At 36.1% G+C, this 144,179-nt stretch overlaps 4 protein-coding genes across 6 annotated transcripts; 3 read left to right on the top strand and 1 right to left on the bottom strand.

Moving 5' to 3' along the window:
• Positions 1 to 7,556: 7,556 nt before the first annotated feature.
• On the top strand, positions 7,557 to 61,742 carry LOC121407567 (protein virilizer homolog). Of its 2 annotated transcripts, none has more exons than XM_041598706.1 (32): positions 7,557 to 7,795; positions 20,491 to 20,603; positions 21,347 to 21,479; positions 22,190 to 22,355; positions 23,009 to 23,743; positions 24,290 to 24,501; positions 25,593 to 25,729; positions 26,619 to 26,841; positions 27,922 to 28,003; positions 28,807 to 29,017; positions 29,845 to 30,103; positions 30,681 to 30,784; positions 31,376 to 31,488; positions 32,538 to 32,897; positions 33,441 to 33,590; positions 36,451 to 36,642; positions 37,365 to 37,450; positions 38,109 to 38,255; positions 40,382 to 40,553; positions 40,822 to 40,958; positions 41,594 to 41,793; positions 42,827 to 42,988; positions 43,293 to 43,398; positions 44,083 to 44,315; positions 45,527 to 45,815; positions 46,483 to 46,734; positions 47,391 to 47,503; positions 47,981 to 48,057; positions 49,110 to 49,279; positions 50,072 to 50,283; positions 55,720 to 56,049; positions 59,759 to 61,742. In XM_041598706.1, the coding sequence occupies exons 1-32, from the start codon at positions 7,751 to 7,753 to the stop codon at positions 59,847 to 59,849; spliced, it is 6,012 nt and encodes a 2,003-aa protein (XP_041454640.1). In that variant the 5' UTR covers positions 7,557 to 7,750; the 3' UTR covers positions 59,850 to 61,742. The 2 variants fall into 2 exon arrangements, with proteins under 2 accessions (XP_041454640.1, XP_041454641.1); XM_041598707.1 differs by lacking the exon at positions 7,557 to 7,795 and adding an exon at positions 13,419 to 13,429.
• A 3,970-nt stretch (positions 61,743 to 65,712) lies between these two features.
• On the bottom strand, positions 65,713 to 84,510 carry LOC121407569 (RING finger protein 151-like). Its single transcript, XM_041598710.1, has 5 exons — positions 84,142 to 84,510; positions 70,830 to 71,202; positions 70,130 to 70,595; positions 69,169 to 69,365; positions 65,713 to 66,084 (listed from the first exon to the last, which is right to left on the bottom strand). Exons 1-4 carry the CDS (start codon positions 84,219 to 84,221, stop codon positions 69,175 to 69,177), a joined length of 1,110 nt encoding a protein of 369 aa, XP_041454644.1. The 5' UTR covers positions 84,222 to 84,510; the 3' UTR covers positions 65,713 to 66,084; positions 69,169 to 69,174.
• Positions 78,178 to 98,890, top strand: LOC121407568. 2 transcript variants are annotated; one of them, XM_041598708.1, is made up of 8 exons: positions 78,178 to 78,735; positions 84,827 to 84,911; positions 87,227 to 87,264; positions 90,745 to 90,823; positions 92,100 to 92,393; positions 93,275 to 93,415; positions 94,082 to 94,334; positions 95,074 to 98,890. In XM_041598708.1, exons 2-8 carry the CDS (start codon positions 84,836 to 84,838, stop codon positions 95,486 to 95,488), a joined length of 1,296 nt encoding a protein of 431 aa, XP_041454642.1. In that variant the 5' UTR covers positions 78,178 to 78,735; positions 84,827 to 84,835; the 3' UTR covers positions 95,489 to 98,890. The 2 variants fall into 2 exon arrangements, with proteins under 2 accessions (XP_041454642.1, XP_041454643.1); XM_041598709.1 differs by lacking the exons at positions 78,178 to 78,735; positions 84,827 to 84,911 and adding an exon at positions 85,982 to 86,154.
• A 4,586-nt stretch (positions 98,891 to 103,476) lies between these two features.
• Positions 103,477 to 105,179, top strand: LOC121409408 (sphingomyelin phosphodiesterase 5-like). Its single transcript, XM_041601346.1, has one exon. It carries the CDS (start codon positions 103,740 to 103,742, stop codon positions 105,114 to 105,116), a length of 1,377 nt encoding a protein of 458 aa, XP_041457280.1. The 5' UTR covers positions 103,477 to 103,739; the 3' UTR covers positions 105,117 to 105,179.
• The last annotated feature ends 39,000 nt before the right edge of the window (positions 105,180 to 144,179 follow it).

A 144,179-nucleotide genomic window follows, 5' to 3' on the forward strand; every position in this document is an offset into this window, starting at 1 on the left:
TACTTTGTAGTTTAATAAATGAAACATGTTGTCCTTTCAATACAAAAGGGTTGAGAAATTCACCATGTGGCATCATTACAAAAAAGTAAGTTTGTACTTTTTTATATATCACTATTTTGATGGAAATTGGGAGTAATCGATTGGAAGTATTCAACTTAATTTAGCCTATAGGTCAAAACCAAATATCCACATTATGTACAGGTACACATTTGGATTTTTCCTGTTATTTATTTTTTGGTGTATGAAAATACATAGACTATTCCGTAAAAAAGAATAAGAACTTCACCATCAATCGAAAAGCACACATGGCAATATCACAACAGGTAGGATGGTACTTTTCCCTTAACACATATTTTATATCGATATAAATTTATAATAGCATTGGTGAGCGATTAAAAACAATATAATGGAGCTGGTGCAAGAAGCCAAGGAAGGCAAAATAGTGATGAGTCAATACGTCGAGATGGTTAGTTAATGATGACTTTAAACTCACCAAGTTATTCTTTGTAGGCCTTCCATTCAGCTGGGGAGTTCTTTTCTTTGGTGAGGAGTGCGACTTTGGTGCCAGTAACCACTATCTTAGTAGATAAGTTGTTCTCTTTCCGCAGGTTGTATGCTTTGGTCGCTAGGATGCTTCGTTGTGCTTTGAGTGCCGGTGGTAGGTCTGTGCGTACGGTGATCCGTGGATTAGGCCTGGCGATTTCCTGATCATTTCCTCGGCGGTTGACGGTTCTTCCCTCGAAAGCAGACAACAATCGATTTCTCTGAGCCATGTAGATGAATTTAGCAATTATTGGCTGGGGAGCATTATTGGTTACATTCCTGTTGGGTAGACGATGAGCATTGTTGAGAGCAATTGATTCAGCTTCTTCTCCACTCAAGCCAATGGCTTTAAAAGCTTCACGTAGAGCCCTTTCTACATTTTCATTAGGCCTTTTTTCTATGCCATAAAAAAGAAGGTTTGCCTTCCTGTGGTAGATTTCCGAAAGCAATAACTTCTCGTTCAGTAGATCGATCTCTTTCTGCAGCTTTGATCCCATTTCAGGAAGCTTACCCTTTTCGATGTCTAAGACTCGAGCCGCGTTGTCAGCCACTGCTGCCTCCAAATCTGCCATTTTCTTTTTCATGCACGTAATATCTGTGTGAATCTCATCCAATTTGGTGCAAACCTTGCCAGAAAACTCACTCAGTGATTTTTGGAGGTCTGCAAGTGTAGGTTGAATCGATGGCGAGTCTTCAGACTGCATACGTGGCACTGTAACACTCGTATTAGTAACTGGCGATTTAGGGCGTTGGCTTTGTGTAGCGTTCGCATTACGTTGAGCTGGTCCCGGCATTTTGCTTCTCAAATCATAGGTTTTCTTCATGAGGTAGAAAATGTTTTCTAAGGTCAATGATTCCCAAGCACAGTCAGTTTCAAGTAGAATAAGTTCACTCACCGCATTTAGTGGTTCCAAATAGAAAATAATGGTGAAACATAACAAGGTGGCGAGAGCTCAAAAATGGCGCGTTCACTCCATTCCGCTGCGCATGCGTATCAAGGTAGCAAGTAGCTTGCTACCTGATCTTGAACTTGCTACCTGATCGCAGGTAGCAAGTAGAATCTCTGTGTAAAATATCCATATGAACAGTTTCCCTAAGTCAAATATTGAAGGGAAATAACTTGGAAGAATTAAAAGACAGTATAGATAGGCTCGGAAAAAAGTAAAAGTATTGCAATCATTGCAATTTAATGTACTAGTAATATAACTCAATTTACCACATTTTGTTGTGTAATTCGAATTCTATGCCCTTGTTATTGTTTCAAGTTATTCTTGTTCTCATGATCAATATCGTTTTCTGATGTTATCATTTATTGTCATTATTATGTTATTATTACTATTATTATTATTGTTTTCGTTGTTGTTATTATTTTCATACTGTACAGATCGTCCAAAGATGGACAGTCTTAACTGGTATTAAAATGAGATTTTTCATTCCCAAATGTAAGAATTGTTACAAAGCACACGCTTGAATGATGAAATTCAAATGATTAAAAAAATTGAGATTTTTTTAAATGTATATTTTCATTATTTTTTTATCTTCATGACAGACTTAGAAATCTTTGTACTCCAAGTTATCCTCAGTTCACGGTCTTTTTTGACATCATACATACTGTCATCATCAAAGAGCGAATATTTTCACTGTCTTTTCAAATACATGTATTAATACTTACATTACATGCACATGTAGCGTACATGTAAGTACACAAAATTATGTCTTTTAATGTATTCATTTGTGAAATTCTAACTGATTTTGTTTGTATTATTATATTGTTGAAGCAGTGAAGTATTGTTTAAAATGTTACCCATTATGGAATGCCATGTAAATAAGTTTCGTATAGGTATAAGTCTACGCATAAGCATACAAAATAATGTATTTTAATGTATTAATTTGTTAAATTCTAACTGATATTTTTTATACAAAATTATGTCTTTTAACGTATTCATTTGTGAAATTCTAACTGATTTTGTTTGTATTATATTGTTGAAGCAGTGAAGTAATGTTTAGAATGTTACCCATTATGAAATGTTATGTAAATACAGTTTCGTGTATAGGAATAAGTCTACGCATAAGTCTACCAAATTGTGTATTTCAATGTATTCATTTGTCAAATTCTGGCTGATTTCGTACACAAAATTATATGTATTTTAATGCATTCATTTGTTACATTCTAACTGATCTTGTTTGTAACAGTTGAAGTAGTGAAGTAATGTCAAAAATGTTACCCATTATGAAATGCCATGTAAATACAGTGTCGTATAGGTTTATAATATACACAACAATATACCAAAGGGTCTTTCATCAAAGTAATTTAATCATTTGTCTTATGCCATATAGTCTATGTCTATTATAAATGTTGTCATTGTATATAGAGGGGTTAATGTGTTTTCTTAAATGAAGCAACCATGCAGGGGCAGTATTTACTATTTTTCTACAAAATTATGTAAATACATTGTGAAAAAAAGAAGATGTACATAATTTTTGAGATACAAAGTTACAAGTCTTTCATGTTATTATGCGTATAGTTGTATCAATAATATTTGCTAATTTCTAACTTGGATTTTGTCTTGGAAGCCGTGAAATGATATTTTGATGAAGATCAATGGATAATCATGCACAATGTAAATCGCTTTGATTGAAAATCAAGTATTAAATCGATGACGGTTGTGTTAATCAACGAAATACCAAAGTGCAATAATAAAAACTAAAATATAACAAGGCTAAACTGAAATATAACAACTGATATAAAGGCTTTCGCTCAGAATAAATGTGGTTTTGGTCAAATAAATATTTGATAATAATAAAAAGGGTTTCACTACAAATTGAAGGTGATTCTGATTATATTTCAGCTTTCTGATTCAGCATACCTATCAGATTTCCAAGGGGTGCTGCCCAAGACGAGTAACCTACGCAACACCCCTGGGTAAATCATCATCCCCACTTCACAGGGTCGTGATTGTATCTATGAACTTTGGTATATACCTATACGTAATAGTGGTTACGACTTTCAGTTAGTGCTTTCAATTCCGAACCATGTCGTGCATTCTTTCAGCAAGCAATTCACCCACAGTGTGCTGTACTCGACCCAGGTGCATGGCCCTGGGAAGCGGGGGTGCCACCCCCACATTACCTTAAGGGTGCTGCGTGTATTATTCTCTATAGGTAGCACCCCCAGGTATTCTGGAAGATGTGTAAAAATTAATGTTTTAAAATATAACCAAAAGGACCTCTTCTTCTTTTCAAATTTCTCGGGACCAAGTTGATCTCCATTTTGGTTGTGAAAACCTTTTTTTCTCGTTTTTTTAACGCTTTTTTGCTTTTCAAATATGCTTCAGCATATATAATATATAAATTGAGCTATATAAAATGGACCATATTATTATTATTTTTATTATCATATTATTATTATCGTTATTATTATTATTGTTGTTGTTTTATTATTATTATTATTTCTATTGATGTTGTTGTTAGTACTATTATTATTATCATTATTATTATTATTATTAATATTATTATCATCACTATTATCATTATTATTTCACTTCTTTTCCTTCAATTTTTACCTCTTATCTGTTACCCCATTGCAGATAAGCTGTGTTACAATTGGCACAGCAGATACAGTGGGTAAACACTTAAAATGTTGGGCAACATATACTGTCATCTGTGTTGAGTATGTTGGTAAGACAGATTTTAACCGATAGTTGTGTGGACAGTGTGTTGCCCATGGTTGGTTATAAGTTTGGCATTTTTTGCCCAATTATTTTAAGAGTGTAATCCAGCTCGTTTATATTTCCTACAGTTATGCAAACTGTAAATATGTAAGCCAATATTTATCGTTGTGTTTGTTTTTGATGTTTTGAATCGGAAAATAAATAATCCTATTTCTACATGTATTGTAGTGTATTGTCTTTATTTAAAGGTATCGATTTCTTTTTTATTTTTGGCTTATGAAATGTGCATGGATCGTAAAAAATGCAAACAGATTCGTATCAAATCAAATAATTATTTTCCTACTCTTTATTATGGTTCCATGACATTTTCTCCGGCGACAGGCAATCGCTCCGATGGAAAATCAGCATCGTTAACCCTAATATTAGACTGGGCCATTTCGTCGCCTAAGACGACGGGGGGGGGGGGGCTGAGAAGAAAATTGGCACGCGCTACCCCTGGCATAATTTGCAAAACTATAAGATCAAATTCTGCGAAAAATGTAAAAAAATTATGGATATTATTATTATTAATTTATGGTTGTATATATTTTGTGTGTGTGTCAGGACCATAATGTAAAACAGCCTCAGCTGATCATATTTTATCTTTATCCTAAATAAATATGTTACAATAAATTAATAAAATAAGTAAAATATTATGCTAATTTATGCGTAAAAATGTGCTCTAAAGAACTTAATAATGCCCCAAAGATGCTAATTTTGGGTTCACATACTCTTTATATGAATCTGTTTAAATGCGTTTAAAAAAATTAACATCACATTTATTTTCTCATGTATTTATAAATTTCTTATGTAGGCCTATTTTTCGATTTTTTTACTGTTTTTTTTCAATTGAAATTGTCGAGGAATTTATTTTGACCATAAACAAAATGAAATTGACCGATTTTAATTAGTAAAAGGAAGAAATAATGATTAATTTATGAATTTGGGCTAAAAACACTATTTGTATTAGATTTGTGCACGAATTCACGTTTTTGAGCAACTTTGGGTCTGCACACACACAAAAAAAATAGGTTCAACTTTGCCCCCCCCGGTTTGCTCCTTTAAAGTTGCAGACAAGATGTCGCACTGGGTCCAGTCTCAAGGTGCAACTTTGTACCTTTTTGGAAAGGTGCATCTTTGCACCTCTGTGAAAGGTACAAAGTTAAACCTTTAAGGTGCTCCCATTGTGCCATCTGGTCCGCACCTTTAAAGGTAATGAGCAGGTCTTAAAAATTCCCTCACTCGTTTAAAATTATGTGCATATTATATTCAGAGAGGAAAATGAGGGTGACTAATCAATATTGAAAAAAAATCACAAATAAGGAAAAATAATTTTTTTAAATATCAAAACAAGTAAATGAGGATTAAACGGTGAGATTTTTTAGAGGTTAGATGATAGTGGGAAAGAATATGATCATTATTATCGGAAATAGAGTGGATGAATGATGCTATCACAGATCACACTGTAACTCCCTCCACAAACGTGGAAATAACACGATGATGCAAATATCAAAATAAAAAAAACTGCAGACACGAAATATTTTTTAATAAACTTTAAAGGTAAGTCCATCCCAAACAAAAAGTGAATCTGAATAAATAGAAAAAACTCAAGTATAGTGCGGACAATTTCATCAAAATCGGAGATAAAAAAGAGAGTTGTAACTTTTTTTTAATTAAAAAACATGTCCAACGTTACATCAAATGAGAGTATGGATGATGTCACACTCTCACTCGCAAACTAACTATTTCTTTTGTATTTTATGGTAGGAAATAAAGAAAGTTTCATTTTTTTCAGATTTTACTATAATGAAGCATGTTCATGTTTAATGAAATGAAATTAAGTTATTTCATATTTCATCAATCCTTTCATTAATTTGCATAACGACCAGAATATGCAGCTGTTTTATGATGTCATAATATAACTTTATTTTACATCCGATTTTGATGAAATTATATTGACTATATTTTTCTCTCTTCATTCATATATGGGGAGGATATGCCCTTTAAAATTTCATTCAGAGATAATGCAACATTCCAAATTCTGAAAAAAATACCATTCTATTTGAAATGTTTTATTATAATATTATGTTCACTAATGCAATTAAATGTAAATGGGGGGGGGGGGGGGGTCCACTAATAGCAAAGCTTGTAAAGTGTGGATCCCCGTGGAAATGAAAAAAATATTGTCGACTTTCGGACTTATTCATATATGCATATATATACAGGATAGAAAAAAGGCGAAGGAAAAAAGAATTTGAACTAGACAAACAGCACTCCGAAGTGAAGTCACTCATTATACACGCTCCTTAAGAGCTAAATTAGCTCTTCGTTTTTGAGAGAGTATTAAGGACACTGATTTGATCAATGTTATCAATAACTCAACGTACACTTAATGGGGATGATGGGACAAGGCATAACGATCCGGCACTGAAATGAGTGTTTCCTAAACTTGTGTCAGGATATGCCCCCTCACTCTTGAGGCCGTCGTCAACATCAAGCAGGTCGCTCATGACGACGGTCTCCTGCGTTCTGAAATTTAGTTAAATAATATTTTTCATATACTTTTTTTATATTCAGAAAGAGATTGTAAATGATACGTGTGTCTAAAATGTATATATGTAAAATCTATGTAATAATTGATTAGGCCTATGTTGTATTATGTTGAACGTGTGGAACGCAGAAATAAATTTCAAGCAAACAAACAAGCTCTAGTGTATTAAAAATAATGTTTGAATAGGTTTATGTTTTAAAAATAGTAACAATATTTAAAAAGTAATTACAAACGTATCTGTTTCATCATAACCGCACACTTGATGCAAGATCATGATGAGTTACTTGCATTGTTTGTATTTATTCCATGTTTATATGGTATTTACAAAATATCCCTGTTCTTCACTGGTTTACACACATGTAGATACAATGTATGTACACTGAACAAAGGGAGTGATTAGCTGGGTATTCTTTTAACAATAAATGCAATGCAAATTGCAAATGGTAGGCCCTAAATAAAAACGAAATAATGATATATTAAGACTATCACCACTGTCTACTACACTAGTAGGGCCTATCCGGTATCGTGTGTGTATTTGAGTTTTGTCAGACGTGTATCAATCAGATATGATTATTTACGTCTGGGACCGACCTTTAACGTCACCATCCGAAAGACGTGACCAGGGCTCGAACCTCGACCCTCTGCATCAATTTGTAACTTCCCCACAGCTAAATTGGATTACAGGCGCACGCCACATACAACGCCCAGTTAATATCGCCGTTTCCCCCATTTTTTTTGACACAATTAAAGACACCGTAACGATAGCATTTCTAGAAGAAGAAGATGAGTCCTAACGATCAGGGAGTAACAAAATAATGCAGAATGACTCGCAAATTTCTGACATTATCCTTCCTTTGCAAAATCACCTTGTTCTAGATTTGGTTTTGAACAACTACAGAAAGAATTTGAAGATTTGAACCTTGATCAAGTTTCAAACTTTCGCAGTATGGAGGTTCTTTTCTTCGACACGCTAACCCACGAAACGAGTGAGGTGAGTCCACCCAATCAATGACAATGGCAATCGGCAATAAGCTAGCTCCGACGCCTATGCAAGGCGCGGCCGGCGGCGAGGTACGGTGCGGTGCTGATGGAGTAGCCAGAGAATCGAATCAGAGATGCCAAGTTCAAAGACCAGCTTAGACCAAAAGCTTCGGTCTCTGTTTTGTTGGTTGTTCAGCTGAACTTCATTGGCTTCACTCACCAAATACAGAGACCGAAGTTCTAGCGCGATCTGTACAGGGGACTCAATGGCCATATGTTTATGTACTTAAGATAAAAAAACGGGGAAGTGAATTTGCGCGACAGCCGAGGTAAGTCACTGTTTTTGTTCCTTTTAACTTCATTTTTCTCCGTTTTTTGGCAATTGATGCCAAGAGGGAATATAAATATGCACTCTGGTCACTATAATTTTCGAAATTTTTATTCATTAAAGACAAAAATTGAAAAGCCCCGACGGGGGGATTTTGCATTGCAAGTCCCCTTATGGTAGGCACGGCCGTAGTCACTAGATGGCGCTGTCGCGGAAGTGCTCAAAATTTGTACGTAAGCTTCGTCCGCTTGTCAATGAGTGAAATCGCATAGCGATGCGATATCGTCAAAATTAAGCCCCTGTCAGCGCGGATGAATATGATATTTTCTCTTTGTGATTGTCCTCCCGTGCGATGAAAAATATGTCATCGTAATGCAGAGGACTTTCGCGAGCTATCGAAGTCATTTTCGTGCCCCAAATTCCATGAAATCTTCCAAAAATAACCATGAAAGTGTCGGTAAGTCAAAAGTGTCGTGAGTTGCTCTCAATTCTTACCTTATTTAGTTGTATTTCTTGCAAAATGGGTCTCGAAGGGTTCTGGATTTTCCGTTGATTGTGAAACTTGAATTGATTTCCTTTCTGTGTCTTGCAGTTAAATTGCAGCGCGGGGAATCGCAAGGGCTGTGGAAGCCCTTCTTGGTGAGGTTTACAAGCTGAGCTGCCCTTGAATTTGGTCGAATTTCGAGCCATTTTAATCGCGCGCACGGGATGATTAATTAACATAACAATTAGCAGATTAGAGATCAAGATTACGTCACGTACGTGCGTACGTGTGATACACAGAAATGAAATAGAACTTGAATCACACGGAATCACAGTCAAGAAATGCTTTGTTTTCTTTGTTTGCTAAATGATTTCCTGAATTTAAAATCATGAATAAACACCAGAGTAATGACATGAAGGAGATAATCATGGTCATATGAGGAATAACTAAATATTTTCTGAAAACGAGTGAATATGATGGGGCAATAATGTGCATGCACTGGAAAATGAAGTACATTCACCTCACTGTCAGTGCCGTGGTGTCAGTCACTCAGACACAGTGCTTTACTGCCTTTTACTGGCATTTTCTTTGCACTGCCGCCGCCACTGGTTTTTCTTTTGCCAACTAGATTAAAACTCATTTATTAATATGTTTATTGCAATTTTTGAATAAATGGTAATACAAAGTGGAAAAAAAATGAAGATAAAAATAATTTGGACTAAAATATGCCATCACCCCCCCCCCCCCCCTCTAAAAAATACACACTATCTTGAATGACTCGTTTATTTAATTTGCATTGAAAAAATAAATAATTGTATTTATGCACTTTTTTATTTCTCATTCTTTCTGCCAGAATATCAGATGCCATCATGAATAACCTCACCTCCAGATTGAACTCCTAAACATCTTGACAATGACGATCTACTGAGATATCTTGCCTTCTTGAGATTGGAAGTTTTAAGTTCAAGTCAGAGTGACCTAAGGCCCTACTAACAAGAAGAATCCAGATTTACATAAAAACAAATCCCACGAAAGATACAAACTGATTTTACTCTTAATGTGTAGTGTGTATGTGAGACACTGTGTTTGTGTTTATTTTGAGGAGGACCTCCTGACTCTGTTTTTATTATTTTATTGACTGAATGAATGATCAATACCTAAAAGTGAGAACTGATTTTTGAGGAGAGTACATTAGTGTATGGTTTTGAGTGAATTTGATTTGAGTAACTGTTTTTCTTTATTATTTTTCTCATAATTATTATTTTGCCTTTTATTATATATTTTCAGTTATATATTGTCAGTTACATTAAGTTGAACTTCCAAATTTGATCAAAGTGTTCAATTCTTGGGATAGAATTTTATCAGGTAATAAAACTGAGTTTGATAAATCTAAAAAAGGACACTGAAAAAATATGAACACTTGGAGATGCTCACTAAGAAGAGGAAAAAACATGAAAGGAAATGGAACTTAAGTGGATGTTATAGCATGCCTTTCGCAGATCTCCAAGCACCAGGAATCATAGGCGGCGGAAGTGGGGGGGGGGGTATCCCCCTAAATTTGAGGTGGGGAGGGGACGATTCCATCCCCCTCGATTTTTTGTTGATAACCTTATTTTTTATTTTTTTTTGGCTTGTCAATTTTCAATTTTGTTTCCTGTGTCCCCCCAAGATATTATTTGGTCACTATCTTTTTTTTTTCGGGGGGGGGGGGGGGGGTCAAAAGATTTTGGCGGTTCCCCCCTAAAATTTTTGGCTTCCCCCACCAATGCCAGGAATGTTGATGTTCAACTGAGAGTTGCTGAAGTGGAATCTCTGTTTGTCTGTGAACTTGTTATAGAGAATGATTATTCCAGGACAAGTTAGATGATATTACCCAGCCCATAGCATACATCCCAACAATGGAATGGAGGCAATATACCCCTGTAATACATGAAGTATCATATTATCTTTAGGTTGGTTTGGAAAGTAAGTCCTCTAGTCAATATTAATGTCTGCCCAACAAAATGGTACTATCTGGCAATTTGGTGGTTCAATCACAAGCAGAAAAAGTTTAGTAAATTGACACTAGTAAGACAATTAAACAAATATAATACAGCCAAACTGTCTGACCCCTTACTTGACTACTGACTTAACTAATTATTGAAAAATGACAAGGGATGCTTAGGCCCTTTGTAACCATTTCATTGGGCAGACTGAAGCAGATGACTAGAATTCATACTTTCATGAAGATGAAGGAACATCAAAATGATTATTACAATTTAGCAAATATGAATTTATAACACTGTCATGGTTATAAAAAATAATGAATTTCTATCAAGTAAAATGACAATACAATGTAAGACATAACTGCAATAAAGTAATTTCATTTCCAAAAGATATCTTCCCTAATTTGATAACCAAATTTCTCAAGATAATATTTCTTCTGCACAAATTGTATGAAATGCTCAGTGTAAATCATGCTGTTTATAAATCTCTAGGAATTTTTTTTTTCAAAATGAAAATACATGTAAACTTAATCAAAACCAGGGTGGTGGATCCAGGATTTATCCTGGGGGGGGGGGCACATTTTCAGGATGAAAATTTGTCAAGCAAAAAAGGGCCTTACGGGGGGGGGGGGCATTCTTTGATGAAAATTGCATATTTTCATTACATCTTGACTCTAGCTCTCAAAGGGGGGGGGGTTGAGCTAGATGTGCCCTCCCCCAGATCCACCAGTGATAAAAATCAACATTTATGAAAGATTGCATACCTTATATTCTGAATTGGTAAATTCAATGCATATGTCTACAAAATGAAACTGACATGTTTGGATAAATTGCTTATTTTTGTTTCAAGAAAGAATTCATCAATAACAGCTTAGAGTTATTGAGAAAACATCAAGAAAAAATAATATTCTGATATGCAATAACTATATCTATTTTATATATGCTTTTTTTCCAAAAATTTTATCCTTGACATGGGGGGGCTGGTTTAGTAGTCAAATTTACCCCCCCCCCCCCGTTAAGTAAAATGCTTTATCAAAATAAGATTATGCTATCATTTACAAATTACTGCATTTTGGAGCCCATTAAAATTCAAAATGAATCATAGAGGGCAGTGCCACACCTTATTCACTGAAATTAAGGAGGGGCATGCACAGCTGAAAAACTATCAGCAGGGGCAATAATTTTCACTGCAATGTTAGATATCCTAAAAAAATCCTGAAAACACATAATTAAAATGAAATTAAACTCCCAGGAAGTGCCCCTGTATACTATTACAGCCCTTGACCTGTATATTGTCAAGGGGTTCAATAATTCCTTCTCTTCCCTTGTAGAGTCGGTTCGGGTGCGAATGTGTCTGAAAAAAAAGTAAAAAAGGATCATGAGTAAAAATTGTAGATAGAACAGAACATATCATTTTTAAAAAATTTAGCAAGCAAAAACAAAGATTGATCTGCCATTGGAAAATAAAAGAAAATTAATTAACACCGCCCCCCCCCCCCCCCGCTTCAACTTTTTTTGTTGTTTGCTTCTGCTTACAACTTTATAAATTTACCCGATACACCTTTCAAAACTTTTGGCTCCATTATCATGATTATGCCACTGTTCAAGTATTATTTATTTGGAAACCAATGCTAAAACTATAAGGTGAAATGAAATTATATAAAGAAAAAAATATATATTTCACAAAGTATAAAATCATAATGATGTAGGTCATGTTGACATTAGACCCTGGACTGGACTCAAAATTAGATCAAGTGTAGTGTAGACCAAATGTAAATTAGACAAAGTGTAGACCAAATGGCAATTAGATTTTTTTTTAAACCAAATGGGTCAAGCCCATTTGGTATATGTATAAAGACTAAATATATGTATATAAGTTAAAAAAATATAATTAAGTAGCCTAGGTTGTGCTGAAATTAGACCAACTGGACATTTCACAAAATGAGAATTAGACCAAGTGTAGACCAAATGGGTTTAGCCCATTCGGCATTAGACTAAATGAGAAGTGGGCAAATTGCATGTGAACCAAATGAATATACATATTTACAATGTGGAACTGCATGATATAAAGCCAATTTTATGTACCAGTATTTGACAAAGTAAAAAAAATATATAATTATGTAGGTTATGCTGAAATTAGACCAACTGGACATTTCAGTAAATGAGAATTAGACCAAGTGTAGACCAAATGGCAATTTAGTTGACCAAATGGGTTTAGCCCATTTGGCATTAGACCAAATGACAAGTGGGCAAACTGCATGTAGACCAAATGAAAATACACCAGAAAACACATTTCACAAAGTTGGGACTGATATAGAGAGCCGTAGCAGACGACGGAGATGGGTGCATGATCTGCGTCCGCAAAAAACGCGCACGCATCTATGTACTAACATGAAAAACAGCATATGGGACGATCTGACTTAAAATCGCACATGCGGGGCTATTTGAGAGTCACAGCAGAGGACGGCTAGCAGACGCCGACGGGCGCGCGCATTTAGCGAGCACATCGTGATCGTTTAAACTATCGATAGTAAGGACAGTGTATTAACAGGGACCCGCGATGTCTATGACTTTTTCGACCCATGTTGGTGCTATGAAATTGCTCTTTTTTGCAATTTAAATGAATTTTACGTAAGTTTTAAGTGGTTTCACATGACAAATTAGATATTAAGAAATTTTTTGATATCATTCTTGGGGACAACAAACACATTTTGAAATTCTTGTTGTCCTGCCTACTTATGGTGTCTGCACGATAGCGAGCCGTCTGTGTATGAGGAGAAATAAAAAAAAAATGTTAAAAAAACTCCTCGAAACAGACGGCTGCCAGCTGTCTAAGACCAGCTATGCGTGAGATTTTCTGTGAATCTGAGTGAGATCACAGACATCGTGTACAATGTATGATGGGGGGACCTAAAGCTACGCACTTTGTTTACAAACGATAGAAACTATGCCAATTTTAATATTTGAACAAATTATCTGTCGCTAACTTGTGGCAAATATTCTAAAGATCATTAAGCAAGAACAAAATATCACAAAACTCACTAATACGAAAATCCCGCCGTGTTTTCCGAACACCTCTTGAATTCGCCGCCCGATGTTAGAAGGGGTCCTAAAGCTACGCACTCGATTTATCATGCAGAAAAATAGAATTTCCTGTGCCTCAATTTCTAAAATATGTTCATACTATTATAGGATAATATGAAATTAAAGAGAATATAGCTCAAAAATTCAAAAAAAGTTGTGGGTGTTCTCTGCATTTAGAGATTTACTGCAGCCTCTGTAGAAAAAATTGAATAGGAATCGTTCGTCACTCTGCAGTCACAATTCAACACAAAGTGCGCATTTGCCATTAAGAACTGCATGCGCGATGAGTGGTGCGTAGCTTTAGGACCCGCGCAGCTTTAGGACCCCCTACCATATATGCATGATATGGGGATAAGCTGTGATAGTTGCGTGAGACTGACATGACAGAGATTTTGAGCCTGAGGGGATGAGTAAGACTCTTAAAGAGTCCAAAAAAAATGCAAAATGCTCGAGTCTCACGCATAATGCGTGAAATTGACGAGTGGATACCATGTAATGTTGTAAGTTAAGAGAAATAACGGGATCGGAGTTCGGTTCGGAAGTTTTGCTCCTAAAATCGAAATCGAATCGGCAGATATTCAAAAACAAAAAAAATACATTAAAATTTGTGGGTGGCCGGCACGTGGACAAATGCTGCAAGCTACACTGATGACAGAATTTTTTTTTTTTTTCTCCGACAAAAGCGGAGGAAGAAGATGATGAATTGTTTTGATCTCCGACAAAATCGGAGGAAGGAAAAGAAGAAAATGATGATGCAGCGCGTGACATTACCGCCATTCAAACGATAGTCCTCTTCTCTACAACATCGGGGTGATGGCGGAGTCCGTCGTGAACTATTAGAGGTCGCATTACTTAGAGAAAAAGACGCACTACTATCCGAAGTTGTTTACTATGATATTCACCTTCTCTACAATATCGTGATGGCGGAGGTAATCGTAAACTCTTAGAGGTCGCATGACTTACCGAAATAGACGCACTATTATCCAAAGTTGTTTACGATGATATTCACCTCTACAACATCGTAGTGAAAGCGGAGGTAATCGTAAGCTCTTAAAGGACGCATAACCTACCAACATAGACGCACTAAAATCTGAAGTTGTTTACAATGATATTCACCTTCTCTACAAAATCGTAGTGATGGTGGAGGTAATCGTAAAACTCTTAGAGAGTTTGCATGACACACCGAAAAAGACGCACTTTTATCCTAAGTTTATGATGATATTCACCTCTACAACATCGTAGTGATGGTGGAGGTAATCGTAAACTCTTAGAGGACGCATAGTCGTAAACATGGCGCATGTCAGCGTGTTCAACTAAATTTAATTTTCCTCCGCTTGAGATCAAAACATCATCTTGTTTTTCTTCTTTCTCCGTTTTTGTCGTTGGAGATGAAAACAAATCATAATTTTCTTCTCCTTTCTCTTCTTTTCCTTCCACTGCTTGTGTCCGAAATCAAAAAAACAAATCATCAGCGCATTTTGACGGCAAACATCGCCACATGTTTTTTGTCTTTTGTTTTGGTTTTTCTTATCCGACTTTTTTCTCACTGGTCAAAAATTGGAGTTCGGAAAAATGTAGAAAAAAAGGGGGAAATCGGTTCAGATCGGAAATTGGAATAAAAATCGGTTACAACATTAATACCATGCGCGACCAAAAAAACGTGAAAAGCATGTCTTTTAAATTCAAGATACAGTAGGGCACGTTACGTACATAACGTGATAAGGATGTCAAAAACACAAAAATAATGAAAAAAGGGTATCTATTTCGCTAGGATAGTTACGTGTTGAGGGTCAAATTTGCGTGGATGATAAAACAAAATTAAAATGTCCCTTTTGCCCCAAGTGTTTAGAGTCCGATTTGCGCGAGGTGTAGAAGGTGGGGTCGTACTAAACCAAATGATGTTTATAAAGGTAAAACCGACGACCGAAGGACCTGGACAATAAAGTAGTCCTATACTTGTTTAGGAGTTCATTTTAGAAAATATTTGCCAAGAGTATCGTTTTCTTTCCAATACTTGTTAAGGGTAGGGTTTCACAGTACGCCAATACCTGTTAAGGGGTGCATTTTCAGAATATGGAAATTACGTGTTTAGGGTGCTTTTCGAACTCCCTACCCCGAGATTTCTATTTTCCTCAACACGTTCTAGACAGGTGCCAGCCATCTGTTTTGAGGAGTTTTTTAACATTTTTTAAGCTTGTGAGATAAGAAAAAGAATGGTGCATAAATCAACTCATGATGTCAAATATTGACAGATATTTCTGTTTAAACGGAAGAATGTGCTGATTTTTTAACAGCAAAAAGTAGATTTTCATAACTTACACAAAATGCAACGAATGGGACTGTATAATACTTCTTTTTAAAGTGCAATGTGCTACTATGCGGGGCAAGGCATGCCCTTGAATTATACATCATTTTATTCATAAAACTTCAAAGTTTCTCATGGTATGGTGAGACTACCACATATCGACCACCTCTTTTGAAACCGACCACCTTGCGCGCGTTAAAATTATTGCGTATTACAAACGATACGCGCGGGAGAGTAGGCGCAGTGTCCATAGAAACGGTAAGAATCAATTTTACGAGAGAAAAAGAAGCAACAAAAAGTAAAAATTTAGTAGAATTAATCAAAATTGTATTGACCAGACCCAAATCGTGCTGAAAAACCAAGAAATCCGATAGGAAACGGCCTTAGAACAAATATTCGTCGTCAATCGTCGAATCATGTGCCGTAGCTCGCAGAGGAAATAGTGAGATGATCATTTAGCATGTTGACATCAGAGAACTGATTTGAAAGAGTAAAAATATTTCGCCACCTCGACAAGAATCGGCCGTTACATGTAGCTTAGTGTATCGCGGGTGGTCGGTTTCAAAAGACGGGTGCAAATGAGCAAATGTAAAATCGTATTCGTTGTTCGTCGATATACAGGCGGATTGAATCGGAGTCGCCGACCGAAACATGGGAATCTGATCTGCTCAATTTCACAAATGAGACGAAAACTGGGTAAAATTGATGAATATTTTCGCAGATATGATGCTTTGAAGATTAGGTGGTCGATAAGGGGTAGTTCCAACCATATAGGTTTCTAGGTTTTTGTCTCACCTGCGAAGCAAAGTGAGACTATAGGCGCCGACGGCGGCGGCGTCAACATCAAATCTTAACCTGAGGTTAAGTTTTTGAAATGACGTCATAACTTACAAAGTATATGGACCTAGTTAATAAAACTTGGCCATAAGGTTAATCAAGTATTACTGAACATCCTATTAGAGTTTCATGTCACATGACAAAGGTCATTTAGGGTCAATGAACTTAGACCATGTTGGAGGAATCAACATCGAAATCTTAACCTGAGGTTAAGTTTTTGAAATGTCATCATAACTTAGAAAATATATGGACCTAGTTCATGAAACTTGGACATAAGGTTAATCAAGTATCACTGAACATCCTGCATGAGTTTCACGTCACATGACCAAGGTCAAAGGTCATTTAGGGTCAATGAACTTTGGCCGAATTGGGGATATCTGTTGAATTCCCATCATAACTTTGAAAGTTTATGGATCTGATTCATGAAACTTGGACATAATAGTAATCAAGCATCACTGAACATCCTGTGCAAGTTTCAGGTCTCATGATTAAGGTCAAAGGTCATTTAGGGTCAATGAACTTTGGCCGAATCGGGGGTATCTGTTGAATTACCATCCTAACTTTGAAAGTTTATGGATCTGATTCATGAAACTTGTACATAAGAGTAATCAAGTATCACTGAACATCCTGTTCGAGTTTCAGGTCACATGATCAAGGTCAAAGGTCATGTAAGGTTAATGAACTTTGGCCATGTTGGGGTTTTTTGTTGAATAACCATATCTCTGTAAGTTTATTGGTCTAGTTCATAAAAAGTGGACATAAGAGTAACCATGTATCACTGAACATCTTGTGCGAGTTAGAGTAGTATTCAAAGTGAGCACTGCTGCTATATTGAACCGCGTGATGCAGGCGAGACGGCCAGAGGCATTCTACTTGTTCCTCCTCTAATGGCTTCATATTTGTTTTATACATGGGTGCACAGACAGATACAAATTCTGAAAGTGGCATTTTCACCGAACTCCCTACCCCGAGATTTCTATTTTCCTCAACACGTTCTAGACAGGTGCCAGCCATCTGTTTTGAGGAGTTTTTTAACATTTTTTAATTTTTTTATTTCTCCTCGTACACAGACGGTTCACTATCGTGCAGTCACCATTAGGGGGTTAACAATGCAAAATCCTCCTGACGGGCTCATCGATTTTTGTCGTTATTTCATAAAAATGTATAAAAAGAACTGGACCGAAATAGGGATAATATTCCATTTTTGCCTGAAATGCACCAAAACAGGAAAAAATAAACTGAAAAGGGGGAAAAAACAGTGACTTATTTCGGCTGTCGCGCAACTACCACTTCCCTGGTTGATCTGAACTTATAAACATATGGTCATGGAGTCCCTGTACAGAACTTCGGTCTCTTGGTGAGCTGAGTGGAACAACCAAACAGAGACCAAAGCTTTTGGTCTACTTCTAAAGGATCTAACGTTAGATCTATATCTAAATTTTGTAAATAGGATACAATTTCATTTCTGACATTTCTACAATATTGGTTCCTTTTTAAACAAGAATTAAAATGTTAGACTATGCCAATTTTTTTTTTACAAATTATTTTTACTAATTTGTGGTAAATATTCTGAAGATCCTTACCCAAGAAGAAAATATCACTAAAATCATAAATACGAAAATCCTGACATGTTTTCCGAACACCTCTTGATTTCGCCACCCAATGTTGAAGGGGATCTAAAGCTACGCACTTGATTTATTATGCTAAGAAATAGTATTTCCTCTGCTTTCACTTGAAAAATATGTTCATATTATTATAGGAAAATATGAAATTAAAGTGAATATAACACTAAAATTCCAAAGGCCAGTACTCTGAAGTCAGGTTTAACTTAAACTCGAGTATAAAGTTGTGGTTTAAGTATGGATAACTAAAATTGTGACAAATCACTAACAGTAAAGATATCATATTTCAGCTCATTTGACTCTCAAATCATCCCCCATTGTCTAGGAAGTATGAATAAGATGATTGTCTTCACCATCAAAGAATCGGGAAAGAGCACAGTAAACATAAGAAATCACAATATAATAATAATTTTGACACTTTTGACTCCCCATAATTTTAGCACAGAGTTAAACCATGTCTAAGCTAAGCCCGGCTTCAGAATACAGGTCAAAGAGTTGCTGGTTTTCTTTGCATTTAGTGATTTTTTGCAGCCTCTGTAGAAAAAAATGAATAGGAATCTTAATGTCACTCCGCAGTCCCAGCTTCACACACACAGTGTGTCTTTTGCAATTGATATTGCATGCACAATGATGCTTTACATGCTGGTTCCCATTTCAGCGAGTAGAGTAATCTAGTGTTCCTGCTGAAATGGGAAGCAGTGTGGAAAATTCTCCATAGAGTTTTACACACTGGTTCCCATTTTCAAGAGTATTCATAGTTTATAAGTGAGATTATTTCATCAGTGACGATTCTTAGAGATAAATCTCACTAGTAGTAAACTGTCTTCATTTACTCGTGAAAATGGGAACCAGCATGTACAATTCTGGAGAATTTTCCATAGCTTGTTTCTGTTTTGAAGAGTAGATAAAGACAGATTACTAATGAGATTTATTTCATCAGTAGTGATTCTGATGAAATAAATATATCTTGTAAACTGTCTTTTTCTACCCATTACATAAGAACCAGCTATGGAAAATTGTCCAGAATTGTACAAGCTGGTTCCAATTTTCACGAGTTTTGTTAAAATGATTCATCTCCATATATATATATCGTTTGTGATTCTTTTAATGAATCGATTTTGTAATCATTTTTTCATTCAACATTGTGAAAGTGGCAGAGTGGTTTTGAAGAGCAGGGAAATGCAGGGTAGTCGGATTAATCACAAAATTATAATTCCACATTTGACTAATCAAACCCTTGCGCAGAATTGCTGATGTCATCTGAAAACTTTGAAATCTGAGCCCAATGAATATTGTGTGAGGAAAAAGGGAACCAGTTGTGCGAAGAGCTTCACTTTGTAAACAAAGCAATTTGCATCATTTCTTTTGAAAATCGCTGAAGCATGGATTCTTTATAATATTGTGCTGAAAGGAGGTACAACTTTGATTTAGTGAACAGTTCCCAAAAGCACAGAATGGCCATTCTGTTTGGTGATAGGCCCAATGAATTTCTATGAATGATGGAAATTTAAAAGAAAAAGCCCAGCCCAACAATCAACAAAATAAAATTAAGTCTAACGTTAGGTTAGGTCTAGATGGAACGTTAACGTCCAAACTAAATCCTGTGTGGAAAAAATTGTAATGTAACTGGGCGGTTGCTTGTGTTTCCTTGAATTTGAAAGACAGATTTTTGGTTAGTTTTATTTCGAAAAGAAAAGTCAGAATTAGATCTCGGTTTATGAGGTCAAAATCAAAGATTTTCCTGTGGTGACAATGCATGTTGTAAAATATTAAGATTGGTGTGTGTTGTGTTAGAAGAATATAGGAAGATTTTCCTGTGGTAAGTGACAATGCATGTTGTAAAATATTAAGATTGGTGTGTGTTGTGTTAGAAGAATATGCAGAAACATGAAGTTGACTTTGAATCTCAGCACTGACCCAATTTTGGACACAATAGGGATTTTACCGAGTTTTATATTCTTGTTTGAGATAAGCGATTGTCTTAAATCTTTGAGACTAAGTCATATTGTGCTTAATTTCAAGCTTTTTGATTTTTTATCTGATATCTGTCTTTATTGTAGGAGGTGAACATGGATCTGGTAAGGTTTTCCATGCCTGTATGTATCCATGAAGTGAGGGTGATACCCAGGGGGTTTAGCATCCATCCTAGCATTCATGATGAAACTGGAATAGGGTAAGTTCATTCTAAACTAGTCAAAATTTCAAAAAATCTAAAGCCTTTGCCCCTACTTTAATTGAAAAAAAAAAATACATGTTGCTTTATGAGTGAACTATGAAATTTCCTATTCATTTTATAACTTTTTGTAAGCAAAACTTAGCATTATTAGATATTCATGTACATCACATGGAAAATGCTTGTGCGTGGCACCTGAAAGTATGTTTGGAGTTTATGTTGAAACATGATTCTTTGGAATAAATAGTGTGATTATTTTGTTTAATGAAAAGGATATTTAGTAACACTAAATCATTAATCATTGATTAACCAGAGAATGTGAATGTCAAATTTATCATATAGAAATAAGAATGTAATTTCATGTAAAATTAAAAGAAAAAAAAAATTAAATTTGGACTAAAAATTCAACGAAATTCAGATAATTGGCTTTACAATATACAATGTCACTTGAAAGGTTATTTTCATTTGCATAATTTCAGTACAGAGCTAGGAAAAAGCCAGAGGCTGTTTTTATGCTAACTTGCTTATAAAGAGTCAATGATGTATTTGCTCTTTATCATGGAGTGTCGCCTATGAGGAACTTGTTGCATAAAAGCTGCAGGAAATGCCATTGCATTTCAAGACAAAATAATGAGATATCCAGTGACAGCAAGAAAATCACACATGCTCTCTTTAGAGCTGTGCTTGCACTTCACAAATTTAATTGAATTATGATTCTTATTATTCTTCATTTCGATTTTCAGGCAAACCAGTCCTCACAGCTTTAAGTTGGAAACCTTTGTTCACAAGATGAAGAGTTCCAGTGCAATTTTTGAGAGGCTCGGCACCTTGGAGTACAAGGAGGGTAGTGACATTCAGATCATCCCTAAAAATCAGGTAAAATCTCAGATCTAATTCTGTTCAATTGTTATATAGCAGCTCTGTTCATGGATGCATGCGATTCATATGAAATTTGAGAAAATCAATTCCCCCAAGTTCCATTAATTGACAAGTGTGAATCTGACGAACATGTTTGAATTCTTGTTTTGTCCAACTTGACATGGTCACTATTTTCAGCAATTACAGAACTTACAAAAACTTTGCCTTGTCTCCTATTTATAGAATTCTCCACACATTTAATTTGCATGAAATTATATTTGAAGGAAAATAATGAATGTGTGGCCTTATGAGTTATTTTCAGTATTATCATTGCATCAAGGAAATTAAATAAAATCATAACAGAATGTGCTACTGATGTATATCATTTATTTTCTTTAATGTTATGATTATATTTGATACATTCATTTCATATATGAATATATTTCCTATATTATTGTGTGAATTAACATCACGGGCATAAATCTGTGATGTCATGCTTTTCAAGTTGGGGTGGGAGACGGAACAACAGATCACCCCCCTCCCGAACAATCTACTTTAGGCGTGACGCAAGGATTTACGCCAGTGATTAACATGATTATTTTGAGTTGATAATTACCGTAATTATGTATATTTGTTAAGCTAAACTGAGATTAAGTGATGCGTTCTATATATGCTATATTGTGAAGCGCATTGTAATTTTGATTGAATAATGTAACTCCTACCTGCAGGTTGCGACTGAGAGCATGGTGGTTAGGGGGCGGTATGGACGGCTTACCCTCATGGTCCTAGGTATGCTAGCTTCAAGGGGTAAAGAACCAGAGAGGTCCCCTTCTCCTCCTCCCCCACCACCGCCTCCACCACCAAAACAGGTTCCTCAACCTAATAAAAGGCCAAGTAAGTCAATTTGATTTTCTTGCTCTGTAGACTATAAGTTTTTGATCTGAAGGTTCATATTTAGTTGTTTGATTGTTTAGTCTGCTGATTATTTGAAAATTTGAGTATACTGTCTTTAGCATTTCCGCAGTTTTACACAATAATGAAGGACTGCAGAATATATAAAATATTATGCATATGATAATTCTGTCAAAATTATTCCCTTTAGGGAGACAATCGAAATTGAAAGTTGTTTGAAAGGAAAAGGAAAAAAAAATATAGAAGCATATAGGTGATCACTTGGTGATGAGATTGTGATGTTTTTTATTTGTCTTCTTTTACACAGCTTATGTAATTACCAGAGTCAGATTTTCCCTTCAGTAATGTATAATTTGTTTTTATTGTATTGTTTGTAACATATGTTATTATTATTATTTACTTTTGAGAAATGGCCTTTATTCTCTTCTTTGAACTGCTACTCATGAAATTTTTGTGCATATTTTGGCAATCACATAAAATGATTTTTCCTTCTGACATGCTTTATGTTCAGAGTACCTAGTTATCATGTGAGTAAATTGGGGTGTAGTTTTATATTTAAAATTTTAATTTGATGAGGGACACATTGACATAAAGGAAACTGTTGGTTTATCGTGAACTTTTTGAAAATCTTTCAGTTGAGGCTGTCATCTCTCCTGAACCACCCATGCCCCACCCAGCCCCTGACCAATCTAAACCAGCAGAGTGGGATTCCTGGAGCCATGAACAGGATGCAAAGAGACCCAGGTACACTGAACCACCACCTCCTGAACCCGTACCGGAGCCAGTTCACATACCAGCCCCAAACCCCATGCCTCAACCCCTCCCACCTCCCAAGAAGGGGCCCAGGACTCCATCGCCACCCCACCCGGCATCGGGTGGAGTCGAGACGTGGGAGGAACCCTCAAAGGTTGACGAGAGAAAAGGACACATGTGGCCAAGGGATGAGGGGGAGGGAAGAGGGGACTGGAAAAGCACGGATCCTTGGGTGATACCACCAGCGGCAGAGGGAGCCGGACCCGCTCCAGAGCATGGGGACGGAGGCGAGGGATGGGAGTTGACCGACACCTGGGAGCCTGAATGGGAAGAAGGGAACGAAGATGTTTGGGAAGGGGAAAGGGTGCAGAGAGGTCATCGTGGACCCAGGACACCACCGGGAGAACCCGATCATTCCTCCTCGGACTATTTGGAGGGAGGAGGGAGGGAGGAAGGAGACAAGGTTGAAAGGCCTGGAGCAGGAGTTGATGACGACGAAGATGAAGAAGGAAGGAGGAGAGAGGAGGAGGCTGAACTGTTTGAACCTCTTTCTCCTGAGGAAGTGCCATCACAGAGAAGGAGGTATCCACGTCAGGATGTTGAAGCCATGGGAGAAGGTTTGTGTGTTATATGTAAATAATGAATTTAATTGAATGTGTTTGATCCTCCACGTGTACTCTGTCCAGCAGCATAATGAGGCAAAAATTAGCTGTCTGAACTTTAGAAGTGGTATATACTATCTTGGAATATTTTGCATGGAAGCTAGAAAAATCTATACATTTCATATAAATTATGTGTCTTGGATTAGGCATAAAAGTCAAATGGCCTGTACTAAAATCTACATCTGTAATAAAGATGATGACTACATGTTATACTATTATGGAGCGTTACAGCCCTCTGGATTTGTCTACAGACTTTGAAACAGAGGCCATGGGTTTGAATCCCAGCCATGTTGTAATTTCCTTTAGCAAGAAATTGATCACCATTGTGCTGCACTGGTGAATGCATATATGAGGTAAATGGATACAAGGCATGATCGACTTATTGATTGCGCCAAGCACTTTGAACAGCAGCCAGAGCTAAATCCAGGCTAATATACCATGCGCAATTTGATGGACAACTAGATAATCATTCCTTTATTTGCCTTGTACTATATCTGTTAGGAGAGAGACAGTCCGCTCAAGAAAATGATGACACAGATAGTGTAGGACAGGGCTATGAGGATATCTTGAGCGATGAGGAAGCGCTGGAAGACAGTGTGGATAGCTTACGTGGTCTCCTTTTGGCTGGGGTTGACCTTGGTGGGCTTGAAGATGAATCCTGGCCGGAGATACAGTCCTTTGACCCCTTTCAACATGAACTGGTGCCTCTCAAGGTATGTACTTCCTGTTTGATAGAACTTTTTCATCATAACCAAATTCTAGTTTAAATAAACATTCTTTTTTTTCCATTTGACATATATTTAACATCAAATGGTTTCATAAATTTGTGAAAGGGAGAGAAAGCAATATTTTTCTCTAAGTTTGTTTTTTAAAAAGAATATGTAGACTCTATGAGACAAATAGCTTGTAGTAGAAACACCATTTACACAATATAGCATAAAAATAATACACATGAAAGAGCCTAATTGTGAGGAGAGGATAGTACATGGAAGTGGAAAAAAGGGAGGACAATGGAAGAGGGAGAGTCTGTAATGCACATATACCAAGGATAGAGATTGTGATGACGAATTAATCGGCAGGATATTGGGAGAATTCTTGACAATATGCAAGTACATTTAAAACAGGGGGATATTAGAAAGAATGTGATGATTGTCATGATGATAATGGTGATGATGATAAGGATGATCTGTGTGATGGTGATTTCGTCAAATGTCAGTATTTATTACATACTAAATGGTAAGGAGGAAAGGGTTCATGGTGTATCGGAATGTTCCTTGAATGTGGATCTCATTGTCTGAATCTGGGTCCCGTCACTACACCAATGTCCTTTTGGCTAGTCGTGAATCAACATTTGCCATTTACCACTTTCTACTTAAATTTCATGTCCTTTGCCTTTGATTGTATTGAAGAATGTATGAATATTGTCAGTGTAACATTGTTAAAACCTTGCATTTGAGAATTTAGAGGGCAGCTGAGAAGAAGCTGTATCATATGGCGATGTTTGTAACCTAGGCTAGTATTATTTGAAAACTAGTCTCCTAATTCCTGCAGAGAACTCATTCTGTGCAAGTGAAGGTTGCAAAAAAAAGAAACTACAATCAAGGATTTTCTGAGTTGTTCTTAAAACTTATGGACTTTGAGATAAAAGGTGTTAAATGCCCAGCAATGTTGATAACAATATATATCAGTGACTTAATAAGTGCGGACTACGTATATTTGGTTTGAAGTTTATGTATTTTTCAAGATACATACCACTTTGTTTGACGGTAATTATGAAGAAAACAATTTTATATTTGTTTTGTAGACGTTCAGTGACCTTGATATGACGAATTATGAGAAGCTGAAGCAGAAGACTGAGGACCAGCCCAGCGATGTACCCAATGAGACCACAGTCATTCAAGATATAGTTACCGAATTCAAAGATTCAGACCACAATGCAAAGTAAGAAAGCTTTGTGCGATAAGTCCTAGTCACAAAAAGCATCCTACACAACCTCTCCTAAATTTTTCCTTAGAATAAAATACTGGTACATTAGATCTCATACTTTTTTTCATATTAGTTGACAAATTAAGTCCATAAAGAGTGTCTGAACCCTAAAGTGTGATATTTTGACCTTCATTTCTGGATTAAGAGCATAATACTATTCCATTAAATTGTACAGTTTAAAAAAAAATTAACTATACAATTTTCTTGATTATGACATGGACAACAAGCATGCCTGTTTTTGGCTGGATCACAGGCTTGACAGCCGAGATCATGAACCAAGGTCACCAGATATGTGTCCTGTTGACTGGCCTTCACGTTGTTCTCATAGGCCTTCTAGATTTGTTGTGCCTTTTTAAAAATTTTCCCATTGTTTCTCTGATATATACAAATATGCCTCATGAAAAATGGCCTTGTCCTTTAAATATCAAAACTCAAGACCTTATTGGGATGTGTTGGATGTGTGTCATTTAAGTGACAAAGCTCCAATCAATAATATAAAGAAAGTTGATCAAAAAATAAAAAGACCACTCAATATTGCATCGTTTCGCCAGTTATCGATTGGCTTCTTCAAGCCAATGATGATCCCGCTGAAGAGGAGGCCCTTTATTTGTTAGAAATTGTGCAGATTCTGTTTGCACTGGAGTATATCTAGCGCGCAAAAGACGGCTTGGAATCTTTAATAATTTACATCAATATATTTGTCACGAATACGATGAGGATTATGTGAGATTATGCAGAAATTACGTAATGATGGCAAGAAAAATTATGAATTTTAAGAGCATTTATGATCGAAATATAACATGACTTCAGAGTTTCTCCCTTTTCACTCTGTCACCATTCATAGATGGGTGTCGGCTCTTGAAGATCTCCCCTCCCACTTTGACCCTGGCTTGGCCTATGTCAGTCAAGACACTCTGGACGCCATCATTAGCTGGACCCTAGAGGCACTGGACTACCAGGTAGCCATGAAGCAGACCTTGGCAGTCAACATCAGACAGCTGAAGGCTGGCATGAAGCTGACGTGTCACTTGTGTGAACTGGGGCCATCTGTCTCTGAAATCTTTGTGGTAAGAGAGATTGCCAATCACTGAGATAAACAATGAGGACTGCTGGATATCACTTTGTGAATTATTTTGTCAGACTTGGACTCATAATGGTTTTAGTAGCTTGTAAGAGTTTTCTGACAAATTTCCTCATGAAATATTTTTTCTTACCAGAAAGCCATTACTCTCATGTATATACATTGGCAATACATGAAAGAACTGCTTTTGGAAATGTTTCATTAAACTACTACGATTTGCTAAGATACAAATGACTTTATAAATGCTATAATGTGAAGTTCTATATCTCACGTCCTAAGTTTTTCTTGATGTTTGATGAATTGTAATTGTATTTTTGATAATAAAAAAATTGTTTCATAACTTTTCCATTATATGTTTGAGTGTTATGAGTGTTTATCTATAACTGCATAGATGTTTGTCTACTTCAGGTGATGCAGTTAAAATTTGAGAGAGATTCACATTTGACCTTCCATAATGGAGTTGTTTGCAAATATATATATATATATATATCTATCTATCTGGGTACCTGCATTCAAAGCTGGGGGCCCGGGTTTGATTCCCGGCAGAGACATTTTTTCGGCATCACCAATTTTTCCAAAGGGTAGATAGCTCTGGGGAACCTTGATTTAAGCTATGCCTACCATTGTTCTCTTCATCCATTTCTTTACACAATATATATATATATGAAAGACCCACATTTATTTCTTTAATTTCTTGAATTTAGAAAGCTTATGGTAGATACAAAGAGAGACTCTCTCTCTATTTTATTTGGAAAATGCATGATGTTGATTCTGATTTTGTTGGTCTTTGTGGGGGTATCATTTTTTGTTATTTGGTCAAGTAAATGGATGTTCAAGTTTTTGTGGTCCATTGCTAGAAATTACAATCAATTTCAAATGAAGCCTAATCAAATGCAAGTCCTCTCATTAAAAGTTGTTTTGCATTCAGTTGCAATTTGACTTTCTTGCAACACCGCATCATGCTTGATTTGGGGACTTATGATTGAATTGCAATTGAACATGAGTTTCTGGCAATGCCCAACAAGGGTTTGTAATGAAATCAAGATCTCTTTTTTTTTCTTGGTAGGATGCTGGTGTTCAGGAGGCTCTGATGAAGCTCATCTTTACAGACCACATGGCCTCATCTCTCAAGCTGCTGGCTATCAAAGGTGAGTGCTTTGCAATTAGTGTCTTGGCCCTGTAACAATAAACTTAGCGATTGATTGTGAGGCTTATATTTATGATCAATTCCATTGATATTTGTGTACATTCAATCATAGAACTCAGCCCAGTGATCATCACTAAGCTTTATGTTATAGGGCCTTATCGCTTGACGCTTTTCAGACTTGATTCTGCAATTCGCAAATGAAAATGCCTGTGGAGTTCATCCATGTAATTGGGTAAAAGATTCCATGATTTATATCATGAATGAGGCGTAGAGGGTTTCTTTTTAAATGGAGAATGGTATTACTGGTTAATCTGGGATTTTACACCCCTGTATGCACTATTATGGACTAATTGTCATTTCCAAGTCCCTCAGAAAGGACTTTCAGCCATTGGATCCTTTGTTGATTACTAGCTAGCACTCTTGCTTTCTTATCACCCAATGAAACCCTAAGCACATTTTTGCAAATCTGACAAGTCTTCGTTAAAATAAAGATATGTATATTGTTTTTCATTAATTCAATTATTACATGTATTCACAAAATACTCTGAAACAAGGGCTGATATTATTCCATGTATTTCTTTAGTTAGGTGTACACTAATACTTGTTTGAGGAGAGCAAATTTGTTTTCATCATACTCCTGCTTTCTTTGGCATCATGATTGTATCCCCTTCTAAGCTAGTCTATCCGGCATCCAGCATGCTAGTCCCAAGCTCCGTAGTAATGTCCAGACCTGTGTTTTCCCCTACCATTCTAATTTAGTTCACTTTTTAATGTCTAAATTTAATGATGATTCACCTCCTGCAGCCCTGGACAGTGCCACCAAGTGGCAGGTGGGCATTGAGAGATTCCTTGGGGTACACCAAGACTCTGATAAGGAGGGCCCATCAGGGTACCAACGGATGGTCAAGTTCCTTCTCTCAGAGCAGACTGTCCGGGTTGTGACTGCTGCAGCCGTCCTTCTAAGCAAGCTTCACCTCTATGAAGTCTTGACCAATCTGAAGGAGGTTTCAGAAAGGTATGTAGATATGACCTTTGGTTTTTTTTCAGAGGCCAAGAATGTTCAACGGGGATGCCAGTTTTCAGAAAAAAATCTAACTTCTAACTTCATTCTGACCTTGGGTGCTATATTTTTAGGCCTTCAGAATACAACTCTTGAGATGTTATCAAAGTCGTTAGTTGGGATCATTATTTCTGGATTGGTTTTCTTGATGGAAGTGCAAATGTTGAAAGTCAAGTTATTTGTTGAATATGAACAAGAATCCTCGATAGATTGCAACGTTGGGCTTCATCATTCCTTGGGAGGGCTAATAAATGGTATTCAACCATTTATATCTTGATAATATTCTCTATTCCTGAAAATCTATCAATCTGAATTAAAATACACACCCACACTTCAAAACTCAACAAGGTGATAAATCTCATCTCTACAAAGCTGTCTAATGGTTTGAGAGATCCCTTAAAGAAAAATCGTGAATTGAATTGTTGTTTCAGCATCTCTGATCAAGTGCCAGCTCTAGAGGCAGAGATGGAAGCCAGTATTTAGCAGGGAATTTCACCAAGTAAAAATTATTCTAATCCTGCAGCGTGTCATGAAATGAGAAAAATGGGAAAGTATGAATATTAATGAATGAATTGGTAAAATGTATTTGCCATGGCTATGGAAGAAGTATTATGAAACACATCATTCCATAGAAGTGAGGTCTAAAATTCTCGTTTAGACTAGGTTTGAACCTAGGTTTGATCATCAGAATGCCATCTTACAAAGACCCATACAAAGCTGACAAATAGCTATGTATATTCTGGAGAGAATCCTAAAAGAAATGAATTGTTTTGCTGTTCCAGCATCGCTGATCGAGTGCCTGCTCCAGAGGCAGAGATGGAAGCAGGCTCTTATCAGGGCAATGAAGAGAACGCCGAAGAGGGCGATGCCAAAACCCAGACAGAAGCTGTGGAGGAGACCATTGACACCGTTGATGCCAGTAGCCTAGAGGAGGAGAGGATGGATGGGGACGCGTCGTCGATCAGCTGTGGCGACGTCGACAAGGTGATCGGGCTCCTCAGTGAGCTACTCAAGATCATCAGGACTGCTCCTCAGTCAATTGTAAGTGTAGACCAGTGGTTGCAGGGGAGATGGCTACTCATTTGGTGCATGGCTTAGAAGACAATTTGAAGAGGAACTTCTGTATGGCATTTCATACAAGGTCATTGTTATAAAGACAAGTTTTGAAGACTATCTGAACTGCCATTCAAACAGTACCTTTTAGGTATAGACAAATGAGAATGTGGTTGATTATCTTACATTGCATTATCATTTTTAAAATTGCCTAAAAATTGACATTTCCCACACATTGATTTTTTTTTTGTTAATTGAATTAAATTACAGCAATTTGATTGTACAGTCAAAGTTTGCTCATTAATTGCATTTAGTATGACTCATATTTTTGAGCCTGAGTCATCAATAAACAAAAACACTGTGATGTGAAAAACAGCAGAGGGATCAGAAATCAAAATATTTCATGTCTGCAGTGAAACAGGAGGTAAAATAATCATATCCCAGATTACTAAATGTGTTGAATATTTTCCAATATGATAATGGTAGATAAAATTCTTGTGGTGTGATGAAAATGTAAACATTTACTAGTAAAGTTGACATATATGTTGCTTTGACTTTTACTCAGGTTCAACCTCAAACCAAGCTACCATTCTTCCCTACCTCTGTAACAATCAACAGTCCACCAGCACCAGATCCATGGCCTGTCATGTGCCATATGTTCAAACACAGGTATAGTCTTTATTCTTCTTGTTCAGTCCCACCTATTGTAGTCCCACAAAATCTTTATATTGTTGCCAAATACCTGTGTATCCTTGTGTTGTAATAACTGTGTGAGCATGCTCTCGACCAGCTTCAGTAGACAAAGAACAATGCTCTCTAGCATAAGTGTCCCGAAGAATGCAGATATTCTATAAAACAGTGCAAAAAAGAGGAGTTATTTGAAGAGGAAGACTGATTCAAATCATTACCCTGCTACAGGGTGGCTGCTATCCCGGTGCACTTGCATCGTAAGGAATAGCTATTTCTGCCAGGTACCCATCTACTACTTTGGATCAAATGCAGCACAATAGCTTTCCCTACCTTGATAAAGTAGGTGATTCATGCATCCTGAATGTTTATTACAAATACACTCTGCTAAAGCCAGGGTAACCAGATGAGTAGAGACAAAGTCCTATTTAAGCAAGTATAAGTATTATTATTATCATTATTATTATCAGTAGTATCCTGTTATTTAACAAAGAAGCATGTACTATTATGAAAACATGATGCCTTTAACATGTCTTGTTCATTCAAATATAAATATTCATTTTCCACCTTCAGAAGTCTGTTGGAAAGCCTGCTGCTCCTGCTCTCCTGTCCTGTCACGTCATCCAATGAGACATTGAGTAGTATGATCAGTGAGATCTTGACCGATATGCTTGACCATTGGCCAGGTAAGCTTGACAGTGTCCGTACAAATACTCTTGGGTGGTGGAAGAAGTAGCTTTTGGAAAGGAATTATCTCAGAGGATGTACATTACAATGTATTGCAATGAGTTATTCTCAAAGGAACTGTTAGTAAAGTGTCGTATGGCTAGATACAGATGCTATGTTGTCAGTTTTTGCTCTGAGTCATCACTTTTTGGTAGTATGGGATGGTTAATGATTGGGAGAGGGGAGGGGTTCAATTTTTACTTCATTTTTCATAGTAAGATTAGAGCAGTCCATGAATCAGAATATGTAGCAATTTGAGACAATCAAATTTCATAGCCCCCCCCCCTCCTTTTAGAATCCAAACTTAATTGTATGTTTCACACCTTTTGGTATCCTGTTCTTTGGTGTCAAATTAGAATCTAATTGTTTTTTGTTAACATCGGTTAAAGCCAGAATTCATTCTTTTTTCTTTGAAATTGTTGGTATCAAAGAGTATCTGAATGTGAAGTTTGCAATATTGTCAAAATTGGATTAGGGTTAAATGAAATTAATTCCCACTGCATTGGATCTTCTAATACAGTCTTGCATGAAGATGTGTGTAATTGTGAACAGCTAAGAATTGAAAAATTTAAAGTAGGAAAATATCTTCCGATGATTACTTCAGCAATAATGGTGTCCCACAAAGGTTTACTGATTAAACATCATGATGTGTTGCAACTTAAGACCTGACAATCTTTGCCAATGATATATGAATTTGATGTCCATGTAACACTGTCAAAAGAAGTTGATTTCTAATACTACAAATCCTGGTAAGATTTCAAGATCAAACATGAATTACTATGGTAGGACACTTTCTTCACATTTACACATCAAATCTGAGCCACATCTGACTTGATCTTCACTGTGAAATAAGATAGTTGATACATACGTTGCTTAGACAACTTGGGCTCAGCCTTTCAGAATAGCCTCCTTCTAGGTGTCCATTTGCATTTCTGTTAATTATCTTCATACAGACAAGAGATTCTTTATGAACATCTATGAAAAATGTATCTTCATCACCACCATACAGGTCTCCTGTACATGTTCACTGAAGTTGAAACTTGCAAGACCCTCTTCCAAGCACTCACAAGTAACTATGACGATGAGGAATCCACTGAATTTGAAACCAGCCTTCAGCAGCTAGGACTCCGCCTCGTCTACACCTTGAGTGCACTACAGTTCATTGACCTTGTCAAACAGCACCGTACGACCTCCAATGACCTCTTGACCCGGGTCGAGAATGAGGGAGTGCTGGGGGCCTTGAGTGGGGCGTACATGATGGCGGGGAGCAGCCTTAATGGCAGGCAGGCCTTGGCTAGGGTGTTCTGTATGTCTGATAATCTGGAATGTCTTCTGCCTCTAGCTCACCTCATGGAAACAAGAGATGCAGGTAAGAATTTGATTTGAAAAAAATAGTTTGGGTTTTTTCAAAGCTTGTATCTTGTTTGGATGAATCTAAACATTATTAATTTTTAAAGTTTGAATTTATTGTTGAATTAATTATTAGATTATACTATAAAATGCATTTTGCGAGAGAGGTTAAATCTGATATCTCATGTTAAGTGCACAATTAAAGTGTTTATAGAATTATTACACTACAGTTTTGTGAGCTTTGAATTTTAGAATGATGCTGCATTAAAATTGACATTATGCAGTCTTTATCAACCAAAACTTAAGAGGGCAAGGGGGAGGTGCAAGGATTAAGGAGAGCATATTCTAACGTTTAAAGTGTATTTTTCGTGTGAGTAAGCATGATAAAATCTGTATTTCTTTTTTTATTTGAACTTGCTGGGCAACTGACTGTTCTGTAATAAAACAGAGTTTTATGTGTGAACTGATAATGAGGAGGGTTTCCTTGCAAGGTTATTCGAGAAATGTGGCTAAAGTTAGAAGTAAATCAAGTGCGTTTGTTTTTATGCCTTCCCTTATCCAGGAGATGAGAAAGTATTGCTGACCAGCAAGAAGACTGCAACCTATGGCTACGCAGCCCAGCTACTCACATTTGTTGTACAATACTCTGAAGACATTCCATTCATGCATAAGAATGTTGCTGCCCTCTTAGAAAGCTGCACAGAAGAACACAGTAAGTTCATGTCTTTTACTACCATTGATGTGTGTAAAGATAACCCAGACGCAAGTATCCGTGCTGGCAGTCGAGTTTGGTAGGTCCAGTAGTTTGTTGGTTGAGATCCGTTTTACCCAGCATGTAAAGGTTTTTTTGTCTCACCTGCATAGCAGAGTGAGACTATAGGCGCCGCTTTTCCGACGGCGGCGGCGTCAACATCAGATCTTAACCTGAGGTCAAGTTTTTGAAATGTCATCATAACTTAGAAAATATATGGACCTAGTTCATGAAGCTTGGACATAAGGTTAATCAAGTATCACTGAACATCCTGCATGAGTTTTATGTCACATAACCAAGGTCAAAGGTCATTTAGGGTCAAAGAACTTTGGCCGAATGGGGGAATCTGTTGAATTACCATCATAACTTTGAAAGTTTATTGGTCTAGTTCGTTAAACTTGGACATTAGAGTAACAGAGATGCCAACCAGTACGATTTTATCGTATTTAGTACGATAAAACAAGTAAAATACGACAGTACGATTTTGGCCATCAAAAATACGATTTCCCGACTTTCTGTGATTGTCCTGTTTTTGTCCCATATATGTGTGCTATGTATAAGCACAGTTTCAAATTGCCAAGTGCGTCTTTTTTTCAGTACCATAAAAAGTGAGCTACGTCCGTCTTTTTTTTCCTGTAATACATGTACGCGCATGCTTCCAGTAGCGGTAACAGTTTTTCCCTACTTCACCATGTGCAATTTCTAATGCACACATTTCCAGTCGGGATATCACAATTCTGTGAAATAGTAATTTGAATTGCACAGGAGATAAATCCCCGTTCTCAGCACATAGGATGTTCGAGTCTTTTATCCTCACAGTCGCCGACTTTGCTTGTCAAAACAGAGCCTTATTAATCCAAAATCAATAGTTGTGAATTATAGCTTTTTAATTTCTTTCTTGGTGAGGGGTAAATATCAGACAATAAATTACAAACAAGGCTCCATCTAAAAAAAAATAGGAGGACGCCGTGCACTTGAGTGTGGTACTTGTATGCTGTTAGCTAGCCAGTTTGAGCTCACGTTCTCTGCCAGAGCTCTGGGTGAGAATTCTATCAGTAATGGCCTAAGTGATGGTGATTTTCTGTTTCAGATAGAGTTTAGATTTCATGTTAATTTTTGAAAACTGTCAAAAAACTTCATGATTCCTTCATTGTGATGAATATTTAAGTTATTAATGAATACATTTTCACAGAATTTAGACTCTCCCTGAATGAAAGGCATTTTCTGTGAAGATCTGCGTTTTCAAATAACTTGTGAAAAACTTAAGGTACATGAACCTACAATACATGTACATTAAATGTAAATCACATGTAGCCTGTGGCTATGTGCTGGAATTTGAATAGACTTAGTTAGATATTGATTTAATTTCTTCATTTCTTTAACATAATTTATATGCAATCCAAGTGCACCTCACAGTCACAATCATACACAAACACCCACCCACAACCGTGATTCTAACCATGAAAAAAAAAAAAATTCTAAATTTATTATTTGATCTGAATTCTCTCTTTTTTATATATTTATTTTATTCATTTATTTAGATTTTTTTTTGGGGGGTTCATTGTTTGTGGTTCATTAAAGATGAAAAGTAAATAAGCCCATGTAAAGGGGATGTGGAGTGAGGGTGTCAAAACACACTTAAACATTTAAATCTGATTTCTTAGTTGTTTGAATAAGCCTATTACTTAGTATGCTATTTCTGTACTAATTAAAAAATTGCAGGAGCTGCGCTTACTGTAAACAAATTTGGAGTGTGGTTCACAGTTATATTCTTTTTTTTAATTGCCCCTGGTTCCAGAAAATTGCCCCCAGTTCCTGTAGAAAGCCCGCAAGCCGGGGGCAATTTTTTTTTAAGCCTTGCTTAATTCAAGGCTTGCACTGGTCATGTTGAGTTTTCGTGAAAATTTGATTTTTTGCTAAAAAATATGATTCTTGAGGATATTCAGTCTGATTTTTTGTGTCAAGAGGTTGGCATCTCTGGAGTAATCAAGTATCACTGAACATCCTGTGCGCATTTCAGGTCACATGACCAAGGTCAAAGGTCAATGAACTTTGGCCGAATTGGGTGTATCTCTTGAATTACCATCATAACTTTGAAAGTTTATGGATCTGATTCATGAAACTTGAACATAAGAGTAATCGAGTATCACTGAACATCCTGTGCGAGTTTCAGGTCACATGATCAAGGTCAAAGGTCATGTAAGGTCAATGAACTTTGGCCATGTTGGGTTTTTTTGTTGAATAACCATCATATCTCTGTAAGTTTATTGGTCTAGTTCATAAAAAGTGGACATAAGAGTAACCATGTATCACTGAACATCTTGTGCGAGTTAGAGTAGTTTTCAAAGTCAGCACTGCTGCTATATTGAACTGCGTGATGCAGGTGAGACGGCCAGAGGCATTCCACTTGTTTAAATAAAAATGCCTTTTTCAAAAGCAGAACTTGGACGAAAAATATATGCGTAAGATAGCTAGGGTTGGAATATAGTTCATATTAATTTACATTATAGTAAAAAATTTGTATTTAATGCTAACATTGTTGTCAGTGGCAACTTCCTATGAAACTTTGATTTTGATTGGTAGTTGGGTATGTTACCATGGTAGGTACCAATGACACAAGTTCACCACTAAGTTAGTTTTATACTGTTGCTCGTAGCATTGTTTACACTACAAGGAAACGGCATATATAACACCAAAACAGTATTCTGGTATACGACTGTATATGTAATTATAAACAAATATTTCATGCAGTATTGAGAGGCTAATCAATATTCCTAATGTTCACTCCCCCTCTCTCTCTCTGTCTCTCTCTTTGATCTAGTTGTTCACAAGTGGGTGGAGCCTTTGAAGACAATCAAGCTAGATGCTAGCTGCATAGGTAGCATGGTTGAATACCTCAATCACAACATGACCCAAATGACAAGTAATCTCACCAACATAGCTCCTGGGATCCTTACATGTCTGAGGACATTGCTTCATGTAGTTTGCCCACCGAAGGTCATGACTGAAAAAGGTAGGATTCTGAAGGGGTTATCACAGGGGTGACATAACACTTGTGCTAGTCCAGTTTGGACCTTGTTTTTTGGAAGCGCCCTTTCCCCAAAGCTAACATAGAGGGCACATGTCTCCCAATCTCTAATCAGCGCCAAACCACTCATCTTGGAGGGAAGATGAGTGGTTTGGCGCTGATTAGAGATGGGAGACATGTGCCCTCTATGTTAGCTTTGGGGAAAGGGCACTTCCAAACAAGGTCCAAACTGGACTACACTTGTGCCTGTGATGATTGCTCTGCGTCTAAAATGTAGGGTTAGGGTTGCAATAGGGTTTTATGTTCAGTTTGGGGTATGGGTATAGCATTTAATGCAGCGCTGTAGTCTTTTGACCAAATGCCATGGAGCCATCACAGGTGATATGAGGTTGTTAAAAGTCAATTAACAAGAAAGCTGACAAGAATGAAATAGAAGGAAATAAATGTATCAAGATGATTAGGATAAGGAAGTGAGTAGCAGATTGTGATAAGGATAGCGGTTATTTACTGAAAAACAGAAGGGGATAAACAAACATGTGGATAAATGAAAAGATAGAAGAGATTGGGAGAAGGGCAGGAAGGGAGGGCAGAAGAGGAGAATAGAACAGAGAGTCAGAAAGAATGAAAGATATTTCATGTTGGTTGCACAATTCATCAGTTTCATATGTAAAATGCATTTTACCTGTTTTTCTCTTGCTTTTACCCAGGATTACAAGTTGACCTGAAGTACAAGGTTGCCACAATGCAGTTGTTTACGTCAGGAGCACTGACTGCTTTCACTACTTGTATGAAGGTATGTGCGTTCTGTCTGTCAAATCTATATTATTTCCATTTGAATGGGAAAAAACACCTGTAACATGTTATTGTTTTTCCTTCAGATTTTGATTATCCATTCAAAATTCCAATTCTTGGTTGTCATTGACAAATCTTGTCAAATTTATTGATTCGTATTATGGGGGTGGGGGTCGTGGTATAGTGGTTGACACTCTTGTCTTTCAATCGGAAGGACGTGGGTTCGATTCTGAGCCATAGCGTGTTTTCCTTAAAGAAATTTACCCACATTGTGCTGCACTCAACCCAGGTAAGGTTAATGGGTACCGGCAGGAAGTAATTCCTCAAAAAGCTTTTGTGCGCACCAGAATCGGTAGACAAGCTTAGCCGGGTAATATAGGAGCGCCTTGAGCACCTAACAAGGTGGATATGTGTGCCATACAAATTCTATGTAATTACCAGTATTCATTATTAACATTATTGCAAGAATAGTATTAAATGATTCAAAATCTACAGCATTTCCTTAATACTCTAAAAATAAGTCTGTTGATTTTTCTGCTTTATTTATTTGCTATTTTCAAACAAGCTAAGAAATGCACATGTTACATGTAATATTTCACATTACCCAGGTGGATGTAGTAACTTGTTGTAAGACCATTTCCCACTTCTCATACTTACAGAAAGTGTCTGATTACATGCTGCGTCCATGGCAACAAGGGATCAGTCTTGCCAGTGGCCACACCCATATGCTAGAGAGCATTGTTCTTTGTCTACTGAAGCTGGTCAAGAGCATGCTAACACAGTTATTACAACACAAGGATACACAGGTATGAAACAACAGTATAAAGATTTTGTGGGACTACAATATGGAAAGCGTGGATGAACTTTGTATTTAATTCTTTCTTGATTAATATGTATCCCTACTATTATCCATAACGGGAATATAATTTTTCTGATATTTCACTTGTGTAGTGTCTACTTCTGTAGTTATTTATCAACATTAATTCTACTGGGTACTCAAATCTATTTTAAAAAGATATTTTTTTCAACTTTTTATTATCTGTTCACTTTGCAATAATGAACCAGATACAATTTACATGCTTCCAATACTATAACTTTGCTTCTTAACCCTTTTCGATTTGTTGTTGCAATCTTGCTGTTTCGTACAATTACATTCAGCAATGGTAATAACTAGATTCATCCACTACCTTCAAATTAGAGAAGCTAATAAAAGATAACACTTGGTTAACATCTATATAGTAATCATAAGTGTCAATGGAGCAGTATGGAAATCTTGAGTTGAAGAACATAACATGAAAACAATTGTCATTATTATCCCCCCAAACCTAATTTAGCATGCAAAGAGTTAAATGGATACATCTAAAATAGACTAAATACACTTTAATAGTTGGTGTGTTCCAGTTGGAATGAGTCCTTGTAAAAGTATAAACGCTTAGAAATGATTACCGTAAGTAACGGTGTATTAACCGTACCTTTTTCTCGCCGGGATAGAAGCAAAAGTCAGGGGTGCGGTTTATACACGGTGACGGGTCTGAGCCAGCCCGCCGTAACCCCTCCCGTACATGTACGATGTCTGCCAGTTCACAACACATCGAGTGGCCGGGCGTAGCCGCCCAGGCAATGTCGTTTAGAGGGGTATGAGCCGCGGGTAATGGGAAGCGATTATTACGATCTTTATTAAATATTGTCCATAACAAACGCACCCACCTTCATGACACTAATTTTTACTTTATTCTCGATTCAAAGTAGTGAAGTTCCCTGGCTAAGTTAAAAGAGACGCCAAGCATACTCGGTAATATTTTGTCACCGCTGAGCGAGAGTTGAGTGAGCTAAGAAATTGCGTTGTAATATGGTTATAGTGCGACTTAAGCTGGCGCTATTCAAAGTCCCGTTTCGCATCAGCTTGTTTTTTTTCCTTCCTGTTTGCTTTTCATAAGATACCATGTGAACCACGCACGAGAGAGACGGCACGAAGCCGTAAAAAGCAACTGGAAAAAATGTCTTTGTTTCTTGAACTTTCCTGTAATCCCGTATCCAAAATTCATGCTAAGACATCAAATTTCTGAAAGTGATTGTGAGGTTGTGATGCAAGAAATGTGAATGTTTCTTCCTCCTACACTGGGAAAGACACAGATCATAATTTGATAAGATGTACTGGCATGACTGGTACTGTATCGTAGTTTGCAATGTAATGGCAGTGCTGTGTGTGTGTACACTGTGACTGTGAGGTGAGTGAGTGAGTGTGTAAGTGGCCAATATTGTCGGGACCGTTCTTTCTTTCTAACATTTGTAGATGAATTGATCAAGAACAGCAGTTTCCGCATACCGGTAATCTCTTTGGATACTTTGAAATCTTAAACTTAGTCTTTGTTTCTTCGTACCTCAAATATGCATGAAAATGTGAGAAGAATTTTTTTATTTTCTATTTTTTAGTCCAAAGTTGGGGGTGCGGTTAATACACGGGTGCGGTTAATACACCGTTACTTACGGTACTTTACATTGTATGTGTGTTGCATATGATAACCCCTAAATTTGGGTGATAAAAATCAGTAATATTACAGTTTCATCTCCAGATGGATGTAAGTTGACGAACAAGAGGAATTGATGATGTATACATGAGTGAATGTCATTTCTTGGGTGCAATGCTTTGTCATATCATATTAAAGTGTTTGGCATTCCATAATTCAAGCTTCCTTAATTCAGGGCCCTGTAGCACAAAGGTTTGTGATGAAGTGCCAATATGACCATCTCATTCTGATTGGTTCCTGGTCAGTATTTTGAATGGAATGCCCATGTAACAATCGTCTTGATTGGTCGTTCCAATTAACCATTGATTGCAAAGCTTTATGTGACAGAGTCCAGATTGATTTGCCTCCGTAGCAAGTCCAGGTCCCGACATCCTTATTTTCTTTTATCATTCTTATCCATGCAGTACTGTGATGAACGTCTGGTGAATAACCTGCTCCTCCTACACACCGTCATCTGTTCTGCTCCTACCAGCGGCATCCTTAGCAACACAGCATCCGACATTCAGATTGGTATCATTGACATTCTCATGACCTTCACCAAGCCCATGGGAGAGATCAAGGACCAGACAGAAGCAGGTAAAACCGATGGCTCCCCCCCCTATACAAAAAAAAATCCTCTGCTTTGTGCTTCATATGACAGGTATAATTTTCAATCAAGCTTGAGTAGTTCAAGTGAAGTAAGAATCAAGAAAAATGTGGGTGAGACTTCAAACACGTTGATTATTTCATGGAATTGTCCTATAAAAAAGTAGTAGTATAGCTTCTGCTAAAAACGAGGCAAGTCAATGCTACAGAATCCTAGTTAGACTATCAAATGACAGTAAACTGTCCTTTCTATCTACAGACATTGCCAAGAGTTGTTGGACTAGGATGCTGCACACATTGTTGGAGTACATCCCTTCAGCTCCCTTCGCCTATATTGGTGGTTTACAACTTCTCTGTGAGCTGCTGCCACTCCCACTACCTATGCAGACACAAGAGGTATGTCATTTACTCTCAAAACCACCATAGTTGTGAATATATTGTTTTAGTACTCCGTCTGTCAGGATTCCTATTGAAGGTGGTAGCAGATCTGATTTAATCCACCTCTTGTTCATATACTGTTACTTTATTTTTTTTTTGTAATGACAAAAGCTTTGATGGCCATGTGGCTCAAAGTCTTATCAATATTTATTCCCAGCATTTTCAGCTAAGCACACACTTTTGTTAGTATTCTGCTTCCTACAGAATTGAGGAATAATAAAATAATTGGTGATTATTGAAAATGTCATTCGTTCTGTGTATAGTAGTAGTAGTAAGCATCTGTTTGTCTCGAAAGATGATGGTGCAGCACTAGAGTTACATTTTCTAGAGATGTGTTTACAAAAGTGAATAAATAAATTACTGCTTTCTTTAGTTTACGGGTTACAAAAATTCACATGCTTTTATTCCAATCAGGTAAATCCAACTAACCATCTTAAATCTAACTGAAGGGTTTCTATTACCCTGACCATTTGACAGTCCTGAAAATGACTCTTAGTAATCTTTCAGGAGTTTTTGGGGTATCTCTTTAAAGAACTGTTATCAATGTTTCAATAGTTAAAACCAAATCTTTAATCTGTTTTCACATATTACAGAGTTTATCGGAGTTGGAGGTGCAGCAGGCCCTCAACCTCCGTCGTCTATGGAGCCTTCATCTTCACTCAGAGACTGCATCCATTCAGAAGATACTTGGACAGCTCTCCCTCTCCAGCTCCCCTCTCCTTCATCATTTCCTCAGGAGGTTCAGCTGCCAGTTGGCTGATGTAGCTAGCTCGACGGCTCTGTTGGTCATCAGGTCAGTTTAGTGGGATTATCACAATGTTAGGATTAGGTTTATTTGTTTGATGATTGTGAAACAGAGGGATATGGCTAGGTGTGCTCATAAAAATTCAAATAAGTAGAACAGATACCTCCATTGCCACTTCTTACACCTGCAATAGCACTGCTTAATGTCACCTTGATCACCATGTGTTAGACAAATAGCAATACGAAATGAGGACATCCGCCTTTCATTGCTACATTGTTACTTTTCGTATGTGTAGTGCTAAGAAAATGGCGCACGCCAATCTCTGAACAGCGAAGGAACTGAATTGAGAGAGAAGGTGCTACTCAGCGTTCCGTATAATTCTACCTAATTCATATTGGTGTTGTTATTAGTCTGTTACGGTTAAGATTTTTATTTGTTTAGGAACCAGATGGCCAATGTTTGAACACATGTTGTCATCTCAGTGAGTGTAACCCAAAATGTCCTTTGTTCAGGAATGGTTCCATGACATTTGTTCCGGGGACATTTACTCTGATGGAAAATCTGCACGATAAGCCAACATAAAACCTAACATCAAAAACAAACCCTAATCTTTATCTAAACATTATTCTGAACCAAAAACTCCATGGCAATCCTGATTCTAAACCTATGCCCTCTCAGATATAAGACAAGGTGGGTGTTTCATAAAACTGTTCATAAGTTATGGCCTGGTCACACCGCCCGAGCGTTGTTGGAGCGGTCGTGGAGCGGTAGGGAAAGAGGGTCGAATTTCCACTCCACGACCGCTCCAACAACACTCGGGCGGTGTGACCATGCCATTAAGAGTGACTTTAAGAACATATGGTGATCCTTTCCTACGTGCTAAATCACCACCAGTGAATATGCCATTTACCACAAGAAAGGATCACCAGTCGTTCGTAAAGTTGCTCTTAACTTACAAACAGCTTTATGAAACGGACCCCAGAGCAAATGTTGTGTCACCGCAGGAATTATATGAAAACATACTAAACAAGTTCAAGCTCTTTGATAAATTCTCTTAGTTTTCCTGTTTTGTTTGTTCCAGGTCCTATCTCCATGCTCTGTTGTCATGCCTTGAACCCAGAGATGAAGGTAGTAACAAGGAAAGACCATGTAATGCTGATGCTGCTAGAGTCTTGACTCTCTTGGTCTATCTCATCTCTCAACCGGCCATCAAGGCAGCATTCTTACAGCTCTCAAGATCCAGGTAGGATGATGATGATGATGATGATGATGGTGATGATGGTGGTGGTGGTGGTGGTGATGATGATGATAGAAATTTAAGGTGTATATATTATCATATTTTGTCATCTAAACTTTTATAAAGGAACACCATCACACACTCAACCTCATATTGCATTTGCCATAGTTAGATTCAAATAGATAGATAATATTCAGTAAAGATTGATTTAGATTAACAATAAAACATCAAGTCTCTTTTACTATGATGCAGAGTTGACTTAACAATTCATATTTTACTGATTACTTCTTGAATTTTGTTTATCTACTAGTGCAAAGGGTGATGAGCAGTTTGTTGGTGTGTTGCCACGGTTACTGATGTTATTGAATGAGCCTTACAGAGCATCTACCCACCAGCAGGCTCAAGAATGCATTGTGGTAAGTGACTTTTAGAGAAGGAAAATAATAGGAGCACATCATCAAGTTATGTAGTTTGATTTTATGGCAAGGAAACTCGCCTTGAATCTCAAGCATCTTCAGGGGGGGGGGGGGGGTGGGGGTGAACATGTGTTCATAACATGGCAGGGAATGGTTGTTTTTATGAAATAATTGTTTGTTGTACCATGCATGCTATAGTACTTTGATTGGAGGAAACAGAACTTGGATTTATACATGATATCAATTGGCTGTTTATCATGAGATTAAATTCCTAAGATGTTTGGAAAAAGAATATGAGATGAGAAACATTCTCTTCATAAGAAGCATTGAACAGTATACAGTGAATATTCCTGAGTACAATTGTACAAGATTTTGCATAAGATGAAAGAAAGATGATCTATTCAATGAGGCATAGCCAAATTTTGAGTCTCTTTTATTCACTGAATGCAAAATATTGCACCATTGCATGGCAAAGAATATTCACTATTTGTGTTGTATAATGCTTCAGAAATCAGTGAAAATAAGAAGAATAGTAGACTTTTCCATGATCAATCCAAGGAAATGAGGAAAGGATTATTAAAGCCAAGAACCCCCCCCCCACCCCCTGAAAGGCAGCATACGAAGCAGGCCATCGTGATGGTAATATCTTTACTCTTGTCACATTTCACATTTTGTAATCGACAGACCTTTTTGCAGTCCATCTGTGACCCTGAGATCACCCTCATGTCCTCCGAGACCATGCTGATGAATGAACATCTATCCTGCAGCCTGCCCTGTAGAGAGCACATGGACATGGTCTGCGGAGCATTGCTGGATCACGTCACCTGTCCTAACCATTCCTACGCAAGCATCCTCCCGGCTCTTCGCATGCTGACCATGCTCCTGGATCACAACTATGGCTTCTTCCATCTTAAGAGGTTAGATCAGGGTCCCATCTTACAAAGAGTTGCGATTGATCCAATCAATCGCGACTATGGATGGCCAGCACCGTCAACATCTATTATGCATGTTTGTTCAAAATATTTTCTAGCTTTGATGCACATCCATGCATTCATTGTTTTCTTGACATTTCACTGTGTTTCTCTTTGTTAACAAAGGACATTGTGCAAATTTCCTGTAGAAAAATTATGACACTGTTGGATTTCCATAGAGTTATGATTGATTGGATCAATTGGACCAATTGTTATGATTGATTGGAACAGATGTAACTCTTTGTAAGACGGGAGGGACCCTGGGGCCTGTCTTACAAAGAGTGGCGGTTGATCCAATCAAATGTAACTCTATGAAAATCCATCAGTGTCATAATTTTTTCTACAGGAAATTTGCACAATGTCCTTTGTAAACAAAGAAAAGCATTGTGAATTTTCAAGAAAACAATGAATGCATGAATATACGCCATAGCTAGAAAATATTTCGAACAAACATGCATAATAGATGTTGACATTGCTGGCCGTCCATAGTTGCGATCAATCGGGTCAACCTCAACTCTTTGTAAGAAGGGCCCCAGGAGTCCTTTAACCCCACAACCAGATCTTGTACCCTCCACTGGACAGGTCTTGTGTAGTGACCCGAGAAGAAGAAGCTTGCATCTAGAATAGGGCAATCCTTGTCCAAAAACCTCTGGGTGTGAACAGATTTCAGTATTCAATGAGTTTGAGCTTACTCTGACATGGCTAGAGGAGCTGCCACAATAAACCTAGGAATATTTACAGTGTTAAACTTGAATTGACAAACTGCTACATTTATGATGATTGATTTTGGGGAGTTTTTTTCCCGCTCATTGTTATTTGATTTTTGTCCAGAATTGTGCTTACAATTTTTTTGGACATATTTTGATCTTTAAGAATTTGATTTATCAAAAGCTTTTTCTAGCCGTTTGGCAAACAAAGACTACATGTTTGGCACCTTATGTCCCATTTACTTCCTATACAAAAAGGTTGAAGAGGATTGTGGCACCGTGACAGAATAGCGTATTGATCATCCCCCATATATGTATTTTTGTTTAGGCATCATGTGTTCAGTATTTTGAATGCTATTCTCCAAGCTTATGTGAAGATGTGTTGAAAAACAAAACTGTGTTCAGAGAAATGAAACTCATCGCTAGTATGTATCTGCATTTGACCATCAGCTCATTGGACAAGAGACCAGGAGCCTTCCACAGTCTCCTGGGTCGTCTTACAGAGGCCTTCAGTCGGGAGAGCTCCGACTACCTCTCCACCCTGTCAAACACTCTGGACCTGCTCCACCTCCTACTCTCCAGGGAGGGAGACCAGGAGGCCAGCATGGGGGAGGAAGGTGGAGCTGCAGGATCCGGAGGGTACAGGACACTGGCCATGGATGTCACGGAGCTTGGAGAGTCCTTGAGGTGGTCTGAAGATGCTGCGCATCCGCTGAGGAGGTTGGAGAAGATTCTTGTGGTATGTGGACTTGTCTGTTTTGAATGATAAATAACTAAGTTTTGATTAGTTAATTGTTATAACAAAGGAATGTTGAAAATTCAGTTCGTTAAAGGAGTGATTTTATCAGTAAGTGAATAAGGTTTGAAACCAAGTTGATGCACTAGTGCCCTTTGGTAAGACATTAATATTCATTGTCAACTCCTTGAAGATGTGACACAGTTGGTTATCTGATTACTTACAAGCATTCATTTATTTTTCAGCCTGGTCAATATCTTAAAACTAAGGGAAAATGAGACTTCAAATCATGAAGAGTGGATGGGTGGTAAAAATTTAATTATGTCAGAAGTTAATCTTTTGTTTTACATTAACAAAATTTAATGGCTGTTAAATATAAAAGCATCAAACTTTACAGTATTTAATGACATATGAATTATTATTGTATTGATAACAACAAACGTCTACTTTAATATCATTCATAAATATATTCTTATAATACATGTACATACATCTTAATTCTGTCACCACTTGATTCTTGATTTTAGGGCATTTTTATATGTTTTATAGTGGATTCTAATATAAGGCTTACATCTGTTAACCATGACACACTTGAACTCTTCTAATTATTACCCCTGCTCTAGCATAGTTCCCAATAACATTCATTTTCTGTGTCTTGTTGTTAACCTAGGATTGTTGTAAGCACGATGAGACAATGGAGCATCTCCTAGACACCGTGACCTCTCTCCTCCAAGCCTTAGACAACCCTGAAACCAAGCTATCCAACCCACCATACTCCATGTTACCCGATAGTTTGACCCTCCATGACCAGTTCAACGGCCGTCTCGTCTTTTACGTGACGGAGGATGATGACGAGCGGGGGACCACAGGAATGTGGATCGGGCTGCCTTCCCTCGATGAGCTGGATACCGAACCAGAAATGGTAAGAACAGAGCTTAGCAATTGAACACATCATAGATCAAAGCAAGTGATATTTTATGATTGATTGCATGGCCTACAATGAACGATCAACCATGAAAATCAATTTGAGCATCAGTTGCTACGATTTGTGTTACAGGACCCTATGTCTTTGTTTAATAAAACTTGTTATTAGTGGCAAGTTAGAAGCTACTGTTAAAAGCTACTGAAATAATGAGATTTTATTTGCTGTGGAATGGTAGTATGTTATTGTTAACGTTTTTATTTGACACATGGTTTGGTTAGGAAAAGACACTTGGGTCCTTATTCTGAACTTGGGTTTGAATTAAACTCTGGTTTGAAATTAATTGGGGCAAACATCCTTAACAGTTCACATCCAATTTATTAACTCATCTGGTACTCAAATTGTTAATAAATGTCTGGGAATGATAATTGAAGTATTTTTCTTCATTATGAAAAGGGATTCAAAATAGTAAATGTGAGAAATATACAATATAAGTAGAATTTTTGAGTTTTTGGCTTTCCATAATTTTAGCACATAGTGAGACCATGGTCTAAGTTAAACCCGACTTCATAATACGGCCTTAATGTCATGACCCCTGGATAATACTTGTATTTCTTCTGTAAATGCTGATGATACCTATTTTATTCGGTATGCAGGTTCGCTGTGACCTGGAAGAGATCAGAGCCAGACTGTTGCCAAACTTTGACCTTCAATCAGAGCTTGCAAAGGGACTTGGTGTGGAAGATGTGTCACCTGACAAGAAGAAGAGGTATGTCACATGATCTTTGATTGGAATCATCTCATTTTATGATGTGTATATTCTATGCCAAGTCTAGTGCTGACAAAAAGAAATGTTTTCTGAAAAGCTGGAAAATTAAAATAAATGTTGAATTATCAAAAAGTTAGACATTGAATTGTATTTTTTCAATAATCCCTAGAAATAAAAAAAAAAAAGTATTTTCGTTATTGGTTTTATGTTTGATTATTTTATATTATGTTTATATTCACTCTTTTATAAATTCAGTCTACATTTTCATTGAGCTTTAGCAAACATTTTTTCTCATTTTCTTTCAACAATTAATTTGAAATATTGTGTCACTTTGTGCTCGATTTTATTTTATAAGCATGATTACAAAAGCCTAATTCATTTGCTCCACTAAAAAGTGTTCTGTTGAATATTGCAGTCAATGCGGTCAAATGTAACTTGATATTTTCATAGCTATGTATTTCAATTCTATCTATTCAGGGGCTTGACCAGAAGATACAACCCTCTGACATTCAGTTCAGGAAACAAAGTAGCGAGTGGAATCCGTCGAGCACACAGTGAGTATTGTGATCATGCCCCATGGTCAATCTTATGATGAATATCATTTGCAAGTCTGGGGCAAACCATGTACCAAAGAGGTACAAGTGATTATGTGTCTTTGTATTACAGGACAGTAGACACCTTGCCAAAGTCATGGTTTTGTTTCATAAAGACTTGTTATGATAACAATTTCTATAACAAATGTCCTATCAGCCAATCAGATTGAAGGATTTCAGTAGCTTTTAATTGCTATTGTATATTTTTTATTGTGACAAGTTTGATGAAACGGGCCCCAGAGCTGGGTGTTCCTGCAGGAATCCCGCAAGTGTCTTCGCTGCGAATCCTTACATTTCATCCTAGAGAAAGAAAAGCCACATAGCGCCTTTATATTGGGATTCTTGCAAAAGCCATTGCAGCGTCTTTCCTGTAGCTGAATTGAATTTTTCCAATAATGAAATGTGAGGATAACAATAAAAAACACGAGATTTCTACGGGAAGACGCAAGAATCCTACAGGAAAGATGCTGCTCTGACTTCTGGGAAGACATCTTAAATTCAGTGATATTTGTTGTTTGACAAATTGTCAGATCTCACTACATTGTCACATGAGTTTTGACAGGGTCACATGACTGAAAGCTGATGCTACAGACCTGCAAACCAGTACATTTTTGCAACCAAAATACCGCAGTATGTTTTTTTTTAAATCATAATTTATTAAGAAAAATCATCTCTTTATGTCTCTATTTCATAAAACTTACACAAATATGGTTATAAGATCAATGTAATTTCAGGTAACTTGTTTTTTTTTCAATCATTTTGTGAGATATACACATGTTTAAATGTTTTGTTTTTTTCATCTGCAAGAGCAGTGCGCATTTTAGCTTGCATGCAGCTTGAGCGCCGCGATGAGCGAGTGCGCCACGCATTTTATTATGAAATACACTTTTAGGGGGAAAAAGACATTTTTATCATCACAGAATACAATTTTTCATTCCCAGAGGTTGGCAGGTCTGGTGCTATGCAATGTAAATCAACTCTCACAATTCTAAATCTCTTTTTTACCCTGTCAGGAGGCTATGGAAGACCAGATTTTGGTCGAAGAGGGCGTGGTGGATACGATCTCTTCCGACAACGTGCTCAGAATACCAGTAGACCGCCCTCTATGCATGTTGATGATTTCATGAATGCAGAGCAAGATCATACAGGTCAACAACAACAACAGCAACAAAAATCACAAAGAGTAAGTAAATGTATTGTCTTCTGCCAGAAGTGTAAAAATGTATAATCGTACAGTATTGTATTTATCATTAAAGTGATGATATATAAGGTTGAAATTTATTTATGGGTTGTTTACCGTAAATTTAGGAACATTGATATAAAGGGTACTTTGGGCTTAAAATAATGGTATGTAAATTATCATGAAGACGTGTGTAAAACTGTTTCACCAAAATAATATGTCATGAATTTGTTATTCCTGAAATTTTCAGTGTTTAGTTTATTTGATTTTTAAGCCTGGAGAATTGCTTTAAAATGTAAACTTCAAGATAACGATATATAATCAGTTTTTTGAAAGATGTAGATTGCACTTCCAGGGTGGCCCATGAACCTAAGAGTCACAATGGATTGTAAAATTGATTGTATCTCTCAATACTACCATCTGCCCATCTGCATATCTCAACATCGGTCAATGTGACTGAGGCACTATTTGTAAAGTTACGTAGTACTTTCTGAATATCTTCAGTATGATTTACTGTGAGGTTGTCTGTAATTGTCAACATTAAACTCTCTTTGTTCTCTTATGGAAATAAAAGAATATTAACAAATGAACACTTGGAAATTGAAAAAAAATATGTGAGTTTATGTTTGTCTATGTTGTTACTTAAAATGACCCAAACTGAACTGTATTCAGATTGTAAATTGTTCTTCCCTTTACTGAATTCAGTAATTCCCTTTAACAGACTTAGTACTGTGATCATCCATATCCAACATGCAATGGGTTGATGATAGTTTCATGTTTCGTTCCATCCATCAGGGTCCACCAGGAAGGAGCATACGAGGTGACTTCCAGAGGGGCGGGATGAGAGGAAGAGGTGGTTTCCATAACAACCAAGGATCGTGGAATGGACCGAATTACAGAAGAGATGATGGTAGTCCGATGGGACGAGGGGGGCGTGGTCGAGGTCAGTGGGTCAATCGACAGCAAAGACCCTTTGAAGGTGGACCCAGGGGATTCCCCCAAAGGAGGTAAGAGAATACAGGCATGAGATTTCTCCGCGGATTTTGAAATTCTAAAAAAAAAAAAAAATGAAAAAAGCAAAAAAAAATGTGCATTATCTATGCAGCTGGCAGCTTTCTGCATGCACGTGTGTATACATTTGTTTACATTGAATGCAAGTGATACGGACGTACAGCGTTTTCGAGTTGGATTATCGTGGGTTTTACAAGAATTTGTATGTGGTGTAATTTCTTCAACTACAAAATGAAGACCATTGAGAAGAATGACCCTCGTGTTAGTGTTATTGACAAGGATGTCTCCACCAAGTTCAAATGGCAGTGGTTGGACCATGAAGTTGAGCTTGCAAAGTCAGCTATGGTGACAAAGTCTTCACAAAGCCAACATAGATCTACTCAGATGTGAAACATGTCAATTTATTGTATCAAGACGTCACCTTGTCTTTTTGTGGATGAAATTAGAGTAGGTATAAGAGATTGACCCAATGTTTTCCTTTCAATTTGATGTACAAATGGAACTATATTTATCTACAAAATAACCTCTTCAAAACAGTAAAATTTGATTGTAGAATGCATCAAAATGGGGTTTTGCATACCTTAAATTCCAAAATTTTCCCAATGTGGGAGGGGAAACCCTCCCACACCCTCCCCCAGGGGGGCCGTGAAGTTCCTCTTTCTTTCAAATTTTTCTGTCTCATGCCTGGAATAGCAGTGGGCTCCCTCACTCAAAGTTCAGTCAGAGTTCCTAGTATATGTTTTTACGATTGATTGCATTGACCACAGTGTGAAAATCTATTATAAAAATTGTCCAACTAATTGCGAAGGTTTCTGTCAAAGGGCCAAAGTGTTTGTGAGTACAAATCATCATTGTAGAAATCAAAGCAACTTGAACATTTTCCAGATTAAAAGTTTTGAAATTGATAATACATGATTTCACTTGTCCCAAAAAGTTAGTAATAATAAATAATATGGAGCTTTTATATAGCGTTAAATACAATACAGTTTCTAAACAGAATGTAAATAAAACAAATACAGTACAATAAATTTAAATAGAAACAAAGAATGAATATAAGTGTAAAACTTTTAAGAGGTAACTAATGTCAATCATATAAACAACAAATCAATAAATGAAATAGCAAGAAAATAACAGATAACTGGCAATTATTGCTCTATATTATCCATTATAATTATGATCTTCTTTCTAGAACTAGGGAGCATTCCATGAATGTTTTGTTCTTTCGTTTTTACTGACAGCTGTGCTGTTATAAAGGCCCGGTCACATATAGGTGACGCACGAGGGGCGCATGGGCCACGTGTTGAATTTTGGCAGTTTTGGTCAATGCGTTGTTACTCGCTAGATCTGCGTCATTGTTCGTTAAGCGTTCGATGAGCGCGTTTTACCAACGTTATATATTCGACGCTCTTCGCTTGTGCGTCGTGATTTTTTGAGCATGCTCAAAAATATGCGCAGAGCTCGACGCATGACTCTATACGCCATGAACTCGCTAAACATTCGCACAGCGCGCTAGACCAACGCTAGACGTACGCTGAGCCTACGTTGAGTATTCGGCGGCTGATTTCGAACGAACGACTGGCGCACACATAACGTGCTTTCCAATGAACACACAACGAATATGAACGAGCTGAACGAATGCTGAACGAGTGCTGAACGTGTCTCTAACGCACACAACGTGTATCTTGCGTGTTCCTAACCTATACCCGGCGTGTGCCTAGCGTGTAGTCATAGGGCATGGAAGTGGATCCGGCACCAACTCCTCATCACTTCTCCAGCCCTCGAAAGAATCACCTCGGAAGATGGATGATCCTGACACTCAAATGAAATATAAAATTGCAGTTCTTCAACATTGCCATAACCTTATGGCACTGACTATTCACCAACTACAAGTCTCCAGAAGGAGAAAGAAAAAAGTCAACATTTTAAGACAAGTCCACACATGCTTTTCTCCTACATGTGTCTATTAGCTTTTTTCATATTCCCCTCTCTTCTTTGTAAAGTGTTAAAAATATTATGTACAGTGATAATATTCAGATATGCCGGCAACTTTTTTTTCAAAAAATAACTTGTGTTTTCCCTGCCTGATAAAATGAAACTGCTTTAGATATAAAATATTTTCAAACTATTCTTCCTTTGTAGTGTAACAAAATATATTTTCTTAATAACTTACTTTTTTTTTAAACAAAATTAATGTATACAGTTGTTTATAGGGTTTTTGTATTTGTTTTTTTTTACTGGATAATCACGTCAGTCTTTTTTACCAAATGTGTTCTAATGTACTTCTGCTCCCATTTTCCTGATATCCCTTTCAATTCCTATTCTTCATCTTTTTCTCATTATTCATGTCCTCTCTTTAATCATGTAATTATATTTTGTCTATTTCAAGAACTAAATGTATTTGCATTTTTATATTTCCATTTCATTGATTATTATGTCGACTTTTATATTGTGTAAATCCAACTTACATGTTGCAGAAGAATAAGTTTAAAGAGAAATGCCAGTAGTTGCAGTTAACACTGATTTCATGAGAAAGTCTGTAAAACCAGGCTTAATTGTCAGTATATCATCGAGGATCTAGATATGGTACAGTTACATAAACTGAACTTTGTGAAATCTTGAAATCTACGCTCGAAAATGTTCATACTGAAGATCACCAACACGGATAGGCACACGTGGGACAGTGTATTATTATTGCTGGAATAAAGACCCGACGGAAGTGACCGAATCCGCACTTATTTTGCTGATTTCTTAGCAATTACACAATTTCTTCCAGAATCCTTTGGCACATATTTTTTATCCATGCAAACAGACACTTGGGTGGTCATTATATTAGATTCTGTAAAAAGTCATTTTGAGATCGTTATCAAAACTGGAATTTATCTTTAATAAACACACTTATTGTAGTTTGACAAGAAACAGGACTGTGCTGTATTTATTCAATGTACTAATTGTTTTTATTAAAGGCCTTGCAAAAGTTAATACCCCATCAATTTTTATTGAGGGGAAGGAAGGGGGGGGTACAAAACCGAAATGGAATAAACTAAAATCATTATAAGTGTTTTCTTTTTTAGCATTTCTATAACATTAAAATCTTTGTCTTAATCTTTTGCATTCAATTTATTATATCATTTACTTGGCAAGTCCCCTTACATTAGTTTTCATTATTTATTGGTATGATTTGAAGCTATTCTGGTAATAGCAAATTAATATTTAAAACAATATAAACGAAGAAAAATCGGGAGAAAAATAAACAAAAAAGAGGTACAAGCACTGAAACTTGAACTGAGGGACTTGTTCAAGGAGGACAGTTTCCATAATCTACTGCACATGAAACAAAACGTGTTATAATGAGAATGACAAAATCAAAGGTGTAATAAACATTTTACTATGTTTAATAACCAATGCTTTCTCTTTTGACATTTTTGGAATATTAAAATTGAATACAAAGCACATTGTTTAACAGTTGAAATGAGAGGTTGATAAAAAATCATTTACCAAGTCTTTTATTACCACTTGTTTTCAATCTGCACTGTCCACGTGAGAAATATGGGCAAACACAAAGCGTATTATTTCAATTAAACATATTAACAATGAAATATGCATTAAAAAGCAAAACTGTCCTTGTGCATCATTCTATAGCGTCACTCCCAATCTTGATCAAGACTGATTCTCACCGGCACCAGACAGAGTAGGAGTATTTATATCCCTGGGTGTCATCTGGCCTGAGGTTGAAGATGCCATCTGACTTGAGGTTCTTTTTAGTTTTGCAGCCACAGTCACGTGACTGGAAGTTTTCGGTCGCGGGCTGCGCGTTGAATGCGCAGTGCATGCGCTAGCCATTCGTTCAACACGCTCGCAATACGTGATGCATTCGTTGGGAGGTTTGTATATGCGCTCTGTGTACGGTAAATATGCGCCCAGTATACGCGCAGCGCGTTAGCAATATGTTATGTATTCGATGCAAGTTCGCTAGCCTTTCACAAATTCTGACAGGAGTTGAGCGCACAACGACACACTGGCCCTATTTTCCAATTTTCAATGTGCGGGTCGTGCGTCGGGCTATATGTGACCAGGCCTTTAAAATTTATATAAAAATCCCTGACAAAATGCCACATGAATTGCTATTCTTATGTCAATGTGTTATTCACTCTGTTATGCTTATTCATTTGAATAACGGTACTGTTCATTGAAATTAGAGAAGTTGAGAATGCAATATTCTCTGTCTATCAAATGAATGTTCTTTATGTGAAAAAAAGGCAATTTCAATTTAGTTAATGATTCAGCAAAGTATCAAACTCTGGAAGGGGGGTCAAGTTATTGTGAAAATTTTGAGATTTCCTGACAAGTATTGGGTACTGTTACGACATCATGTATCTGAAAAGTGCAAACACATTGCTTTGAAAAGTCACATTGACATTTTGCAGTGTCACCAATTCAAAATGTGCGATTCTTGCTTAAGTGATATATTTTTTGTTCAAGAGTGCCAATCCCAGTTTCGCAATCCAAACAAGGTTTAAATATGGTTTTGAAATCACTGGATACAACATTAATGTAACTAATATAGGCATGTCGAGGTAAAGCACAGACATGTTTTCTCCATACAAGATGCTGGTAGTGGGGAAGTTTACATTCGTTGTGCAATGAAAGCAAAGTGGCAACCATTTTGAGAGCTTCATGAATTGGCATTGCCCTGCCCATGTTTTATTTTTTTCACTTTAGGCTACCTTAGGTCATGTGCTATAAAGAAGAGAAATCACTGATATGTTTGTTAGATCTCTTACATTTATACAATATTTTTATGTTAAAAACATCCAAACAAATTGTGGTCATCTAATACACTGTATTTATAAGAATACAAGCTCCCATTTGCCCTCAAAAGTTCTTTAAGATATGAATACTCAATTCCAACCATTCTTGCTTTTTTCATGTTCCTGTATTTGCATAATTTATATATTTTTGTCATACCAATATGTTAGTACAATTATGAATTCATGTAAAAAAATCTGAACAATTTAAGTTAAACCAACCGTTAGCATATCCCCTCCTCCCCCTTCTCATTACTTTACTATGAATTTTGTTATGAATTGAATTGACTCGTTATAATCCATGTGCATATTATCTCATGCTTTATGTTTGTTTATGTATATTCATTTTATGTTGCCCTGTATACTGTTCGTCTAGAACAGATAACCTGGGCATATTGTATTTGTTTCCCCTTATCAATAAAAGGTGATTTAAAAAAAATATATATATAAATTCAAAAATTATGATAATATTCGCTCATATGTAGCACTTTTAAAATACATCGCAATGACCTGTCTAGCAATGTAGCAATTGTTGAGAGTATGTGATACCATAGTGAATGCCAGACGAAAAGTCATATTCACCAAACTCAATTTCCTTCTTTTCAAAATTTCTCTCCTTCACGCCAGTCGTTCTGATGGTGGACCAGACAACCGGATGGGGCCACGAGACCAGTCGTACAACCGGAGCGGAGGGGGTCACGACAGGGGTTACCAGCCCCACGGCGGCCCCAGGGGTGGTGGAGGAATAAGAGGAGGAAGGGGCAGTAGCGGTAGTGGTGGTGGTGGTAGCGGAGGCATGTCAAGGGTACCCTTCAGCCCAAGACGAGGGGCGAGTGGCAGTGGTGGAGGAGGGGGACGAGGAGGAGGAGGTGGTGGTGGTGGTGGTGGAAGGGGATATAGGCCCAGCAGCTCACAAGGTGGTGGAGAGAGATGGGGAGGCATGGATAGTGGAAACAGGTGAGTACTGATATAAATACTGACTGATTTAAAAGGGGAAGTTCATACTGATGTTAGATTAGTTTTTAATAATCAAATCAGAAAAAACAAACAAAAGGAACGTATAAGTGAAGGTTGATGAAAATCCGTCAAAGAATTACAGCTTTTTATAATTTGGATTGTTGGCGTCTCGTGCGAGGAGCTTCCCTATATGTCATGTGAAATTCCATAAAATGTCATCTTCTCAGAAAATGTAAGGTTATATTGGTGCATTTACTATGTCACCAGACACATAATTTTAGATAAGACAAATTTTTTAAATCATGAACCATTTAAAAAAATGGGAATTGATTAAATCATATTAAATGACATAAAGGGCAGCGGCTTGCGTGTGTGATGTTTCAAATTCTAAATTTAAAATCATCAATACTCTTTTATCCCTTGTTCAATTTTTGTGAAGCTAAGTTTAAGCAGTATATTCTCTCTCTTTTTTTAGTATTATCCCCTTTGAAATATGTTGTTGTTTAGAGCTTGAATCAGGCTTTTGAAATCTCCAAATTCCAGCTTCTGGTTCAGACATTCCTCATATTTCTTTGCCTATGAGGAAGGCTTGATAATTATCTATTTTCCTGCTATAGTTCTTTGTATTAATAGTTGTCAGCAGTAATGCTTGATTACAAGTGCTACTCAAGTGAGCCTAACCATCGACCAACTGATTATTAGAATGAATCGGGGGGAAATACATTGATTATGTCATATTTCCTAATCAAGCTTCAACAACAATTAACCCTTTAGAGACTGACTCTGCCTATATATGCGCTGGAGTCCTTGGAAAGCATGTCTTATAAAGAAATCAGTCTCCAAGGGGTTAAGATAATTCTTCTGGAGTCAGAGTAAAGATATATCTTCAGTAGTCTGTACATCAGCAATTCAAGCTGAGAAATTTGTGTACCTTTCATTCCAGTCTATTTATAAACTAGGGTATTCCCCTTGTGCATCATCATGGTATGTCTGGGATTGAAAACATCTGTAATGTAAAGTGCACAGAGACGGCCTGGTTTTTGTATTATGAAATGTTTTCACTGCTGGGGATTTTACGTAGCTGGGACAGTGCCAAACAAAACTGTTATCTTAGCATGAAAGCAATGTAGAGAGGCAAAAGGGTTGGCCAGTGAAAGTAAATTATGTTATGAAATGGAAATGGCAGAGTAGCGTTATTTCTCGAAGAACGAATAAATTCTTGGAGATTTAGGTTAAGAAGTGGTGTAGTCTGTGAATGTATTAAAAAATACCAGCAGTTGTTATCCATTTAAAGGCCAAGTTTACTTTCACCACATATGGATTTGAATGAATTATTAGTAATCACCAAGCATAAAACAATGGTTTTCATCAAAATTATATGTAAAATAAGAAACTTGTGGCATTTTTAGTTTTAAAATTAATTTTCAGAAAACATTGATATGGTAAATGTGATCAGTGTGCTAATTAAAGAGAGGATGATGTCACACACTCTTTACTACTTCTTTTTTTTTTTGTTGCTCCAAATATGTAAAGCATGGTTTAAATATAGGTTTTCCTGCTCAATTTTGCACTTAGTGCATGCAAGAGTATAAATAGTTCATTCATTTTCGTAAAAGAGCAACCGAAAATTCAAACTAGTCATTCAAAATCGCCATAGGGCCGCCAAAAATTCATAATGGGCATTCATTTTGGCTGTAGAGCAATCAAAAGTGTAAAAACATCATTCAGATTTGCCATAGTGCACTCAAGTTAACACCGGAGGTCATATGACTGAAGACAGCGTTCATTTTCGCTATTGGGTATCCCAGAGCTGCCAAGTAGTATGGATTTTCAGTATTTAGTACTGAAAAATGAGAAGAATACTGATGGTTTCATGCAAAATATCGATTTTTCAAGTTTCAGTTTTATTTGTCGTCCTATGGTATTTCTTTGAAAATACTGATTTCCTTGCCAAAATACTGATTTTCAGCTTTAAAAATACTGAAATGTTCTTGTTCAGGTTGGCAGCTCTGGTATCCATGTTCATAACTAGTGCATTCAATTTAGCACTGTATTTACATGACTTGTAATACATATTCAAACATTCTTCGCTTGTTTTTCCCAACCTGCAGTATGTGTGCCACCAGTGACCATTCATAAAACTGCACTGGACAATTTACATTAATCTTTACAGATGCTTGTAAAAAAAATCATGTAAATTACATAAAAGCAGTGGCATGGTTATTTAGGAAGTTACATACCATCTGCAATTACGATATCATCATATTAAGTATATACATTTAGTTATTGTTTTTTTAAGAATATAAATGGTTCAAAAAGAATTATATAAGGGAAGAAAACCGTAGTCAATGTCTTAAGTTTTGATGAAAAGATTGTTTTAAATGATTAAAGGCAAATGAAAACAGATACAAGATAAAAAAAACAAGAAAAGTATGTTATGAAAGAAGAAAATCATTATATTGCATACATGCTAAAGTAATCAATGGCTGAAAAAAAGACAGAGTTTTGTGCTTTGAACATGTAAATTTCATACCAAAGATCTGTAAAATATAACCATCTGCAATTACGATATCATATTAAGTACATACATTTAGTTATTATGTTTTTTAAGAATATAAAAGGTTCAAAAAGAATTATATAAGGGAAGAAAACCGGAGTCAATGTCTTTAAGTTTTGATGAAAAGATTATTGTTTTGAATGATTAAAGTCATATGAAAACAGATGCAAGATAAAAAGAACATTAAACGTAAATATGAAAGAAGAAAATCATGATATTGTATACATGCTATGATTATGTCTCTAGTCAATGCATATATATCGAAGAGATGGTCATGGTGCAAATGACGAGAAAATATACATTAAGAACAAAAAAAATTACAAAGATAAAAAAGACGTATGAATTAACACAGGGAAATGTCAGGAAATTTTCCCTCTGTTATTCATATGCTTAGCCATCCGATATTTATATTTTTTTGGTGACTTAATATGGACATAGTAAGCCCATAAAATGGAAGAAAATATAAACATGACAAAGTTATAAAACAAATAGAAAAAATCATGTGTGCTAAATTGCATGCACAAATTGTATAATTGGATGCACAATGGCGAAATTGAATGCTCTAGCATAGCTCGAGGGGGTTTCACGGGCGAACTTGGTTGCACTATGTACAAATTCGTATGCCGAATGGCGGATTTGGTTGCTCTAAAGTGATTATGAATGCCAAAAGGCCATTTTTGGTGCACTGTAGCAAATTTGAATGCCGACTGGTGATTTTGGCTGCCCTGTCTAATAAATTGAATGACCTATTTATACTTTGTCATGCACTGTGTGCGTAATTAAATGACCTATCTTTACTTTTGCATGCACTAAGTGCGAAATTGGACGGGAAAACCTATACCTTTGTATAACATAAAAATGTCTGATTTTTGTAACTTATTCTGATTCAGTGTAGAGTCACTTTATAAGATATCCAGAAATATTGAAGTTTTTAAAATTAGATATAATATAATCAAAGAATTAGTTAGTGTCACCGTTGGCTCTCGTAAATGTATTTCTGTTTTCTTAAGTATTGTAATTTTAGATGTGCCTTAAATTCATTATCTTATCTGAGTGTACTTTCTTTTGCATGTGAGAGTTTAGTCAATTCATTAAACAATAATTCACAAATGTTCTTGTTTGATTCTATTTTATCTTATTCATTCATATAAGGTTCCTGACACCAAAGCCGATGCGAGGGAATAGGATGGGAGGAGGTAGCCGTGAAAACCAAGGCAGACATAGTCGATCATTCACCAGGTAGATCAACAAACTCCAAAGACAGCTCTCAAGGATAATAACTGTACAGATTTTCGTAGCAGACATGGAAAACCTGCAGACAGAAGGATATAATGAGTGCCATAGCAGACTAAGCGCCCCCCCCCCCCCTTTACTAGAAAATTTAGTAAACTGTGATATGGCAAACTTACTTTACAGACGGATCACTAATGTCCTTTGGCAAGGCACTTATCCAAGTTTGTCACTCTCCACCCAGGTGTTAAATGGGTACCCGGTAGGATGTGTAAGTCAGTGTGATTAGATGGACATGTGTGCACCGATAAACGGTTGCCTGGCTTGGATACTCCCCAGGGAGTGGAAATGGTGCGTTTTATGTGTGTGTGATCCTATGACTGGGGTAATAATGATTACAATGTAAAGCACTTAGAAACTAAAGTATGAAGTGCTATATTATTATTATTATGATTATCAATAAACTGAAACACAATCATCTTTGTACAAAAGTGGAACAGCCGGTTGGGATCATTTATTCTGCAAGAATCAACAAAATCAAATACTTCATTGAAGAAGGCCATCACCCATGGATCGACAGCATGCCCCACTCTGCACAGAGATCAACAATCTTGAGACACTCCTAAAAATTGCTGTTGCCTCAATTAGCCTTTACATGCACTCTCCTGTAATCTTTGAGATCAAAGAACAGTTATTACTTCATATTTCAATAGTATCATGTAATGTGGGAAACCCCAACCGATTTAAAAATGTCAGAAAAGATGCTTTGCCAGGTGAAGGCCTTTGAATACTGGGAAATGACACATACCATTCACATGTAATGAAAAGCTTTCCAACTGGTTATTTTGCTTTGTAACAAGATGTCTATCACATTATCTTACATACCAGTATATAACATGCTTTTCATTCGATGGATAAATCTCATGATAGTGTAACATGATTGCAGAGGGGGCATACCGTAAGTGAATAGTGACATAGTGAATGAATGATGTGAACAATCACCTTGGGAGAGTGTTCATAAGCTCTTATTTTTCCTTTTCCATTCAATAGTTTGAGTTTGAATCCAATTATCCAACTCACACATTGCATTGAATATTTATCTGTTTGCATTGGCTAAATGTAAGTTTGTTGGTATTTTGCTAGCCCATGCAGCACCAAAAAATATATGATAGGAACCACAAAATAATATGCAAATATCACTATGTCACTTGAACCATTCAAGCATAATATTGATATGGGGTATACTTTCAATGTGATGTTGATCATGATATGATTTAAAGCTTGGATTTTCAAAGATATATATGTTGGTTTACATGTTTATCATCGACAGGAAATCTGAGATAATTAAAAGAATTAAACAATCTTGATTATATTTAATTGACCACATAAATTTAAATTGAATAAATTGACTTATCTGTCATTAAAGCAGGATTTTTTTACCTTGTTAGGGTTACAGATAAATACTATTGTAATCTTCATGTAGGTGTCATATGTAATAATATGAAGATTTAAGATTAATTACATTTCATGTGTTAATGATATATCAACATATTTTCACCTATATTGCAATTTACATCCTGACAGCTTATAAGATTGTCTCATATCCTCACAGATAAGAGATGTCTTAAAATGCTTATGATTGATAAATGCAATTATTCTTATACAGCTTGTCAGCTTGAGACAGGCACCCATTTAGTTCTTATTTTTTGAATCGGTTGTTGTACATAAAAATCCTTGTTTTTTTTGTAAAATATGCAGTGATTTTGATTTTTTTTAATTTGAAAGCTGTTCAAGCTGCTGTATGTGTACAAAACATGCCTGTGAGCATGTTGAAATGTCAGTACATTATTTGTGATTATTTTGTAAATAACCTTGACCAAGAATAAAATCACACTTTTTCATGAGATCTTACAGAGAACAATCGTTTTTATCCTTTTGTGTGGTCTGTAATAGCATTTAGTAAATTAATCTAGAGATTCATGGCATGCTTCCCAACATTTTTTAAGCGATAAAAGAGTTTTCTCTCTACCAATGAAATGGCACCACTTCAGTGATTGATAAAAATACCTTGTCATTTTCTTTGAATAATCAGCTGAGATTTACATATTTTTTTGCCCCCTTTAGAAATCAGCATTGATATTTATTTTACATGAAACAGCCGGCCCGTGCCCCCCTTTTTTTGAGAGGCACAATTAAAATTTGTAATGTAAAATTACTGTTGAAACAGAAGTGTCCCCCCCCCCCTTTTGAAAGTGAAGACTTTTTTTTCCTCTGGAAAATGTGCCCCCTTTCGAAAAATCCTAGATCCGCCCCTGACCTTCTTGATATTACTTTCTAGATTATATTGACTCAACGTTCAATATTCCTTTGTGCTCGATTTTTGTTCCTCACCCATGGACATGGTTTTTCTCGGAATGTAAATAGTTCATGCACCCTCTCTCTCACCTGTGGTAGCACCAACGATGCCACTCCCCTCCCTCTCAGAAATTAACAAAAAATTGTTGAGTAACTAGCCCTTGCCCCTCAGTATTTCCTTTTGCTCTTCACTTGCCCCCTCCCCGCTTTAATATTCCTGACGCCGCCACAGTTATCCTTTTTTTCCAAAATACTTCTTATGGGGTGTCGCAAGAAACTTGCGATTCAATGCAAATCGAACGCAACTCCAAAACTTGAGCGTACGTCCTCCGATCAAACGCAAATCTGCAAATGAATGCAAGTTACATTCAATCATGTTGCAAGAACAAGTTGCATTTGATCAATGGAACGTAGATCAAGTGCAAGCTTTGCAATTGATTGCAACGTGACTTTCTTGCAACGCCCCAGAAGTCTTTCCCTATGTTATTTGTGATAATCACCCTCCTGCCTCTCTCCTCAATTTTCATGATCTTTCTCGTACATTGGAGTGGAATCGTACATTTTCATAATCAATTTTTTATAGCCAATTGATCTCCATCCTCAAATCATTTTTCTTTTCTCTCTCCATCCCCCTCCATAAAATAGGATTAGGAATCGATGAACAGGGAATTGATACTAGTGGATATACAATGTCTCTTTGGATGAATCCACGAAATATGACGTTAGAAAAAGTAAAGATTGCAGTGTGGTGATAGAAATACGAGGGGAAGGTGTGAATCGAGGGGGGTGACAGCAATAAAAAAAAACTGGGGATCGCGGAGGAAAAGAGAGAGAGAGAAGCAGTAATGATAAAATAGAGGTTTACCAGGAGAAAGAAGGAAAATACGTGAGTAAGAGAGAGTGGGGGTGGGCTGGACGGGTGCCGACTTTGATCCGAGCAGTTGCATATCCGGTATATCGCGCTCTTAATGCATTGCGCAATTCTCGGGCTAAGTGTCACGTGACCTAAAAACTATTTCGACACATCTTCATAATCGCAGTGATCGCAGTGATCGCATTGAAATATGCCATTATTGATCTTAATTTATCCAGGGGCTGACACAAGACAAACCAGAATAGGCTTTTCGAAATTTCGGTTAATGGAAAAGATGATGGCGTGTGAGGGTCTTATAGCATTCAATATGATTTCATATTTAATTTACATAAAGTAGATAAGAAGCGAGAAGATAAATAAAGAGCAAACAGATCACCTGAAAAAAATAATAAGACAAACAAATACAAACACATGTGTTTCTAATAATTTATTGTTGAAATAATAATTTCAAGCACCGTCACGAATTAACTAAATGAATACAGTAGATAACATCACACTGATATAATCATTCAAACATACATTTAAATAAATATTTTCACGATTGAATTAATTATTAATGATGAATAACGAGAGAGTATGAGGCACATCCTGTCGTACATACAAACCAAACTAACTCCGATCCGAAAATAGTATTATTTTTCTCTTTTAATAACATAATGTATTTGGTCGGTTTGCAGTGGGTTTCACCGCTATGGAACTCAACTTTGACCTCAAGTTGGATTTAAAAGCAGGTGATTTAATCGGAGAAAAATATTAAGGTTTGCGATTATTTTGACATCGCACGAGAACATCTCCCACATTGTCATGTCAATTAATATAAATTGCATGATATTACGACTCAAATGACCAAATATCTCGCGTATCAAATATTGTCAGATCATATATTGAATGCTCATGTAAAACATTCATTTTCTTAAAAAATGAATGAAAGATATATCGTGGGGGGGGGGGGGGGGGCTTCTCGCAGGAGACGTCACGCAATGTAAACCTTCAAAATTACAACGTTGTTCTTTGACTGATATTCAAACAACATTCATTTATGTTCTCATTTTTGACGTCAAGATAGACTTCAATAGACTGTCAGGAATACCACTTACATTGTTTATTGTCTTTAATTTGGCACAGAAAATATCCCAGTCATTGTGATATTTGAACCATTCAGGAATACGGCTGCTATTTATGACACTATGCCTGGCGATGGCCTTTATATGCTTATTATTAGAAACCGCACGATATCGGTAACATAATAGATGATTACGAGGCTCGAATTTTCCTCTTTTCCCTTTGTATAATGTGATAGCGATAATATTTACTTAGAACGTAAAAAGGGATAAGAATAAGTTTTTACAGAATTGGGAGGAGGAGGGGAGGGGGTGTAAGGAGGTAGAAAGAGAAGGGGGTGGGAGATGTATAAATAAAGAGGGAGGGGTGATAGAGGAGGAAAATGGTATAAGATAAGAGTGGGTAAATAGGGGAGTGGATAAAATATTTCTCCCCAAGAATAAAGAAAATATAAAAATAACAAAAGGGAACATTAAAACAAACCGTTACAATAACAATAGGAGTAAATACAACCATTAATAATACAGGCGTGAAATGTATTTTAAAAAAGTAATTCTATTTATAACCCAAGCATTGTGGTATCTGATATCGCTTATAGTGCATGACTATCATGACTTGTGATCGGAAGTTCCTCATTTTTTATCAATTTTTATCAATTCCAGCAGAATAAAACATGCTCTCGTTAATGACAGAAGTTCCTAGCTGGATGTGGAGATTATGGGTAGGCCAAGGCGCATTGGCGGCGGAAGCCAAAAATTGTAGAGGGACCACCGACATTTTTTGACAGCAAAAAAAAAGGTTATCAACCAAAAATTTAAGGGGGAACGCAGGAAACAAAATTGACAAGCAAAAAAAAGGTTATCAACAAAAAATTTAGGGGGATCGTCCCCCACCTTGAATTTAGGGGGCCCCCGCTTCCGCCGCCTATGCCAAGGAGAGAAGGGTGAGGGGTTGGTATTACAAGAGAAGGAGCAACATACTGAATAATGATTAGGTGTACCAAATCTGTACTTCACCATACTACATCAATTACAATAACAACCGTAGAATATAAGAATAGTTCAATGTAGTTCTTTGAACAAACAACTAAACATTAAATTCATTTGTCTCCATTTTGTGGAAAATACAGATCACTTCAGGACATTTTTTGTAGATAAGCTCTCGATTTTTTTACAACATGTTAAGTTATCATGAATGTGTACCTTATGTAGTTATATATTATGGAAATTTAAAAAAATGAATACTTTAAATGTGACTTGTGCGATACAGTATAATTTAAAACATTGAACTAAAATTATGGTGGTTATCCTTTTATTGCGAGTGTACATGTAATATTAATCTGGGGCCCGTTTCATAAAGACAACTGTTGTAACTTTGTCGTTATGGTAACTACCATGGCAACAGGGCTCAGTAGCCAATTAGAATGAAGGGTTCCATGGTAGTTGCCATAATGGCAAAGTTACACCAGTTGCAACTCTTTATGGTCCCAGATCTGGGAAGAGTTTCAGGACTTCCAGTATATTTTATCCGACAAGTCCTGTTCTATCCGACAGTTACCATAGTAACAGTGCTTCTCAGCCAGTCAAAATCAAGGAATGTTGTCAGATCTGACTTGTCGAACAAACACGTTGATGAAATGCTCCCCACATTAAAATCAATATTTCGCAAGTTAATTCTGGTTTCATTTGTGGAAAAATCTTACATTTCCCCCCTTTCACTCTCAATCTTATACATCTTTGAACTGCATAACCTTTCTGAATGAAATATAGTTTAAACACATCGAGTCTCGTAGGCCTAATTGATATTGCATAGGCCTACAATATAATCGAATTTAGATATAATCTACAATCATGAATGAGGTATTAAGGATTCTAAAAATGCATATATCAGGCAGCAGCTAGCTTTCTTGATGAATGATTTGTTGGCAATTCTTTTGGTCTGACGTCCTGGTTAAGATCTGTACGAAAAGAAACGAATGAAAGAAGAGATATTTAATCAGAGTGGATCTGGGTCCCGTAACACAAAGATTAACGTACGCTTGATCCTTGCGATTGATTGTATGTTGTAGCCAATACAATCAATCGTAAAGAATATGTTACACGATCATTGCATTTAGCTTTAATGTTACGGCCCCTGGTTACGATGATGACACAAGTGTATTGTTCAATATTTATCACAAAGTCTCCGTATTTCTTTATTGTTTTCTTTCTTCTTTTTCTTGATTTTGTCTGTTTGTCATTCACTTTTCGAGAGAAAATACCATATCATGCATATGGAGAGTGATTATCTTTTCATTCGAAAATTAGGTCATTTATTTTGGATCTGTCAAAATTAAATATTAATTCATTATCAAACGTTGATACAAAAAAGCGTGAATTATGATTCCAAAATGCTTGCGTAGCCTATTCTTATAACATTACCTACTTTCAGCATGTATTGACATTGTTGTTTATCAATAAATATATTGATAGCCATATTAACCAATGAATTAGTAATGAAATACAGCTACACTAATTCCTACAAATAATCGAATCGATTTTAATAAAATTCCAATTTCGAATATGTAGGCCTTATTAACAACTTGTATTAAAATTTTCTTTACATGAATATTTCATTCACGGGTATTTGTTTTCTACCTAAATGTTCAGCCCCATCTAATAAGGATTCCCTTTAACACAATTACACTCATTTCATGAAGCATCAATCGTGTTCCTTCCTTATAGACTAAAACATGAATGGATCACTTACAAAATACCATAACAGAGGTCTCATCACGTTACAGTGTCTATGTTGGGGGGGGGGGGGGTAATACGTCATGACATTCGACGCCTGGGCAAATTGTAAGCCATTTAGATATTCTTGACGCGTTGATCCCGTGAAGCTTATACCCCACACGACGGTAACCCTGTATTCTTTAATGTCATAACATTTTGATGTTGATCGTGACAAATATCAATAAAACAGAAAATCTAAGCAGCTAAGAACTATAAGGACTGTGCCTGGCTTTGTACAATCCAAAACATACCAAGCAATTAAATGCACTTTAACAAATAACGAACACACAGACAAACAAACAACGGATTACATTGTTATAGGCCTATATATCGAAGAGATTTAGTGATGGAATAACGAAATATTGATGAAAACATGGAGATTTTGGTTACGATTGTTATAAAGGTTCACGGGGTAGCTTTCTACGTGAACATGGTGAATGTATTTTACTAGCAACGAAAAGAAAGAGAGAGAGTGATATAGAGGGGGGGGGGGGTAGAAAGATGAAGTAACTTTGTGCACGCATATTCACTCATATTTCAGTCAAAGACAAAGATGGTCTAAAAAAATGAAACACTAGCTGCAATTTTCTTGAAAGTGACAAATCAAATTCTATGTCTGTCTGGGAATCTAAGGGGTTTGAAGCATACAGACTAGACTGACGCGGGCTGGATATTCGATGTCACAGTATTTCGTCTTTGTGTAGTCTTCTTTTGAAAATGAGCTTCATCTTGGATGTCAGAAGCTCAGTTTAGTTGTAGTAATATCTTGTTACAATATACCGTATATACCAAGGGTGTAATAACACATTTCGCAAACATGTGTATGAGGCCTATATTAATGGTATAATACATGTTTAAAAAATGTAGTACATTCTTCTGATTATAATTTTTTATCTCATCCCTTTCTCCTCCTCCTCCTTCTTCTTCTTCTTTTCTTCTTCTTCTTCTCTTCTTCATCTTCTTATTCTCCTTCTTCTTCTTCTCCTTCTCATCTCTACTTATATTTTTTTTTCTAAATTCAATATACTCGTATAAGAAAATAAAAAAATGCGATGTGTTATATTACGGTACATACCTACCAAGACAAAAGGATTATAATGACTCAATAAAACAAAATGGACAAATCAACGAAAACAAAATCAAGCATTAAATCAAGTCAAAGAGTAAGATGAGGAAAGATGAAGGAATAAAAATCACAAATAAATCGGTTGGAGAATGATTTAAGTTAAAACGATATACAGACACGATTGATATATATAAAACTATTACAAAATTTAAAACTAAGAAAAACAAAGACTAAAAAATACTATTCATTGATAAATTAGGGAAGAATGCATAGGGCCTTGGATATAAGACTAGCCAAATTCTACATTTTTTATAACTACTTTGGTGTTTTAGTTTGAGAATTCCTGAGCTCACCCCATGCTTGCCCTCTTTAAACATGACCCATTCTGAAATGGGGTTGCGTGGTTACTAGAACAGCAAATAAACATACTGGAGTACATTTCTGAGTTCAATAATGATACGAATCACATGAATTCCAAAGTTGGGGCAACTATTATTTCTTGTTTATTTTTTGTTTTCTTCTAAGACGATCTAACAAGTAAACTTGGAAATGAGAAAACTACAAAAATATTACGTTGATCATGATGATAATGATAATTTAGATATCGACAAATAGAACGTAGGTCTAAATATGAAGTTAAGGTTGACTTTGGTTAAGGTTGGGTTGGAATTTCTTCATTTCATCGCGGTAAAAAGTCTGTTCTCAACAACATCATGATGTATAAATCCGATGTAATATTATGACCTAATATCGACATGATGTAATGACAAATTAAATATGTATGACATATGCATAATTATGTCCAGGTGCTGTGGCTCAGTGGATAAGTTTCCGGACTTTGAACCACAAAGTTCAGGGTTCCAATCCCACCGCAGCACTAGCGATCTTTGGCAAGGCGTTTATTTAGATTTGCCACTCTTCACCCAGGTGTATAGGTACCCGGTAGAAAGTAATTCCTAGAATGCTCGATGCGCCCGATCAGGGTAGCCGTACTAAAGCCGGGGTAACACTATATAGTATGCAGCGCTTAGAATCATTTGTATTTCTATATAAATGCTGCATGTTATTATTATCATATATTTTGGATATATCCTACTGGTTGGGACAGACAAGTAGGCCTATAACGTATCAACCAAAATAGGGACAAGTCAAACTGAGTGAAAGAAGGTTAAATCCCAAATCTTTGAGTATGGTATCATACCTTATGTTATAGCGCTGTAACCATCTCTGTCTTTTTACACACCCTACACGTACTACGAGCCGTCTCTCCCTCGTTAATAGATTTAAGGAGCTCCTTCAGCTCCTTCCGCTCCAGCTCCAGGGCCTCCATGTGCTGTCTCCTCTGGGTCTCCAGGGCGTTCATTACACGGAGTTCATGCTGGAGACTTGTGATGTCTCCTTTGAAGTAAAACAAAATGTAAACAACCTTTTCAAAAGACAAATCCCCATTCTCCGAAGTTTGTAGCTGCTTTGCATGTGAAAGAAATGTATAGTCAATTTATTTGTTCATCAAGATGACACATTTTATTTTCTCTAAGCTTTATTTTTTTTACACGAGGTTCAAAATTAAAGGACAAGTCCACAACTGCAAAAAAGTTGATTTGAATAAAAAGAGAAAAATCCAACATAGCACTGAAAATTTCATCAAAATGGGAAGCAAAATAAGACAGTAATGACATTTCAAAGTTTCACTTATTTTTCACATAAAAGTGATATGCACAACTCAGAAAATTAGAATATTTCATAAATATATCAAAATACACAAGAAAAAGTGAGTAGATGACATCATCAGTCTCCTCATTTACATACTGATCACGAACTGTTTTGTGAAAGTAAGCGAAACTTTAAATGTCATACATGTAACTATCCTATTTTACATCCAATTTTGATGAAATTTCAGTGTCATGCTTGTCGGACTTTTCTGTTTTATTCAAATCAACTTTTTGTTGGGGTGGACTTGTCCTTTAAAGCATAATTTTATTCATCGTGACTTGGCTTTTTTTCAAGCGATGAAACAAACAAACAATGGGAAAAAGCAATAGAAATAAAGACTTTGGAAAAGAAATGGCTTAGTGTTCCTGTGTAAAGTTGAAAAAAACGAAGGGAGAGAGAGATAGAGAGAGATGGTGGGTGTGCCCTGGGGTGGATTGTGTGATTTATACCTCTGAGTTGGTCCATTGTTTGGTGCATGGTGCCCACTTTCTCAACCATATGGGCTCTCTGCGAGTCGAGCCTCAACTGCATCTCATGTCGAAGATCCTCCTGCTTACAGATCATCTCCGATCTCAAGAGCTCAAGTTCGGTTCTAAGTTCAGACACGCAATTATGGGATTCGAGTTCTGAGCTGAGAATAGTTAGCCCACAACCATTTGGACACTTGGAGCTACGGTACCTACAATTGGCTAAATGGGAATCCAACAGACGACGCTCCAGAATTTCTTCACAACCCCGTGCTCGGTTCGGGCATTCGGCGGTTCCAAAGGAACATTCTGATTCATGTCTGCTCAGGACTTCAAGACTGCAAACTTCAGAGCAACCGCTGTCGGCATTCACACATCGAAGTCGAAGTTTGTTCAGGTCATTGCGCATGTACCGGAATAGAGGTCGAAGGTCACATTCCTCGAGATTCTAAGGAAATGAAATAAGGGAAATATGAAGTTTGGAGCACTTTATTTTTAAATTTCAGAAAATCTTTTTTTTTGCGACAGTGATTCAGTTAGCTTTCAAAGAAGGATTACAGACGAAGCATTTTTTTTTCATGAACTGAAACAGAAAATACATCGGATGATTATTGTGAATCTCTAGGTTTAGTGATATTGGCGGTACGTGCAGGTGTATGAACACGTCCTTGATATAACGTACCTGTCTGTCCTCTGGACACGTTCTCTCATGGACAAGCCAGCCATGGATACATGTTGCACAGAAGGCATGTTCACACGGTGCTTGTAGTGGCTCCTCCAGGACATCCTTACAGATGCTGCACATGAGACCATCTTTGATTGGTCCTAGAAATCGATCCTGGTCGTAACCCATCGCTAAATCAGGTCCAATGAAACCAGGGCTGGCAAGATGGCTATCTGAAGGCTGGTGTGGAATGCTACCAGTTTTCACAGTTGATTCCGACGAGAAGGTTGGCGATGAAAAGTATGTAGATTGCCTAGATATACCATTGGTGTCGTAAGGAGGAACGTCAACGAGACGATGTGTGTCATCTGAATCACGCCAAGACCACGCCCTGAAATAAACGGAAGGGGGGGGGGGGGTAGAAGACAAAACAATAACATCATCAACTGCGTATGAAATAAAAGAAACTTTTTTTTTAAATAAAAGAAACTTTTAAAAAGTTCTAACACAACATGTTGATTTACATTATTATATTAAGAGTGGTGAGACTTTTGTGAACGTAAAACGTATGTAAATACAATAAAAAAAAATCTTGGACGGTAAAACTCTGGTAAATTGTGAGTAACCGATATATTTTCACTCATTAGAAAAAATGAAGTTGTCGGCTGCAGATATGAATCGCCTGAAGGCTAAAATCGCCTTATCCCCTTATAGTTCACAAATGAATTAAACAGAGAAAAAAATTCACAAATAATTCTCAACATCCATTGCGTAAACATGGTTTTTCACAATTATCTGCCGAATATACATACTAACATTATATTTCACAGCCGTATGCATACTGTTGATGAAAATTATCCACAAAAAAGCGAACGATGCGAACGCGAAGAGAAGTCATTCGATTACTGAAAATAGACCTACATTATGTCGAATACTTATTCAGATACTGTAAGTACACATCAAAACTCAATATACAACTATGTTGACAAAAGCAGTTAAATCAAATTGATATCATTTGATAGCTTGTAAATGAGATATGAATATACCATTATTCACTAGTTAATTGCTTGTAAAAGATATCTCAGGTCAGTTTTGCCCTCAGCCTCCCGATTTATTGCTACTGCGACTCATCACAGAAATTTTTGAAGATCGAAAGGTTAGGAGTGTACAGTAATGGAGGTCAAATTACATCAATGATTAATGTGCTTTTTTAGATCGTTATCTCCTGTGCATTATTTTGTAATTAAATATTGGTGATTAATTTGTTTGGGGGCAGCAGTTCGTACACGGCCAGAGAAATAAAGGTGTCATTTGTGAAACACAAATTTACACGTGTATTAATTATTCCCTAACCTCGTTCAATCAAATAAAATCCTTTTGAATGGTTAAAATCAATCATCTATCATCTTTACCTGAGAAGTGGGGAACTAACTACATGTATTTCGATGAAATGAGATTATATTAATACTGTACTATATAGCTATCATGATTATTCTACTCCTACTGCAGCTGCTATACCGAATAATAACAATAATTCATAATCATAACGCATAACATTTTATTTTGTAATAGTAAGAACATTAATAAGGACTATGATAGAGCTACGAATAATATCAGAATATAGAGTGTATAATTATTAATACTATTTTGAAAGTAACATGTCGACCATTTTCTGTTATCTGGTCATTCTGACCTTTGCGATAATAATCTTGTCGCCAAACTTTACATTACACTTATCAGTGTTTCAGTTTACCGATGTATTAACAAGGGCAAAAGTCATGTTTATTCTTCTTTAAGTTGCTTTGAACAGCATCAAGAATAATGTTTGCTCTTGCTGGGCAGGCTTATATACAAAACTAGGAGCTCTACAATGATCTTCATTCTGTCTTAACATGTCAAATACCTCGGAATTGTTCGTAAACTCAGGCTCAAATATATGGATTCCTATAATGAGATGGAAAGGACAGTCATTAACTTCCAATCTGATGAAAAAGAGAATTATGCAATAAAATATCTTTCATGAAAATCTCTCTCTTAATTTCTGCTTTAACATAATGTCAAGTGCCATTTGAATCTTAAAAGATTACCCCTATATCAATGCAATAATGTATTTGTATTGTTTTATCTCTATCATTAGAACGTAATTGACAATTAATACTAATTAAACCTAATTAATACCAACATTTTCAAACTGGGTTCTTCGATCAACAGTACCCTTGGTTGAGAAAATAGAAAATGTCCATAATAATAAGTACATAATTATGGGTGTAGACACTATGCACCCATCGATGTAGGTAGTTACTCCATGGTCTCAGAAATAAACATTCCACCAGTACAACTCGCAAACCATAACCATTTTCATGGAGTTTGAAAAGGAATTTGAATTCATTGAATTCAGAATCGGGTATCTGTCAATAACATAATAAAAACAACCATAGATCTTACGGCAAGTATATAACTTTGTAGAGTTAAAGCACAAAACATTTCATCTCAAAAAACACAGGGCAATGGGCCTACCAATGACTTCTGAAATTCGAAAAGCAAATGATGGAGATGAAGAAACTATAGAACATGCAGTGCTTACCTGGCAACTACTATGAAGCAAAATAATGAGAGGACAGATCATCATCATCAAATCAGAACAGCCATGGAACAAACCAGACAAGATACCATTCGGCATATCTTCTCATCAAATATCTCTAGCAAAACTAGTTTGCTGTTTTCCATCATTCACATGGCAACAACACTCCACCCCCACTCAACATCATAACTGCCGGTATAGAGAATAAAATCCACAACTAGATCGCTGTGTTATGGCCCGGGTTTTAGATCAGGTGACCATTTTCACGAAGAGTCATGTCGATGATTTCCAATGAAAAAGAGTTGTTCTCAGCCAATCAGAACCCAGGATTTCAGTAGCTTTTGACAAGTTTCATGCCATGAAATGCTTCGCTCGGAAAAGCACGCAAAGGAATGTGTTTTGGAGAATGCATGATGTGAATGACCTCTGGCCCAAGTTGCTCTCAGGAGCAATACCCATGGGAGACAGGTTACCCTACCCCAAACTTGACCTTAACCGAGAGAGAATTTATGATAGAAATAAGATCGAATGCTAGTCTTGAACACGTACAGCTTGATATAAGTGGCATGAAATAATAAATTGTCTTACACTCTTAAAAAAAGGTGTGAATTGGATTAGAAACCCTCGAGAAATAGGATTCCCAAAAATTTTATTTACGTTAGCTCAAGAACTTTAAATGGTTCTGTAAAGGACCTAAAGAGTGTTCCAAATACGGGACAAGCATATAACCCTCCAAGAACCACCTCTTCTTATCTCTCTCGACCCTCTGCACCAGTGGCGTACCGTACGTGGGTCACGGAAAAAAAATTGTGTCACTTAATGGGCGCGCGAAGCGCGCTCAATTGCCAGGTATGCCGAAAGAGATTTTCAGGACTGTGCCATTAAACGGATATGTATCTTACTGATCAAATAATGCGCGAGCTAATTTTTTTATATTCAGACCCAAAAAGGGATACTAAGCAAATTTTTATTATCATGATACATACCTGTCTCATTAAACAAATAATGCGAGCACGAATTCAAGAAGAGCATACATATCTCATAATCTCACCATAATCCTGATTTTGTTAGAATTACAACGAACACATGAAGCACTGTTTGAACATGATATGTATCTCTCCAATCAAATATTGCCAGAGCGAAGCGCGAGCTGAAAACTGTGAAATTCAGACCTGAAGAGGGGCATTCTAAGGCTTGTTTTGAAGAATTCACTAAAACCATACGTATCTCACAAATCAAACATTGAGAGCGCGAAGCGCGAGCTGAAAATTGTTGATATTCCGACCAGAAAAAAGGGCCATTTAAGGACTGGGTGTTTTTTAGGAATTCATGAAGAGCAGATATATTTCACCAATCCACTAATGCGAACGTAAGCGTACTGGAAATGTTTGGTATTCAGAGTTTAAAAGGGGCAATCACTTTTAGTATAGTCATGAAAAATAAGCATATGTCGCGACATAAATCAATAATAACTCGAAGTGCGAAGATATGTATTTGGTATATATTGACTTGAAAACGGAATGTTTTGTAGTATAACATGATTATATATCTCATTGAACAGACTTTGCGAACACCAGGAATGATGAACACATATGCCCTATAAGCAATAAAATGTTTCATGAAGTTATGAAAAAAATTCTGATGCAATACAATATATTATATATAACATAATAAAAATTGATATCTCTTCCCCCATTACGTTTCTCTTTCTTTCTCCCTTTTCCCCCTTTTCTCCCGTTTTTTTTGTGGGGGGAGCAGATAGGGGCGGGGGCACGTGCCCACCGCCTTAGTTACGCCAAGGCACTTCCCCACCGTTATCGCTCTGACTATCCGTTTTATAATTGGGAGGTCGTGATTTTGTGCTCCAACGTGTCCACAGTACTTTTATTCTATTTCAATATAATAAGTTTCAGTAACACATAAGTTGGCATATTCGGTATATAAATTATCATAGTCTAACCTCCACCAAATCCCGTCTTTCATTATGCCACCCGGGATCGTCATAATTACTGTTTTCTAAGATCAATCACCACCACTTAGGCATGCAAACGCAATGAAGACACCAACTGGAAATATAGATCTAGGTTCTACATATACATGTATGAACATATATTTGGGCGTATGTTATCGTTGATTTTACCTTGTATGTTATAGAATTTACGATGGTATCAAAGTTTAAATATTGTCACAAAACTTCTCCAACACCATGAAAAGCCTGAGGACGTCATACATCACATGGATCCGGGCATGGATCCCGATACGATTGTTACACCAATCAGTAATGTACAAGAAAACAGATTGCCCGTCAAAACATCAGGAACTCGAGAGTATCAGTCAGCATGACCCATTAGGCCAATATTCATGACAAACAAAATCAACGTCCTTATTTTCGTCCCACTACTGGCATGACTGCATGGCAGCCCCACTCTCCAGCAGAAATGGAATGTAAAACGTATCCAAAAGGCGTGTTTTCATATTCACTATAATTCTATGGATTCACAATAAGGCATCGACCCTGGGTGAATAGAAGAACGAGTGGATTAGCCACTGTTTGCGGTCCATTGTTACACCTCTCTGACGTAACGCATTTTCTGCGCTATTCATAGGGTGCGCTATTGTTATGCTGATAAAGGAACCCCCCCCCCCACGAAACCCCCAATGAAATGCGAACACATTTTATACCTAAGTATTACCCCAGGGTGTGGTTTCTTTAACACTGGATTGGTACTTCACATTATACATTATTTCCAAAATAGAATTTTATCTTCCAGAATAAAAACTATATCACTCGACGCGGGACTCCATTTAACCAGACATTAAATGGAGTGAAATTTGATTGAATTTGTAGCGAGATTGTATCATTATTCATTTCGGAATGACATCAACATGATCAAGGTTCGTTCAGACATATTTGAATAATATTTTAGGTCACTGCACATTTTCACTTGAAATTCTTGATACCCGCCATAAGGAATCAGTTTTATACGAGTGTATTTCGAATGAATTTGAGAGACCTTCTTTTTTATTCTTTTGAGGTGACCTCACTGGTTCATTCAGATATCTTACATGATTTAAGGTCATGTCACATAAAACAAAAACTTCACTTCAAATAAAGGACATGTCCATGACTACAGTATACCTTTTCAATAAGAAGATTTGAATTCAAAGAGATACACTATAACAAAAAAATATTACACTTGATGAAATATTGGATTGAAAAGTTTTTACAGTTATTATTTATAAAAAAAAACACTTCACAAATATCTATGGAAAAGCTTCAAATCAAAATTATGGCATGGTGCACTCACTGATTTCCATATTTTTTTTTACATAATGCTGTTTCATAAAATAGGTCAAAGCCGAAATAATCGCATAATTGCTATATTGCATTCGATTCTGAACTTTCCTTCTGTTAAGCTAGTTTAATATTACTTCATCCAGTCAAACTGATGCCAAGAAGAAGAAGAAAAATGTAAAAAGTGATTTATGAAAACATAAGCTTTATAAACATTGACTGATGGGAATGCACTGAGGAAATCGACTGTTGTAGAATGTTTTCTAAACGGGGCTTACCAAGCCAGAGTTGTTGGCGCATCATATTCCATTACAAAAACTCGTCATAACATGTGCTTATTAACATGATTAAGATTGTGATTCTTACATCAAGAATTATAGTTTGCAAGCTGGAAATGAGCCAATTGTAAAAACGGAATATATTATGTTTATCATCATCACTGTGTTCCTTTCCAAGCTTTTAATTCACGAAGAGTGAATTACGAAGCGCACTGAATCTTTTATTTATAACCTAAATGCATCAATGATAATAATAATGATGATGATTGATGATGATGATGATTGATGATGATGATGATGATGGTAATGATGGTGATGATGATGATGATGATGATGATGATGATGATAAATATGATGATGATGATGGTGATGATTATGATGATGAGGATGATCATGATGATGATGATAATAATAATGATAATAATAATAATAGTGATAGCAATTATAATGATAATATTAAATATCTCCTTTGAAACAATGAATGTTTTGAATGGTTAGTTATGAAAACACTGGAAACGGCAACTTGATATACGCCCACTTTAAAGGCCCCAACCCTTCTTGTAAGCCACGTTCCGAAAGAAGAACAATAAAAAGTCTCAGAAACAGATTTGGAGAAAGGTTGAATTTCGTCTTGGAAAGTAGCTCAAATCAGCAGGAATGACATTTACAGAATTCATGAATACCTATCATTAGAGTATCTGGGAAACCTTTTTATTACTACCCCAAAAGAAGATCCACTTTCAATTGGATACACTCTAAAAAATGAAGTGCTAATTCAGCTCTTAAAGAGCGTGTATAGTGACTGCACTTCGGAGTGCTGATTTGTCTAGTTCAAATTTGAACGAGAAAAATCAGCACTCCGAAGTGAGTCACTATACAAGCCCCGATACACGCTCTTTAAGAGCTGAATTAGCACTCATTTTTAGAGTGTAAAACCGATATGCAATTATGACACGACAAAATGGACCTTGATCTTGCCGCGCTCGACCGTTTTAGTTTGAAATTGTTATTAAGTGACCTCATTTTTCCCCCCAACTTATGTTAATCCCTGGTAATATCTTATTCTTTTTAGACTTTTTTCATACTTTCAAGGGTCATTTTATTTATTTATTATTTTTTTTGGTTAAACACATTCTCATCGAATCATTGCTAACAGCGCCCTCTATAAACATGTTTCTGAAATAGGGACTTCCCCATGACGTATGTTGGAAAGGGGATTCTTGCTGCTTATGGGAAGTCCCTATACGTATTTATACATGGCGAATGCATGCATTTAACGTACACGTCGACTACTCGTTGAATTCAACATATCTTACTCCTAGGAGTAATGTTCTACTAGTCTGTTGACAAAACAGAACATATCAGGAAATACGTAACCTCCGATATTATCTCATTCGTGCACTTTTGAGAATATATAGCCCAACTATTTCAGAGACGATGGTAAATTTAGAAGCTACGTTGCTCTAGAGAAGAAACACTTGAATAACCTTCCAGTTCGCTCAGCACAGAATCGGGTAACCACAGCAGTTTGGTGCAATTTGCTGCTGTTATTGCGTCGAATTGAAATTCTTGCAGTCGTTGAGATCACTCTTCTCTGAACATTTGCTGACATTGCAATTGCTAGTGACTCAACAACCATCATCAAGTTAAAACATTTTGTTTCATTCGAATTCGGACTTCACCTCGATTTCTAGGTGACCGGTGGGCGGAAAAGGTCAGTCATTATTAACCTGATCTCATCATCGATATCGCTATTGTTTGTTTTGAAAGGTAAGTCGGTATGAGTGAGAAATATTCCGCTTGGACAAACTGGCATTCATGTGTGTTTTATTTACAACCACATTACTTGCAAAATTATGATAAACAGCAGTTAGTTTTCAATAAGCAGTCCCAACTCAATCTGTTTCACTTGAGAATAATCTTTGTTCAGATAACACGTTAACACGTGCCGAGATTTAAGGTTTGTTTTGAAACGTTACTTTCATTTTAATTTTATTACTACTAGTAGTAATAATAGTTAGCCAGGCTATAATGATCTTTTCCGTTCAAATTTTTTTTTTTTGCTCGATCATTTCTCTCGCTCACTTGCAACCATTTATAAATTCAGCCCCATTTGCCATTTCTGGCCCCCTCAATTTTTGGGCTCAATACACCACTGATATTCTGTATTTAAGTATATTAAAGAGAGAGTAGGGGGGGGGGTGGAGTGGATATCAGTATTCAGTTCCTTGATGCTTTTAATATTTGAAAAAAAAATCACCAATTTTGGGGTACAAATGAAATTTGGTACCACAAAGTAGGTAAACTAAAGTTTTTCATGTTTTCTTGTAAAGATATTAAAAATAAAACTGGAAGAGTAAGCTTTATCTAGATTTATTATTATTATTATTAATATCATTGCTATTATCATCATTATTAATCATTGTTATAATTGTTATCATTGGTTGTTTATAGTAGGCTGAGTATATAGTTGTAGTAGTAGAAGTCCTAAGTAGTAGAGTAATAGTAGTTGCAGTAATAGACTTATTATTGTTATTATTAGTAGTAGTGGCAGTAGTTGTTGTAGTAGTGGTAGCAGTTTTATTGATAGTGGTAGTAGTAGTAGTAGTCGCATAGTAGTAGTAGTTACATGTAGTTAGTTGTAGTAGTTGTAGTGGTGGTAGTAGTAGTAGTAGTAGTAATATTATTAGTAGTAGAGGCAGTATACTATAGTCGCATAGTAGTAGTAGTACTTGCATGTAGTTAGTTGTAGTAGTAGTAGTAGTAGTAATATTATTATTAGTAGAGGCAGTATACTATAGTCGCATAGTAGTAGTAGTACTTGCATGTAGTTAGTTGTAGTAGTAGTAGTAGTAATATTATTATTAGTAGTAGTAGTATAGTATAGTATTAGTAGTTGTAGTCGCACAGTAGTAGTAGTAGTTGCATGTAGTTAGTTGTAGTAGTTGTAGTGTGATAGGAGTAGGAGAACTAGTAGTATAATTAAGTAATAGTAGTAGTAGTAGTAGAGGTAGCAGTAGAAGTAGTAGTGGTAGAAGCAGTGGTAGTAGTAGTAGTAGTTGAGTAGTAGTAGTAGTAGTAGTAGTAGTAGTAGTAGTAGTAATTAAGTAGTAGTAATAGTAGTAGTAGTAGTAGTAGTAGTAGTAGTAGTAGTAGTAATAGTATAGTTGGTAGTGGTATTAGTAGTAGTTACATGTAGTTAGTTGAAGTAGTTGTAGTGGTGGTAGGAGTAGGAGAAGTAGTAGTGGTAGTAGAAGTAGTAGTAGTAGTAGTAATATTATTATTATTAGTAGTAGTATAGTATAGTATTAGTAGTAGTAGTCGCACAGTAGTAGTAGTAGTTGCATGTAGTTAGTTGTAGTAGTTGTAGTGTGATAGGAGTAGGAGAACTAGTAGTATAATTAAGTAATAGTAGTAGTAGTAGTAGTAGAGGTAGCAGTAGAAGTAGTAGTGGTAGAAGCAGTGGTAGTAGTAGTAGTAGTAGTTGAGTAGTAGTAGTAGTAGTAGTAGTAGTAATTAAGTAGTAGTAATAGTAGTAGTAGTAGTAGTAGTAGTAGTAGTAGTAGTAATAGTATAGTTGGTAGTGGTATTAGTAGTAGTTACATGTAGTTAGTTGAAGTAGTTGTAGTGGTGGTAGGAGTAGGAGAAGTAGGAGAAGTAGTAGTGGTAGTAGAAGTAGTAGTAGTAGTATAGTAGTAGTAGTAGTAGTAGCAGTAGTAGTAGTAGGCCTATAGCAGTAAAAGTATATAGTAGTGGCAGTAGTGGTACAGTGTTATAATTAAGTTTTCTACGGTAATAAATATTCTGTTTTGGAATATTCAAAACTGGTTATTTATAAGGAAACAATTATTTAAGGCCGATTAATGTAGGCCTACTTCAGAGCAAATGTGAAATGTGCTATGTGTATACTAGCTGTATAACTACAATTTGGCACACACTACAGCAAGATGTTATTACCGGCAATTATAACAAGCATGTATATACTTCCTTTCAATGCCATGCCTGTGTATCAGCGAGAAAGCGATTCCGGCTGATATGACCTTTAGACTTAATATTGTCATCGTTGGCTAATTTTGGTCTGTATAGTCTCTATGCTGGTCTCTGTGATAAAAAAATACCAATCATAATTTCAACTGTATATTCAATCGTAATCTTGTAAAACAAGTAGTAACTTTACTACTCATTGTGCATCTTGATTGTATATGTTGACATATTTTCTGGCTTTTATATAGTTAATGCGATTTACACATATGCAATATAATGAGAAAACGATTAAGAGAAATCAATCGAAGAGAAGAGGAGGAATTGACCAAGAACACGTTACATTGACCTTTAAGTACTGAGATGAAATTACTTGAAAAAAATTATGCTCAAAAGATGTACTGTGTAAAGTTATCCCTTAATTTTTAACAAAGTGTAAAAACTGGGGTGTTGAAATAAATGACACCAGTTGGTGTTCCTATATGACCACTTGCTAGGGTGTAACATTACACTCTAGATTTTGAACATAACACCAACAAGTGTAAAAGTAACCATCAAGAGTGTTGCATAACACCCGTCGAACACCATAATATATTAACACCGGAGTTAAGTGACTGGTGTTTTTCTATGTACACCGATCTACACCATGCAAATAAAAGTGAAATTAGAAATCATATAACTAACAAAAAGAATGAAAAAAACAACATTTTTTGCTGTGCAGGGGGGGGGGGCAATTTTTTCACGACCGGGTAATGGGGGGGGCGAAAGTGCTAGCGAAAAAGAAGATTATTGTGACGTCACCTTACTAAACCCCTGAAAAATCTAAGTTTCAATAATGTGCAGGTATTCACATGGAGTGTTGCGATCAAACAAGAATATGATGTCAGTGAAAAATTCTGACACCCTGATGTTAATACAAACATTTACTTTCCATAGGTTTCAAGAAATATACAAGGAATTGTAAAGATGACTTATTCAAAGGGAACGTATATATAAATGCCAAAAAGTCAGAAAATGTTAAAATTACATTGAATAATGAATGGTTGAATTATTATTATTTTTTATCTTGACATCTATTATTTTTCACCAAAAAATACAAAATTATGTGATGCACATTAGTCTTGAAATAAAACTGAGCATTGATTAATAATTACTTACAAAGAAATATGATTATAAAATAGAGCTATTAACAGATTATAAATATGTACTCGAAATAAAATTTACTTATTTCTCGGTAACACCCGGCCCTACTGTCAAACATTAAATCAAGAGATCGAAATGGAATTGACTCGGTTGAATAATCAGCATTTCGCGGTCTCATTGAGTTTCTGCTGAATCTACTCACCGAGTTTACATAATTTTTTCAGTCTCCAAAATATTCTTTAGGCTACATTTGAAAATATATACCATGTTTTAAATGAATAATACATACATAAAAAACATGGATTTTTCAAAACATATTTGCGAATGTATAGTTTAGAATTTTAGGATCATCAAAAATAATCTCTCCTTGCTTTCATATCAAAGGAACCCAGAAGAAAGATGACAAGAATATGCCCTTCTATATTTTAAAATAAGAGATCGACGAAATGTATATAGGCCCTCTACCAACAATGTAAACCAATGACTGTAGGCCTATTATACACAAGTTTTCGCCCCCCCCCCCGTGAAAGTACGAAAATGGGGGGATGAGGGGCAACCACTGTAAAGAATAATGAATTGTGAATTATGTAGCCAATGATAAGAATATACATTCGATTGTTTATATTTAAAAGATCTCACTTATTTTCAATTACAAATTGATAAATAGTATGACTGATTTTGAGTAATTGTAAATGTAATTATTGATTTTAAAGGGCTCTAGTTCTTAATTTCATTTTTGTCTCACCTGTAAAGCAAAGTGAAACTACAGGCGCCATTGGCGGCGGAAGCCAAAAAAATTAAGGGGGGTCCACCTGAAAAAAGAAGGTCATCAACTAAAAATTTAGGGGGGATCGTCCCCCACCTCAAATTAAGGGGGGACCAGTCCCCCCGTCCCCCTCCCGCTTCCGCCGCCTATGACAGGCGCCGCTAATCCGACGGCGGCGGCGGCGTCAACATCAAATCTTAACCGAAGGTTAAGTTTTTGAAATGATAGCATAACTTCGAAAGTATATGGACCTAGTTCATGAAACTTTGCCACGAGGGTACTCCAATATTACTAAACATCCTTTCTTAGTTTCAAGTCACATGAACAAGTTCAAAGGTCATTTAGGGTCAATGAACTTTGGCCAAGTTGGGGGTATTGTTGAATTAATACCATCATAACTTTGAAAGTTTATAGATCTGATTCATATAACTTGGACATAAGAGTAATCAAGTATCACTTAACATCCTGTGCGAGTTTCAGGTCACATGACCAAGGTCAAAGTTCATTAAAGGTCAATGAACTTTGGCCATGTTGGGGGTATAGAATGGCCATCATAACTGGAAGTGTATTGGGCTAGTTCATAAAACCTCGAGATAAAATTAATCAAGTATCACTGACAAGTCTTAGTCACATGATCAAGGTCAAATGTCATTTAGGGTCAATGAACATAGTATTGTATCATTGTATAAATTGTGTTTTTTTGTGAATAATTATTTTGTAGTAGTTTTCAAAGTCAGCACTGCTGTTATATTGAATCGCGTAATGCAGGTGAGACTGCCAGAGGCGCTCCATTTGTTATGACAGAGAAACCGCAAAACAAAAATCCTGTAATATATTCATTTTAATTCAAAGAAACATGATTGAAGAGAAAATAGTCATATGATTTCTGTTTAAGCAAATTCATTTTGAAGTTTGATTTTGAACAATATACCTCACCAATGCAAATACAAATGAACGACCAGCATGTTGACTCTCTGATTCATATTGCGCTCTTGCAGAATATGATAATGATGACGACGACGATGATGATAATAATGATGAATAGTAGTAATATTGTTATTATTCGTGGTGGTTATTATCATTATGTCATAAAAACATACAACTGATATATAAACGAAAATTGATAAAGGAATTTCTATTTTCAGTCGAGCCGATAGATAGTAACAAAAAGGGGTATGGCTACTACAACTGTAACTCCTCTTATACACCTATAGCATAACATGAAGCATCGGTTATTGTATTCAGCACTCGAACAATATGCAACATTATTTTATTTTACTTCTTACCAGTCTCCTTCGTTGGAAGAACAGAATGTCACACGTATGAATTGTTCGTCGGCTTCAAAGACGACGCCGAAAGTGTCCATTGTAATTCGCTATTTCACAGTTTTGCTGTTGACCATATTGACTTGTATAATCGTGATAAAACAGGCCTATTAGCTTGGTAAAACCCAAACGTTGGTATTCCCAAAAAACTCTAAAGTTGGTCCTACGGCCCTACCCTAATTAGGGTAAAACGTATACAGTGGTGAGCTTGACAACTTCTCTGCATATTCGACCCAGGATTGGTTGATTTTTAATTGATCCCAGAAATGCGCAAGCGCAGTGACATCTCAGAAAGAGACCCAGTGATAACGCAGGTTGATAGTAAATGGTGCGCGAGAACAATTAACGGTGGTGAATAAAAGAATAATTAAATCAATAAAGACTACTTGATGAAGAAGTGTGGAAAATAATCATGTTCAACATGTTCAATTTGATACAGTATTATTAGCTTTTATACCATTCATGATCAATAATTGTTAATACGTTTTATCAGACGTTTACATTTCATATGAGAAACAGAGTGCGGACAAAATGAAAAGAGTAGAGAGAGAGAGAGAGAAAAAAAATAGGTGCAGGGGATTAAGGGGAATATATATATATATTTATATATGATAATTAAAATTGAAACATTATGATTTTTTTCTAGCCTATCATCATGAACATCAACGGAGTACCTGAATCAATGGATATTGATGATGACATTTTCAATCTTCACCAAGATTTTCAAAATGGTACGTCAACATCCGATTTGCTTCTTTTCTTGATTTTCAAGTTGATGATATGATCCAGTTTGTCACACCAAATCAAATGGAATTATTCAATAATAAGTTGTAGAATTGGTATCAAAATCTGAAAATATATGATATGTGGTGCTTGAGAAATGATAACGTATTTTTCCTTTACTTATCTAACCAAGATAGAGAGTCTTCTTAAACCTTTTGGGTAAACAATCGTCATCGTACAAGAAGTACTTCTGATAAGGCACTAAATTTGACATATCATAGGAAGGACTCCGAAGAGCATTTTTTTAAAGAAAAAATTTCGCCTTTTTTTTAAAAGCATTAATGAACGTAATCAAACGCTCGCATCACAGCTCTGATTATTTTCGGTCCCTTTATGTGTCGTATATGCGTGAGATGGTAAAGATACAAGGCCAGAAGCCCGTTTCATAAAGAGTAATTGTAACTGTTGTAACTGCCATGGTAACAAGGCTCAGCAACCAATCAAAGTCAAGGTTTCCATGGTAGTTGCCATAATGGCAAAGTTACAACATTTACAAGTCCTTTATGAAACGGGCCCCAGGGGCTTCAAATGATTATCGGCATTAAAAGATATCAAAACTTCCTTTAAAACGTTTCCAAACATTGAATTGACAATAGGCCTACTATGGTAGATGATGAACCTTTTCATATTTCCCGTGATCCACATATCTCCACCCCTTATATCAAATTTCCAAAGTGAAATCCAATATCGGGGAAGTCTATAATACACAGGGATCTGCAAGTTTGTTGGTAATTTCAACGCGCTTACAGATTTGTTGTGATCAAACTCCAGGGTTCAGAATAGGAGAATCACGTCCACATGACATACTCTTTTCTGATTCACACGTTAACGCACGTATTGAGTAATAATAACAACCTATACCAGCGTGTGCAGGCGGTTATTGCGCAATAGTATAGGACCGTGCGATCTCGATATCGCAATGTGTTGGGAATCCCCTAGCTATGCGCGCGCAACAAAGTTAGTGATTAGTCTCAGTTCGAGGAACGCGGGGGCGTTTGTGTTTTGTTAATGGCCACTACTCACGCTGACTGTATCGGCCTACCGTGAAGCAAGCTTGAACAGGAATTTATAACCATGATAACAACTAACTTATTTGGAATCGGGGATTGCCTTCATTAAAATTAGGCTTTGGGTTAGCTTATATATTTCGTGAAAAATAACTGAACTGCATTCATATTCTTCACGCTATTGGTGAGTGTGCATATAGGTATATTTTCATCATCATTTAACCCTGATGGAAATCATTTCATTTCGGTGACAGCGCTTCTAGGATTTAGACTATTGTACTGGCACATTGGTTCAACTTTTGGTTTCGGTTTCGTGAAATTTCTCTGATCTCGCCGCACTCACAAAAAAGTGGAAATATTTTTGAAGAAATATTGTTAATTGGTAAGATTAGTTCCATTGATTCGTATTTTTAATATTATTTATCGACAATGTCGTCTTTTATTTCTACCCCTGAAGTTTGCTTTACATCAGTGAGTCCATATTAATATTTACAACTATTACCAATGTTATAGCCTATTATAGAGACATTATATGATATGATGGTATATAGCGCTGTTATTAACGGATTATTATTATTATTATTATTAGTCGTCGTCATCGTAGTAGTATTAGTAGTAACATCATCATCTTTATCATTGTCACTATTAAGTATTATTATTATCATCATTATCAAAATTATTATTACTATTATAATTAATATTATTATAGTGTATACTAGGAAAGATAATTAATCATTATCGTAATTGTTGCCAATTTAATTTGCGCTTGTAGTCTGTTCAAATTTAGTGTTGTATGTATATTAATTGTTTATTCTTAACAATTAATTTCCCCTTCTTTAAAGTAAAAATTTCCCGAACAAGTTGAATCAATAAAAACGGGGGCATTTATCAGTATGATCTATTTTTTTAGTACTGCTATTTTCTCTCGGTATAGTATGAATAAATCAGCAAGACATTTTATCTGTGGGCTGGGTGGAGTCATTTAATTACCGGGAATATTTTGATAAATCGGTGGTCATTTAGAGTCATGAGTAATCGAAAATGCACAGAGAGACTGATTTGAGCGTCAAATACCAACACATGAAACAGAGTTGTATATTTTTCATGAGAGTTGACGTTGGAGGGGGAACAGGTCTTACCTTATAACTGCATCATATTAAAATATTTTGTCTTAATACCTTTACATAATCTCTATATTTATAGTGCTATTTAAATCAAACTTCCACTAATCTTGGCGTTTTTTTATATCTTTACAGGCCCCGACCTTGAAATTCTTAACAGTATCGATTGGTCGGTAAGTACATGTAGTATGAAATATATGAAAAGAATGACATAATATTCGTTAATTTATGCTAAAAAAAAGAAAAAATTGTTTCGAATTATCAAGTGGAGGTTATTCTAATTCTAATTCCTAATGGACCTTGATATCCTTGACTTTGATTCATTTTCATTTTAGCACTTTTGCACAGTAACATAGATCTTATTAGAGTACGAAGTTTAAAAAGTCTTGAAATCATGGCACTCCTCTTTGTATTTGTCGGTTGTAGTTATTTTAGATATGTTTCCTCATATTTGCTTTCTTTTGGTTTAGAATGTAATTTTCTGTTTTACTGTTAGTTACGTTATGATATATTATTCTTTGTATATTTTTTTAATAGTTTATGCGCGATCTCTCTGAAAAACAGCCAATGGCTGATCGAGGGATATTTTACCATGATGAAATAAAATTTTCATTTTCATTTCATTTCATTTGATCGAATCAAAATCAAATCAGGGGCATAGCAAAGTGTGGGATGATCGACCCTGAATGATTTATTTTGGAAAATTCCCTTTTTATGTTTTGTTTTGAATAATTGACACTTGAAAAAAAAGAGATTGAGTTGTGGAGTATATAAGTAGAGTTTATACTTAATGTGTATACATTATTATCATCAATAATATTTATTACTATTTATTTGAAGGTTGAGTTTCAAGATAACACTCCATGCTTTATGTACTGTGTTTATGTTTAAAAATAATAATAAATAGCAAGTTTTTAAATGGGAAAACAAACCATTTGACATATCAGGGTTAGTGCTTCCATATAGAAGGAATTGATTTTTAAAGAGATGATATTCATTTTATAAATGTATTTTCTATCGTATATGTCAAAAATCGAAGCTAATATATAAAAACATCTTAATACAAAAAACTGCCGAAATCAAGATGCGATTGAGAGGAATAAAACCCCGGTATATATTTTTAGTAAACGTAGCTCAATGAAAATCTAATTTTCCTAAAAAATGATTTGCTATCAGGAAGCAAGAAAATATTGCACCTTTACCGCGTTCACTGCATCATTTCTGTATCATTTGCCCGCTAATAACTTTGACCATATTAATACAAATCGGATCGCAAATTATTCTCAGTAAAAGTGCTGTTCAATTTTATATATATTAATATATATATATATATATATATATATATAGTATTATATAATATTTAGTATACTAAATTTACAGGAGATTAAACAACTTAAATTTTTGTCTCGCCTGCAAAGCAGAGTGAGACTATACAGGCGCCGGTTTTCTAAAGGCGGTGGCGACGTCGTCAACATGAAATCTTAACCATTAAGTTTTTGAAATGTCATTATAAGTTAGAAAGTATATGGACCTAGCACATGAAACCTAGATGTAAGGGTATTTAAGTATTACTGAAGATCCTGCCTGAGTTTCAGGTCACATGACCAAGGTCAAAGGTCATTTAAGGTCAATGAACTTAGACCATGTTGGGGGAATCAATATCGAAATCTCAACCAAGGTTAATGTTTTGAATTGTCATCATAACTTTTATAGTTTATGGACGTAGTTCATGAAACTTGGACATACGGGTAGCGGTGTATTAATAAAGATTCTGCCAGAGTTTCAGGTCATATGACCAAGGTCAAAGGTCGTTTTGGATCAACGATCTTTGGATATGTTGGGGAAAATTGGGGAATTGTCATCACAACTTGAAAATTTCTGGATCTAGTTTTTGAAACTTGGACATAAGAGTAACCATGTATCCCTTAACATCATGTGCGAGTTTCAGGTCACATGACTAAGGTCAAAGGTCATTTAAGGTCAATAAACTTTGGCCAAATTTGGGGTATTTCTTGAAGTGCCATCATAACTTTGTGATTTTATGGATATAGTTCATGAAATGCGGACAAAGTCTTTGGTCACATGATCAAGGTTATATGTCATTTTGGGTCAATGATATTATTCTATTATCATGTGAATGGTGTTTTTTTTAATAATGTTTTATAGTCGTTTTCAAAGTCTGCATTGCTGCTATATTGAATCGCGTAATGCAGGTGAGACAGAGGCGCTCCACATGTTGATATTTAATATTCAAGAAATTAAGCATGGTTGTTTTAACTGTGGAAGTTGATAATGCATATGTATATCAAACACTATTATTATAAAATTCTAAACGGCATTTTGACTGTATATACGTGTAGAGTGAACAAAAATTGATGAATTTCAAAGTTTCTGAACCGTACTTAATTCTCATATACATCCTCCCCAATGGGAAACAATGAAGCAAATTCCTTTCATTTTACGCATGCGTAATGCTACCGTCAAACCGACCAGAATGACAAACGCCCCATAAAAAAAGAGGTAATAGAGAAGGGGAAGGGGGCGAAGGGAGAAAAGAAAAAAGGGCGGCTTTGAGTTTTTTTCTTCTTGTCACCACAAAATAAAAATCGAAAGAAAAAAACCTGTTCAGAATTCTAAATATGAATTTAGATTATTTGCTTTGTGGGTTAAACTAGAGTGAAATGCGACTGTAAAGCAATTTTGCATTCAAGGCTTTCAAGCCTGGGGACCGTTTCATCAACATTTTTGTCCGACAAGTTGTCAGATCTGACATCTTTTCTTGATTCTGATTGACTGAGAGGCATTGTTACTATAGTAACTGTCGGATAACATGGGACTTGTCGGATAAAACGTTCGACAAGTCCTTTCATGAAACGCTCCCCTGATCATACCAAGATAGCCTTCGATTTTTGTCCAAGAATGTGGCACCTCTTACTTCTCTACGAATTTGCAAACGCTTTTAAAAAATTTTATTATTTTTTTGCTCATATCTTTGCAAGAACAGTTTAAGATTAAGACCCAACAAAATGGCAATAAATTTGAATCAAACTGATATTGATCCGAAAGTGTGCTGTCTTGTTAACTCTAAACAGAAGGTAAAATTTAGGTTATTCTTACTTTGAGATTGAATTTTATAACAGCTCTTAGTAAGACAAGGCCCAACCATAACGACCGCATCCGAGGGATAAATAACTTTAAAGCAGTGGTAGTAAAGTTGACTATATAGGCATATTCGTTTACTTTGTTTTGTGACATAAGCATAATATTCTTCATAGGCGTTGGAACTTCGCTTTTAGTTTATCTCACAATGCCATTGCTGGATTTATTTTAAGTCTTCCTATTTAATTTCTTCTATGACCATACAGGCCAAATTATATCATTGTATCTATCCTAAGTTATTTTTGTATGATTCATTCGCTCTATTATTAATCTGTATACTTGATGTGTGTATTTGATGCAAATAATTTGTACTCATTGTTTTTAGAGATGAAATAAATACGAACTAAACTGATTTAATGTAGGCCTATGCACTTTATAAAAACACAACTGTTACTTAGGATACAGTAATCACATAACCCTATATACATGACGGGCCATTCAACCATTCTATGTTAATAATTTCGACTCTTCAATTCTTTGAATATGTACAACAGGATATTCTCACCAGCCCAGGCCCTTTCAACCGATATTCTAACGGCTCTAGTCCTTCCAACGGTTTGGCACAATCCATCGGTATGTATTCAATACAGTCTCAGTAGTATTTTACCTTGTGTAAAAGAAAACAAAATAAGTGAAATTCCCCCAAAAGAATACCTTATTCAAGAGATACGCAAACAAACACACACACGTACACCCCACACGCTTGCATGTACATGCCTACATGTATGCGGATTAAGTCAGAAAAATGCCCTATCAGTTTGAAGTTGCCTTGTCCGAAGTATGAATATTTAATAATTGATATTTTGATATGTCCTGATAGAGTGATTCTTTCTGCATGTATCATTTTCATGTGGACCCTTAAATGCATGACTTACTACGAGACAATCTCCGAAATGAGGTAAAATGTCAGTTGCCCCAACTTGTTGCTAGATGAAGACTGAAAACAAAGTCATTCCGTGCATACAGAAAAACACACATTTGTCATTCCACCATAGATGTCTCCATGCATTCCACACACGCGCGCGCGCGCGTACCAACCCTCAAATATAACACATTTGCCGTGTTTACAATTGATCGGCTTTTGGTTCAGAACCAATTTGGTTTATCTTGCACTGCGTTTACACGCTGTTACAGCTCGCGGTTCAGAACCGCGAGCCGATGCAAAAGCCAAGTGTAAACACGGTAATTATCTCTCTCGCGCGCGCACACACAACCTCCCACACACACTTGTGAAGGGCTCAACTTAAGTAACTGCGTCCAAATCAGGCAAGCCATTAGAGGGTTGGTATAGTAGGACGGTTGTTCATGTTGATCAACGGAAGACATAACTACAGAGATAATGGATCATAGGGAAATATACACTCTACTTTTTATTTATTGAATGTTTTAGGAAGCTTGTGTGGGTGCGGATGGTTGGGTGTGTGGAATGGTGGGTATATTCCTGAATGCACAAAATTACTTGTCCACATTTTATTTACAATATATGATTTTGTTTTGGCATTAGCATATTTACCCACATTTGTTTTTGTTACATGTGAAAAAGTCCAAACACTCCACTGTTTCTAGATACAGTATGTTAGAATTGATATAAAGATATGTCTCGTGTATAATTCTAATTAATACTAATGCCTTCGAAAATGAGTTGTTTTGTTCCAATTTGTTACTATATATTGTTTCAAATTCAATGAAATATTACAAACAACTTATTATTATTATGTTATCATTATTATTATCAATATTGTTACTATTATTACTACTGTTTCCTATGTATAAATGTGTTTTGGTCCGTAAAGATCTTAAGTAGTTTGTTGATAGACAAGAAAGATACAATTTTCTTCTGCTTGCACAGAACTGAGCGGTATGGCGGAAGGGAGTCCCGAAAGAAGTTTCCAACAGAGCTCTGCTTTCGAAAGTCTCTACAATGACCCTATGTTTGGTGTTGGATCACCCATGCCACCTCAAGCCCAGGTCGTTCCTGTTACCAGTTCTGATGTTATACAATCAGAGAGGATGGACAGTGATTTAGCTGAGATTGAACCGATGAGGTTGGGCTCAGATATTGAAAGGGTGGCCATGGCAGATCCTTCTACTCTCAGAGAAAGCCTGAGATCCATCGAATTGAATTCTTCTAAAAATTCCTCAAGTGAGTCTAATCAGCAATAACGATTCACATTGACATCTGACAGCCACAATGATGTATTTCTGTGTCTTGTTATCAAATCATATGTTTGAATTTGCGATAAGTTAAAATATTTTACCGTATCGGCACAGATCTACAAAATATTGATATCAACTCCAACATAGATTGTGTCTTTTATATCACATCACACTGAAATGGTTCTCCTTTGCTTGTACACAGCAAAAACTGTGGTGTTAACCGGTGTACATAGAGGACCACACCAGTTATTTTACACTGGTGTAAAATTGGTGGTGTTAGTTTTACACCTATAAGTATTATTACAACACCTATGGTTGTTACATTTACACTCTTTGGTGTTATGTTCAATCTCTAGGGTGTTATTTTAACACCTCAGGGTGTGGTCCTCTATTAACACCAACTGGTGTCAGTTTTAACAACAGTTTTACAGTGTATAAGTGGGGTTAAGAGAGGAGTCTGTCAAACACGATTAGCAAAGAACTGGTATCCTTTACAAAATCTGTAAAGCATTCTTTACTATCATTGCAGCAATAAAAAGGTTGATGTGGTAAACAGAAGGTTGGAGACAATATCTTGAATCTCTAAAATGTCACAATGAAATACATGGAAATGATTGCAAGATAGGAATTGTTTAAATGCAGTGAAATGCAAGTAAATGATTGCATGATAGTGATTGTTTCATACAATTGAATACAAGTAAGTGATTGCATGATTACTGTTTCATACAATGAAGTACAAGTAAATGATTGCATGATATTGATTGTTTCATACAATGAAGTACAAGTAAATGATTGCATGAAATTGATTTTTGTATGCAATGAAATGCATTCATGTACCAATTAATACAAATGATTTTTTGACTGCAGTGGTAACATCCAGTGGAGTTGCTACCCAAAGACAAGCTCAACCAGACAGCAGTCAATCGCAGACTACTGTTGCCAAAACATCTAATGGTGCAACCAGAACTGCTGGAGAAGATTATTATCGAAATTATAGATTGCCAGAGTGTAAGTTGCTTTTGTTTAAATTCATTATAATATGGTTCATAAGGTGTTACAGTTTACATCAATTTAGCGTTACTCTCAAATTGGAGCTAGGAGTTTGCTTAGTTGTGCAGTATCAGAATTATTTTATCACTTACTTATAATATTACTTACATATACCTGCATATCAACTGTATTCAGCTTTTTATTTTAAGAAGGGAATTATCTAATGAAATAATATTTCAAGATTAATATAGTACAAATCTATTTACAAATTATTTACTAAGTTAAATCAACAATCTTAGAGAAGTTTGACAGAGATCGATTGTTCAACCATTCTCTGTCACATTCTGCCCCTCTATCAGTAATGCTATTTTAGAATTACAAAGCACTAAATACATTGCACAGACCACAATGACGATAGTCGCTAAAGGTGGGGGTTGAGGCTAGGGTTTAAGTCTGGCTTCATATGCAGATATTCCATAGGAACAATTATCACTGGAACAACTGCCATTGCATCTTGCTGAAAGTTCATGCTTAAATTATCAAGGAATATAAAACAGCGTTACAGTGAGTATGAAATAGATTATATAATGGTATGTACATTTTTGTATGGATTTATGCCTTGGCCCTTGTTTCAGGGAATGATTCCGAGGTTATGATATTTTGTTGTTGTTGTCGTTGCTGTAGATGACTTTTTCGATGTCAGCGTCAAGTTCCTTTCAAATCTCGTGGTACACAAAGAAGTCACCAGGCCGGGTGGATGCTTGCTTCATTACCAGCTGTCTGATAAGCCTCCTATTCCTCTACCAGACAAGACAGATCGAGTTCTCATTCCAACCAAGATTCAACAAGAAGATGGTTCCTTGAAAGACTTCCCTTGGACCAACGAGAAACAGAAACGATTCACGGTGGATAAGATTTTGCAGAACTTCTATAGAGGGTATGATATAACAAAGCTGAATTTTTTAGGATGAACTTCGACTAAGAAGAAAAAAATTGTTCAAAATCATTTGTAATTCCTTTCTTCAAATTTACCATATTCTTACTTCATTTATCCTCATCTATAGGGAGATTGCGGTATAAAGGATCCAGGTGCTATTACTATTTTCATTCATATTGAGGATTGTTCTCTTTGCATTGGGGGTATCAATGTCAAAAGTTTAAGCTCACAGAGGTCATATATTTACATTGAAATATCTTGTTGTTGCGATAACAGAAGAACTATTTGAGGCATCAACTCAAAACTCTTATGAATATGTAGGTTACAATGATCTGATTAGTAAGCCTAATGGGGCATGACGACATAGGTCAAAGGTCATAGGGGTCATTACATGAATCGATATATATAATTTTCGTGATAAATTTTGAACCAGATTCAATTTTGAACTTGGCTTATAAATACATGTATGTAAGTATAACTGGATTGGAATTGGGGATCAAGTTCAAAGGTCACAGAGATCACATGAAAATATTCTATTTTCATAATAACCAAACAAAAGTTTGAAGTATCAATTTTTAACTTGGCTTATATGTGTGCGTATAAAAATGAGATCTGTGTTAGATTTGGGGGTCACGGATTCAAATGATGGTATCAACTGAGGTAAAAAGACATTCTAGTTGAACAAGTCAAGACTGCTTCTTCTTATCTTACCAGTTTGTTTTCTTTGATTTTCTTATAGCCTTCTGCTGTGCTCAAGGGAAGGAAACATATACGCAACAAGAAGATCAAATACCAAGCTCTTTTGGCTTGGTACTGAAAGTAAAAAAGGTGGTAGCGCAGAAGAGCTTATGAGAAATCAAGCGACTGAGATCTTCAACTGGGAGCGCTTCGAGGAAAAGATAAAACTCAAGGTTGCATCAGGTAAACAGAGAGAACTGGAACTGCCAGCAGTTTGGATCAGCTTCGCCCAGAAGTGGGACAAACCATCCTCAACCATAACAACTAAATTAGTGTGGGCTCGGATTGATCCCACACGAGCTTGTGAGATGGTTAAAACTCTCAACCCTGATGTAAGGTCGACCGAGTTAATGGAATCATTACATTCAAGCCTACTTGCCATTTCCACTGAACCCAGACAGAGTACTAAAGACTGACCATCTTGAATACATTAATGATGATTTTGTTTAATAATGGATCTATAAATTTTAAATATAAATACATGTCATCGAATGTTCATAATTATTCTTTTTTCATTGATTCTGCGAAGCATGAAATACGAGATAAAGTGGTATAATGATCGAAAGCTGCGTATTTTTGAAAGAGCCGATTTCTGGAGTTGGAAATTTAAAGAAATAATATCATACAATAATAGCATTTTGTCAGTATGACATACACTGAAATTGTCAGCTGAAAACAATTTACAATCCAGGGATCGGTCTACGGAATGAGAAAGCCATATTTAGATACAGAGTAAAATGGTATACTCCATAATTTGAATTTATTCACTCAATCAAGCCAATGTGGTCAAATTAAAGAAATATAAAGCACTATCCACTGACCCATGTTAATCACCATCTGCAAGCTCCCACATCAAGTCAGCATGTAATATTTAAGAAGATTGGAAATAAAATGATTTCATTCACCCCAAATCTCTCTTTTTGACTATGTTCTAAGATGATAATGATGATAATAATGATAATCCTAGCATTGTCATAAGGACCTAATAAATCAGTGTTTATGTTCAGGGCCTTGATGTAGCAATTACAAATACAAGGAGAAGAAGAAAACTGTGATGTTGCTTTCATAATTAATGAATACTGGATTTTTATTTTTACCGTTGCTATTACAGTTTATGTCTAGCCCAACAAAAGTTAATTTGAAAGAAAAGGGTAAGCTCAAATGACCATAATACTGAAAATTTCATCAAAATCTTATGTAGAATAAAAAAGTTTGAATAGTTTAAAATTTTACTTATTTTCACACAAAACCCGGTTATACTTAACACATGCGATATGCTGATGAGAGAGTTGATGACGTGGCACACTGTTTATTATATATGTTATTGTAAGAAGACTATTTCAATTTCTGCATATTTAACAATATGGGAGCTCCTCCTTGAATCACAATACGTTGCAGCAATGGCGTTGCCACAAGTTCAAGCATGAGATAAAAGCTATTTAAAATTATAACAAGGAAAATTTTCACAAAAACATACATAATGCTTCCATCCACCTACGGTTGACAGATACATTAAAACAATAACAAATTAAAGTCAAACCCGAAAGAAATAACGATTGGGTGACGTCATCTTTCCCTTTAACCAGAAATTGTCCACATGATGAGCGTTTTACTCTTGAAAGCCGAATTGTAAAATTTAATGAATTCCTCATTTTACATTCGATTTGATGACATTTTCATGTTTATTTTTGCTCTATTTTTCTCTCTTGTAGAAGTAGTTCTCAATTCAAGTGCATCGATAAAAATACATACGTTTTCAAAATTTTCGCCAATCACAGCTCAAATTTGTGCATGATGGTAGTATATTACGATAGAGTGTCATCTAACATGTTATGTATATCCCAGATATAATGGTTCATGTATCTCATGGCGAATCAATTACAAATATTATTGACTTCGTCTATTCCAAAATTGGTCATGGGATCTGGATGCTAGTTTCTCTTTTATGTACAAAAGAAAAATTATGATTATTTATTATTTAGTAAAAATAGCTTATATTTTAAGAAAAAAAAGAACAACAGTGATTCAGAATTGTGATGATAATGAACAGGAAATCATATTTCAAACCGTGGATGTACTGTTTGTTTTACATATTCACAGTGTCAGACAAGGTTATTGACGCACAAAATGGGGATATGTGCACTTGTCATTTCGGTCAATTAAATAAAATTGTGAGAAATTATGAGACTATTATAGCGAAAGAATGCATATGGAATTTTTCTTTCAATAAGTGCTCGAGGACCTTGCTTACTCATATTTCAACTTGTTTACACGTCCCCGATATTAAAGCTTGGTTGACGTATATATTTGGTATTTTTTAAACAGAAGTTTTGAAATTCAAACACCAGCGATCCGTTTCTAATATTTTTAGCTGCAGTTTTGAAGATTATTGGTCAATTTTCTCAACATTCGTTTGTTGAACTTCCTTTGAACTCTTAAATAGCAAACGTCACTGAAGATCGGTAACCAGATTAATTTTGTTTTACCTTGCACAATGATGGACTTTTAATTTTAATTTCTGCCACTTCATGTTTACGTCGAGCAAAGTTTAAAATTACTGTTTAGCACAGCAACAGCATACCACCCACTTTCTATCTGGAATTCGATTGACTTGGTACCATAGATTACAGTTTGTTTCATGATTTTGATTGTTTTTTTCTGTAGTTTAATGATGACCATAGTCACGTGATGTGAATGATAAGCATTCTATTGAAGGTTCCTTAATGCGAACATTGAAATTACTATATGGTTGACCTGTATGGAAAAAGGCATTATGATATTTACCATGATTATTATAGTCGCCCTGCTAAGCAAAGTCTATATACTATTAGTGTTTCATTGGATGACTTCCTGATTTACTTTGTTTCATATTTCAGGTGTAGCATTTCGGTTTTGTTTTATTGGTTGCATATTGACATGAAAGTCACTCGCCATTTTGTATTATACTGCCGACAATGTAATAATTACTGTATATATTTAACCTGTACTTTGCAGCGCTATTTTCCCCTTGTTTTCTAGTGCTGAAGATAATGCTTTCATTGCCAATAAATTTTTTATCGTTCACTCGAATTTTCGACGGTCCTCCGTCTTTTTCAGAAGTTTACAATGTAAATGGCAATGAAAGCATTATCTTCAGCATGTATATTTATATATTTGTATATATTTATGTTACTCTCTAGTGTTCTGTTACGTTTGAAGCTCTTTCAGTCATATAATTATACATTATGTAATGATTTGAATTAATAACATTATTTTTCCTCAATCACTTTGATTCTAAGTAATTTATTAATTAATTTTATTAATTGTCTTCATATTCGATTATCTGAAATTAATAAAGTCTTTTTGATTACAACTGTTCGGAGTTGAAACTAAATGTCATCCTTATCGAGTTCATGATATATTTTCATAATAATAAAAAAAACATATAAAAATATTAAACAATTGTGCCCCGAAATCGAGAGTTCGAGAGCAAAATCGAGAGTTCAAACTTGAATGTATTATTAAAATGAAAAGCATTGTTATCTTGACAAGTATTTGCTAATTAATACCTCAGTCATATTTGCTCTATACGGTGGCCGAAAACAGCCGTTTAATCATTTTCATTCAAACCACCTATATTTTATGTTGCCATTACATAAGTCGTTTTCGACTCGCCGTACGGCCGCTGGAGAGCAAATGTGACCGAGGTATAAATTCTATATTGTATAGTGCATGGTATGGTCTTTGTCATTATGTAAAGGAGCATGTCAATATTTTGATTACTTGCTTGTATAGATAATTTATTGACAGAATTAAATAAAAGAATGAAAACAAACGTAATAATGCGCATTTGAGTCATTTAGTTATTCGTAATTATCTGATGATATGTGAATGTGAAGTTTCAAACGTGTTGAATGATTTCCTCTCTCTACTGAGCTATTTCAAACATAGACGGGCCAATTTGACCCCCCCCCCCCCCCCAGATCTCGGCCGATGATTGCGCGATCGCCGCGAAAATTTGCACGCGCGTAGAGCCGGATGTAAACTACAAGACTGTATAGTAAAACTTCAAAAACTTTATTGCTTATATATTTTTATTAATGAAATATGCAAATAAGCGTGTGAAATTTGCCCTATTTTTTGTGTATGTTTTTGCCTTTAACTCAATTTATGTAGCTAGTAGAATGCAAATTCTTAGCGAACATATAGATTCTTACATTTCTAACAAAGATCTACAAAAAAATTCAAAAAAATTAATAATTTTCTATGTATTTTATTGTTTATTAATTTTTTTTCAAACCTTTGTTTTTTATTGTTTTTTTTCGATGAACTTTGTCGGGGACCCTTTTGCGATCTAAATATCATAAAGTAAATCCATCTAAACCAAAAAAGTAAAATAATCACACATTTATGATTTTTAGTTGAAAAACACAAATTGCTTTGAGTTTGTACACGTAATCACGTTTATTAGCAATTTTGGGACTGACATGCGCTTACAAAATATTGCGTAATTTCAGAACCGCGTACCCGGGCGTCGCAAATTTGGTCTCAAAAGATGCGCAAGACTTGAAAGTTAAAAAGACAGTGAGCGGTGTGGTAAAATAAAATTGCGCGGCGGCGTAGCGGCAAAATTTGTTGAGAGGGGTCAAATTGTCCCCCCCCCCTCCCAGTTTAATAAGGGTTAAGACGTGAAATATGCTATTAAGTTTGTAAGAGTAATTACGAACAGAAATGCAAGTGAAAGCTATAAATATAACTAAGAATAAGAAAAATAACAAACATAAACGAGAATGACTTGCCAATTATGTAATTAGTTAAAAAAGAAACTTGATTTCGCGAGAGAGACAGGGAGACATTATTGTTTAAGCTATAATTAATTTAATACCCAATAATAATAATATAGTTTTTCCCGTCCAATTTCGTCGAAATTTCATCCAATGAAATTAAGAAATGCTGAATAAATGACAAAAAATCTTTTAACTTGAACGGCCAGTAACCTAAATGCAACTCTGATGAAAATGGACAGGAAACGTATAATACCCAGTATTTATTATGCGCTTTTTATTTCCCAAATGGCCCTCAACGCTCACGATAGATAGATGAATAGAAAGAAAGAGAGAGAGGGAAAGATGGAGGAGGGTTAGTCTGCTGGGCAAACCCTTCACTCGAAATAAGGGTCTGAATGTGCAGCCTACTCATGCCTTCTGTACTGAAGGCTCTCTCGCTCAGTATTAGAACAGCAAGTTTTGTATGTGCTAGTCTTTGCGTGGAGGCACACTTGTTGATCAAAGTTCCAATGAGGGTCTGTGCCTGCAGACTAGGGGAGGGTCGGTGAAATATTTCATCCTGTCCTGCGCAATCCTTGTACTCGTCAATTGACTTGTTAATAAATCTTGAGAGCGAAGAATCCGATGCGCTATCCCTCTACGGCCAGTAGGATGCATGATTATCTACTGGGCGTTGTGGCGTGCGCCTGTAATCCAAGCTGTGGGGAAGTTACAAATTGATGCAGAGGTTCGAGCCCTGGTCACGTCTTTCGGATGGTGACGTTAAAGGTCGGTCCCAGACGTAAATAATCATTTCTGATTGATACACACGTCTGACAAAATTCAAACACACACACTGTACTCAAATTTTCCTGCTCAATGAAAATTTGTTGAAATGTCACTAGAATTTCTTCACACTTTTTTTTTTAAAGGCTAATGTACGTAGTTCCAATGCATTTGCATCAACATCTAGCTATACACTTCTTGTACATCTAACTGCTAAACCAGAGGTTGACAGGGCCCTTTCAACAGATATCCCAAAACATAATTATGGTACATATGATTTATGATTATTGTTACGAGGGCGCCATTAAAAACATCAACATGGAAATCCGCCTTCCTATCAAAGAATAATATTTTCAAACACTTCAATCAAGAACTGTCTCAAAACCTACCTATTCTAATCTGACTTTTTCATTATGAAGGTGTAGTTTTCAATTCTGAAGATATTCTACTTGTATTAACTAATCTTTGTTCAACACGCTTGTATCGTATGAAAAGACGTTTTGTAAATGGATTGCATAATTATCATTACCAGTGGCGAATCCAGGGAGGGGAACATCTGGCCCCCCCCCTTCCCCTTTTTTGAGAGGCATAAGATTTTTTTACGGAAAAGGGTAACCTGGTTTAACAATTATTTGAGTTAAGATACGATGCATCAAATCTACCTTCAGTACTCCTCCGTTACGCTTCCTCGTTTTCATTTTCATGCCATTGACTTATCTGACATGAAAAGGGACATTTTAACAACCTTTTGATTCCCTCGTGAGGATATGTATAAGCTCATAAATAATGCGAACGTAAAAAGCAAGCTAATTTTCTTGTTATATAGCCCCCAAGAAGGGGGTGGACATTTTATGAACCGGTTAAGTTTATCAACCTACGCTCAAGAGCAAAGGCTGCCCTTTTAAAACTTCCCCTTCCCACAGTTTTCGTTCCTTTATACATTACTGAAATGATGATTTCACTGAAAATTTTAGTTTGTAATGTTGTTTGCAATGTTGTGTACTATAAAAGAATTCAAGATTAAATAATTTAACACTAATGTTTAAATTCAACGCAATATTAATCTTTACGATGAAGGACCTGGTGCATTAATGATGCTCTTAAGCTTATATTCCCTAAATTCTTATGATGTGGGTCCCGTAAGACAAAGGTTAACTATTAATCGTACACTTGAGTTAATTGATTGTATATTGTAGTCAATGGAATCGATCGTAGAAAAATATTCTACGATCGTTGGTAAGTTTTTTTGTTAGGTGCCCCAGAAATTAAAGTTTTCATTTTAATAAACGTGATCAACTTTCACATTTCGGTGTAAACTTTTAAAAATGATCAAGGTAAAGGAAAATCGAGAAAAAAAGCGATAGACAGATACCGGGGACAAATAGGCAGGGTTGATGGTAAAGTGAGAGAGGTATTTTACATTTCTTTTAACTATTCATTTTGTACTGCACGTTGCAGTGAGAACTGATTTGTACCGAAAGTGTGATCTCTTTCCTATTTTGAAGTGGGCTGCAGGTGTTTCGTGTATAAAAATGCGTTCTCTCATTGTAAGCTTCCGATTTCATCGCTATTCAAGGAAGGCGGGCAAATGGGAGCGTACGGTCGTGCTATCGAATTTGTGGCCATTAAAAAAAAACGCAGTGCGTTCGGGATATTAGGATTGAGGAAGGCCGTGGCCTACGGATGGCTGACCAAGCACTGGACGATACAACCACCACACACGAGAGAGACAGTAAACGAACGAACGAGCGAGCAACGGACGCGAGTTGATTTGTTGCTATTCTTGGAGATTGTGTTAAGTGGCGGTTGTGTGTTGTGATTGAAGCCGTAGTTATTGTGACTGTGGGCGATCTGCATCGCTTACCGTGTTCGCCGCGTAATGACGCCGCCAAGCTTTTCGTCTTCTTTAGATGTGGAAGTAGCGTGGAGGAATTTAAGTGGATAATTCAAACAGGTGTATGGCAAAGATTTTGATATTCCTCGGTTAATTTTCATTTGGAATTTCATATCAGAATTGCAATGTGAAAGCTGCTAAATCTTCTTTGCCTTTAATGGAAGCGAATGATTCGGAAGAAAAACACATTTTTGATAAGTTAATAATCAGCGTGATGCTTTCAATAATACCAATTAAACGCTCATTCAACACTTTTAATGTCAGGCAATACAACTCGTTTCTGTACTGTAGTTTTATTCATTTGCACTAACATCATCACGATCACCTTGATTAATATACAGTTTGAATTTGAAAAACAGTCTTCATTCATATGAGTATAATGAATCTCTTGATGAGTTTCTTGGCTTAACTTTTACCAGGTATACCTCAAGTGACTATTCATCTAGGGATGACAAACTCTACTACACGTGTCATAAAACCGTGGATAAATGATTGCCGGAGTGAGTCGTAAAACAAGCACGACGTACCGTGCCTTCTGTTCTTTAACAACAAGTAATAACAATCGGACATTCCCGCCAATCGACTTACTGCGAATAGATTTCATCGCACGAGTTGATAGAGGAGAGATCACGTTGGATTTATGGGCATTGGCTTAAGTAAGAAATTCACTTCTAAATTGCAATTCCTATGAATGTTGGATGATATGGGGATCTCTCTCACGTCGCTTCTCATATGCCATATGGTCACTAAGGCAACGTCTCTCTAGTGCATTTATTCGCATCTTGCAGTACGGCGGACAAAATGCTAAACGTGTGAACCGTTCATGCTCTGTGGATTCATGGCTCGCATTGGTTTTTATGGAGTAAAGTTTTTTTCGAATTGATCATATCGGTACACGTGTTGCTTCATTGTGAAGAGACATCATACCCGGTGACCCGTCTGTCCGTATGGATTCGTCTGGTAAAGACAAGGACGGTGGATCTGAATGAATGTTATGTTCGCTTTTCATCAATTATGCAAATGTCTGCTCCACCGAGGCGAACAGAGCGAAGCACAATGTTGACATCCTGTGGATATCCTTTGTACGATGGTTTATCCAACCACTGTAATCTGTATCACGTTTTTTCGTACATCCATCTCTGATGTTACAAAAATGGATAAGTGTATGGTAGCAACTCTATGACAGGAAACTCTCCTGACGCAGGATAAGTCAAGAATTTTGGAGTGTAAGATACTAGCAAGATGCTGCATCAGAAAGTGTTTAACTATTCCTTTCAGGAAAAGCTCTATTCATTAGGGTTCTACCTCCTTTTACCATGGACCTGGAACTTAAATCAACTGATGGCCCTATTTTTGAGGACCACTGACGAGCTCCAGGATGGTGATGCCATGCCATGCTACGAGCGAGTCATCACTCTAATCTTTCTTGTGCCAATCATGATAGCAATCATAATAATTTCCTGCCCCTTTGCAGGGCTTGGGTTTGCCTTAAGGGTCATTATGGCCAGGTTCCGTCGGCCTTATCGTTTCTCCTTCAAAAGCAACCCTTACCTGATTAACGTCAACAATCGAATCTGGACTGACTTATCTGAAAAGAGGAATTTTAAGTTCGCCTTTGTTGACTCATGTCTCATGCCTGAGGCCATGGCAAGGATGAACAATCTTGGCCAGGTGCAGTACAGGGCAAAACAGATGGCCACGCATATTGTCAACTCACAACTGCGACCCAATCCCAAAATATTTATTCACTCACCTTCAGATGGTGAGCTCAAACAATCATGCATCTATCATTCACCAAGTACCTCCGTTTTAATGACGCCTCAGAACATAAGCCACCTTGCAGGAGATGAGGACAATGTTTTGAAATTTGACATGAACAGACAATATTCTTCAAGAGGTAGTGTATCAAAAGACGATACTCTTCCTATGAGGGACAAGGACCGACGTCGCCAACGTAGGGATAGGAGTCCAGATCCCCAACGATCCCCACGAATGTCAAGGACTAATGCAGGAAGCAGTAAACAATCACCAAAGCCACCTCGAAGCCAGGTGAGGAAACAGCGAGAACTTCCACCACAACCTGGTGGATCAGCCGATGTAGACATTCCTGATATTGTGCCAAGTCGTGGTGGTCCTATCTCCTCACCATCATCACCAGATTCTGTAGGTTCTACATCTACAGTGAGACTCCAGACATCACAGAGTCAGTACGCTTCTTCCGTAGGACCTTCCACACCTGGTAACACCATTCCTAGAACGACCATCACCCACTGTCCCATGTCCTTCTGCAGTCAGAGTAGCATTCGTGAACGTCTTGGACCATGCGAACATGGCATTAGTTCAAACTTCCCTGCCCATCTTGATTTCATCTGCTTTCAAGAGGTCTTCGAGCAAAGAGCAGCAGATCGCTTGATTAAAATTCTTCACAATTACTTTAGCTATATACTGTACGATGTAGGAGTCAATTCTTGGAGTGTAAACCGTTTTCTGCTCAACAGTGGCCTGGTGTTTGGGAGCAGGTACCCCATAGTGGATGTAGTATTTGAATATTTTAAGGAGAGTCAAAAAGAGGACAGATTTGTTTCCAAGGGAGTTCTTATGGTCAAGGTAAGCTCTTAAATCCTTACCTTAGTTTTGTTTTGACATTTTGGAATGAATATACTCGTGAATATGCATGCTATTATATTCTGTTTCTAGTTGACTGATAAACCGGTTAAAACACACATAAGTAATAGTATTTCATAACCGATTGATTTGATTGCTTTTGGAGCAAATCTACCATCAAGAATACTTTTTAGTATAACCAGAGTGCTTGCTTGCTATTAATAATCACTACCTCTTCAATACTAAAAATTTAAATATTTTGCTTAGTGAGCATCGTCGGACGCCACCACAATGATTAACTCTGCCGAACACAAGAGGTATGACGAGAAAGCTTGTCGAACGTCAGTGACCTACGTTATACCATCGGGCTACATCATAATTATTTTGAATTCTCTGAAAGTTCCCAAGTTAGAGTGATTCGTTTTTGAAACCCTCCCAATGGCAGGTTCTCCTTCCGCCACCATGGCGACCCTTCACTTTTCTGCAAAGCAGGTGCTGCATGTTTAGATCTTCCCGTCTACTTGTGTGCTTCTCTGCACAATGACCTGAATGGCATGGCGTGAAATTTAATCCAGTATTACTATTTTCACTGGAATTAGAGATGTTGAAATTGACAAGAAACATGACTATATAAGAATGATTAGTATAGCACGCCAGCTCTTGCTATGAGATCTGTATCTAAACAATGTAATTACAAGAAATAAGAAGTTGCCTTTCTTTTCAACATGATTTAGCATTACTAAGCTTGTCATAAACAGTTTCTGTCTATTCTACACCAAACTATCCTTTATCAAATTGAATCAGTAATCAAACACATTTATAATCTGATTAGACCTTTACTACAAAAGAATATCACATTGCCGAACTTTTCTCATAATACATTTAAATAATTCTCGCCCCCTAGTGGAAAAACATCCATTTCGGTGACACAATTGGAGTTTTGTGAATTGATATGCATTTTGCTTAAATTTCCGTGATAAATCATTTATTTTGATTTACGTAAATTTGTAAGTAAATTTTGGGGAGTGACTCTAACCATGTGTCAAAGTTATGATCATCAAATCGAGATATAAATGAAAAAAAAACGTTAAAACGAGATAATTTCCTCATCAGCGAAGATATGGAAAAGAGGGGGTTCCGTTCCAAGACGCCATTCACTAGCACACGTTTGAAGCTGCTATCGATAAGGTGAATACGGGTCAGTACGGAAATAGAAGATTAACATTCGATTTAGGAGGATGAGAGGGGACCTGGAGTATAAGGTTGGAAGACAGGTGCATTGGAACGATTCGGTAGATGCCTTCAAACATTGTGCAGCGGCATAATGATTTGAATTAAAGGAGGGGCACCAAGGAGCTCCAGCACACGATGAATTTTCTGCCAGATGCCCATTTGTCTTGGGACGTCTTGATACCAATATATATATATATATATTTTTATTTGTTTGCAAGTTGAAACTCCGTCATCATTAACAAATAACAATAATGCAAAGAAACATATGTTTTTATAATAAAATCTTGCATGGAGCTATTTTAATGAAGATTAAACTGCAACGGACGCGCCATATGTTTTTTTTTTCAATTTTGAATGTACATTATAATAAAAAAAATATGGAACGCTTGAGATAAATAGTCGCATGTAGAATTACTTTATGAAATATCACCATTTGCGTTTCTCTCCTCTTTATATTTCTTTCTCTTTCCTTCTCTTTCTTTTATTCGCTTTAGTCACCGAGTCATGATTAGTCGGACTATATAGATTATCTCAAACAAGACTTTTCTGCAAAATGAAGATGGGTACGCAATATAGCCTAAATTGACATCATAACACAGTTGACGGACAAAGAGAAACAACATTCGCACAGGGGTTTTTTACACACCTTGTAGTTCTATATCTTTCAACACACCTGTAAAGATTTGGGACAAAGCTTGTATTACACGTGAATGCGAGACGAAGAACTAATTTACCTGTGGCTAAGATAGGATGACATTGACATGATGGAGTATCTACCGGGTGAGCTCAATCCAATTGAAGATGACGAGAGGTTTCCTCAACCAGAAGACAATGAAGAAGACGTATCTTCATCTGAATAGATTGTCGTAGAAGTCGACAAATTTCAAATAAAAAATATTCAGGCCAAGTTTTGATGACCGTCTTCATTTTGTTGATGTAAATGTCCACAAACGTTAATAAGATCATCGTAAAAAAAACTTTCTTCAATTATACTCATACACTATATAGCCCCATTTTAATCAATTTTTTTTGTATCCTTAGATGGAGAAGGGGTGGAAAATGAATTATGCCGGGGGTTTCATAAAGAAAAACGGGGCGGAAATCAATAAATCCAAAGTACCTATATTTATTTGCAATATGATTCTGACTTAGTTACCAGCGTATATTCCTCATTTATCACCGGAGACGGCAATCGTGGTACTATGGGTCAGATCAAGTCAGTTAATGTTGAATGTGATTATTGCATTATTGATTTTCGTAATGGCTAATTTAATGGCTGATTAGAATTTCATGATGTTTAATCTTAAAGAAAATTACAATCTATCTCACCTTCGAGTAATCTCCTGTTGCATGTGTAAGACACGTTCACCATTATCATGCGCAATTTGCGTGTACGGGATTTCGTTTTATAGGGTCGGGGATATCGAAGTACAAACTCATGCAGCGAAGCTTCCATTCATTTATCTCATCTCCTTCATCAATAGTGCCTGTTGCCTGGCAACGACATGTATCGTTGTTGTATTACAATAGTAGTTCATCCTCGTCCACCATGAATGAATCCATTAAACTGGGATTGGAAAGTCGCCAGGGGGACCTCACCCCTCCCCCCCCCCCTTCCGTGAGCTACACTAGAGAATGAAATACTATAGAAGCTAATGTTACAGTGGGGTTATTAGCGAAATGAAAGTCCGCATCAGCGTGCTAGGCGTGATGTGCGTTTAAAGTGGGATTGGAAAGTCGCCAGGGGGACCTCCCCCCCTCCCTTCCATGAGATATTCTACAGAATGAAATACTAGAAGCTAATATTATACAGTGGGGTTATTAGCGAGATGAAAATCCCCATCCGCATGTTAGATGTGACGCGCGTTTTCATCCAAGTGTTTTGACTGCATAATACATAATGTTGATGTGCAGGACCGATTAATTATTCATACGTTCACTTCGTATGTCAATACGTACAATCATGACAACACAATATTTTCAATCAAATGCAGCTTTTGAAAGGTATAATTGCTCTATGCAGAATGTTGGAAATGCCTTGCGTTGATGCCTTGTATATGAACATGAATCAATAATGCATCATGGAGTAGATAGTGGTACTGCAGAGGAAGGCAAGATGTGAGAGAAGAAAATGCAGGTCTTTTCATTTTAACACCAATTTAAGCAAATATTACTTTCTAATTTAGGATAGTGCAAAGACCGAGAAGGTATAGCATGTGATTCAAATGAAACAAAATCTGACTTACAAGATATGATAGGAAGTTTCGGTTTAAAACAAAATGTTATCCTTCATATTACTAAACTTCCAAAACTAACAAACACTTATCAATTAGTCATATCATACCATATAAGGTAACACCCCAACAACCACACTCCCCTAAAATAAAAAGATAAAATGAAAAAAAAAACCGATGCCGACCAGTAATTCGAATAAAGTAATGGTTTTATTTAGTTTGGAGTCGGTTTAGAAGGTGACAGTCAGGTGCAGCGGAACATGGGGGGGGGGCTCGGGGGCTTCAGTCCCCCACTTTCTTTTATCCAAAACCGTGTACAAAAACGTAAAAATGACCATATAATGATTGTGATTTTTTTGCATGGTCAGCACCCCCCCCCCCCTTTGAAAACCTTTCCGCGGCCCCTGATTGTGACATGATGATTATCGTAAATATTACTTAACTGATAGAAAGAAGAAGTACGATTATCGAGATCCTCCCAATATGCGTATGATTCCTGAATTATTATGGCGAACGATTTTAAAAATGAGAAAATATACCTTTTGCGTAAATATGTGTTCTCCATACCTCCACTATATTTTTCCACCCACAAGTGCGATAATATTCGTATAGGCTTGTAAAAAGATCGAACAAAAAAATTGACTAAAGAATCTTTATATATTTATATATATATATATATATATATATATATATATATATATATATATATATATATATATATATATATATATATATATATATATATATTTATATATATAAGGGGAAAGAAAGACGACTGAAAATTTATTAATGTGTGAGAAAATATGTGGAAGATGGTCAGGAAATAGTAGGTGTCAGAAAATGTCACTCTGAACGCTTGTTTGAATCAGAATGCACTCAAATATTAAATTTAGTATCAAATTTACGTGCTGTCGCCCATCATGGCTTTTAAAGCACCAAACACGGTGAGAGGATTCCTTCAACTCGATCAACTTGACAGTGGCGAAGTTTTAGAATTGCTGTACTCTTCAAAACACCTTTCATTTGGGGAAGGAATTCCAGTGTGAACATGCACTTTGATATTTTACCATTGTGCGACTCCTATAACCTTAGCATAAAGCACCAACAGCTACAGTTGAACATTGTAGGTGTTAGAATATAACAGGAGACAGTGTTTTATGTTAATTCTACTTCAGACAAGGAAAGAATGGTTTCTGCTTTTTTCCGTATCCGATGGTGCTTCAGGTCTTCTAAGAAGAAGCACGTGAATTATTCAATAGGGTTCAGTTTGTAGTGTGCTAGCTAGAAATTTTAGCATGTTCAAAGAGGAGTGTTAGTGCGACTAAGTATTGATTAGTTATATTTTTTCAATACAAGCAGTATGATTATTTATTTGTCCAAATCATAAAATCATCCAAAATTCAATTCAGACATTAGAGAAAGTATTTATATTTTTTCCACTCTCATAGTGAGCTGGGTACAACGGTCAATCATTATGTTTTTTTCTTATATAGATACCTCCATAGCTAGGATGAGCTTTTGATCATCCAAAGATACTAGAGGGGAGAAATGCAAATAGTATAACCCTGAATAAAAAATATTTGCATTCATACTTTGAGTAAGCTAGTAATCAGAATAGTATATATAACAAATAATGCGAAAATATAAACCTTCGATTTTATGCGGTAATCGTATACTCATTCTTATCTTTAAAAAAGTTCGATGCGGATTAATTACCCCTTTTCTATCCATTATTTAAGGGGGGTAAACGATTTGTACAGTAAGCAGTAGTTATCTTCAAACATTTTTATCTACTTATTGTTGGGAAACAGAACGATTAAGTAAAAAATAAAAAAAAAATGAATTCTTTATCCGATATCAAGTAATGTTGAAAATTCAATTTTTTAGCGTCATACCAGATATTTACAGTGGGGGGGGGGGGAGTTGAATGAGTTTATCACAGATTTGAATCTTACTTGTAACTGATCATATTTCTACGTTTTTCAACTTAGGCCAGTGGGAAAATATGTCCTTAGCTCCACAAAAGATGAAACTAATTAATTAATCCCTCTCCCATAACAGGTATAATTCCTTCCTTATTTTCATTTCAGGGGTGATGATGACACATAATCTCTAGATTAATTAATTCCGATTTGCTTAAGTTTCAACACCGTTGCACTTAGCAATCACTAATCAGAATGATGAATAATCGGTGATTGCTTCTTTAGCTTGATTGCATACTAATCCGAGACCAAAGTCACCTCAGGCAAGGTAGATATGTTTGTATAATGTACCGTTTTCATCGAATGCAGCGCTACAGATATTAATATAAGTCATATTATCCAAGACGACATGGGAAATCGGTGTTTATCAAAATAGCCAACTTTGTTTATGTGAAACTCCTAGCGTTACAACTCGATCTGAAAAATTTGGAAGTTTATGGCAAATAAGGAGTGTTGTATATGACGGGATATGCATGTGAAAGAAGATGCGATGGAGAAAGAGATATAAAGTGATAGAGATAGAGATAAAGATAGTTTATAAATACAATGTGGAGAGGGGGCATGGCTGGCATGGGCGGAAATCTGTCCCCAAAGGTAGGGGGACCAGGGGCTGTAAAATTTGACAAGCAAAAAAAAAGGTTTTCACCAAAAATATAAGGTCATTTAGTCCAAAATACATTTATTTTTTCCATTGTGAGTGATGTATTTTTCTCCTTAATAAAAGACCAAAAATAGTAGGGGGACATTTGATATTGTGTCCCCCCTACTATTTTCGGTAGGGGCGTCCCCCTGTCCCCCCTGGGATTTCCGCCCATGATAGCTGGTCAGATACAGGATGGGAGGTGATTCATAACTTTGTGTGTATGATAAGATGGTTGTGATATTTCTTTCATTGAGTATTAGGAGAAAATGTTATGATGACGGTCAAATGTATATGAGTGATGACGACGACGACGATGATTATGCTGATGATGATGATGATGATGATGATAAAAACACTGAGTAACACTCTGCCCAATATTGGGTAGAAAGGGAACATGCATGTCTGCTGGGTATCTTTCCCCCATATTTGGCGACATGCATGTTTTAAGGGTAAATTTCAACGCAACATTGCGTAAAATTGACAAAATAACAAAATACAAACATGCATGTTCCCATTTTACCCAATATTGGATAAACGTTTTAGAGTGCATATATATAAACATATATATATGTATATATATAATAAGGAGAGTGATAATGCTGATTATGATGATGACGACCCCAAAAGGGAGGAAAATAAAATCACGCAGAAGGAAAAGATGGAGAAGAAGTAGGAGACGAAGGAGAAAAGGTAGAAAAGAGGAAGGAGAAAGAGGAGAAGAAGAGAAAGAAGTATAAATATGACTACGAAAAAAATATCGGTAGAAAGAGGGAATGGAATCAGACAGCCTTAGGGAGAAGGGTAGACATAGAGTAAGAGAGAGAGATGTAACCGAACTATGATAGTGAAAAGGGGAAGAAAACGAAGACGGTGTTTGAAAGGACATCTAGATTGAACGAAATCTATGGGGATATCTTGAGAAGAATACATAAACATACAGGATAGATAATCAAGACCTGTTTCTCTCTCAGTGTCATCTATACGAGGTCCTTGATTGGAGACACTCAATCAGTGACTGAGTATCATTGGAGGGGATTGGGTGTGGTGGATGGTTTGGGGGTTATACTGAGGGGTTGGGGTGATTTTGCTTAGTAGAAATCCACTTAATAATGAGAATAATTGATTTTCTTTTTACTTTAATAAATATCAAAGACTTTTACTTTTATGAATTCAAACTACAAGCGAACACAATCATATCCATTCAAAAATACAAGAACGCGTCGATTTGCTCTCACCCACTCACACGTGTTCACACACACACCCACCCACACCCCTCACCCTCGTACGATCATGCAGACACACACTGGATATAGACTACTGAGGGGGTAGAAAACAATGATAGTAGCAAATGAAATTGCCTAGAGTAGCCATCAATCCCATTTGTTTCAATTTCTCAATTAGGAATGCCAACATCAATCGCACTGACGCAAGCCTCTATGGTTTCGATAACAAAGATTAAACGCCGTGCACTATGAAGAGTATAGCCGTCAAATCAAGCCTCTAAATCCTCCCCGAGAATTTCAGCAGTTTTTATTTTCATTGTTAGTCTTTGTAGAAAACAAATACTTGAATACAAAAATACTTAAATACAATCAAGGTATATTTTCAGTTCTTAAAGATTTTTGAGGAAATAAAACAGAGATACAACTTCAATAGGAAATAGTATATTCTCGCATATTAGGATTTCATGACTTAAAAACCCTGTTCATTTGCATGTTAGAGTGGAGTACAGGTCGAACTGATGATAGGTTGGTACTGGACCAAAGATTTATCCCTTTTCTTCGGTATCAAATACTGGAAGATATCCATCACAGTCTGTTACACCTTTCAGGGCATATACACAGTCATGCAGTCACACGGGGTCACGTCACACTGCTCGTACTTGCCACAAATCTTGCAAAAGGACTTATATTCGGTTAGCAAATTAAAAGCACTACACTTTAAGAGCCTGCTACGTCCATTCAAATCAGCACTACTTTCTAGTCCTCCTCTTTCGACCGAAACGTTTGCAACCCTAATCAAATTCCTTCTTCCATAGTTTACTTCTCGAGTGCATTTCCCTTGACACTTAAAGATCAGTTCACATGGAGGCTTGATAAAAAATCAGTAGGATTCCATATCGTACATGCAAAGAATGAGTGGTTTGTTAATATGTTTGGTGTATTTTCCTTTGAGATTTATGTTTCCGATGTTTAGACAAGGATGATTACCCAACTGCCATGTACTGTGGCTAGTGGCAATATAACGTTTACGGATTTGATTTGAAGTCAATGCAATATAGGCAGTGGAAACAAATCCTTGTTGTGGCAGTATGCATCTAAGTAGAATAAAATGATCTTGAGACCTTGAGAGTTGTCCAGATAACATTTTTAAGATGCACCCTGAGGCACTGCCTTGGACAACAAGGTGGATATTAAACGGCCAGTAAATATCCCGCTATTGATAATCAAATAATCCTAATACGCACATTTTAATCATGATGAAATGGACTTTACAGACGGAGGCAAGCATTCCGTTTGATAGATGCACGAGCACACACGATTATAAAATGAGGCGCCGCCGAATTTAAAACCGGAACGCCATTAAAACAATGGACAGGATGGCGCCCCAAATCATTTCTCAGAAATAATGTCCTTGTACATATAGATGTAGATTTAAACGTTGTCTGAACTGTAAGAGTAATGACATACATGTATGTCAGTTAAAAAATTATGTATTGGTAATGTGAAATCAATTAAGGACCTTAATTTCGCTATATCAAACACGCCAATCGCTGACATACTTGTCTACAGCTTCTACCAGATCTCAGGATTTCTACTTCAGATAGGAAAGCTTTTAACCCCATTTTTGCATCATTGCTTTATTTGCTCTCTTCAGAACGCTAATCTAAGAACCAACGTAAAATCTGCGTTTCCGTTTTTGGTATGAATGCACCAAAAAGGCCATATATCCCTCTCATCTTTACATCCAGTTCAGTGTTAAGAACACCAGAAAATGCTTTACGGTCTTAGCCTAAATTTAATGCATTTTTCATGCTATTTGAATACCTTGGTGAAAATAATTTATGGTAAAGATGAGAAAGATATCTTTATGAGTTTTTACCCTTGGAAATTTATTGTGGATTTCACTTGCTTAATCCTAATTTTGCTTCATATTGTTAATTTTGTTGAAATAGATATGAAAAATAAACCAATATGAGGCTCACTCATTCAATAACTCAATTATTTATTTAATGATTCAGTCAATCATTCAATTAAGTAACCAGTCAGTCAATCAACCAATTAATCGATAACATCAATTAAACAATTAATTAATCAATCAATATGATGTTCTTATTAAGAAAAAGGGTCCTTTTTGTCTCTAAACGTAGCTTTTTGATGGAACAGTTTCGAAAGTTATGCATGACTTTACCAACAACTAAAAATAATGTGTAAGTGTAAGTCCGTTTCCCTAAACAAAAATTTGTACATGGTGGGTGTGATCGCATTTCAATATATTTCTTTTCAAAATGTCATAACGTAGTCTTGATTTGTGCTTAATTTAATTCAAGATGAAGGACAATCCTAATTGAATTTGTTTTCAACTCGTAGCTTTACGAAGGGTTTTGCTAAGAAGGGCATTATGGTTGAAGCAACAATTGTTTCATCCAAAGAAATTTGTGTTGCAACTGAGAATTACAGCAGGAATAACAGCAGTATGGATTGCTTTTTATAGACAAATGAGAATTCTTCCACGATTCGTTCACAAATAAATACGTACATCAGCTGTTTGCGATCGAAGAGAATGTAATATGTACCGACAGTTTAAATCATACTCCTGCTATTTGGCGCCGATATTTATATCTCAACCAAATTTGGAGATGGATAATCGGAGAGCGAAATAGATTTTCTATCTCGTTCTTCATCATACATTCTAAACCAAATTAGATGTCACAGACCGAGGCATCTTTTTATTTTACGTTCAAAGGCTCATTATGATTCTTGAACGGCTATCGTTTATTATTTGCAATTTGATTCTTAAACCTTATTAATTGCTGGAGCCGTATAGACTGTTTCAAAAATCACACTCCCTATTTATGCTTTTTTCTTCTCCATGTCGAGCAATAATGAGAAAAAATTCAGATTTTGAAATATGATTGCAAAGGCTCTTTTAGCCATCATTGTTTCATATGCTTTCGTTGGCAAATGAATTCTTGAATTTCATGAAGCTGTTGGAGCCACACAGACCGTTTCAAAAGTCAGAATTTGTTTTTCCAGTTGATATGCTTATAGTAATATGCGTGTAGATAAAAAAAATAATGGTAGGAAGTACAGGTTATATTTGGTAACTGGTTTTCAGGGGAGGGGGGACGTGGTTTTACCTCTATTAAGCAAGTCTTGTTTCCTGCCAATGTGAAATGAATGGAATTATAGTTAAGGAAAAAACAACAAGATGAATTGGTATCATCGTTTACACTACCATTTTAGAACAGCGGCGATATATGCACATGGTAATGAGATTTAAAAACAATTCTAATAATAGTTGGAGCCATATTTTTTAACGAAAAGATGAGATTTATAACTAAGATGAATAATTAAAATTACATTTTCAAAGTGATGCTGTCATGTACTGTATTCATTTTCCATTCCTAAAAAACATGCAAAATACATCAGATATAATTACAACATAAAATATACAATGAATACATAGGAATGGCTGGATTGCCCACTCACGTTGGTAATTATTACTACTCTGTTCTGCCTAGGGGTCCAGAACGTAGATAACGTGATTGAAAATGTTAAAACTGCAGTCACCTGTTATATTCTTTTATTGATATGAACCACTGAGAAAAAAATTATATTTTCCACTCTAGCTTGACTTTTTTCTTTAATATTTAGTTTGTCTTTGCTCTAAATGACGTAAACTACTCATTAACTGCTCTTGATCGGGATTAGCCGAAATCATCAGCGGTACAATATCCAAGCATGGAAAGTCATGTATAAGAACGCTATGGACTTTTACGACTTCTTGTTCCACTATTCTATATTTGTCCTTCGAAATCTGGGTTATTGGGTTACCACGTGGAAACATTTGAGAACAAAATGGCGTCAGAGTTCAAGTTTTTCCTCGCTTTCTTGTATTGGCTTCGTCAACTTCCTTTTTTCAAAACACATCGACATTTTTTCCGTGGTCAGCTCTTTGACAGCTCATATTACGGATATGTAGGCCTACATTATATCATGACCACTCTAAAAACTGTGGTGTTAAAACTGACACCAATTGGTTTTAATAGAGGACCACACCCTGAGGTGTTAAAATTGAGATTGAACATAACACCATAGGGTGTAAATGTAACAACCATTGGTGTTGTAATAACACATATAGGTGTAAAACTGACACCACCAATTTAACACCGGTGTAAAATAACTGGTATGGTCCTCTATGTACACCGGTTAACACCACAGTTTTTGATGTGACTGTATGTACTCAAAGACAGTTGTGAAGGGTATTATTTACTTTTTTAAGATACACCAACATTGTAGCTTTTGGATGAGTTGTTGGAAAGGTCTTCATGTATTAAAAAAATATTATTTTGTGTTATTACGTTATACAAACACCTTTATTTTTCCGGGGGCACAAAGTTAAATGAGTTAGATGAGTTGAAATATAAACGATTGCAATTTAAAAGACTTAAAAACTACCCTGGGTGAACATTTATCGTAATACAGTATAAAGAGATATGGTCAAGTAAGATCAACTGTTATACATTGTTTTATTCAGATAATTGCAGCTGATATAAATCGTGCGATTGATTGTAAAGTCATGTCGTAGGACCATGATCTCGGAAATGGACATGTTGTATTTTGTTAGAAAGTTGTGTAGGCTATTGTTTGGGTAAAACCACACTTTGGTGGTAGTAACATCCTGTCGTCAGGTGAAATTAATCTAAGCTATACAGATATATACCACATGTTCCGGGGTTCAAATCTAACCGCAGCACTGGGGTCATTTGGCAAGGCGTTTATCTACATTTTGCCACTTTCCACCCAAGTGTAGTAAAACTTTGGTACCCAGTAGAAAGGATTTTTTTTAATTCAGGGGGTAATAATTAGATGCAGCTAATTGTATGAAGCGATATATGAATGTTTTGCATATTATTTATTATTATTAATATTATCATTAATATTACTTCTATTATTATTATTATCATGATATATAATATCCTAGAAGTGGTTGATAACGGTGCACAATACAAATAGAAAGAGAGAGTTGGAGAGGTAGGCGGGATGGATGGAATATGCAAACAGGTTGTTATTTTAGAATTAGCCCACTCAGTATAATGCGACATAGCAATCAAGTAATTTGGATGCAATCCTGGTGTAATTATGCTCAAATAGGCATCATGCAGTATTGATAAGGCCCGAGTTCAGGATGTATATACGAGGAGAAACTCCGGCCGGCTTCCTTGACATGTATTAATCAAGCACGCATGCCCGACTTGTACAAGCGTGGCGGTCATTAGCATAGATACAGCGAGTCCGGTGCATGGTTACCGTATCACCATCATCACGCTAATTCCTCCTCGGTGTATCACTACCATCCTAATCCCGTAATGGTGTCATTGATGCGTGTGGAAACGGATTCCATTCTAATTTGGGAAGTAAGCATCCGAATTCGGGTGTAGAATTCACGGAGCTTAAACCCGGGACTTTGACCAAGGAAAATGACATGAGGTGGATAGAATGTCTTGAATCAAGAAATGTCGATAAACCATACAGGGAGCCTCGAAGTATCTACATGGATGTCTGAGAAGCATGCCGTCATAGCCATGTGGTTGTCAAAATTATCTTGTCAGAAATGAATCCTTAATCTGTGGACCTTCAAAATGTTATGAATTTGAGAAAAATGCGCTGTTGGCTAATGTGTATATGCTAAGCTTAACTCATATCAGGGGCCCGTCTTACAATTACAATTAATCCAATCAATCGTAACTTTGCAAACTTTACTAGGGAACTTTGCAAAATGTCCTTTTTAAACAATGTTCAACTTGTCAAGAAATCAATGAATTCATGGTTATACATTCATATCTAGAAAATGTTTTGAACAAACTTGCATTTTATATGCTGACTTTGCTGGCTTTCCATGTTTGCGATTGATCGGATCAATCGCAACTCAATGCAAGACGGGCCCCCGATGACTTTATGGACCAACAATGTATTTTAGAAAGATAGGTTGCGTCAGATACCTCGGGAAATCGTATAAAATTATGATGATGATGATGATGATGATGATAAACTAATAAGAAGACTAATAACTTTAACCATGGGTAGTCAATATAAGCTGGTCTTCCATCGAGCTCTGTATTATAATCCCCTCCTCCATTTTTACATCATGCGCATGGATGTCGATGAGAGTTTTATAGAATAATGACAATTCTTTTAACAAATAATTGAAACAAACACACAAAAGACACAAAATAAGAAAAAAAGTTTCACTAATATCAAGATTATGACTTTAAAATATAAATACGTAAAGAAATCTATCACTTAAATACTCAGAAAACGAGGTTTAAATGTTACTTTGTCAGTACTAGGACTCTATACTGGAGGATAATAATCCATAGATGTAACAAAAGAAGGGATGATTTACCTTGGTGGATTTAGGCAGCCATATTACATCTCAAAATTTAAGAGCCTTGAAACAAAAGCACACAAAATACGAAAGTATAACCACAAAAACTGAACGACGTGTAATCTAATACGCAATCATACACTTTAATTACAATTCGTCATGCAAAATGAAACCAATCTCCCACATCTCTTGCCATCCCTCTCACTTCCCTTTCCTAGTCGATTTGGACTGTCGGTGAATTTTGACATCCCATGCAATGTCGATAAAATGAAGTGTATTATTAAAAGCATTATTCTTTGAACTTTAGCGATGGCATAATAATTGAATACATATGTTAAAAAAGAAAATCTGATAAAATATTAAAATTTGATAAAATCTTAAGAAGTAATGTATACAATATATTCTCATTGGTATTTTTCAGATCTAGTCCCACTTCGGACTAAGCTTTTCTAAAGTGTTTTTATTTGTTTTAAAGTGCGTGAATCTATCCTTATTTCTTCTTAAAGAACCTTGTTTTGGTTACGGAAGTGATTAAACGGTCACAACAGACACATTAAAAGAAAATTTGTGTACAGGGTACAATGGCAATGAAAACATTTACATTATTTGTCTGTAATTCCACGTCATCATTCATTTTTCGACACACTAAATATTCAAACAGCAATAAGGGTTAGATAGGAGTGTAGCAGATATGGGTGTAATATCTTCTCTAAATTTCTTTCCAATATGATTTTGACATCGAGCCTCTAGTGAGTGTTCTAATTAACAAAGAATATGAATAGCGACCATTTATCTGCAAAGAACAAGGTAACAAACTTTATCCACTCCTATTGCCGCTAGATCATACCCCCTTTTCCTTACCCCCTCCATTAAATTTGGTAGAGCCATGACCATGAGGATTTACAGTAGACGCCATTCTGCATGATGCTCTTTGGTTACATTCCCCACGAGGGTTTGTTCAAGAGCCTACCAATCAGACATGGGGGATCTAATTTTACACCCTGCTCCTTTTTTTCCCTAAAGGTTGCCGCATCAAATTGTGCTCAAAATGTTATTTTCATGTGACCTGCCTCTGATGTTTGAAAGCGAGCAATTATTTGCAATTCATGTCACATGGTGAACTTGATACAATGAAAACGGATGAATTCTTTATTTTATTTTTTAAAACACCTATGCTTTGACAAGCGAATGAATTTAGGCTATTAATGCAGAATGATGGAATGGTTGGAACTGTCAAGTTTAAGTGGGAAGATGGGTTCATTTCAATAAATGAGTGATTGATAGAAAGCTGGATAAAACAAAATGACATTCAGTATAATCATGAAAATGAAAAATGAAATGAAAATCCATAATTTATTGTTCGAAATAGACATGGAATGAAATACTCCGAAAATTTGCTTTGCCCAATTGATCGTGGGCCCGGCAGCCACCGTGCAGCGCCAGATCGACGAGGCTCTATCCCTTTAATATTGTTGAACGTCAAACAGGGTAGCAGTAACTCCCATCTTTTAACGTCTTTTGGTCTGACGCGGCCGGGTTTGAACCCCCGACCTCCCGGTTGTGAGACGGACGCTCTACCAACTGAGCCAACACACCGGTCATCACAACCATCATCATCACCACCATCTTCATCATCGTCATAGTTCGTATCGTTATCCTCTTCATCACCATTGATCCTCGTCATCACAGCCATCATCAAGATTTTAATTACCTTTCACTACCGTCATCATGGCCATCATCGTTATCATAACTTTAAATCATCATTAATTGTCATCGTAAACAAACCCAGTGTTTCCGGGGGACGGGTAAACGTGTCATTCTCTTGGTTTAAAAATTTGTATAGCATATGAGAGAGAACAATCCCCCCTCCCCTTAAACCCTATAAAAGGACTAAAAATATCACGAAATATTCGCACATGCATCGCCGTACGCCGAAAAAAAATTACGGGGGGGGGGGAGGACGCGTAAGTTTTTCGAGAAAAAAAAATCGAAAGCAAGTGATCGAAGCGACCAAACTTGTCAATGGGACGCTTTTACTTTTGTAAATAATTTTGGTGAATTTTGTAAACAAAGTCGATCAAATTTTTTTTTAATAATTAAGGGGGGGGGCAATTGTCCCCCAAGTTGCGTACGGCCATGCGCATATATTTTTCGAGAAAAAAAAATCGAAAGCAAGTGAGCGAAGCGACCAAACTTGTCAATGGGACGCTTTTGCTTTTGTAAATACTTTTGGTGAATTTTGTAAACAAAGTCGATCAATTTTTTTTTTGATAATTAAGGGGGGGGCAATTGTCCCCCAAGTTGCGTACGGCCATGAGCAATTTAATTATGAACACACTTTTTATCAATCGAAGTTTGAAAATGATAATTTCACAACCAGGGCAATAGAACACCACCATAGGTTACAATCATATTCTTAAAGATTCTTCTTGTCTACGTTTTTATCGAAAGCTGTTTAGGAAAGCAAAACAGGAAGAGCAAAACACTTTTGAACAGTCGTCAGGTTGCTAAAGTCTTGATGTAGGCTAATCTCACAAGTGGCGTCTTTTGCTTGAGATCAGTCTCTCACGCCGCTGGCATGGTCGAATTAGCGGCGCCAAGCCCTGCTATTACAGCTGGTCTACCCAACACCTTACATCGACTCCTGCCTAAACTCTCCCGAGTATAAAGCTACACATCTTAATCTAGATTATTCTGTGCAAACTATAATGAACACACAGTTTATAAGACATTGTAGCGTAAGGATAGATGAGGCACTGTCATCTTCATACCACTTTCTAGGACTGATTTTTTTTGTATGTGTGTAATTATCGCCTGTTGTAGTGATGCAGGACATATCAGTTACATGAGAGCCTTGGGCATTCAACCTCAATTAACTTCAGAATATCATGTACACCCAAACCTAACATAACCCAAATGGCCAGGGGCGGTATATTCTGGTAATGCACGCTCGATCTCATCTGATGAAGTTTGAATACTTAACATTGATGATACCGTAAACTACCAAGTTTCAAATGAAATTAGATTGTACTTCTCTTTTTTTAAACTCAAAGGTAAATAATAATAATAATTTTTGTCATGTGAAAATTTCTTTTTGTCACTCGCCGTCTCTCTCCCTCTCTCTAATATACCAAGTCTTGAAGCACGATGCCATGAAATTCATGCCATGATAGTGCCCTGTACAACAAATGCAGTAAAATCAAATCTTGCCTATTGAGAATTTTAAGTAATTACTAAAATATACTTGACGCTACCATGTAGGACATGAAAAGGATTCCAGTCGCTAAAGATATTGCATTAAGATTTTGTATGCTATCTGAGACATCTCAGATCAGTCACGGATTTTTGTTTTGTATCTTAATGTATTAGTTTAAAGGTAAATGCCAGTTGTGGTAACGATATCAAAATTAGTTCGTACAGAATCCTATGAAATGACCACCAAAGTGTATGTTTGTATAAATAAGAAATATGTGGCAAAGGATTCTGGAAGAAATTGTGAAATTGCTGAGAAATTAGCAAATAAGCACAGGATTCGGGTCAAGCGTCGGGCCGACATTCAGAGCAATAATAATACACTGTCCCACGTGCGCTTATCTGTGTTGGTGATCTTCAGTGTGAACATTTTTCAGCGTAGATTTCAAGATTTCACAAAGTTCAGTTTATGTAACTGTACCAGATCTAGATCCTCGATGATATACTGACAATTAAGCCTGGTTTTACAGACTTTCTCATGAAATCAGTGTTTACTGCAACTACTGGTATTATTTCTCTTTTACTCATTAGATGAGCGCAGTATAGAAAGACTTTCTGCCTGGACACCCTAAGTGAAGCCCCCTCCAAAAAAGGAATTTTGTGCCAATTTTTACCCATCGTGTGGACCATTTTATGAGGCTGGACGAATGTGCACCATTGAAATAATTATCAAAACTCAGAATAACGTTTTATACATTTGCTATCTACGGTAGATATGGACTCATTCTTGAGATGATAAATTAGTGTCCCCATTGATTTGGCGCGTAATTTTTTAACAATGTGATCTGGGTCCTGTAACATAAAAGTTACCATTATGGTAACTTTGCCATTCAATGGTAACTACCATGGTAACAAGGCTCAACAACCAATCAGAATCAAGGATTTTAGGGAAGCTATACCATTGGATGACAAAGTTACTATAATAGTAACTTTCATGCAACGTGGCCCAGTAAGGTGTATTTCTTCTTGTAATGTGATGCATGCTTGTCAGTTTGTAACACATGCACGTTCTTCACTCCCTTTGGAACATTACAACCAATGATCCTGTTATATCGGCAATGTCTCTTCATCAGGCGCTTTAGATATCACTTTTAAGATTATTATCTAACCCATTCGACATGGTGGTTCAGTAGTAGAGTTCCGTCTTAGGAACTCAATGTGGTGATTTCGAATCATGTTTTGTTTTTTTTTAGTAATGGGCCTTCTGTCCTTTTGTCGGGCGCTCGTCGTATTAGAACGTGTAAGGGTATACAATATTTCATGCACGGGCCGCTGAAGAATAATTCACAAGAGCTGAATTGGCTATCGTGTAGTACATTATTTTTATCGTTCTTATTCACGACTGCCCATGCACAATTTATGCAGATTCTCCATCCCCTAGGGAGTATTCAAGCCAGACGTCATACCATTCGACATGCTTACTTCTCAGGGTAATCTGGTTTAGTTACTCCCACGATGTGACTTTCTCATATTAATGACAATTAATCACAGAAATCGAAGTGACATTTATCTTGATTAGTCGTGATCAAAACCTAATTCTGGGCGATAGTTGTTTTCCATGTTCCACTAACATTCTTAAAAGTATTTTAAGTTCAATGATATATCTGTTACTCTTTCATATGTGTATGGATCTGTCGGCTTCCATCCAATAAAATGCAGGTCTGGTGCTCGCCATTTGAAAACAAGAGTAAAAATAATTGTGTCTTGAAACTAGTGGTCTTGACTTGTTGCCAGCTAAATTATCTTTGCAAAATGTACCATTTCTGCAGAAAGATTTCCTTTGTATCGTGGTTCATTTACTTCCAGAATACAGTGAAATATAATTGCACTAAATAGTCATGTTAGGTCACATGAAATGACAATCTTAACTTCAAAATAAACCTTCGTTAACGTCTTTATCGGAATCGAAATAATGCAAAGCAAAACGCCCCTTCCCTCCACCACAGAAATCATAAAGGGGGAAGATATAGAGGAAGAGAGAGGGGGGGGGGAGACTGGTAAATACATCAGTGATGCAGATAAGAATACATATAAATATACCTTTAGAAAGGGTACTAACAATTCCATATTTTCAAAGATGGGATTTATGGGAAAGCGAATTTCAAGTATTGGGTCCAGTGTTTCGCAAGTGTTATATGAACTAGTTTTATCCGACCTAGTTTTACCCGACCTTTGATGGCGTGTAGTTCATTAAATCGATATGGCTACTCTTATATTTATCAACATGCATTTCCGGTAGATTACTTATTTCTATGAAATAAATAAGGCACATGAAGTTTGTATTCTGATGAGAACTCACCTCAAGACAGTTACAGCAATCATCAGAGTAGGCCTATAACTATTATCTACTTTGAAAAGACAAAGAGGAATCTTGGAAAATTGGAAAATCAATAGACTGTGTAGTGTGTATTTTCCGAGTATTTGTTTGGTCAACTATGGGAAACATGACGTATATACAAGAGGTGACCGTTTTTTAATAGAAATAATGTATTGGATGGCCTTACAAGGTGACGTAACATCTCATTTGCTGTAGAAATCCCCCTTTGAGAGCAGGAGGAAGAAAAGATAATGACAAACAAGATTAGCTCAGTCTCAAGTGGGTCGTTTAGAGAGGATTTCCCTTTCCCTCCTCACAAAATTCAATAATGACGAGGACATGATGGCCTCGTTCACACGTAAATATTTTTAACCCATCTTACTTTTTGATAAATGGTGCTTACACAGCTGAATTGTTTTATACATCCTGGTTTATTACATGTATATTACCCGATCAGGGAATGTCTAAATAAAAAAAGGTTTTGAATGGAAACGGCAATGTTAAATTCCTGATTCTAATTTAATGTTTCAGATAATTTTTTGTCAAACGCCTTTAATCAGAAACCGTAAAATCATAATGATAACGGTCTCAGAATTTGCACAGAGTGGTTAATTTGATTTTTTAATGAACCTTAAGATTTATTTTATTTCATTAGACTTCGCATTCACTATAAAATGTAATAACAGTATGAACGTTATCATTATACTGATTATCTTAATATTCAGATGTTTCATTTTATACGTATTTGTCTTTTAAGTCTAGTTAGAATTAAGAGAGAAAAAAACTTAGAAATATACATGTATGTGACTTTCATAATTTGATAATCATAAGTTGTTGCAACGTACATCTGGATTCTGTTCTAGGTTCTAATCGAAATGAATGTTTTTGGTAAAAGAGACATTATACCATGACAAAGTTTTATCGAAGCATTTATGATTTACTTCTCTGAAGAAGCTTATATCATGATTGTGTTATGCTTTGAAAATTCCGATTGGACCGAAAAAGGAGTTTGTCTTTGACTCGACATTATCTCAATTTTCTGTGGAAATTTGATTTTTTTCTGTCGGACTACAAGTAGTAGAATATATTCTGTTTTGCTGCTAATTTATTACTCTAAATTTTTTCCCCACTAAATAGGCCTCAGTTAGAAAGATCATATTGATATTATTAGTCATGGCACATTATGTAAAATGTTTCTATACATTGAAATTGAAATGATTTAATTAGTTTCATTCCCAAATAGAGTTCCATCACTGAGATAAAAAAAGGATGAAAAAATACTATTTCAATGACTCAAAAGGTATACCCTTCAAATTGATTGGGCCAAAGCGCCATATCTTCGGGGTTTCAAAAAAGCTTTTCATCCTTAATTGTACTAAACATGACTTCTTTGCCCAGAGACCCTTAATCACCGATACCTGCCATTTTCCCCTTCAAATTTGTTGTACAAAATTCAATCTTACAGACTCTCCTTAATCAAAGTTCTTTGTCATTTGTTGCACCCTGTTTTTTTGTTATTTCCACTTTCCTGAAATTCCAATATTTTGCTCCTTCAGTAGCTTTAAGAACAGATGCATGAGGCATTTTGCAGTCGTTTACAACTTCAAAGAAAAATATTTCTCCCCATATTGCACTTATTTGAATATGAATAGACCTCATCTGATGACGAAACGGACGTCATATTGTATTTTTGTTCAAGGGAGCTCATCATAGAAAAAAAATCCTACATATCAAAGATTTCATCTGATGACGAAATCCAATACCTTTAATCAAAGGTTCTGCGTAAATGGTCCTGAAAACTAAGTGACCAGCTCCTAAATTGTTCCTCAATCGACCGGTCCAGCTAGTGGAATGTGATCCGACTGTAAATGGTCAATACAAATTTTCCCAATATTCATTTCCGACGAGCACGAATTTGATCTGTATGGACAGTAGAACGCTCTATGTCGATATAAATAGAGAAAGACAGAACATGTTGAAATATAGAGGGATAGACAGAGAGGAGAGACAGACATAAAAGAAAAACACACACACCCACACCCTCAGACACACAAACACACACCAATAGCAAAGGTAGGCCTTGAATTGACTAAATTGATTGAGGAATGAAAAGTTTAAAAGGCCACAACTATAGAAAAAATAAAAAGAATCGATTCAAGAAGGGAATGGATAGTGGAATTTGACAGTGGTTCATTGAAATACCTAACATTACTCGAGAAAAAGTGATGCATGTATCGAGGTGTATAATTTTTTTATATTGTAAAAGGATATACTGAAATCAACTTCAATATTGCTGATCATTTAAATGTTCTTATCTCCTCTTTATATGTCAGTTTGCGCTACATACTACAAAAATATCTTTTCATGTTTCCCTGTATATGCTATCAACTAAAATAAGAAAACAACTATATAGCAAATCAAATTCTACCAAATGAAATTAGTTTTCTAGTTAAACAATGGACTAGAATATCTATCTTACATGCAGGTTTGTGGATTGACGATTATTTCGTGAAACTCATGGAAATCAAACAAACAGTGCACGATGTTAAACAGAATCAGGTGAATTTAGTCTTCTTTCCTTCTTGCGAATTCGATCCCTTCTTCTAGTCAAGTATTGTATGTAAACATTTTTACTTTGGATAGATTATTAGGCTAATGGTCGGTCCAAATTTTTTTTTCTAAATGTAATTTTCTTTGTAATGTTTTTTTTTTCACCTAAAGAAACATACACTCTTAAAACAAATCAGTCCAAAATGACTAGTTAGTAGGGTCAGCTGGGTGCAACTGTTATTCTAGTCATATTTGACTATTTTCTAGTCGTATTTTACTAGAACAGATAGATTTCTGACCACAATATTTGTCAGAAATCTGGCTATCAGTGATTGCCGTATCAGTTGCACCCAGCTGACTACTGGTCTAGTCAATTTGGCTGATTTGTATGAAGAGGAAACAACTGTAGCAATAATGCATTATACTGACTCAGAGTGAAATGGAAACTTGTCTTTTTGCCTTTCTTGCTCAAGGCATTTTAAGAAAAGGGCATGTGATCACTCGTCGCTTCTACGTGATGAAACTAATTACGACCTTAATATCAATATGCTGAAAATTCTTGTGAAGACGTTGTTTTAATAATTCACGTTGATAAGTCGTTTGTTCCAAGTCTAGAACCGAGGCATCGATCACAAAATGTCAAACTGCAGGGGGAAGACGTCATCCCTAATACATCACTGAGAAAAAGGAGTGTAAATAATTGATGAAAGAAGAAACTAGAGGGAAAAGTTTACGGGAACCCATTAGGATAATGGTTGTTGATAAAAGAAGAGAGCTCAACCAGTATAAACACCCGTAGTTTATCTTGTGTATATCCGTAGTCATCTACTTCGAGTCGGGATCAGTTGTAGTACGTAAAAGTACACAGTGAAGCTTACAACAAGGGACAGGGGTAGTTCCTGTGGAAATTTATTGCTCTTGAACATGTAATCAAAATTTTCTTTGCGAGAAACAGAGGTTTCAAATGATTTATGTAAAGCAATGTGGTCATTTAAGTGTATAACAAATGGTCAATTTAGCTGATTGTGGTAATGGAAAGGTTCAATATGTTTAATGCATTGTTTGTAGTAGTCTTCGGTTTGCAAATGTTTCGTCTGTATTTGATATTAATCAATGAATGGTCAGCCTTTCCATTTAACTGTCATTTATAGCTGTATATATCCATTTCGTGTTCAGCTATTATCAGTATAATGAGAAGTGAGCAATATTATTCCAAACACCGAGTTACACTCTATTATTTACCTTCATTGAGGATCAAAAACACAGGTGCAATAGCTTGTAGATTTCTCCTGATTATGATTAATAAACAATTAAAAACATTTGAAGTATTTGTTCACAGCATATATTTTAATTTGCAATCAATGAAACTCTTGGCAGCAAAGTTGAATATATAAACACAGCATGTGCATGCAAACTTATGTTTATCAATATTAATATTGACTTTATTATTTTTATTAATAATGATTATCATTAAAAAGGAACATTTTTTTTCAATCAAAACTCAATTGAGTTCTGATAGTGATTGTGAACCCCTGTCCTTGAATGAAAACTTATTATAAAAAGAAGCGGTCGAGAGTTCCTTGAAACTACTAGGGAACACAAGGGTGGGGCTTTGTGAACCCGTTTTCACATTCTGCATATCTAAATTGCTATCCTGCCCAAGCCGTGTGGCTCACACGCCATGAATACATAAATCATACAAGAGATAGATGACTATATAAGCAAAACAGAAGATGGAGAGGATGAGGATACGGTAGGGAGGAAGATAAAAAAGGGAATAAGAAAATGGAGCAGATGAATGGAGAAAGAGTGGAACATTTCATATGGGTGTAACAGGAGGGGACAATATAATATGATTCACACACACACACACCCACATCGACAGAACGATTACGGAACGAAAATTTAAACAAAACGCGCTATTTTAAGCCAGTTATAATTGATTTCTGTTTCATTTTTTTAATTAAAATGTCACTTGCTTCAGTGTATTTTTTGGTTCAGTTCTTCTGCCGCAATGATGGAGGTGAAAGAAAAAGCATCGACTCAGGTAAAACATTCTCCCAACATTATCCCTAGGAATCTTAAAACCACTTATGTTTCCGAGATGGTGTAACTGTCTCTCTCACATTCTTGCCTGTCCTTTTCCCAGTTATGAATGACGCACTCTCCCCTTAATTAATACAAACAGCTCGAAACATTAATATACTGTCTTAAAAACCAGTGGTCCGGCCTCCATCTAATTTAACGCTTTAGTACACAGCCATTAGGCAATGTATACATACACATCAATACATCCACACGAATTGCGCTCCTCCCTCTCAAAATATTTCGCACGCACAGCCAAAGGCGCGCACACACGCACCACACACCTTTTTCTCTTCGTTTATTTGCCCTTCGTCATTGATGAATTTCATTGCCATCAAAACTAATTAGTTCTGAGTGAGTAATTTAGGTAACTAATATGACACACAGGTCAATCAAACCTCGATCATAATGAATGAATCACTCCATTGAGTCTGATGTGAATCAATATAGATTAAAATAGATGGAAAGGTAATTGGTATACCAGTTTTCTGGGGGTGATACCGGGTATAGAAGTCCCTAATTTGGAGTATACCTAAAGTGCTATTTACTAACACCGATAATAAATTGAGATTTGTGCGGCAAAGTATGAAAAATGGTAGTATTCGCTCAATATAAAACGCATAGCATGTGATTCGTGATAGGATAATGGCGAAAAACATTAAAAAAAACCAATTTCATGAGGAATAAAGTAACATTTTAATTATTCTACACATAATATATAATGATACATTTTTATAAGTTTGATTAAATGCTTTTCCTATCGATCGACGTCCATTCATATTAATGTAAGATTCTTTCAAAAAAGGTAATATATTTTCTGTCATTAAAATGTCAATAGACTGATAAGTAAAGTGATAAAGAGATAAAGTCACTCAGACTAAACTTCTTTTGAAAACTAAAAGGAGCATCGACAGATGTTAATTTAAGCAGCTGATGAACAATACGATATATCTTGACATGACATTATTTCACCGAAGCTTTAAAATCAAGCTGACCAATTTTTACTGTCTGACTTTTTCCTTCTTAAAAGTAAAAATAGATTATTCTTTTGATTGGCCATTCAATCAACACGTTACAACAGAAATGCTATAGTATAAATGAAAAATCACACAATACGTTTTTTTTAATAGATTTCTCTGTAATTGACTCATTAAATACCTTGCTGAGCAGGCTCCTCTCTATAAAACAAACACCTCATATGACACATGAAGTAAAACCTAACTCATCGACATAAATCACCTCTATTTTGAACATACTATATTAAAAGTATTGTATATCATTTTGATTATTTAGGAGAGTGGGGCAATCACGACTAATATACAAGACATCCACTCCTTCTTTCTAAATCCATCCGCGCCATGCAATATGAAGATGTCTATGTTAAACTGATTTAGTTGGTTTATTGCGCTATCCATACGAATAATAATTCCAGGCTTCATGAAAATTACTGCACTACTAAGTATGCATAAATTTGAAAGCATCGTACTTTATAGCTCTGACCAGTTGATTTCAGGCGCAGTTGGTGTTTAGTATTTCCTTTCACCTCCAACTATGGATCAATCGCGATTGTTTATTGAATCGATTTTTTACTTGAACCATCCATTTGGTGATTGTTGCAGTGTTAAACTTTCATTATTGCTGATGAAAGGGAATTTAATTAAATGGAGAGAGCTTTTATCTTTCCACTTGTTAAGAACAAATTCTGAATGTCAAATTTTGAAAATTATAAAAATGAATCATCAAGTCTAATAAGATACATTTTATAGGCCTGTAAATATTTCAAGAGAGTCATTTCTATGCTTAAAGGCTCGTGGAAGCAATAGAAATATGATAATTATCATCTTGATAATACTTTAACTTTTTACTGCTAGCTATTTCAGCGTGCAGGTATAATCATTACATTTCTTGTAATTCTTTGCCATGTGCCCCCATTGAAATATTGCAAAACAATGAAGTGAGTATTCCATTTTGTTAATGACAAAATCTATTCAATGCCATACAGGTGTATTTTCATTAATGCATACTATGTAATTGCACCTCCTTTTTGGTAATTGAATGCAAAACGAAGGCAAATTCATCAATTCAAAATGGTAATAAGAAGCAGTGTACACTGTTTCTCTATTGCAGTTTCACGAATGTATTAACTATCATCATTAGTAATATTTTTCTATCGCACTTCTTTCTGAGAGATGGAAATATGTCAGTAAACGCTTTATAAATATGCCACCGCGTCCTCATTTCAGAAAGCATTCTGTCCTCTTCATATCTCGATCGTTTGAAATCTTCGCCCCCTCGGCAAGAGCCGCTGTTTATATTCGCATCTAGATTTCGTGCTATGAATGATAAATGAGCCCTGAGAAAAAATACGCCAGGATTTACTGAAGAAATAAAACGTGCCATAATCGACAAGGAATGAGACATTAAGGGGCGTATGGAAAGACATGGGATTGGAAGAGGGGGGAAGATGGGCTTTTAATGATAAGAAATGAGGAATGGACACTAGCTTTTATGGATAATGATATCGAGGACCCTCAACTTGAAATGCAAATGCACAATGGATACAAGTGGGATTATTAACTCATCGTACACAGAATGTAAGATTTAAACCCCCTTTTAAATGTGTTTCTTCATCCATCGTATTTCTATAATCAGGCATAAGACAGACATTTGATACAATTTTTTGTTATCCTCACCGAGAACTGTAAGCTAATTTACTTGACAAAATGTAACCTAATCTACAAAAAATAGCATGAAGTTATTCCTCAAATGTTTGCTTTTGAAAAATCTCTCACTGCATCTGTATACTTTTGATGACATTTGCGGTTATTGAATTTCAGGCTATTGCCGTTAAAATAGAGACTTCCTTTTGAAATGACTCGAGTTTTTAACATAAACACTTTCGAAAATGCGTTTCAATTTATGTTAGGTATAAATGTTTCATTACGAATCTCTATTTAACAAGTTACATGTTATCTCTAATATATATATATATATATATATATATATATATCAGTCAAAGGCAGTAAAAAAATAATCTTGACACCCATACTGAACTATAAGACCCAGCATTAGGATGTATTATTGTAAAACAAATAGAGTAAAATGTAATGTTTATGATCATTTTCCTAGTAACATTAATATTCTCTTTTATTTTTTTCATGGACATACTTGATTTTATTTCTATAAAGTTATTAGCTATGATTCATATAGGTTTTCCTTCCCATAGTTTTCTATATTGATTATGTTCTGAGGATTTTAGAAACGTGGATAATTTTGACCAATGACCTATAACTGCATTTACCGCCCCGTGTTGTCTTTTCCGTTAAATGTTTATTATTTCATTTATTTATTTATTTATTTTTGTTTTATGTATATACTGCAGGGTAGGCCTGTTCAGTTCTTAAAACTGCTTTACAAAGGCGCCCTGCAGTTTAAAGTACATGTCAAGATAACTATAGCTATAGTTGGTAATCAGATGAAAGGACATATGCTTTTCGGAAAAGATTTATTGTTAATGGACGGCTAAGTTTGTGGAGCTGGCCTCTGCACGGTCCCGTGCATCCACTAATAGAATTGTCGCAATGTGTGTGTGACTGGAAAGAAAACCAATTATCCGATGTCGCTAAAAGGGTCGCTCCTTTCAAATGTGAAGGTTTACTTCTCTTCTGTTTATGAACTCAAGTTCATCGTATTGTTATGATGACTCAAATAAAATGAAGTAAAAGGCCTTGGGGGACAAAGTACGAATAAGTGAGAGAAAAAAATGGTTGGGAAAATGGTAGCAAAACTAGATTCAGTCATCAGAATGCAACTTATAAAAAGGACATACTCCTAAGAATTATGAACAATCCACTTCAATGAGTTAAGTGAGATCTGCGTAATGAGAGTTATAAAAGTCGAATATCGTAATGACGTAGGCGATTTTAGTCTGTTATTATTATTGTTATGTTTTGTATTATGTTCTCGAACTTCATACCCATTTCAAATTACATATACGTACACACATTACCCTTCAGTATGCAAATGATAAGCAACTGAAATACAGAGACACCATACACCCACTCACCTAGCACTAAAAAATCGTGAGAGGGGTATATTGATGAGATATATTTCGTCATATGAATTATATTGAGATCACCCTCCCCCCCCCCCCCGTCACCCCTTGTACATCTACCTATATAGTGAATGCAATGAACCGTTACGAAATTATTTCCTCTCTTCTCCCTTGGCAACATCGTTTGCAGAGCCGCTGGCTCATATGAATCAAATTTTCCATCTTGCTTGATTTATTTACCAATTTTCCGCGCAAAAAACAGATGTCATGGCTCGATCCATTTCCTTGATTGTGGATTCAGAGTTATGATGTTGGTATCTAACGCACGACTGCTTAGTTCAGACTGGATTACATGCTATTTTAACCGACATCATTTCAAAGAATGACCTTATGCGCTTTGCATGTACAATGTATCTAAAAAGTCGCTCTACAAATTATCATTATTATCGTTATTATTACTATTATTATCATCATTATTATTATCATTATTGTTATCATTATCATTATTAAAGCATTAAATCATGTAAAGGTTTAAATCATACATTTTTCATGATTCAATAAGGAAAATGTTGGGTTTCTTTTTAATCAAATAATAATTCCGATTATTTTAGCATCAGTTATTCATATATTTGTCTTAGTGAATAGAAAGTGAAATTGAATTTAAGGTCTTAAATAAAAATTGTAACCTCGGACATTTTTTTTGTGTGTTTTTGTATTGACGGAGAAAGATTTAAAATACACATCTAAAACATATTTTTCCTCCGTCTCTTTCTCTCTCGTTTCTGGTCTTTCTCCTCTTCCTTCTCTCGGAAACTTGGGAGCTTGTTTTGTACTGAGTAAAACAGATTAAAAACCACGTCATACACTTTCTTTCCCTCTCTTCACCCCTCCTCCTCTTCACTCTCATCCTCTTCCCCTCTCTCTCTCACCCCTCCCCCAAAATGCATATTAATTATGCAGAAGGTGAAATTTCGACAGCATCCCCATGGCATCGGTGGATTTTGCTTCAAGAAAAGAAGAGTTTGAGAATCATATATTTGACTACATGTGACCTTTACCTTAGCCGAAAGGAAAAGGAAATTTCGCTATTTTTAGAATGCACCCTTCACACCGCCCTTTTTAATCGATAGTGAATTTGTGGCTTCGGCATGTCTGTGTTGTAGTCACGTGACTTGCCCTGACAGGAAAGGTTGACAGAGATTTTTCGCAAACCAGTAGACATGACATATTCTATAAAAGAAAAAAATGCTAAACCTCAATCATAAACATGTGTTTAATGTAAACCTACATGTATTTCTATTCATTATTTGTGAATGTACATGCATGTATTTTGTCATTGATTCATCATCTATCATTTTTCAGTATCTAATATGTATTACCTATTGATTTATTTATCTATGTGTCTTATCATTCTCGGTAAGATCTAGATAAGATGCATGAACATTTACATCGGGTACTCCATTCGCTACACCTGGGTTGAGAGCAACACAGTATGGAGGATTTCCTTGCAGAAGCATATAACACCATGCATGTCCTGGGATTCGTTGTTCTTGAATTTTTAACCTCCACAATTTCATGCATCTGGTTGAACATTGCGGTGACAGCCATCTTCCCACGCCTTTGATCCAATTGAAAATGCATTTATAGAAATAACTGGTACACCATGTTCTAATTTTCCTGAAGACATCCCCTCCTAATTCCTTTGGTGGAGTGGATGACACTTAAATGGTTTTTCTCGATGTCTTCAGAAGGTGGACATTTCCGCTTCTGCCATCTTTACAACCGGGCTGAAATAGGATAAGATTTTGTGCGGTTGAATTCACTCAATTCGATGGTCATCAAAGTCCCCTCTTCCTGTTCGTGTCCTCTTCTTAACGTTAATGCTTCACCTAGATTTATATTTCAATTTTCCACCACCTCTTATTCCCACAATCCACAAACAATTTTTTTCTCACAATTTTCCATCAAAACGTTCAGTCCTCAAAACAATCTAAAAAGCACATTTTCCCAAGCTGTTTTTTCCATGCATTATCTGTTATTTTCTGACTTTTTATAAAAAGTCAGAAAGTACTATAGTACAACCCCGCAATTTCTTTTGGATCCTTATTCCCTTTTCCGACTTTCGGATCTGACAGCCTTTACTTCACACCCTAATCAAGAGGGAGAATCCGTCTCCTTAAAAGGGTTTAGTTATTTGAATATTCAAAAAATTGTCATGGGCAGTTGCCATCTATTCCTCATTCAGTACAAGAAAAGTAGTGAGTAAATTCGTGAATAAGTTACGGAGAGCATTAAACACGAACCCGGTCAAGTAAGTGTTGGTGGATATATGATCAGCTGTAAATCGCCAAGTGATAACAAATCTGGTGTGTTTTAAAATGAAATTCCTCTCATTTTTGACAAAAGTAAGAACTGGCCCTTAAATGTGGCTGAATTTGTTTTTACTTCAGTGTAAGAATCTGATTAAAGCAAGGCCTATAATATTTTGAAAGACGTGCCATATTTTAAAGAACAAATCTACACTGTATAATATATTGGGTAAAATTTTAACCAGCACGGGGGTAATTGTGTGTCAAACTAATTTGGGGCTGTATTTTACCCAATGCGGGAGGCATATTGTCCAGTAAGGCTAAACACACAAGAGCAAATTCTTTAGAACTGGAAAACTTTCATCACACTGGATAAATAAAAATGCCCCAAAGAATTGCCCAGTATTGGCTGGACACATAATTACCCTGATGGAGCATTTACCCAATATTTTTTTAGAGTGTGTACAGTGTTAAATAATTTACCCTTTCCCTTTCTGTATACAACTCATAATAATTCGGAGCGGCATCAGTTATACTGTATGTGTGGGAGGATATGAAAATAAAGAGACAAGTAAAAGGTCATTCTAACTAATTGTGGTGTCATGCATCTGCCTTTTACCAACATGGGGATAAAACAGGCCTTCATCATTCTATTTCAGGCGGAAGCGGTTAAAATCCCACTAGAGCATTTTACTCTGTTATATATCACATCTCGAATCATGCTTCATTGCTTTACTGATATATCAAGAGGAAACCTCCGAGGGCCCGTTTTGAATTCATAAATGAAAACCGAGACTCCGATATATTTCGTTTGATTAAAAAGCTATTATTGGTGGTCAGTGATTGATACAAAAGCTGATGACATTAATCATTGCTTTTAGGATGTTTGTATGATAAAACTTGCTAGGATTTGAATCCTTACATTCCGTATGAAAGTATGGATTATGTAGATCAGTTGTCAAAATGAGTTAGATAGACATGAAAATGTATATTATTCCGGTGAAGGCCCCAAAGGTGTCTTGATAAGGAGCGGTTTGGCATAAACTTGTTTAAATTGTTTTCTCGATGAAGAAAATAGATTATGTATATAATGATGATAATAATAATAGCCAATTTTTATAAAGCGTTTTTTCCCAGAATGGCCCAAAGCGCGTTACAGCATATTATTACCCCGGTCATTGGATTCATTTCAAACAAGCACCTACATATATGTACCTACACAACACAAAACATCCCTAATTATACCAAATATATACAATTCATGGCCACAAACTAGATTTTAATCACAATGAATACCTATTATTGAGGGTTTCAAGAAAACAAAAGGAGACCAGTCACGTGATTAATGTATACTGGATGAACTTTAAGAAATCGGTGTTCTACAAACAACAGACATTCAGTCTTTCAGAGACTGATCTTTCCGAGTTCGCTTCAGCTTTTTAAAGCAGACGAGACCTGCATGCATAATAAAGTGCCAGAATACATTCTACTGGCGAGTATCTCCACGCTGTTGTTTGATCCAGTTTCAATGGATTTACTTCGCTCCCCTTCCTGAGTTCGTAATTCACTAAAAAAAATTCTTAATATCTGAAACATCTAAACCGAGAGAAACATAAAGAAATCCACAAAACGCATATTGCAGGGCGTGGCGCTTATGAGTTTGAAAATATATACAAAATATTTATTCATATATTATGTAATGAAAATGATTATTCTCATATTCTTAAAAATATTCATTCATGAATTATTTATCACTAATTATGAAATACATTTATTGCCATCATTTTTTTTTTGTATAAGAATATTTTCAAAGTAAGGGGTCTCTGCTTATTGTTCATGCAAATTAATTGCTGCAGCGGCGTAACTACGGGGGGGCATGGGGGGGCACGTGCCCCCCCCCCCCCATCGGCTGGCAAAAAAAAAAAAAAAAAAAACGAGGAAAAGGAGAAAAAGAGGGAAAAGGGAAGACAAACGTTGTGGAGAAAGAAGAAATTATGTTCATTATAAATGTTATGTTATGTAATAATTATGCTATATTACATAAGAAGCATTTTTTTCATAACTTTATGAAACATTATTTTCTCAGGGCCTATGTCTTCATCGTTCCTGGTGCTCGCATAGACTGTTTAACGAGATATATAAACCTGTTGTACTAAAACCTCCCGTTTTCAAATCAATATACTGTACACCAAATAGATCAATTTCCTCGCAATTCGAGTTATTATTATTTCATGTAGTGACATTCTTTTTCATGACTACTTGGAGTGATTGCCCTATTTGAGGTCTTGATATAAAGGCATGGTCACACTGCCCGAGCGTTGTTGGAGCGATCGTGGAGCGGTAGGGAAAGAGGGCCGAATTTCGCTCACAAAATTGGGGAAAAAATCGAAAACAAATCGAAATAAAAAAAACCCCAATCGCAATCGAAAATGGTGAACGGAAGCGAGCGGTGATGATTTTTTTTCTCTCCGCTCCACGACCGCTCCAACAACGCTCGGGCGGTGTGACCATGCCTTAAAACATTTCCTGTCCGTGCTAACGTTCGCATCAGTTCCTAAAATCAGTCCTTAAAATGTCAATTTTTCTAATCTCAAATAAAAAAATTTCAGCTCGCGCTTCGCGCTCGCATCATTTATTTAGTGAAATACATACGGTTCGTAGTGAATTCCTGCAAATAAGCCTTAGAATGCCCCTCTTCAGGTCTGAATTTCCAAAATTTTCAGCTCGCGCTTCGCGCTCGCAGTATTTGATTAGTGAGATGCTTATGATAATCATGATTACCATGTCTACAAAAAGTGCTAATTGTGTTTAGATGTAATTATAACAAAATCTGCAAAGGATAGTACTAGCATTAGATGACTATGCTGAGATGTGTATACTCTTAATGGATTCCTAAATTATATTTCCTGTTTGGGTCAATATATACAAAAATTTCATCTCGCGCTTCGCGCTCGCATTGTTTGTTTAGCGAGGCACGTACGTATGATGATTATAAAAAAATTGCTTATAATGTCCCTTTTTAGGTCTGAATAACAAAAATTTTTAGCTCGCGCTTCGCATTATAAATACATATCCGTTTAATGACACTGCATGTCCTTAAAATGTCTCTATTAGGTCAGTATACCTGGCAACTGAGCGCGCTTCGCGCGCTCTCTAAGTGACTCAGATTTTTTGCTGGTGCCCCCCCAATGCCATGACCCACGGTACGCCACTGAATTGCTGCTTTATATTTATGTAATAACATTCAACTCAAATAACAAAATGTGTTTTTTCTTCAATTTTCCTATTATAATTATGCCGTGAATCCACCATACATCAATGGATAACCGAACCTAACAACTTGCGAACCCGAGGTGTATCAGTGGTCATGTCCACCCTCCCAAATCAACACTTTACGACCAAGGGAGCGTTTCATGAAAGGACTCGTCACTCAGACGTTTTATCCGACAGTCCCTAGGCCTATGGAAACAGTGCCTCTCAGCCAATCTTAATCAAGGAAAGTTGTCAGACTTTGTCGGACGAAAATGTTGATGAAACGCTCCCCATGTTTTTACTATGAAATGCACCTCATTTGGTGTCTGGTGATGTCACTGGTTCCTCTTCTTTTTCATAAAACGTACCCCCCCATGCATTATCAAGCCTGGATCCGCCACTGTATTTGACTGTTATCAATGGGCAGTTCAATCCGTTTACTTTTATTTCAGTTCGATTGTATCCTTTCACATTTGACTGAGGAAAGGACTATTGGTGCTACTCAACAATGGCGTTTTGAGGCATTAAAGGTACACAATTCTTTAACCTGGTTTATGAAGTAGAAACCTTGCCTTCGGGGAATGTTTCAGAATCCAACTTGGTAGTAGAGGTCATCGACGAACAGTGCACTAAAATCATGAAATCGAAAGATATTGATAAAGATCTTACGAAATCTTTGAGATTAGAAGTTAGGAAATTTTTAAGATGAAAAGTTTAGAAATCTCTTACAAACACTAGCAACACCCATGTTATTTGTCATTATACCCAGGGTTATGCCATAGATTATTCGTAGTGAATCTTTTTTCATTTTTTTGTATAGTAAATTACCAGATGACCCATTTCAGTGTTGGCAGGGATGGAGTATCAATGAGGAAGAACATCTATTCGAATGGACTTAGTCGATCCGATAGATCCTTTTTTCAGAACGAAGGGAAGAAGGCTAAAAAAGGAGTTTCAAATCTAAAAAAAAGTCAAATTGTTCTTCCTCTTAAGTCACAATTTTCGAAGTGGGTAAAATTTTGATGTCCCATTAGCTGATTAAAAAGGTACTAGTAAATATTATTCACCCCCAGGCAGGATAACGAGACTGAAAGCTGTTCGATCATCGACTCATGAATATTAATACAATCATTCTTTAAAAGATGACGGTTCGCTGTCGGTTTTGACACTGAAGATCCATATCTGTACGGTTGGCTGCAGACATGTTCACACGTTAAATTCAAGTTGGGAAGAAATGTCACAATTCTTTTTTATATACACAAGTCAAGCAGATGAGGCGTAAACAAAGAAGAAGTGTTCAGTATTCAACATTAACTTTTGAAATTATAGATATTGACAAAATGGGCATATTTCTTTGCACATTGGGGTTATGCAAAAGGATGAATTTTCCAATAATACTGAATCATAAACGGAAATACGAATGGGATTATAGGGGGGGGGGGTAAATTCGATTCATTGGGACAAAGTGGATAACGAAATTTCAAGGAATCACAGTAATGACCAGGCGCGTAACTATCCAGCATCAGGAGACCGTTTCATGAAAGTTGTCAGCACTGACAAGATGTCTTTCTCCGACAGTTACCATAATAACGGTCAGAGACCAGAGCTTCTCAGCCAATCAAAAGCAAGGATTTCACTGAAATAGTGAGCACTGACAATTTAATTAGTGCTGACAACTTTCATGAAACACCCCCCTGATCCTACAAAACATTTCACTGGCCCAATTGTCAGGGGACAATAGTGACTCTATTACGCTTGTGCATCGGCCCATGTATTTTTTGTCATAGTTAATGCTGGAGACGCTAGTGATATAAAATAAAAATGAACATGTATGTTATTTCTATTACAGTAACATACAGTTGAAATTTTTAAAATGCATCAAATAGACATAGCTGGACACAATGGTCAGATGATCTTTGGAAAATAGCTTGGAATTAGTGTATCAAAAAAGGATTACAATATTGAGAAGTTATGTTTTCAGTTACACTATTGCGTAAACTCATTCTGTGGATCCACATGAATTCGTTCACATGCACCTTAATCTAAGTGTGAATATGACCAACAATCAGGACTTTCCTTGAGGCCATAATGATTTGGTACTATTACTACGATTATAGAAAGCTGGTAAGATAACGGTAATAATACACTTACGTGCCATTTTTATCCCCAATCTATTGTACCAGATCCTTTATTTCTTTCCTCCTTTGTTTTATTTATAAAATATTTAGAATACAATCATGATGGCACCTACTCTAAGAGTCTAAGTCTAAGTATATCAAGCTGGCGTGGGTGTGGAGTTAATGCGGACCTCTTATCTAAGTCGAGAGTCTGTGGCCCGTATTCTGAAGTCGGGTTTACTTTAAAGTCAAGGTTTAAAGGTTTAAAGTTGTGGTTTACGTATGGATAGCCATTTTTTACATGAATCATTAACAGCAGAGATATCATGTTTCAGCTCATTTGACTCTCAAATCATTCACAATTGTCTAGAAAGTATAAATAGATGATTGTCTTCACCATTGAAGAATCAGGAAAGAGCTAAGTAAATATAAGAAACATACAACTTAATAAAAATTTTGACACTTTTGGCTTCCCATAACTTTAGCAGAGAGTTAGACCATGGTCTAAGTTAAACCCGACTACAGAATATGGGCCATTGTGTTTTGTGGAAGGGTGTGTGTGAGTGCGTAAGAGGGTGCGCGCGCGTGTGTGTTTGTATGAGTTTGGTGCGGTTGATAAGATTTTATTTTGTGTAATTTACATGTACTGAATGTGTGCGTGATTTATTGGAGGGTTTCACCGCATAAAATAACACGATGTACCATTTTCTATTCTCGATGCAAAAATACACCTTGTGATATTTCAATCGTATTTTACGTCATGATAGTTTTCCTTACTCTCCCTTCAATTAAGACATTAGTTATTTCATAAATGCGTAGCTAGAGTAAAAGCTAAAAGCTTCATCCAATATTCTGATTCATTGCTAAATCTTGCTGTAATGGGAAGGCCTATAAGTAGAGAGGCTGTATAGATCAACAAATAATAATCTTTGAGAGTAGTGACAAAATTAGTTGATTTCACACAATTTTAGAAACTATTTCCGGATTAATCTACGGTAAACAGAACAAGTTGCATTGAAAAGACACTGAGCTATATACATGTAAGCCTAATAACACACCTATCTCTTCTACCAATTAATTATTTCCCAACATGCTCTTGAAATAACTTTCCGGTTGTCAACTCATGGGAAGCTTTTCAGATGCTTGCAAATGCACTTTCAAGTAATGTATGCATTTGTGGTTTCCAGTTGATGCAGTATTTCATTCACTAAAAGCGGGTTAAAAGAATAACACATCAGAAAAGAAAATCATAGTTTTGATATGTATTAATATAGGTAGGTAGAATGAAATACTATGAGTCATTTCCCTTCTTTTTTAAGTCACCTTGACAGCTGCAGAATTATGTATTTAATGACGAAAGCATTTTAGTGGCGCACAGTCAATGAAGAGATATGATTTATTATTATCATAAGCTCTTATCATTTGAAGCAAAATGATTTGTACCTATTTTTCGCCATCAGGATTTATGTATTACAACTCTTGAGAAGCAAGGATGACTAATCACTCGAAACTGTCATAACTCTCAATAAAATAAAGCCCAAATCCCCCCCAAAGAAAAAAAAATAAAGGTTTTCATCTTACTAACATCCCAGCTGTCAATTCCTCGGGGTTTCGATTCTTTCCGAGCTTCGAGTATCTTAATCCATATTTCATACTGAATCCTGGTTTTTGAGTGTTCAAGGCACTATTGTCATTATTACCCAGGTTTTATCGCTGCCTGCAATCATGTGGCGCACAAGTATTTCAAAGAATAAATATCAGACCAACCACTTACACATTTAAGAGTAATTATTGCTAAAAGAAATTGACCACATGGATGGGGTTCGAACCCAGGATCCTCCGATCATAAGGCATGAGAACCACTTGATCACAACGCTTTCACACTTTTGTGTTGAAATATATTCATGAATATTTTACACCCCTTCGTTTGTTTGACAACTGCTATCCACTTTGATCAGGGATTATGTTTCATAATTTCCAGATGTAATGATGACCTGGATGCTTGAAAATTAGTCCCGATAAAAGGCAGTCAAGCGATTTTACATCATGTCGGCAGTTTCTATGTAGCTTTGAAATTATAGGGCAGTGTCGGACAGTCAACCCGTCCTGTTTAATCATATGTGGATAAGCGGAGATGAACTGTCGTTATGATGACAGCGATGATATTTGCTTCTTATACTTATTGTGTAGCCGAGGGATAGGAACATGCTTATGAAAGTAATGGGCACTTTTATCCTTAAAATCTGATAAAATGGATGTGAAACATTGAAATCATCAGTGTATTCTCAACGGTATGCAATGACCTCAACATATATAATATATGTACGTTATTTTATCTACGCTATATTCATGTCAGCGATGTTTATCTTTCTTGCTCCCACACACACAATCACTCTCACACAATCGCGCACCCACACATGTACCCATTCTTCTTATTTACATCTTGAATAATGTAGCACACAAACATAATCATACACACCTTTAAAGCTCAATGTTAAGATTCCTAGATTCCTTAGCTCGAAAACACACCCCCAACTTTCATCCTGGAGACGAACTATATGCAACCAGCCCCGATCCTTTGCAGACAAGATTCTTCATACATTATGGATGACAAACGGTGAGAGGATTGGGTCTCGAGTCGCGTTCACACCATGTATTAAACCTGATTCGGTTAAATGTAAGGGATGAAGAGAAGCTAAAAGAGACCAATTAAGAATGAAAATGAAATAAGTCGACGACATACGTTTGATAGACCATGATCACTGCAATAAAATGAACGATATGTTTAATGTTCTTTTAATATAAACAGAAGAAACAGGCTACTTACAAGAAGAAACATAAGACGGAAAAAAGGAGAAGGAATGGAGACTAAAACGTGACAGAGACAGGTTCATACATAACCAAAAACGGGGGATGAAATCAAGATTCATCTTGGATGAAAGCTTTCATCTAAACAAACTTCCTACTCAATATCAGCACTCGCATACACTTTCTGTATGCTATTATTGTTTACCACTGTTGTTAGGTCAATACTCTCATTATCGCATATTGCCAAATCGATACAAACATTATATATCAATAATGCCGAGCAAGATATTATCTATATTATATTTTGACAGATGCTGCATAGATGAAGCACTGTGAGTATTAGCTATTCCAGGTTAAAAAAAGAGAGTGAAAACAGAAAAAGAAAATGTCATAGGATGTCCCAACTAAAAGTCCAGTATTAATATCAAGCACTCTGCTTAAAAATGGCTGTCTCCCAAATTTCACGAATATTATTGTCTTCAAGAAAGAAATAACATTAAGTTCCTTAATTTTGTTTTGTGATTATTGCTAATAGCAGAAGTTTTTCATGGGTATCATTACAATGTCATTTATTAATTCATGTCGTGGAAATCGGGGAATCAAAAAAGAGAAACAAAAAGTTAGAAAGATC

Source organism: Lytechinus variegatus, chromosome 2, assembly GCF_018143015.1.
Source record: "Lytechinus variegatus isolate NC3 chromosome 2, Lvar_3.0, whole genome shotgun sequence".
Classification (NCBI taxonomy): domain Eukaryota; kingdom Metazoa; phylum Echinodermata; class Echinoidea; order Temnopleuroida; family Toxopneustidae; genus Lytechinus; species Lytechinus variegatus.

Excerpts from the sequence above, each read along its gene's own strand:
- LOC121407567 (XM_041598706.1), top strand. The coding sequence starts at position 7,751 with ATGGAGGTTCTTTTCTTCGACACGCTAACCCACGAAACGAGTGAG. Across the intron at positions 49,280-50,071 it reads AGCAACAAAAATCACAAAGA|GGTCCACCAGGAAGGAGCAT; the intron begins GTAAGTAAATGT and ends TCCATCCATCAG. Across the intron at positions 50,284-55,719 it reads AGGGGATTCCCCCAAAGGAG|TCGTTCTGATGGTGGACCAG; the intron begins GTAAGAGAATAC and ends CCTTCACGCCAG.
- LOC121407569 (XM_041598710.1), bottom strand. The coding sequence starts at position 84,221 with ATGGACACTTTCGGCGTCGTCTTTGAAGCCGACGAACAATTCATACGT. Across the intron at positions 71,203-84,141 it reads TCTTCCAACGAAGGAGACTG|GGCGTGGTCTTGGCGTGATT; the intron begins GTAAGAAGTAAA and ends CGTTTATTTCAG. Across the intron at positions 70,596-70,829 it reads CGTGTCCAGAGGACAGACAG|AATCTCGAGGAATGTGACCT; the intron begins GTACGTTATATC and ends TCATTTCCTTAG.
- LOC121407568 (XM_041598708.1), top strand. The coding sequence starts at position 84,836 with ATGAACATCAACGGAGTACCTGAATCAATGGATATTGATGATGACATT. Across the intron at positions 84,912-87,226 it reads TCACCAAGATTTTCAAAATG|GCCCCGACCTTGAAATTCTT; the intron begins GTACGTCAACAT and ends ATATCTTTACAG. Across the intron at positions 92,394-93,274 it reads TTCTTCTAAAAATTCCTCAA|TGGTAACATCCAGTGGAGTT; the intron begins GTGAGTCTAATC and ends TTTTGACTGCAG.
- LOC121409408 (XM_041601346.1), top strand. The coding sequence starts at position 103,740 with ATGCTGCATCAGAAAGTGTTTAACTATTCCTTTCAGGAAAAGCTCTAT.